This window comes from Eleutherodactylus coqui, chromosome 3, assembly GCF_035609145.1.
Source record: "Eleutherodactylus coqui strain aEleCoq1 chromosome 3, aEleCoq1.hap1, whole genome shotgun sequence".
Taxonomy (NCBI): domain Eukaryota; kingdom Metazoa; phylum Chordata; class Amphibia; order Anura; family Eleutherodactylidae; genus Eleutherodactylus; species Eleutherodactylus coqui.
Genome location: NC_089839.1, coordinates 298,245,792 through 298,387,866, shown reverse-complemented (window position 1 = coordinate 298,387,866; position 142,075 = coordinate 298,245,792). Strand labels below are relative to the sequence as shown.

General features: G+C 47.1%; 4 protein-coding genes across 5 annotated transcripts in view; 2 read left to right on the top strand and 2 right to left on the bottom strand.

The window, feature by feature from the left end:
• The first annotated feature begins 3,015 nt into the window (after nucleotides 1-3,015).
• Nucleotides 3,016-38,988, top strand: ANKRD13C (ankyrin repeat domain 13C). The gene is made up of 13 exons (XM_066597776.1): nucleotides 3,016-3,502; nucleotides 15,649-15,690; nucleotides 20,723-20,827; nucleotides 23,164-23,249; nucleotides 23,352-23,397; nucleotides 25,155-25,221; nucleotides 27,080-27,224; nucleotides 28,131-28,262; nucleotides 30,762-30,923; nucleotides 31,090-31,169; nucleotides 33,832-33,930; nucleotides 36,041-36,141; nucleotides 37,138-38,988. The coding sequence occupies exons 1-13, from the start codon at nucleotides 3,229-3,231 to the stop codon at nucleotides 37,266-37,268; spliced, it is 1,470 nt and encodes a 489-aa protein (XP_066453873.1). The 5' UTR covers nucleotides 3,016-3,228; the 3' UTR covers nucleotides 37,269-38,988.
• Nucleotides 38,989-57,091: 18,103 nt separating this feature from the next.
• Nucleotides 57,092-84,398, bottom strand: SRSF11 (serine and arginine rich splicing factor 11). 2 transcript variants are annotated; one of them, XM_066597774.1, is made up of 12 exons: nucleotides 84,081-84,398; nucleotides 73,950-74,083; nucleotides 66,077-66,186; nucleotides 64,823-64,915; nucleotides 64,225-64,274; nucleotides 64,000-64,127; nucleotides 63,826-63,910; nucleotides 61,423-61,548; nucleotides 61,233-61,322; nucleotides 61,022-61,117; nucleotides 59,481-59,619; nucleotides 57,092-59,372 (listed from the first exon to the last, which is right to left on the bottom strand). In XM_066597774.1, the coding sequence occupies exons 1-12, from the start codon at nucleotides 84,209-84,211 to the stop codon at nucleotides 59,175-59,177; spliced, it is 1,380 nt and encodes a 459-aa protein (XP_066453871.1). In that variant the 5' UTR covers nucleotides 84,212-84,398; the 3' UTR covers nucleotides 57,092-59,174. The 2 variants fall into 2 exon arrangements, with proteins under 2 accessions (XP_066453871.1, XP_066453872.1); XM_066597775.1 differs by lacking the exons at nucleotides 73,950-74,083; nucleotides 84,081-84,398 and adding exons at nucleotides 66,526-66,642; nucleotides 68,853-68,989.
• Nucleotides 84,399-93,042: 8,644 nt separating this feature from the next.
• LRRC40 (leucine rich repeat containing 40) lies at nucleotides 93,043-121,105 on the top strand. The gene is made up of 15 exons (XM_066597772.1): nucleotides 93,043-93,255; nucleotides 95,235-95,416; nucleotides 96,223-96,296; nucleotides 96,578-96,707; nucleotides 97,647-97,770; nucleotides 98,602-98,744; nucleotides 98,872-99,044; nucleotides 106,630-106,720; nucleotides 108,420-108,471; nucleotides 110,470-110,572; nucleotides 110,842-110,949; nucleotides 115,536-115,646; nucleotides 116,416-116,493; nucleotides 116,991-117,176; nucleotides 119,275-121,105. Exons 1-15 carry the CDS (start codon nucleotides 93,105-93,107, stop codon nucleotides 119,378-119,380), a joined length of 1,812 nt encoding a protein of 603 aa, XP_066453869.1. The 5' UTR covers nucleotides 93,043-93,104; the 3' UTR covers nucleotides 119,381-121,105.
• Nucleotides 121,106-140,343: 19,238 nt separating this feature from the next.
• LRRC7 (leucine rich repeat containing 7) overlaps nucleotides 140,344-142,075 on the bottom strand; it is a 345,019-nt gene continuing 343,287 nt past the window's right edge. Inside the window, exon 27 of the mRNA XM_066597771.1 lies at nucleotides 140,344-142,075. This exon is cut by the window's right edge and continues 1,654 nt beyond it. The gene's annotated coding sequence lies outside the window, so the exon portion shown is untranslated.

Here is a 142,075-nt window from a genome sequence, read left to right as displayed (position 1 = left end):
GTAGCAGACCATTCTGATACATGTAGTTCACCATGCAGACCAGCAACCTATTAATAATGCCATAATAGTTCGTCAGGTTGCCCTGCACCTCAAATAGTGAACCACATTTGTAATGCCACCCTGGGCTCCCCCTGGACATTTAAAGCGACACTGCATGTGAATAATAGATCATAAATGCAAGGCATTAGTTGGATTTTGGCCAAGATACATGAGCCCACTAACCACTTCACGGTTCCTTGCTTATAGTGAGTCGCTATACTCCTATAAAATTCATCACAGAAGGGGAAATATAAAAATGGTGCAATTATATGCACTCCTTAGTCAGTAAGTATATGGCCGTTTTCTGTGATTGCTTTTATATTTCCCCTTCTGTGATGGGTCATATACATGAGTGATTTTTTTCCCCCCACAGTGTGGGAAAAAACTGCGGCATGTCCTATCTGTGAGCGTTCCCTCGGCCTCATTGTTTTCAATGGGGCCGGTAAAAGAATTGCACAGTGTGTGAGGCGCACGCGGGTGCAGTGCGATGTTTCACATTAAAAACAATGGTAAACACTGCCGGAGGAAAGGATCGCTACTTGACACAAAAACGATTTGCATTCCGCGAGGACATCGCACGTTACCGAGCGCAATAGCCGGCCAAATCTTATGGCACGATATCACGCTCGCCTGTGTGAAATTAGAGTAAATGGCGTGGATTTGGCCACGTTTGTAACTGCAGATCTGCTGCAGGATTTAACTTTTGTGTATTCAAGGGTTAAATTCCGCGGCATAAATAGACATCCTGCGGATTTAGAATCCACGGCCGATTTAAAAAATGCTGCAAATTTTCGGCACCGCATGAAGATTTTTAAAATCCCCTCCACATGGCTTGTGCCGTTAATGCCGCGGATTCCACAGCGATTCTACTAGCCAAAATTTCCGGCCCGGGTGAAGTTAGCCTTAGGGCGCCTTCACACTGCTGATAGAATGGCACAATTTTCCTGTGATGCGTGAATGAGTGACAAAGCATAATTATGAAAACAATGATTTTCAATGGTTTTATTCCCATTTGTGATGTTCTCACTCACACGATGGGGTGTGGAAAAAAAATCGCAGCATGCTCTTTCTTTTCGGGAATTCGCCACTAGCCCCATTGAAAGCAATGGGAGAACACCGCAAACCTCTGCCACGGCTGTGACAGGAGGAATCTTTTTCAGCCGCGGCAGGGAAATCCCTTCAACCACAGCTGGGGAATCCCTTTCAGACGAGGCTGGAAGGATTCCCCGCAGTGATACAAGGCTGTTTTTACATAAAAAGGCATCGCATGCAGGAGTTTCACATGGATTTGATATCGTCTTCCCCAGCATAAAGGAGCCCCTAGAGACCTTTCACAGGGGATGGAGTTGTCCGTAGGAAGTAGCGCAGATGTGGATTTAGTTGTGTTTCTAACTGCGGAACATCTTGTGGAATTTATTTTGTTCTTTTCCACAGAATTAATTTCACAAGACGTCCGTAATGTCGCAGCAGAAAGTTTTCTACTGCGGAATTCAATCTTGCGGTTTTGCAATAAAGATACGCGGGTTTGAATAGATGTTGACTTAAAGCCCCATAGGGATAACATTGTGACGCAGAAATGTTCGCGCTGACTAATTCTGTGCCTTAGGCTGCCTGTCCGTGGGCGTTGCGATATCCCGTGGTGGACCTCCGCCGCCGGGGAGCAGGAGCCTGCTGACGGATCTCCACGGTGCGCCTATTTGATAGATAGGTTCACTGCGGAGAATCGCGGCAATTCGCAGCATGCTGCGATTTGCTGCCCACGAGCGGAGAATCGCTATGATTCTCCGCTCGTGGACAGGGGGGCTGCGCTTTCCATAGCAACACTATGGAAAGCGCTCACTGCGGCTGGTTTATCACCGCAGGGAACACAATGCAAAAACGCCCTGGACAGGCAGCCTTAGGCTTAATCCACACGGGCGTATTTGTACTGTGGAGCCGGAGCTCTGGATCCCGCAGCAAACACAGCCCATAGGACGTGCATTGAAAAATACATTTCCATGCCCACGAGTGGAAATCAACTGCCATATTCCGCTCGCGGGGTGGAAATCGCTGCATGTCCTATTCTAGTGCGAGCCTTGCACTATCCAGCCGGCACATCCACAGCGCAGAGTGAAGATGCCGGACTGGTAAGGCATGGGTTACCGCAGGGGCACAGGGTGGCATTCCGCTGCAAGAATGTCACAGTCGGAATCCGACTCGGCCGTCTGCATTCGGCCTTTGAGTACGCACACGCCGGATGGAAAATTCTGAAACAGCGGTGTGGAATATTCAACCACAAAATCCGCATTGCTGACACGAATTTTGGCGCGGAATTGAAAATAGCGCTATCCTGGCGGCAATTCTGTATCAAAATGCGCAGTTAGCAGTGCAGATTTTGGTGCGGAATTCAGGGACAACATATAACGCTGACAGAATATTCTGTCCTGTGCGATAGGGCCTTTCGAAATTTTTATTTTATTTATTGGGAGATTTTATGGAAATTGCGCATTTCACATCTTCTGCAGCTCCAGGACACGACGACAATTACAAAACCGTCAAAAAGATGTCTCTGTTGCCCCTAGCAACCAAGGAGAGCTTTCATTTCATAATCTGTTAGGGTAAAAAATGAAAGCTGTTCTGTGATTGGTTGCTATGGGCAGCAAAGAGGCTGTTCATCACAACCAATCACATCATTTCTTTCATTTTGAAACGTGCATTGGACAAATAAAAGCTGGAATGTGGTTGGCTGCCGTTGGCTACAATTTCTTAGAAACATAACAAGGCGGCCGCCGGTCTCTATTGTGACACTAAACGCCCTGCAGAAACAAGGAATGGCGACTGCTCGCAGATTAACTGTCAATGACCGAGAGTGACCAGAGCCTATTACGTCACCAGACTGCGACCGCCCCCTCACGTTCGCGGCTAGTGCGCATGTCTGTAACGTCACTAGAACGCGCCCGCCCCCTCTAGCTTGCTGCTGTGGAGTTCTGCGCAGGCGCGCTCCTTGTCCTGACGTCACGGCTTCTTGTTCCCGCCCGCCGCTGTGTTCTCGGGCTGACAGGCTTCGCGATAGCGGCGCTGTGTAAGATGGCCGCGGGGGGTTCGTGCTGAGGAGGAGGATGCGCGGCGGCCGGAGCTCCCGGGTGTGAGCCGCATGTTCCGGGCGGCCCGTCTTCTTGTCCCTAGTTCGTCCCCGTCCTCGCCGTTCCAATGACCGGGGAGAAGATCCGCTCCCTCCGCCGGGACCACAAGCCGTGTAAGGACGAGGAGCTGCTGGAGCCGGACGAGGAGGCGACGGCCGGGGGGACCTTCACCCGCAAGAACCGCAGCAGCAAGAGCTTCAGCAATCACCGGCTGGTCCGCGCGCCCTCCAACCCGGCGCTGCCCGACGGCCACCCCGTCCACGAGTGCGTCTACAAGGGGGACATCCGGCGGCTCTCGTCCCTCATCCGGACCCACAGCATCGGCCAGAAGGACAGCCATGGTAGGTGGGGGAGGGGAGCCGCAGCTGCTGCAGCACCGGGCGGTGGGGGGGCTGGTCAGGTGACGGGGGGCCCCGAGGTAAGTCAGGAGTGTTGGGGTGCAGCAGCATCAGAGGGGGCCGCAGTGGATGGTTCGGGGGACGGAGCGCAAGAGGGGTACGCGGTGGATGGTTGGGCTGAAGCATCAGAGGGGGCCGCAGTGGATGGTCGGGGGGCTGAAGCATCAGAGGGGGGTGCAGCTGCTGCAGCACTGGGCGGCGGGAGGGCTGGCAGGGACTGGCTGCTGGTCAGGTAACATGGGGGGCCGGGGAGCTGGCAGTAAGGGTCCTAGGGTAAGTCAGGAATGTTGGGGTGCTGCAGCATCAGAGGGGGCCGCAGTGGATGGTTGGGGGGCCGGAGCGGACGTTCAGGCAGGAGGGGGGCGGTGTTGCCCTGTCAGTAACAGGCAGGAGGGGGGCGGTGTTGCCCTGTCAGTAACAGGCAGGAGCGCTGGGTCAGTTGGGTTGGTGTATGGTGAGGGGAGGAGCGTCCAGGGGCAGGGTGCTGCCGGGAAGAGTCTTGGCTGTCAGTAATGTCAGGCAGGAGCATCAGAGGGCGGAGCCAGCGGACAGCGGGGGACGCAGCGGTGTTGTGCTGTCAGGAAGGGGGCGGAGCGAGATTGCCAGCTGCCAGTTGGGAATGTTGCAGGGCCGGAGCGCTGGGTCAGTTGTCATAGTTGAGGGGGCTGGATAGGGCTGTTGGTCAGGGGGCCCGGAGTAGACGATGGGGCAGGACCGACAGGGTAGGTGTTGTCGAGTGCTGCCAGTCAGCAACAGGCTGGATCAGTCAGAAATGTTGGGGGCTGGCGTGACATCAAGTGCTGTCAGGAAGGGTCCCAGCTGTCAGTAATGTTGGTTGTGAGTGTTGGAGCGGGTAGATTGTCAATCAAAATTAGTCTGAGCTGTCGCTGACTAACAGCAGTCACTTACCTGTCAGTCGCAGTATTGTGAAATTGTGGGTCAGAGGGGTTGGGTCGGCGCCCAGCGGCGGGGGTCGGAGGGGTCGGGTCGGCGCCCAGCGGCGGGGGTCGGAGGGGTCGGGTCGGCGCCCAGCGGCGGGGGTCGGAGGGGTCGGGTCGGCGCCCAGCGGCGGGGGTCGGAGGGGTCGGGTCGGCGCCCAGCGGCGGGGGTCGGAGGGGTCGGGTCGGCGCCCAGCGGCGGGGGTCGGAGGGGTCGGGTCGGCGCCCAGCGGCGGGGGTCGGAGGGTCGGGTCGGCGCCCAGCGGCGGGGGTCGGAGGGGTCGGGTCGGCGCCCAGCGGCGGGGGTCGGAGGGGTCGGGTCGGCGCCCAGCGGCGGGGGTCGGAGGGGTCGGGTCGGCGCCCAGCGGCGGGGGTCGGAGGGGTCGGGTCGGCGCCCAGCGGCGGGGGTCGGAGGGGTCGGGTCGGCGCCCAGCGGCGGGGGTAGGAGGGGTCGGGTCGGCGCCCAGCGGCGGGGGTAGGAGGGGTCGGGTCGGCGCCCAGCGGCGGGGGTAGGAGGGGTCGGGTCGGCGCCCAGCGACGGGGGTCGGAGGGGTCGGGTCGGCGCCCAGCGGCGGGGGTCGGAGGGGTCGGGTCGGCGCCCAGCGGCGGGGGTCGGAGGGGTCGGGTCGGCGCCCAGCGGCGGGGGTCGGAGGGGTCGGGTCGGCGCCCCGCGGCAGGGGGTCGGAGGGGTTGGGTCGGGGGTGGTGGTGTTGGGAGGCTCGGTACCCTGTGGCGGGGGCTGGAGATGTTGGGTTGGGTCTGCACCCCATGGCGGGGGTTGGAGGTTTCGGGTGGGTCATGGGCGGTTGGCAGAGGCGTTTAGTGGGTCGGCGCCCCGCGGCGGGGGTCGGAGGGGTTGGGTTGGGTCGGCGCCCCGTGGCGGGGGTTGGAGGGGTTGGGTTGGGTCGGCGCCCCGCGGAGGGGTTGGGTCGGGTCGGCGCCCCGCGGAGGGGTTGGGTCGGGTCGGCGCCCCGCGGCAGGGGGTCGGAGGGGTTGGGTCGGGTCGGCGCCCAGCGGCAGGGGGTCGGAGGGGTTGGGTCGGGGGTGGTGGTGTTGGGAGGCTCGGTACCCTGTGGCGGGGGCTGGAGATGTTGGGTTGGGTCTGCACCCCATGGCGGGGGTTGGAGGTTTCGGGTGGGTCATGGGCGGTCGGCAGAGGCGTTTAGTGGGTTGGCGCCCCGTGGCGGGGGTTGGAGGTATTTGGCTGGCAGGTCGGGGGCCCTGTGGATGTGACTACTAGTTAGGAGGACATTTGGCGTGAGATGTTGCTCTGTGGCTCACTATTAGTCTTGCAGCCCCTGTATACAGACGATGATTGGCAGTGTCTCTGGGTGTCCTGCTGGGTGGCGGCGGCTCCGGGCAGATTTCTTGCTTGCTGTTTGTTTCCTTGCCGCCTCCGGTATTGATGTGTCCTGCTGCCAGCGCTGACTGGTACTGAAGGGTCCTGCAGAGGATGAGGGTTGTAGTAGATGCTCTGCTTAGTACACAGCCCCCACCAGTGGTAACTGGTGCCATAGAGATGAGTAATAATAGGTGATGGGCAGAAGGTGGCGCTGCACTGATTATTGCTCAGTTTTAGGGGCAGAGTACTACGGGATGTTTGTTTTTCAAGCAGTGCCCTCCAATTCTTAGTGGATTGTGGGGTGACCTCCTGCCATCGCTGTGGTCTGGCAGCAAGTGTTCAGTTTTTCTGCAGCTCCCCCGCAGGAGAAATAGAAGCATTACATGCTGCCCATGGCCGGCAGTTATCTAAGGGCCCCTGTATAGTGGCCGGCGTAGGCGCTGTACAACCGCTGATCACTGAGATTGGCGCTTCTTTACCTGAACTCTAAACAAGCTATTCACATTCATCGCTGTCAGAAGTGCGGACCCCCGTTACGTGGGGTGTGGGGGGCGTAGGAGAGGCTTCGCCAGGAACAATGGCTGTACAGAAGATGCGATCGGCCAACGAAGAAGCGTTCGCCGTCGGACTTATTACTGTGTGGATGCGACGATCCATTAACAAGTTTTATAGTGAGCGCTCGTTGGCGCATTTAATGGGGTCATACCAAAATCTGCTTTTATCAAACATCTGTAAGATGTGATCAGTCTGTTTGGGGGTCCCAGTGAGCCCCCCTCCTCCTCTCTACAGGTTCTCTGCAGTGATGCACCATTCACTTACAATGGGGCAGCCAGAGATACCGGAGCGCTCGTGCTCGGCTTCTGTCAGCCGCAGTGAAATGAATGGAGCCGTACCGCCAGTGTGCGACTGCCATTGCATCAACCTCTGCGTCACAGCGGGCTGGCAGCGACGAGGAAACGGGGGCACAGGACTGGTGGTTTCCGAATCAGTGGGGGCCGCAGGGAGAGATTCCCACCAATCAGACTTTTAGCCCCATAAGGGCCCCTTCACTTGAGCATATGTACAATTTAAATTTAATTTACACTTTTTTTGTTCCCCCTCGCAGCGATTCTGCGAGACGCTATAGCCAAAGCAGGTTCCGTTTTTGGGTGATACTGTCCATTTTTTTCCATGGGCGTCCCGCTGACACGTGGGTACAAGTGCGATTCTACCATTAAAACTGCTGGAGGGACCTGTTTGTTCCGCGCTCATGAAACTTCCTGTTGTTCTCTTCTTGAGATCGGGGATAACTTCACCAGAATACCCGTTTGTTTTTGTGCTACAACCCCTTTAAGGTGGTCACATGACCTAAAGGTACCTTTACACGGTATGACTGGTTGGGTGTATTAAGCGCCTGCCAGCCGTGCCAGTGACTTCTATGCTTGACACGGGAGCGATAGTCCTTCAAGGGAATGGATTAGGGGGGGGGGTTCTGGCAGCTCACCTCCATTCTCTGTGAACAGGCAGTTGCTCAACCTCTGATCACCTCCTGTTCCCACGGCCGGCAGTCACTGGGTTAATAGTTCTGTTAGGATCCAAGCCATCCGGAGTTCACTGCTTCCAGCGATTAGTCAGGTGATGATCACCCCTGGATCGGCTTCGGTCGGCTCTTCAATCTCGCTAGTCGGCATTCGCCTCCTTTTTTTCCTTCTGCGGTGTAAAAACGTGGTTCGCTGGATCGTGTCGCAGCGCTTCAAGTTCAGCTGTGCGATCGGCGGCAGATCTGACTATACGGCGGATGCCTCTCGGTCACAGAGGTGACATTGTTGAGCGACAGATTGATGCCGTTGGATGAGAAGTATTTGGCGCGGGTGTGAGCGGAGCCCGCTGTGCCGCATCAGAAAGCATAACAGAAACCTGATGGCAAGAAGCGCTGATAGCCCAGCGGCACTGAAGAAAATTCGAAAGGTCAAAGCAACTGCGCCATAAAGTGACCGGATAACAATGTGACAATCGAGCGGAACGTGCGGTAAAAGGCGGCGAACACGGGCGAGTTTTTACATTTTTTTTTCTTGTCATTTTGTTAATAAAAAAAATTGGACTGGAATCGCACGGAAATGGAGGCATCGGGGTGACGGGGATGGTCGTGCGTCCGCTTAGTGCTTTTTTTAACAAACGTGAAAAAAAAAGCAAAATGGGTGAAAAGATACGTGAAAATAAGGCCTCTTTTTATGGGTCTCTGTCGCCTCTGAGTCGGATGAAAGGGCAGTGCCCTGCCGGGTCAGAAAGGATCCAGTGATGGGGGAAATCCTACCAGGCCTCCCGCGCACAGGCGGTCACTGCGGTTTCAGCAGCGCTGATGTGCCTTTTGTTAGCGTTTCGGTTGCTTTTACGGGAAGCTGAACGCCTGAACTCTGTGAGGAAGGCCTAATACTCACCTAGCAGACGCTGCCCGGGTCCCTCCTTCTGCTCTCCGGCGTCCCGGCAGGCTTCCCTGCAATTGTCATTGCCAACAGAGCATCTCTTGATGCTAATGGGGTTTGGCGACTCCACCCCCAGCAAGAGATTGCTCTGATTGGCTGAGCTGCGCTGCCATTCACATTGGCTGTGATTGGTTCATCGAGCGCTGGCTCTCATTGGCTGAGCCAGCACTTGATGAACCAATCGGCGCAAACTCCTGCTTGACGCTTGTGTGAGCAGCCCCAATGAAATGAATGGGAGCGTTGTACAGCGCAGCGCTAAACTCGGTACAAAAACCCCCGAGTGAGGGAGGCCTTAAGCCACGGCCCTGTGGGGGAGAGGTTGGAATGGGAGTCCGCGCTGTAGACTGCACAACGCAGGTTTTCTGCCTACATGTCGCCACTTGTTGTGGGTTCTGCGCTGGGAAATCGGCCCTCTGATCGTCCAGTGACGTTGGATGAACCCGCAGCAAATAAAGGGGCGAATCTACAGCAGAAACGCACGATTTTACCGCAGTTTGAGGCAGGGATTTGTATGGCGTCGCAGCTGGTGGGGGAGTCCTGCTGAAATCAGCTGATGTTAAAGGGGATGTCAGGTTAGTTTTTTTACATTTAAAGGGCAGGTGCAGATGTGCTAACTGAAATCAAGCAGTACTTGCCCTTATTTGGCCTCGGCGATCCAGTGCTGCAGTACACGGTTCGCCCCATCTCTGTGGAAGTCATGTGACTGCTGCCTGCCAATCAGAGGCCATAGCATCACCGTATGGAGCTCCTGGCATTGTGACATCCAGGATATGAGGGCTGATGCCAGGGGAATGGGTGGTGATGCTGCGGCCTCTGATTGGCAGGTAGCCGTTATGGGACTAGTTGCGGTCTCTGATACTGGAAGGCCGGCTTCACACGGGTGGGCTGGATTCTAACTGGCGATCGCAGCAGCTTGCGGTCAGTCATGCGCAGTAAATTTAGGTTTTGTTTTTTTTGCACTGTTACCGCCCATACGCAATGTTAATTGCATATGCTCTGCAGGTCGCACAGCTTCCATTGACTTCAATGGAGGCATCCATGTGGAATCCGCTTCAAAGTAGAGCATGCTGCGGTTTCTCTTTTTTTTTTTTTTTTTTTTTTGTTTCTCGGTTGGCAGAAGACACAATTTTTGTATCTGAGTGTGAGCAAAAAAGTGATTTAACATTGTTTTCAATGCCCGTGCTTTGCCGCGGATTCCGCAATTGGAGTCCGCCTGTGTGAAGCCAGCCGAAGAGCTGCAGCGCTGGATCGCTGAGGACGGGTAAGTACTTCTTGGTTTGTTTTACCAGATCTACTCCTACCCTTTAAATTTCAAAAGGTAAACAGACATCCCCTTTAAAAGGGTCTCCAAATTCCCTCTGCTAGTGCAGTCCTTGCTGCTTCGCCAGTCACATGTCATCCATCGTTCACATGACTTCAAAAGCTTGTACTCTGTTGCAGATGTTCAGTTCTTCCAGCCACCACTGGGGGAAGATTGCTGCATTCTGTTATAATTGTAAGTATACAGTGAGCTCCCCCTAGTGGTGGCTGCAGGAAGACAGAATTGTATCCTCTCTGTCTAGGCAGGGATTGGATCTTAGTAAATATGAAGTCGTAATATAAAACTAATCTTTTCAGGATGTAAAATCCCGACGCTAAAAGAACGTTCCCTTTAAAATCGCCGCCTTTTCTTGTGCGCCCGACCGTCGCCGGATGCCAGTAATACCGCGTCCCTTTCTATGAATGACATATTTAATACGCGTGTTATTTTTGGCCGCCCGGATTAGTTACGCCAAGCTGTCTTTTTATATCCCCTCACGTCTGTGAAAAAGCTTCTGTTCATTCCAACATTGGCTCTCCGGGCGCCGTGCCGCGCTCCCACTTCCCCTTTGAGTCCACGCTGCTAGTTTTCTCCGCCGGCCGCAGAAGTGAATTCATTATCACAGCAACGTCGTTATTTATTATGTTTGCTAATTAAGCTCTGTGCTTGCTAGGGTTGTGCTACCCTCCAGAGAAGCCCGGCGTTGGCTGTGAATGTCCCGTAGGGAGTCTTCTAGATGAAGACCAAATGGATTGGCTGCCCGCGGTGTTAGATGGGGCGTACGGGAAGTGTGCGCAGCGTGGTGGCGGCCAGCGTCACCTGTCGGGGGGATCGAAGTGGTGTCCGCCCCGAGGAGTCACACAGGCATATACAATGAAAGGCGCTCCGGTTTTAATGCGTTTGATTTATTTGCACGTACTTTTTTTTTGCATCTGTGGCGCCTCCGTCTTTCAAGTGTCGCACGCAAAAAACAAAACCCGCAAGAGGGCCCAGTTGATGTGTCCTGTCCTTTTTTTGGTTTTTCTTTGTATGGACGGAGGCTGCGGGTTTGTTCACCTTCAGCTCCGGCGCGCTTTTCTGCTCTATTTTGCCGCCGATTTGGTTTGGATTTAGCGCTGTCGTTGGTCAAATCTGTGTGCAGATCCATCGCAGAATAGCCGTAGAGGCGAAATCTGCATGAAACGCTTCGCATCAGATCCCGCAGTGCGGACAGACCCTCGGGGTGCGCACAGAGGTTTTATCGCGTCCGTTTTGTGCGTTGGGAGACACAGCGCGCACAAAAATAGAACCACTTATTTACAATGGGTGTATTTACACGTACTCAATGGGAATAGAAAAAGTTGCTTTGCAATTCTGTGCCGACGCGACGTACACGCGACTGAGAGGCGCTTTTTAAAAGAAGGCAGAAAAAAAATTCCCTATTGAAAATGCATCGCGCTGCGCGGGAAGTCGCACGTTTTAGTGTTCTCAGGCCGATATCGCAGTTGCCCATGTGAATCCAGCTTCCTTGTCCAAAGTGGTTTTCAACGGGGGGCGAATCGGTGTGCGAATCGGCGGCATCTTGAAATAAAAATCGGAGCCAGAAATCTGCAAATTTTCATCGGAAACCAAATTGAATTTTTCCGTTGCAGATTGTGATCGCGGGAATGATGATTTGGGGCAGAACCAAACTTGCTGGCGAAAAGGGCGCCGTGGAAAGTGCGTGTAACCCGGACGCGGTGTAAATGCCGCACCTTTTTTTTTTTTTGCTGTAATTGTGGAATTTCTTCGTAAATTTTGACATTTGAAACTTTGCACTGAAATTTCCCAAATTTGCAGAAAATTTTGCAGGGCGTTTAAAAATTTTCGCTGATTTTTCGCAAAGGTTTAGTGTTTTTGCGCCATACATTCCCCCGTCCGTAGGCGACGGGCGTTGCTTCCCTGGCAACAAGAAATAGGACTCCAGCCTGTAACTACAACCGGCCGAAGATGCCTTGTAGGCTGCAGAGCCCTCGTGTCCCTTTAAGGAGCCCCCCACCTCGTAGAGCGAGCGGCGCGCACATCTTGTTACCCGCAACCCCCGCAGACTTCTCTTACTTTTCTGCACCTGAAATATTCATATAAAGTGCTGTTTAAAGTTTCATCAGAGTAAGTTGCGCCTTCGCTGCCCCAGATCTGTCAGCCTCCGTACGCCGCTCGTCCGCGCCGGCTTTCATGCTTCTTTCAATAAGATTTTCTTGTTTCCTTTTTAAGTGGTGACCCATTAATTGGGATCTGCGCTCCGCGGGGCCGACATGTCGGCTTCTATTACCGGCGACTCGCTAACTCTGCATTCCCGTATGTCACCGACCTGCGCGGCTGCGGGGAAGATGCAACTGCTCAGTGTAAACGCGGCCAACGATGAAGGAAAAGGAATTCGCTTTTCGTTTAATTTTTACTCCTGTGTAAATCGTTTGCACATCATTGCCTGCGAACGTTAAGTCCTTCACCGGTACCGTGAATGTAAACGACGGATCGATAAGTGACGCCATTTGTGAACGCTTTATCTGCCTGTCCGAGCGAACCCTGTCATCGTGTAAAGAGCCCTGCTGGACGCCAGCGTTGGCCGGCCGGTGAAAACTACAACCTCCAAGATGGCCTGATGCCCCCAAAACGACCAGAAACCCACGGCTTGGACTGTTCAGCGTGGCGGATGCTTCCAGTCACTGCAGGCAAGCAGATATGTTGAAAACGCTTTTGAATTGGATTCCATTAATGATTAACTTCAGGTTATATTAAAATCCGTGTGGATTTCTGCCGCGGCGTCTTGTTTTTTTTTCACGCTGCGGTCCGTACGTAGATTTAGCCCGCACAATAGCCAAAACGCACCTGTAGGTTTTCAGGTGCGAATTACGCAGTTTGTGGTTTATTCGTGGCGGATTTAAATGGAGATCACGTTGTCACAGATTCTTGAAGTAGATTTGCACGCGGATGTGCCACGGTCGGGCTATATTCACACGGGCGAGCGCGATATCTGGATGAGGGACTCTGCCTAATATCACGCTTGCCAACGTGCGTTTTTCACGCGGATGCGAGGTGTTTTTCATTCAAAATGCCGCGCATCGTTTTTGTGAGATTGCGATCCTCAGGCGTGTTTCACGTGCGTCAGAGATTCGTAAGGGTTTCCCGTTGACTTCAGTGGAAAATATCACAATGTACTCGCATGCACACCGCACGGCATGAGTGCGGACAATGTGTTTAAAGGTCCCGCCGAAAACAATGGGCGTGGCTTTCCCAACATGAATCTGATGTGGGATTTGCCTCCACAAGTTGATTTTAAATTAATGAGTGTATAAAACCCATCTGTGCCGTATAAACCGCGACGCGGATTCCCATTCCAGTGAATAGCACCGGTATCTGTCACGGTTTTGATGTGGATTTCACGTCCCATTCATGATGATCTGCTCTGTGAGCGCACCCGCTAGAGCTGACATGGCGCTGCTTTGTACACATTATGGCGCGCGTTCCCATTAAGAAGACTTTAAGGTGCGTTTAGACGGAACCATAATAGTTCAAAGTGATCAATAATTGGGCGGGCTAAATCGATCGCTTCTCATTCGTTCTTCATTTTCCGCCGTCTCTTTCGCTTGTTGTTACGTTTAAACACTCCATCGGAAAGTTAAATGCTGAAAGGGAAGTTCGCGGTTCTCAACATTCACTCTACCTGCCTATACGGGCCACACGAGCGCGCCGGTGATGACGGAACTCGCCCGTTCACTTGTGCAAAAGATTCCGTTAGGCCGCCTGCAGACGGCCGGGTCGGATCCGGCTGCGAGAATTCTCACAGCGGGACCCGACCCGAGCCCCTGCAGAGACCAGCGCGGCACTCACCTGCTCCCGCGGCTCCGGCTCTTTGTGTGTCGGCAGCCGGCGCATGCGCAGACCGCAGCCGGTGGCCGGGGAGTGACACTTCTGTGTGGGGCTCTCATGCCGCGATTTGTTTTCTGCGCGTGATTTCGCACAGACAAACCGCGGCCGTCTGCCTAGTTTTGCGTTTTGTAACGCAAATCTATGGCAGCTTCTACGGGCGGAAATTCTGCGGGAAATCCCGCCGCGGAATTTCCGCCCATGTGCAGGAGGCCTTAGGTGTGGAGTCTGCACAGAATTGGTGTGCAATCTGTAGTGACAAAACCGCTCGCAGACTTACCCCGAGGGTGGGTTCACATGGGGCAGGATGTGCGGATCAACATCTGAATCTTCATAACCCGGCCCTTGTGGACTACAAGTACTGCGACTGAGTGTGACACGGCTAAAGACAAAGAGTGCATCTGCTGGCATAGCAGGGATGTCGGTGACTGCGGTCACATTGCGACACTCGCGCTGCACATGACACAATTGCAAGATTTCTTGGAAGCGTTGCGTTGGCCACATCTTGTGAGATGATGTATGACCACATTCACGGATGAGACTGGTGAGACTACACTGCAATCTTTGGCCATGCAGTGTGTCGCTCCTGGGCAGTGTAGTCCAAGGATTGGTTTAAGCTGTTGAGATTTAGTAATGTGCAGACGGCTTGTACTATGGACGGTCCTTGTGGTGTCCGTATGGGGATGTGACCTGAAAAGTGGCAAATGAGGCTTAACACTGATAAATGTGAGGTTCTACACACAAGCAGGAAATACACGTCACCATTACACACTAAATGGGGAACCACTGGGGACCCTGACAGGGAGAAGGACTTTGGGGTTTAGTTAACTGTAAACTTAACTGGAGCAACCAGTGTCAGGCAGCTGCTGCCAAGGCAAATCGGATCATGGGGGGCATCAGAAGAGGTCTAGGGGCGCATGACGAGAACATTGTTCTTCCTCTTTACAAGTCACTGGTCAGACCACACATGGAATATTGTGGACAGTTTGGGGCATCGGTACTCAAGAAGGACACATCAGAGCCGGAGCGGGTACAAAGGTGGTCAACTAAAGTAATACATGGAATGGATGGACTACAATACCCAGAGAGGTCATCAAAATGGGGGTGATTTAATTTAGAAAAAAAGGGCGCTCAGATAACTATGTATAAATATATTGGGGTACAATACAGAGATCTCTCCCATCATCTATTATACCCAGGACTGTAACAAGGGGGCGCTCTAATAACTATGTATAGATATATCAGGGGTCAGTACAGAGATCTCTCCCATCATCTGTTTATACCCAGCACTGTAGCAAGGGGGCGCTCTAATAACTATGTATAGATATATCAGGGGTCAGTACAGAGATCTCTCCCATCTATTATACCCAGGACTGTAACAAGGGGGCGCTCTAATAACTATGTATAGATATATCAGTGGTCAGTACAGAGATCTCTCCCTTCAACTATTATACCCAGGACTGTAAATAGGGGGCGCTCTAATAACTATGTGTAATATATCAGTGGTCAGTACAGAGATCTCTCCATCATCATTGGTATGATTTTGTAAATCCTGCACTGAGCAGGGGGTTGGACTAGATGACCCTGGTGGTCCCTTCCAACTCTACCAGTCTATGTTTCCATGATCTATTTATACCCCGGACTGTAACAAGGGGGCGCTCTAATTACTATGTATAACATATCAGGGGACAAGAGAGATCTCTCCCAACATCTATTATACCCAGGACTGTGACGGTAACAAGGGGGCGCTCTCTACATCTAGAGGAAAGAAGGTTTCTGCACCAACATAGAAGGGGTTCTTTACTGTAAGAGCAGTGAGATTATGGAACTCTGACGGCACACGTGGTGATGGGGAACTCACTAAAAGGGTACAAGAGGGCCCTGGACACCTTTCTGGAGCGTTACAATATTACATGTTATATCTCTGATTACTCCAGGGGGGTCGGTGATCCGGGAATTATTTCGGTTGCCAGATTGGAGTTGGGAAGGAATTTATTTTTTCCACCCCCTAAAATGAGGAATATTGTCTTCTACCTCTTCTTTTTTTTCCTCTGGATCAACATTGGGATAATAGGTTCTAGTTTTGGCCTTCACCTAGTATGTGACATCTGCTGCACCCCTGCAGTGACCGCATGGCACTAATCTCTCCCTTCTTCTTGCAGGTAACACCCCGCTGCACCTCGCTGTCATGTTGGGTCATAAAGGTACGTGCAAATGGGACTTACTGCTCTGAATCCTGCGTTACATGTGGCCTCCGTCTCTTCAGCTGTTGCAGTACTACAACACCCAGTGTCTGGCATAGATGCCGGGTGTAGTAGTGGTACTGCTGCGGGTACAAGGCTTGTGTGCTGGGATGATACTAGATTGCTTCGCGGTGGGGTTTCATCTGCGCACAAGTTAACAGGACTTCAGCTGGTTGCTGGGACCTAAAACCCATCTGTATGGCAAGAAGGCGTTTTGTGTTGTGCGGCGCTGCGGTCTACGACTTTTGCGAAACTGCAATCGGCATGTTCAAGGGAAGCAAAGTTGGAAATGGAACTGACAAAAGCAGGAATTGATCCGGTCCACCGGATAGAAGCGATAAGGGCGCCAAACTTTATTGGGTGGGATGAAAGCGAATTGCAGCTTTTTTGTGAACGTTTGCCTGCTTTTTACTGCATATTGTATGCAGAAACCATGCAGGCAAAGCAAGCCGATGACGTCATCGTTCCCTTTTTCCCTCCCGGTAGGGTAGTAAGCAGCGTTTTTAATGCACCCCATTCAATTCAATGGGCGATGCAGGGCGTCACACACTGCAACACTGAAAATAGAACATGCGGTGTGCGCATTATAAACTCTGCGCTTAAACTCTTGTCTGAGAAGCCCCATTGAAACTAATGGAGGCACAATGCGATGTTTTTAGCAAGCATTTGAAATGCCCGCTAAACGCTGTTTAAAAAGCCCACCTGCGAGAGCGGCCTAGAAGGGGTTTTCCATCTCTGTATTATTGTGGACCTATCCTCAGGACAGGTCATCAATAGTTGATTGGCGGAGGTCTGCCACTAGGGATATGTGGCAGTTGGTGTGTAGAGAGCAAGAAGTGGACAGCTCCGTACACATTGCAGTGGCCAGGGTTGGTATTGCAGGCACAGCTCCCATTGAATTTAATGCAATACAAACCAGGGCTCCTACAGTATGGCTGGTACAGTTTGCTTCCTGCTTTGTCCATACTGGCAGCGCTTCTGGGAATTGCCTGATCGGCGTAGATTCCAAGTGGTGGACCCCCGCCAATCAACTATCTTGAGAATAGGTCATTTAATAAGTTAATTAAAATAATAATTAAAAAGTACTTTAAGTCGCTGACAGCCCCATTTAAAATGTTGAACGGGGGATGTATATGTCACAAGATGATGGAAGTATGCCCATGAATTATTCAGGTGTGATTCGCGATATAAGAAGCCTGTCCAAGAGTGCTAGGATTAACATTGCATTAAAAGCAGTAGTCATTGGGAAGTTCATCCAGTATGATAATGAAGAGCAAAACTACAGAATCCCCTCCAGGGAAATGTTTAACTCATGATGCTGAAAACTTTTAAATAAACTGAGACGACCGCTGTGCTAAAGTGCCGGCCGCATCGGAAGCCTCGCGGGTACCAGAATTATAGATACCACTTAGATACCCCAGAATCAGGACTGTACGTGTTCTCGTCGTACGCTCTGCACCATGATGCGCTCTCTGCTGTATGCGAAGCACCATTGATAGAATCTGAGTCCATAAGCTTTTGGCACGGAGTCGCATGCTGACACATTTTGCGCTGCGACGAGCTACGGCTACAAAATCCGGAATGATGAAATCCGTTTATCTCACGAACCCCCAATGATAAATTGCCCAAAGTGCCTTCTTTCCTCAAACTTTCCCCGCACCCCCGTCATTCGTTAGAATGTGATTAAGTTTATTATCTGCAGTTATAAGTAGGATTAAAACAACCCTGGGACTAGAAGGGGGTTTCTATTACCCAGGGCCTTCCTTTATGGCCATAGTCTAGTGGATCTGCCTGTTCCTGGGACCCCTTCACGTTGTATTCAGATTGGCACATCACTTTTTAGGCTACCTGGTGCGCGGAGAGCACTGGCAGTGCCTTGGGAGTCGGAGGCGGCATGTTGCTTTTGGACTGGCCAGCGCTGAGCAATCATGGCAGCATGTAGTGTCTGACTGCTGATGGTAGCCGGTGCTCTGTGTGCACCGTGTAGTCTAAGGCTGGGTTCTCACAGGACGTATTCCCGGCGGAAATCTCGCGGTTTGGCTGCAGCGAAAAACCGCAAGATTTACGCCGGGAAAGCTCTGCTGCAAAACCCACAGCACTTAGCCGCGGGTTTTGAAATGGCCTGGCTGCACGCTTTTCCAATGCGGACAGCGTTCCCATAGAGTAGAGCGCAGCCGCAGCGTAATAAAAAAAATGGACATGCTGTGGTTGGTGAATCCGCGACGGATTCGCCGTGCCGTGTGGACAAGGTTTCTTAGGAATTTCGTTCACATGGCTGGCTAATCCCAGGATTAGCGGCTGCAGGTGAATTTGCTGCGGCGAAATTCCGGACTGAACTTCTGCAGCAAATCCGCTGTGTGTGAACCCAGCCTAAGGGTACTTTCACGCGTAGCGGAAATGGTGCAAAAACTCTGCACCAAAATCTACATCAAAACAGCATTTAAAAAAAAAAAAAAAAAAAAAGCGTTAAAATCCACATCGTTGTGGATTTTGATGCAGTTTTCCATGTGAATCTGCAGCAGATTTCAACCTTTCAATTGAAGAGGTGGATCTGCATCAAAATCCGCATCAATGGTGGGGTGTGGTCTGCTGCGCGTGAACGTCCCCTAAAAAGCCATGCGGCAATCTTGCAACACAGTAGAGAGATCCTAGGAAAAGGCAGATCTGCGGCGCTATGGCCATAAGGGATGTGTAACAACCCCCACCAGCCCCGGCTAGTCCAGCACCGATGATCGGCCTCGTTGGAAGTCGCTCCGATCGCTGGATTTTCCCATGTAATGTGGATTCACACTGAAACTGATCTACGGAAAACTTCTAACATGATTTTATGCTGCACTCCGGGGTCACGGGGAGAATATTCCATACAGGGAAGCGCCAGTTGTGAGAGGGCCGGGGGCTCTAATAAGGAGGCCAGTCAGTGCATGTTGGGGCCTTAGGAGTGGGTGTACAGATTAGGCGGCATCATGGTGTGTGATCAGTCTGACGCCATCCTCTGACCTGGAGGCAGGTATCCTGTTTCTAGACCATCAGTCACTCTGCTAGGAGATGGCGATACATTAATGCACGCAGGACACTTGTTACCTTCATGGATGACGTTAACTCCTAGGATGGTCTCGTGTCCGAGAACACTGTCTCTGGTCATCGTAGAAGCTTCTTACATTAGAGCAAACTTAAAGTGTTTGTTCCATTCCCGGACAGCAGGCTCCCTATAGCTGCAACTGTGTTAAAATAACAAAGAGCAGTACTTACCCGTCCTCTGCCGCACGATGCGGCGCTGTAGCCTTGTCGTCCTTCCGAGGTCATAACCCGTTCTCCCCTTCCCCTGACTTTTTAATATTCATAAACTGCTCTGAGGATGCTTGATCAATATTTTGGATGTAGATAACCCCTTTAAACCAAACCAAGTTGGAGGAGGAGGAGGATATAAACCCAAATTTATTGTGTAAAGCCGTTTAAACCATCACCCGTGCTTCACGTCCTCTTCTTCGCCTGGTGACATCACGTCCGTTGGTCACATGGCCTAAGAGCAGCTCAGTCCCATTCAAGTGAATGGGACGTAGCTGCTATCCCAGGCACAGCTGTTGAAAAATGCACAGAATGCTGCTTGGGACCTTCCTATAGATGGCCTATTATAAGAATAGATCAATAATAGTTGATCAAATGGGGTCTGCTGCTTGGGATCCCCGCCGCTGGACCAGCTGTCAGTGCAGACAGAAGCGGACCGCTTGTCCTTAGGCCTCATGTCCACGGGGAAAAGATGATTTAAAATCCGCGCCCCATAGGGATGCATTGGACACCCGCAGGTAGTTTAAATACCTGCGGATGTCATTTTTCCCCTTGAGGCGCGGATTGCGTGTGCAGGAAAAAATACGTGACCTGCTCCATCTTAGTGCGGGTTTCCCGCAGGCTTCTATTGAAGCCTATGGAAGCTGTCCAGATCCGCGGAACACCCGTACCAGAATTAAAATTTACCGGATGCTGCAGATCTTCCCTTTCGTTGTGGCCGGATCTTCTTTCTTCGGCACGGCGGATGTGCCCGGCGCACATCCACCGGGCTGAAGAAAGAAGATCCGGCCGTGACGGAGGGCAGATCCACAGCATCCGGACAGGTGAGCTTATTCTTATTTTTAGCCACATGTCTGCGGGAAAGGAGGGACCCGCTGTGGGATTCTGCATGGAGAATCCGCGGCGGGCCTGATTTTCCCCGTGGACATGAGGCCTTAGTCCCGCGGCCCAGGTTGGTATTGAATTAAAGGGAGCTGGGTCGGCATTACCAATACAAAACACTGCACTGCAGCTAATTAGCAGGGATTCCAGGCGACGAGACCGGAAAACCCCTTGAAATCGTAAAATTCTGTCTGACCATAATAAATTTATAGAGGACTTGCACACTGCCGACCTTTCATGGCATAATGCTGAAACTGCTGCCCTCGATTTGACAATTGTGGCATTCTTTTATTGCCCGTTGCACCGAGAGGCGTGGAGGCACATAATTATAAGTCGGGCCGTGAGTAAGCCTCAAAATAACTAGAGCGGTGGTTGAGCACGCACGCTGCCACTCCATAAGACTGCTGCATATAGCCATGTGCGACTGCTCGGCTATTTCCTGCAATCCCATTGAAATAGATGGAATGGTATTGCGCATGCTCATCCGCCGCTCTGTTCAGGGGCCTTCAGGATTCCTACTCTTGAGGTCAGACTCGCCAATTCGCTAGCTATTCCCCTGTCCTATGCATGTGGGATAACCTATTTTCATGGCATGACCTCTTCTAATAATTTAGTGTGTGCTGTTAGCTCCCTCTAGTGGTGGTTACAGGCAGAATGAATTTCACTTTGGGAGGTCTGTAGAGAATTCGGAGAGGTTTCAGAAAAGCGACTATAAAGATATTACAATCTGGACGGATTTGAATAATCTATAAATATGATATAAACTCCGTCTCCCACGTCAGTTTACAGAGTTGTCTAAATCCGTGCGTCTTGTTCTGTCTTGCAGAATGCGCTCATCTTCTGCTGGCGCACAACGCTCCCGTGAAGGTGAAGAACGCGCAGGGCTGGAGCCCGCTGGCCGAGGCCATCAGCTATGGAGACAGACAGATGAGTAAGCGGCTTTGCTTATCTTCGATCCTTAGGCATTGTCTCTTCGTCTTCGCTTGATAATAAGGTCGCATGACAAGGGGGCTGCTGGATCTTGGCTGATGTGTAAATGCTGAGTGTGAAATACTGACAGCTTGTGTCAAGCCTCGTCCTGCAGCCCCGGGTGCATCCGGCACATCTCCTCCAGCATGCGGCGGCTGTGAGCGACGTACTGCGGACTTTAACACTGAAGGGGTGCAGAAGAGATTGCAGTTTTGGGAGGAAAATTATATTTGTAGGCAGAATAAATGCGCATCTCCTCCGGTTTATTACACGACGTGCCCTAAGATTATGATAACTGAGGGCGACGTCACACGGGCGTATTTGAACACGCAATGCGCAGACAATAGAAGACTTTGATTTTGCATATAAACCTGCACTTTTTGGTCACACAAAATAAAAAATCCACAAAAGGCAACATGCTGTTTTTTTCTGCACATTTGCGTAGCAATGTCCCCATAGAGGGTCAATATGGGGGCACAAATGCGTGCAAAATACGCTGAGAGATGCGTGAAACACTACGTAATTGTGCAGGAAAAAAACATCTAGAACTAATTAACACATGGCAAAAAAATATCCATGTCCTGCGGGTGCAGAAAGTACAGTAAAACATGCCAATGTGCGTTCAAAGCATTCCTCAAAAAAAAAAAGCTGTGCGCATGATGAGTGAGAAGAACATGAGCGGTGGTCCCCCTTCCATTCGGACCTCCAGCAGTTGGGCAGGTTATGTTGCAGGTTGGCTCAGCGAAGAGCATCTCGCTTTAGAGCCGATGATGGAATTTGATGCCGAACGGTTCTCATTGTGTAAAATCATGACATATCGATATCGTTCGGATATATTACCGCTTATGTGGTAATTGGGTCCCTCACAGATCTGAAGGGGCCACAGCACTGACTTGGCACTGCGTCCCCATGGATTCCCTGCACTAGTGACGCTCCTGACGAGGCACTATTTAGTTTCCTTACAATGCGGATGTCCAGGCGCATTATTGGGATGTGAGAAGCTGGATGGCCGTCTCAATGAATTGTTCCTCAAGCAAGAGCCGCTCCAACTGTTTTATTGTCCGCCATCCAGAGACGGGGGGCGCCATCGTTACACCCCCGTGTTTGTTGGAACAATTTCCAAGTGCTTGGCTGAAGGACCTTTGGCCGCATGCAGCCAATAACTTGTACGATCTCTTGACCTCCACCATCGCCTCCATTTGCAGTGGTGACTGAGTGGAAACCTGGTTGTCGTCCGTGATAAACCCAGGTATAGTTTGGGCACTGATGACAACTGTGTTCATGTCTGGAGACCTCTGGGTGAGCGCCTCAATACTGACCCCACTGCTGGTGTGATGATGTAGGCGGCCATCGCATACAACAGTCGGTCACCCCTTAGTAGTGGTAGGAGGGACAATGACAGCTCAGCGATATGTTCAGGACATCCTGCAGCCACATGTGTTCCTCTCATGGCGGCTTCAAGCAGGATAATGCTCGGCCGCACACACAAGGGGGTCACAGGAATCCCCCACAACATTGTCACACTTCCGTAGCTGCTCAGTCACCAGATTTATCACCAATAGAACATGTACGGGACCATCTGGGACACCAACTTCTACAGCCTACACGTTTGCACGATCTAGAGGTTCAGTTACAGTAAATGTGGAGCGATACACTGCAGGAAACCACATAGAAAATGCCTCTATGCCAGCCCATATCACATCTTGTATCCAAGCAAGAGAGAGTACAACAGGGTACTAGAGCCTCCATGCCCACCCGTATCACATCTTGTATCCAAGCTGGAGGCGGTACAACAGGGTACTAGAGCCTCCATGCCCACCCGTATCACATCTTGTATCCAGGCTAAAGGGGGTACAACAGGGTACTAGAGCCTCCATGCCCCCCCATATATCACATCTTGTATCTAAGCTAGAGGCGGTACAACAGGGTACTAGAGCCTCCATGCCTGTCTGTATCACATCTTGTATCTAAGCTAGAGGCGGTACAACAGGGTACTAGAGCCTCCATGCCTGCCTGTATCACATCTTGTATCTAAGCTAGAGGTGGTACAACAGGGTACTAGAGCCTCCCTATAAGGGGTCAGTTCTCCACAATAAACAATGCTTTTGCTCTGATGTTGCGATAAATAAGTGATTACAATCACAGAGAAAGTTTCATCCGACATCTTCTGGGGGGGGGGTTTGTACAGCGATTCTCGTCTGCTGTGGATGGAGCTGTGCTGTGATTTACACTGCCGCTGCTCTCCTCTATAACATCCTGCTTATCTCTCGGCCTCCATAAATGTCTTTTGTATTTCAGTCACCGCATTATTGAGAAAGCTGAAGCAGCAATCCAGGGAGAGCGTGGAGGAGAAGAGACCTCGCCTGCTGAACGCCCTTAAAGAGGTAATGTGCCCGTTGGGGACTGTTCACCGACAGTATGGGCTGCGTTATTGGTGTGTGATACGTGCCGAGTGTAACTATAACCTGTTCCTTGTGTCTCTACAGCTGGGGGATTTCTACCTGGAACTTCACTGGGATTTTCAAAGTTGGGGTTAGTAGCCACTGGCTTCCTCCGAGCAGCCCCTCCACTGAGACCCTAACTCATTAGCCAGCCCCACCTCTCTCTGGCCCATTGATTAGCAGATGCTGTGCAATACTGCATTCTGCATGTGGTGGCGCTGTGGGTAAACCGAATACCGTATCTAGGAAACCCCCCTCTCGTACCACAGATGTTGGGATCGCTGGACTTCCCAACACCGTGATCACCAGGAAAACTTTTAACACAAGGCTTTGTCCAACGTGGAGTGTACCATTTAAGGCAGGGGTGTTAAAACTAATTTTTAGAAGACCACATCAGCATTTTGGCTGCCTTCAAAGGGCCATTTATAAGGGCTCCTTCATGCGGACAGATGTGCCCTCCATATTGCACGCAGCTTCATTTTTATTTAATACGCCGTGAATATGCAAGTTACATATATTTATGCATGAAGGCAGGAGAAATCTACGGGACCTTCTTGTATGTTTCTGCACACATGAAAAATGCTGTGAATTCGGGCGTAAAAGAAAAAAAACAAACGCAAAGTTCAGAGACTCACATTTTCGCTCTATGAAAACTCTGCATTTCACGGACCTGAAACTTCATCTGCCCGTGTGAATGAGCCCTAAATGTACCTACTCCTTAGGCCTCATGTCCACTAGCTAGATGGAATTGCGGAATCTGCAGCAGAGTCCTGCCGCGGAATCCGCAGCTGATTTTGCCCATAGGAAATCATTAGCCATCCGCGGGTCCATTAAATTGATTTTTGCACCCGCGGGTGGCATTTTAAAAGTTGCGTTTTTCACATGCGGGAGGGAAAACGCGGCATGCTCCATTCTGCTGCGGAATACGCGCGGATCGGCAACATTACTATCACATTGATAGCAATGTGTGCGGATATCTGCATGCAAAAAAAATACCATTTAAAGCAAATCTGCGCGGAATCTGCCGCGGAAATCCGTGGCAGATTCTGTGCGGATTGTAGTTTTCAAGTGAACATGAGGTCTTAACCACTGCTATGGAGCTCTCTGCACTAGAATGGATTTCTTTCCTTCCACCTCTTTAGCCCTGAGCTTCCCTCCTGCCTTGGTAGGGGGTCCGCTGACCCGACACCTATGAGCTGCTGAACAGCGGCGTGGACGTGCATCGGAGCTCAATACCCAAGATGGCACCCGCTCCATGTGCTGGCAACACCTCCTTTGCCAAGCATTAGCCGGTCCTTCTGCATCGGGACATTGTTGTAGGCCACATGAAGTAATGTGGTGGCCAGGATTTGGCCCGGAATCATTGAGTTTGACACATGATATTCAAAGGCAATCGCTCCGCCTGCGTTTTGGAGGCTATAAACCCTTGTGTATCAACCCCCTCAGGCCTCCGGCACACTAGTGTTAATTCACAGGCAGCACACGGACCCCATAGACTATGGGGCTATGCACTCTGCCACTTGTTCATGTGGACAAATGGTCTGCGCGAGAAAACTCATTGCATGTCCCATTCTTTTCCGTATCACAGACTAGAATTGGGACCTACAAATGCATGTAAACGTGTGGGCAGTCCTTGTATCGGACCGCACCTGGACAGGTGACTGTATGGGGTCCAGTGCAAGGTTCTTCTGAACCCCCAAATGTGTCCATTGCCTTTAATGATCAGAATGACTCTCCCCTAGGACAGGGGGTCCGGCTGTATCCGCAGGTCAGGTGGGGAGGGTGTCTATGTATTATTATGTCTCTGACTGATGCGCTGACCCGCTTTGTCTTCTTCTTTCCATCCAGTGCCTTTACTGTCCCGTATCCTGCCTTCTGACGCATGCAAGATCTATAAACAAGGTATTAATATCAGGTGTGTGTCGTCTCCTCCCGGATTCTCTCAGGTATTTTCAGCAGTGTAATTACCGTCTTCTGGTTCTGTCAGAGCTTCGTAACATTTCCTATGGCTACATGTAGTTACGAATTTTCCATGCATCAGCACTCTAGTGCATTGAGCCCATGTGCAAGCTGTGTTGTAGTAGTTTATGGTACAGCTGGGTGGCCGCTAGTATTGCTGGCTTCACTCCTGACCATCAGTACCGACAAGTTATGTGGCGGTGTAGGATGCGAGTAATCTGTTTCTGACACTCGGGAGCCTGGGAAAGCTGGGTGGAAACCTCTATGGTGAAAACTGTTATGATAGCCGTATACAGTATCCTACAAAAAGGAATTGGACACCCGAGCAGACAAATCGCAGAAAGGAGACATATCAACTCAAGAAAATGACAGAATGCGGCCATATATTTATTGCTATAAAATACAAGGGCGGGTGTGGAACCACAACCCTCAGCATGCAGATAGCCGAGGCGCTTTGCATGGGTGCAAAATACTAATGAACGGCCACTTGCAGACCGACCACATATTGGGGGTAGCGGCTGCCTAGTATTGCACTTGCACAGAGATAAGGCAGGCATACAAAGGATGCCAAACCAAACCATGTACATATGGTGCACCATGCAGGCTTACAATCTTATGACTCCACTATCGACTCAGTCCCATGGCTTGCCCTGCACCTCAAAGTGAATCGCACTGGCACTGCCAACCAGGGCTCCACCAGCATTTAAAGCCAGACTGCATGCTGCAAAAATAAGAAGTACGAGTTAGTAGTTAATATTTTGGCTAAAATACAGAAGCTCGCAACCCAACGTCAAGGGTCCTTGTTATCTTGCGGGTCCCTGCACTAACATTACAAACAAATCATGGGAAATAACATCAGTTCAAGAAAATCACAGAATGTGGCCGTGTACTTACTGATATGCTGATACAAAATACAAGGACAGGTATAAGCACCACATCCCTCAGCATGCAGACACCTGAGCAGGAATCAAAAGTAGTGTTAATTACCATATGTTAATACTTAGTTGGGCTCCTTTGACCCGAATGACATCAGATACTCTCCGTTGCATACTTTCTACTAACATCTGATAGACTTAAGCTGGTATTTCCCTCCATTCAACCTGCAAATGTCTGGCAAGTTCTCTCAAAGAAGATGGACGCTGTTCGTATTTCCTGACCTGATTCTCCAGTTTGTCCCAAAGATGTTCAGCTTGTGACGCTGTGCAGCCGGTCCAATCGTAGAACATCCATATGCTCAAAGCAACGCGTAACTGCGTTGGATTTGTGATGCGGCACGTTGTCTTGTTGGAAGTATGGCTGACCACTCCCAGAGTATTGTCACGTTGTCTGCAGCACAGTATTGTCTAGAATGCCAGGCTCACCTCCATGTTCTTGTCACTACAACCAACGAACCGAGACCGTGCCACGTAAAACCTCCCCAGACGATAACTGAGCCTCCACTGTACTTACCTGTTGGCACAACGCACTCAGGTAAAAGGCGTTCCCCATCATGCACCACACCCAGGTATGTCCATCTGATGTGAAGATGGAGAAGCGTGATTCGTCCCTCCATAGAACGTTCTCCCATTACTCTACTGTCCAATGACGACTCTCCTTGCACCGTGAATGGAGGGAAATACCAGCTAAAGTGTATCGGTTGTTAGTGGAATATATGCCACGCAGAGTATCAGATGTCCTAAGCGCCAAAGGAGCCCCACTAAGAATTACCATCTGGAAATAAATGCTACATCTTAAACATCTTTAAGCATCTTGGCAAAAGATTTCTTGGTTCTTGAGGTTTCTGTGGTGTTGAGTGCAGATTTCTCCTCTTCCAGGCTTGACACTACTCTCATAGACTTCACCGATATGAAGTGCCAACGAGGGGACCTCAGCTTCATCTTCAATGGAGACGCTATACCCTCTGAGTCATTCGTAGTGTTAGACAATGAGCAGAAAGTGTACCAGAGAATACATCACGAGGTGAGTGACCGCTCGGATCACAGGGGAGCCATTGTCTAGAGTCCCCTTACCTGTGCACTGTTAAATGATATACAGATGAGTATTCACATCCTATGAAGGGATTGCACATTGCTAGGAGATGCAGTCTCTTTGATCGGTGGGGTCCTGACACCTGGGGACCCCCATGGATCTTAAAGGAGATGTCCCGCGCCGAAACGTTTTTTTTTTTTTTTTTAAACCCCCCCCCCGTTCGGCGCGAGACAACCCCGATGCAGGGGTTAAAAAAACCACCCGCACAGCGCTTACCTGAATCCCGGCGGTCCGACGTCTTCATACTCACCTGCTGAAGATGGCCGCCGGGATCCTCTGTCTCCATGGACCGCAGGGCTTCTGTGCGGTCCATTGCCGATTCCAGCCTCCTGATTGGCTGGAATCGGCACGTGACGGGGCGGAGCTACACGGAGCCCCATTCAGAAAGGAAGAAGACCCGGACTGCGCAAGCGCGGCTAATTTGGCCATCGGAGGGCGAAAATTAGTCGGCACCATGGAGACGAGGACGCCAGCAACGGAGCAGGTAAGTATAAAACTTTTGATAACTTCTGTATGGCTCATAATTAATGCACAATGTACATTACAAAGTGCATTAATATGGCCATACAGAAGTGTATAGACCCACTTGCTGCCGCGGGACAACCCCTTTAAGACTGAAGGGGCTGCTTTGCTGGTTCAGCTCTGTTTCCTGCACAGAATCTTCTCGTGTGACTCATATTGATCATATATGCAGAACCTGCATAGACCAGAAGGCTTGGCCGCAGGCGGCTCAGCTTCTACAGCCTTCATCTGCTGTCCCAGGTTTACATAGTGTCTTCCTCTATCCCTCATTGGTAATGACCGCTCTACATTTCTGCCATTGTCTTTTGTCTGCAGGAATCTGAAATGGAGACGGAGGAAGAAGTGGACATCTTAATGAGCAGCGATATATATTCTGCAACCCTGTCGACAAAATCCATTACGTTCTCGCGCGCCCAAACCGGCTGGCTGTTCAGGGAAGATAAAACGGTATGCAGGCTTCCTTTCTAGGAGACCCTGAATCTCAAGAAGGGTTAATTGATCTCTTATATAAATATTGCTGTGTCATCAACCTCAAGAAGAAAGTCTCTGCAGAATTTTAATGAGAGCCTTGTGATAGATATGACTCGCTGCCAGGATGACAGCCATTTGCTTCTTTAACCCCTTCCCAACGAGTGCACATTGGGTGTCTGGAGTCGGCCTAGGGGCCGAGCCTGCTCCATACATAGTAGGGGTTGGGGATTTTTAACACCTGACACTAGCTACCAGCAGCTACCTCAACTGGACAGGACACAGATCATGGCTTCTAGCCCTTTAAATAACTGCTGCTGTCAGGTCTGACAGCACTGTTTAGAAGCCCTGATTGGTGTTCGTGGTCCCGAATGGCCCCCACATGATGAGATTGCCTGAAGCTATCTGGGTGTCATGGTAGCCAGGAGCTTTCTGAAGGCCCTCAGGGCTGCCATGAATGATCGCCACAGGCAGGTCTTGATAGATTGGTGGTCAGAATACAGTGTAATGCAATACTACAGTATTGCAGCGAGAAGGGGTCTGTAAGGTTTAGATACCCCATTTTGAAGTATGCGTCAGTTAGTAAAGGGGAAGAATCCCTCCATTCAGCCTCTCTTCTGTTAACCAGATGGGAGATCGGCTATAGAGGTCCTGGCACATCCATATATAACATATGGCCCCTCGGTGGTGCTGCAGACTATTTTCTACTGCTGAGGGGGTTACCAACAAACCTCTGTTCAGCCCGTGACTCTGAAGCGCAGGGCGGCGCTTGTTACAATGTGGCAGGTGTCTGTAGGTACACGGGGTACAATATGATATTCGATATAGAATATTGTTCGGGCAGCAAAAGGGTTAAGCCCGCCGCTGACCTTGGATGTCTGCCAGTGAAGTTACAATAAAAGTTCAAATATTATATAATTGGGCTACAAGGCGGTGCAGGCCTATGGATGGATCTTGTATGATAAGTTTTATCCCATGTGATAAGCGGCCTCATATGTGCGTGGCAGCTGCCCATCCCACTCTTCATTGACAAACATGATCTAAGCCAATCCTACAGGCTGGTTATCTCGCCTGTTACTGTGATCTACTGGATGCTGTTGTGCCCCCCAAAAATTACTCCCTTCAAAGCTTGCAGATCTTGTGGCTCAACATTAAGGCAGTTATCATACGGCCGAGAAAATTGCGTAAGATTTGTGTGTTGCGAAACGCACAAATCTTGCACGATTGTGAATCCCATTCTTTTTAAATGAGGTCATACACATGAGCGATGGTTTTGCAGGAAACCAATAATGGCACGGTCCTATCTTTGGCTTGCGCTCGCATCGCATCTCACAATACTTTCAATGAGGCCGTTGGCAGCATGGCTCCACGTGCTAGATGTACGCAATGCGAGGTCTGCCTTTGAAAACAATGGGAGAAAATCTGCCATTGTCCACTGTGACTGTCAGCTACTTCCCCGAAGTGGTGCGAGGCCATTTTAGGATAAAATCGCATGTTGGTAAGCGCAAGATCTCGCTCGCCTGTGTGAAACTGGCCTCACAGAGCTTTTTACCCTTCACAGACAGGATTAACTAAAACCAATATTTCTCATCTGTTATCATTGGGGGACACAGCAAAGACCTTGGGTATAGCTTCTGCCACTAGGAGGCGACACAAAGCATAAAAGTGTTAACGCCTCCCACTAGGTATACCCCGCCTGCAAGCATCGTGCTAGCTCAGCTCGAACTGATGGTCAGCATGCTCCAGGCTTGCTGACACGTGTGGTACCTTCCATCTGAAAGGAGTTCTCTTACTTAGGATTCTCGCAGTCGGATCCGACCCGGCCGTCTGCAGGTGGCCTTACACTTAATTTTTTCCACTCTTGCTGGGGCATCCATTCAAGCCCTAGTTACAGTAAAAAAGCATTCCCCTGTAGTGACAAGTTAGTAACAGAGCTGATCTGGCTCTGCTGTGCCGGTGGTGGGGCACCCTGTGGTCATGTGATCGTCGGTTCGAATAGTGGAAGTAACACTGGTTGATTGCAGGACCTTTTACCCCGCGTGCCGTACTTTTGCCATCGGCCAGGATTAAAGCCCAGGACCAAACACCGTAAATTTACTGTGCTTGGTCCTTAGGTTTAAAAATCCGAAAAAAATGCCACTATAGACCTTCATTTGAGGTGACTGACCTAAAGCTGCTGCTTATAAAAGAGGTTCTGCAACAGCTGACATGGGTAATCTCCCTGCTATTGTATGTGGCCTTGTTATGTACAGTACACGGTTTGGAACCTCAGTGTTGGCTTCCGGTATATAATGGTAGGTCGGCCATTACTGGATCGGTGACCCCTGGTTACAGTTGGTTGGGTTCAGCAGGCGGCGCACGTTTTCCTCCGTTCTGATTGGACTGCAAACAGCTTGGCTCAGGGTACAGTAAACTTGTCTGAACGTCTCCACATCCTCTTTGTCTAACCCAGAGTTGTCTGCTTCCTTCTCTCTCTAGGAACGCGTGGGGAACTTTTTAGCAGACTTTTACTTAGTGAATGGATTAATATTGGAATCTCGCAAAAGGAGAGAACATCTTAGTGAAGAGGACATAATGCGGAATAAAGCCATCATGGAGAGCCTGAGTAAAGGCGGGAACCTGATGGAGCAGAACTTTGAGGTAGGTGACTATACCGCCTCCTCAGCATGTAGATTTGTGGGTATTTGGTTCCATCTTGGAGGCTATAAAATAAGCACTAAGGGGAACTTCATAAATCCATGTTTGCAGGGAGGTAATAGAGCTGAGCCGCCATGTTTGGCACCTCTAATGTATGTTTTCATTGCAGCCTGTAAGGAGACAGTCACTAACACCTCCTCCCCCCAACACCATTACGTGGGAAGAGTACATGTCTGCTGAAAATGGCAAGTAAGTATTGCACAGCTGCGATGGCTTGTAATCTGTGTGTACTTGGGACAAGAAGCACATGCTGCCACCAATATACCATATTTAAAGGGCTCTTCCAGACCTCTCTGCGGTCAGAGATGTAGGTGTAATAGGGATGTGAGTGAAGCAGCCTATTACATTTCCAGCCCCACCGCGCTGACAGCAGGTGAGAGGATAGCTGGTTGGTGGGGATCCAGAGTGGCAGACCGCTGCTGATCCACTATTGATGACCTATATTGAGGATAGCATACTAATAATGTCCGGAATAGTTCTGTTAAACGACTTGCATTTTTTCCTGATGACTGTCACAGTGCGGTATTAATAATGGGATATTTTAATAAATTGGACTTTTACAGACACGGCAATACCATTTTTTTTTTTTTGTTGTTGTTGCAACAATTGTAAAGTGTTTTTTTTTTACTTTTAATATACTTCAAAAACAATCCCACTCCTAAAAAAAGTTGTCTTTTTACTGCAAAACTTGTTATGCAGTTCCATCTCGGGCAGATCTGTGGATGATGAGAGTTGTGGTGATTTAGATGGACAGTCTTGTCACCGGAGGACCTAAAAGTGGTTCCACCCCTCGGCCTATAAGAGGCTCTCAGAGGCTCCTTGTGTACAGTGACCTCGTCTTCTGCTTGTGTAGAGCTTGTCTATGACGCAGAGAAGAGGTTTCACCCCGTTACGAGTCTGAGAGGGGCGCATTATTGGGATGTGAGCAGCTGGATGGGTGTATATATGAATTGTCTCCAGCCAGGCAATTAAAAGGTGTTGGGATCAGTTGATGCGTGAGCCCACACAAGACTACTGGGCTCAGCACGCCCCCTACAGACCACCAGTAGAGAGGATCATCTGATAGTCTGATAAGCAGCACAAGCAGCTCCAAATTCTTCGTTGTGCACCATCCAGAGACCAATGGCGCCATAATTGCAGGCTGCTGTGTCTGTCAGAATAATATCCAGGCGCTTGGCTGAAGGACATTTAGTGTCACGGCCCCCATTACAGCCACCCACAGTCGCTTCCATTTTTAGTTGTGTCATGAACATTCGGCGACAAATCCAGGTGTAGTTTGGGCACTGACGACGGCCATATTCGGGTCTGGAGACCTCGGGGTGGGCGTCTCAATCCTGCCTTTGCTGTGGACCGCCACACTGCCCCCTGCTGCTGTGATGGTCTTGGGGGCCATCACATATGACAGTTGGTCCCCCCTAGTAGCGGTACGAGAGACAATGACAGCTCAGCGATATGTTCAGGACATCCTGCAGCCACGCGTGTTCCTTTCATGGCGACCTTCAAGAGGCAGCAGGATAATGCTTGGCCGCACACACAAGGGGGTCACAGGAAGCCCCCACAACATTGTCACACCTCCGTGGCTGCCCGGTCACCAGATTATCAACAATACAACTTATATGGGACCATCTGGGACGCCAACATCAACAAGCCTACAAGTTTTCACGATTTAGAGACTCTTGTTTCAACAAAAGTGGGATCGATAGGCTGCAGAATAGAACATGTATGGGACCATCTGGGACGCCAACTTCAACAGCCTTTGAGTTTGCACGATCTAGAGGTTTAGTTACAGCAAATATGGAGAGATATACCGCAGGATACCGTACAGAAACTATGCCTCCATGCCTGCCTGTATCACATCTTGTATCCAAGCTAGAGGCGGTACAACAGGGTACTAGAGCCTCCATGTCAGCCCGTATCACATCTTGTATTCAAGCTAGAGGTGGTACAACAGTATTAAGGCCTCCATGCCCACCCGTATAACCTCTTGTATCCGAGCTAGAGGCGGTACAACAGGGTACTAGAACCTCCATGCCTGCCTGTATCACATCTTGTATTCAAGCTAGAGGTGGCACAGCAGGGTACTAGAGCCTCCCTACAGGGGGTCTGTTCTCCACAATAAATGATCCTTTTGCTCTGATATTGAAATCGCTCACAGCAACATTACAGTCACACATATACAAAGTTTTATTAGACTCCGACAACACCTTATAGTTGCTTTTTTTTCTCTGTTTTTTTTTTGACCAAGTGTATTTTCAATTCTAAAAATAAAAACTTTATTGTTATATATTGTCCCCACAGAGAACTTGAATTATACTGTATGGGCGATTAAAAGATCACAAGTTCAATACCCTAGTATTGCGTTATACTGTGTTTCTACTGGTAATCGTGGTAACTATTGTCAGCGGCATTTAAAGGGTTAACAGCTGCAATCAGAGGTTTTAGGTTGCAGGTGTTGGTGTCTGCTGTCAAAGATGGTTGACATCCGTGGTGTATGGAGGGGGCTGCGTTCCTAAGCCTGCTCCATATGACGGCACCTGATGTACTACTTTGCGTACGGCAGAAAGGAGTTGATGATGATTTCTTTTCTTGGGGTGGAGGGTCCTCTCTACGGACACAAATGCATCTTACATGACTAGAATTAGTTGGTCCAGCACTAATCATGGATCCAAAGACCTGAAGGAGCCTCCACTTGCCTCATTCCCTGATTCTGGCTTAGTGGAAAAACTGAGACGGAGCAGCGGTCCGCCGTGTAACGACCGGTCTGGCGTCAGTGGGGTCCGTGTGGGGGGTGCACTGTATTCTTTTGGTTTTTGCATTGCTCCCTAATAATCCCCTTATTTCTTTCCCCCAGGGCTCCACATCTCGGAAGGGAACTTGTCTGCAAAGAGAACAAAAAAACTTTCAAAGCAACAATCGCCGTGAGCCAGGACTTCCCTCTGGGAATTGAATCGTAAGTTTCAGCCCACATTACTGCGCCCAACGGGATGTGACACGACTGTCAGCCACATATTTGGCAGCGCCTGACCGTAGAGTCAAATGGCGCCCTAAGATGGTCCCACAACTGCAACGCAGCTGCAAGTCCCAGATGATGAATTGCACGTGTTTGTTGTACTACGACGGGTGATACAAGCCTATGTGGGGGCCAAAATAAGGGGGTAACTTATCTGCGGTTTACTTTGGCATTGAAGATGCACAACTATTTTGGGCTCTGATCTGCAGGCAAATTAGAATTTGCACCCCCCCATAAGATACACAAAAATTTACTGACGTGTCACAAGTTGCTTATAGTTGGAAGAAACTTCCATGGAGCTTTATGCTGGAGAAGTCCGAAATCTCCCAGGTTTGGATTTTTCATGACTTGCATCACATTGTGAGTAGTAACACAACCGCATTCACACGCATTACTTGCAACGCGGCATTGTGATCTTGGTGTAGCCCGAGACGTATGGCAGCAACCTGTGAGGTTTCTCTTCCTGCACAGCGTTCCTTGCCAGACTTGTGTATTAGTGGCTTATGGATTTGATATACCTTGTGTGTCTGATTGCTGCGACCTCTGCTGGTGCCTAGAATGGAAAAACAAAGGGGGTAGAAGAAAAGTAAAGCCACAGCTTCATTCTGAGTATCTATAGAGGTTCCAGGGAAACTAATCTACGACAGATCTGTTGGAGCGGAGCTGTCTGCTTCCGACAGAGTGGCTTAGTGCGCCCGCCCAGGCATCAGCTGATTGACCTCTGTGACCACTGATGAGCTATTGCTAAACTAGCCTGAGGATTGGCCATCAATAGTCTACAACTGGATATAACCTTTAATAGATGGCGGGGTCAAGATGGAAGAAATGGTGAAAATATTACCACATTCAGATTCCTCACAACATGGCGGTTTTATCTTTTTAAACCTATCCCTATCTGTCAAGGAAAGTAGATGTAATTCACATAGTCGGTACTCGCGGATTGTGGAGGACTCTTTACAGACCATTTACAAAATACTTACTACTTCATGAAACCAAACTCCTCCGTATCCTAAATCAAGAGGCGTAGCTAAAGACTCATGAGCACTGCCGCAAAAGGGTCCTTCCCACCCCAAACTATTACTCTTCTTGGCTGCTAGGGGTCCATCTGGACCTTTTCAGTGCATCGCAGATTCTTGTAAGTGGCCCATTGATGCATCTGTAGCAGCCATGGACATTGCTGGGGCCTTAAAAGATTAGAGGCACAAGCACAGACCACCGGACTAATATCCCAGTGATTGCTAGAGTATTAAAAGCAGGGGCCCAGCGACCGTTCCCCTGGTTTTAGGGCCTAATCACAATTGCAATAAAAAATACCTTGGATTGGGAGACGGGAAGCATTGAGGGGCGCAGGGCCCGGCGCTGTAACTCGTCCTGTTATCCCCCTATATTGCTCATTCCTATTGGTGGAATGTTAGCTCTGAAGAGGACGGCTTTGCATTCTGATGACTCGCCAAAAGATTGTGGCCCTACACATAGTCCTCCAGATATTGGTCTGTGCGTATAAAAATTAAATGCAGTTGATAGAAGGGGGCAACAGGGGATCCTCTCCTATAGTCAGTCCACATGCCTGCTCTATGGGTGGAGTAAAAACCATAGCATGGTTGGGACTGGAGTGGGGGGACATTTCCACTACTTGATCTCTCTTGCCCCGTCGTCTAGTAAGGGGCTGGATTTTAGTTCGGTGCTCTTTGTACATCGTTAGTTGCCAGTATTTATGTGATGGGGTGTCGGGTGGTTGTACTGTATACCCAGTAAGACGGTGTATTTCAGACCGTTTCGCTCTGTAGTAGTTATTATATTCTAGTCTCTCTGTTCCATACTTGTAGTTTATATATCCAGAAGATAAACCTTGCTGGGAGAGTGTTCCCCGTGTCCGCTGCGGCGCTTCAAACATCAGGCTTCCTCATCCTTTTGTAGCTTTGGCCTCCAAATCCACATACTGTAGGCCTTGGTGTAAAAGTGGAGAAGCGTATAAAGATGTGAATGACCGGAGAGGTTGTCTTATGACCAGCGGAGGGTCTTGTGATAACGACTTGTCTTTGTCTTCCAGATTGCTGAATGTCCTTGAGGTAATTGCACCGTTCAAGCACTTTAATAAACTCAGAGAATTTGTACAGATGAAGCTTCCTCCAGGATTTCCTGTAAAACTAGGTATGCGAGCCGTCAAACCGAGGGGGAATATTTTGGCTGAATGTCATCCTTTGCAGCAACCAACAGACTGGTGTGACCCGAGCCTGCGGCCGTAGTCCAGTATATTCAACCCTTTCCACTCCGATGCCTGACCTGTTCCGACATCATGAAATTCCTCTATAGCTCTGATGTTGGAACAGGTCCGCCACTGCAGTGCAGAAGTGAATCTGCGCCCGCTTGTCAGACACATCGGGTGCAGATGCACTCCTGCACTGATCCTGATCGAGGACCCCCAAGGAGAAGGCAGAAAGGGTTTTTAACCCTTTCTGCCTTCTCGTTTACACATTACATAGCGCTCCATTGGCGCTTTGTAATGCAGAGAGAATGTGGAAGCTTCTGCATTTTGCCCAGCGATCATGTGACCGCGGGGAGCCTCCTGACCTCAGCTGTCACTCAGGCCTCCCCGCATCAGGAGTATGAACATGCCCTCCATGTATGAACAGAGGTGCATCAGGAAGAAGAGAGAATGCGGAAGTGTTAATTCCGCCTTCCGCCCGGCGATCATGTGACTGCTGGCACCCTCCTGATCTCGGCTATCAGTCACAGCTGAAATCAGGAGGGTGAAGAGGGAATGCGGAAGTATTACTTCCACGTTCCCCGGTGATCATGTGACCGCCGGCACCCCCTGATCTCTGTCAGAGATCAGGAGGGTGAAGGCTCCAAATAAACTGAGACCACCGCCTCTCCTGGCTACTATTTAGCAACCCAATCTACTATACGGTGTATTTAGAACTATTGTAGCGCACCCTCCTGCGCTATAACATCAAGAAGAAGAGAGAATGCGGAAGTGTTAATTCCGCCTTCCGCCCGGCGATCATGTGACTGCTGGCACCCTCCTGATCTCGGCTATCAGTCACAGCTGAAATCAGGAGGGTGAAGAGGGAATGCGGAGGTAAGCTTTATTTTTGCTGTGCTGTTTGTTTCTCCTTTGACATTCTATGCTGTTTGTGTCCGCAGATATCCCCGTATTCCCAACCATCACCGCCACTGTAACGTTTCAAGAATTCCGCTACGGAGAGTTTGAGGAGTCCATCTTCACGATACCAGACGACTACAAGGAGGATCCAAGTCGCTTTCCTGACTTATAATTCCAGGGGCGTTCTCTGTCCTCGCTTGACCGTACAAGTAGCCACATGGGACACGGCATCGGCCAGGGATCTTTCAAAGGCAAAGCATAACCGGTTCTCTGTGGTTCATCCGCCGCTGCGTGAAGCTTCCGATGCAGCGGATCTCCCGCTCCAGCATCATTAGGATCACTACAGGCTGCGCGGTCTGTGATAAGATGGCGGCTCTACGGGGGGGGCCTCTCCCCGGGTCCCTCTCACCTTCCAACACTTTTTGGTCTTACGTTTTTCAGTTCCTCCATTCCTCGCTGCAGTCACGGGCCGTTCAGCAGTGTTAATGAAAGTCTGATATTTTACGCTTCGAACTTTTAAAAATTATCCGCAATGTAATATTCTGTATAGATTCCGGCCTGCGGGGGGTGTACACAAGAAAGGGATGACCATCCAATAAATTGTCGCAGCTGCGCCCGCCCTCCATCCCTGCCGCAACACGCAGAGTGGAGACAATCGCTCGATACATTGGCGCTGATTATTGTGGTGGATGCCTTTCGTTTTTTTCTCCGCTTCTGTTCATTGATGTTTTTCACGGTTTAATGTCTTTGTTGTACGAGTCTTTTTTTTTTTTTTTTTACGTGTTTCGTTTTTCCCTTTTTGTGCTACATTTGACGTAAACTGGGTACGACGACTAATGTTAACGAGAGTTTACTTCCCCTTTACTTTAAAAAGCACATCAGTCATCCTCTCTCGTCTCAGAAGCGGCTAAAGCGAATTCCTGGAAAGCCTGGCTGACCTCCAATATGGCTGCCCACGCATCCCACAGGCCCAAATGGCAAATCCGTTCCTGATGCCGCCTTGGCTGCTTCATTGAGACACAGATAGGTGAGGGGGGTCAGTTGCTGTACCGGTAATCGCCCTGCTTTCCACGATATTGTTACATATTCCACTAGAGGGCGACTGTATGGTTTGTTTATGGGGGAGCCTCGTGGTTTTTTTTTAGTTACTGTTTTTCCGCTTCTCCTTTATGTTGGAATAACGTCCGTTTTTGGTTTTTTTTGGTTGTTTTTTTATTTTTTTTGCTTTTTTTTTTTTTTTTTTTATAGTCCGCAGCCGCAGAATTGTCTTTTATTCCAGGTAGAGAGCGAGTTACCGTTTATGCAGCAGTCGGTGACGAAGCTTTAAAGGGGCCCTTTAAGGCTCCACATTTAAGGGACGGCATGAGCAGCGCTGTCGTTTTTTTGTACAAGACATCAGATTCCCTTCGCGTTTTTAATACCGCACTATCCGATCCTGCATCCCGGCCCGCTGAGGTTTTGTATATACCAAGATTCTATGGGAAAGGGCGCTTTTAAATATTTGGGTGGGACGTAAAAACGGACTGCATTTTACCAGGCGGACTTGGGGGGGATGGAGAGGGCTGCCCAGTTGTGGCAAGTACTGCAGGCAGCCCCGATGGGAGGTAGGTTTGCCACACAGTGCATCCTGGGTAATGCTGTATGAAGCAGATCTTCAGGCTAACATTCAGGTCTTCCAAATCGCTGCTTTATACTGAAAGGGAACTAAGCGTCGTCTCCCCTCCCCCGCCGTAAGAACACTGCGTTGTAAATGGATTTTTACTGGAAGCTGTTAGACTTCACTCGTTTTACTCAAAGTTTTTTTTTCTTCAGTTTTTGTAACTCGTTAATTAACGACCATTTCTTGCTGGATCCACACATAGTACTGGTTTAATTAAACAAAGAGAAATCAATCTGTTTCTGCGTTGTTCCATCTTTGTCTCCTCATATGTGGCTCCTGTTTTATCCAGGATCGGGAAAAACTGTAGATTGATTTAAAAAAAATATATATGTGTGTGTGTGTATAGCGCCGGCATATACCGCAGCATTCCACAAGTCGGGGGGCCAAGAGCTTGAGACTGAAAATCAAAATTTGCGTCAAAATTTGCTGCTTCAGTGTTTTTAGCTCTTATGGCCCATTTACACGTAACAGTGCGCTAAATCCGTTAAAAAATGTGCAATGATTGTTACTAGAGATGAGCGAACGTACTCGTCCGAGCTTGATACTCGTTCGAGTATTAGCGTGTTCGAGATGCTCGTTACTCGTAACGAGCACCACGTGATGTTCGGGTTACTTTCACTTTCCTCTCTGAGACGTTAGCGCGCTTTTCTGGCCAATTGAAAGACAGGAAAGGCATTACAACTTCCCCCTGCGACGTTCAAGCCCTATACCACCCCCCTGCAGTGAGTGGCTGGGGAGATCAGGTGTCACCCGAGTATATAAATCGGCCCCTCCCGCGGCTCGCCACAGATGCGTTGTGACTTAGCTGAGGGAAAGTGCTATTGTGTTGGAGCTGCTGTAGGGAGAGCGTTAGCAGTTAGTGTAGGCTTCAAGAACCCCAACGGTCCTTCTTAGGGCCACATCTAACCGTGTGCAGTACTGTGGAGGCTGCTGTTAGCAGTGTTGCACTTTTTTTTTTTTTTTGGTATATCGGCCGTGCAGAGCATTGCGCCCTGCAGTAATAGTCCAGGGACAGAAGTGTCTAGGCAGGGCCAGAAGACATATTAGATTGAATATACGCAGTGGTCCTTTTGAAAAAAAGATTTAAAAAAAAATCTATTTGGCCTGCCTGTCACTGTGCTCAGTGTTCTGGGTCTGTGTCTGCTGGGGGTACTATTTCTCAAAATAAATACGCAGGCAGCTAAGTGTTACAGCAGGCTTGCGCCAAATTATTTCCTGGCGTTCCGTAAGCGAACTCAGCCTCCAACCACAGGCCAATAAGCGGCACATTTAATTAGTGTTGTGTTTCTGCATTCCTGGTAATACAGCATGCTGAGGGGTAGGGGTAGGCCTAGAGGACGTGGGCGCGGCCGAGGACGCGGAGGCCCTAGTCAGGGTGTGGGCACAGGCCGAGCTCCTGATCCAGGTGTATCGCAGCCGACTGCTGCGGGATTAGGAGAGAGGCACGTTTCTGGCGTCCCCACATTCATAACACATTTAATGGGTCCACGCGGTAGACCTTTATTAGAAAATGAGCAGTGTGAGCAGGTCCTGTCGTGGATGGCAGAACGTGCTTCGAGCAACCTATCGTCCACCCAGAGTTCTGCGCCGTCCACTGCTGCAACTCAGAATCCTGTGGCTGCTGCTCCTTCCTCCCAGCCTCCTCACTCCATGAAAATGAGACATTCTGAGGAGCGGGCAGACTCCCAGGAACTGTTCTCGGGCCCCTGCTCAGATTGGGCAGCAGTGGTTCCTCTCCCACCAGAGGAGTTTATCGTCACTGATGCCCAACCATTGGAAAGTTCCCGGGGTCCGGGGGATGAGGCTGGGGACTTCCGGCAACTGTCTCAAGACCTTTCAGTGGGTGAGGAGGACGATGACGATCAGACACAGTTGTCTATCAGTGAGGTAGTAGTAAGGGCAGTAAGTCCGAGGGAGGAGCGCACAGAGGATTCTGAGGAAGAGCAGCAGGACGATGAGGTGACTGACCCCACCTGGTTTGCTACGCCTACTGAGGACAGGTCTTCAGAGGGGGAGGCAAGGGCAGCAGCAGGGCAGGTTGCAAGAGGCAGTGCGGTGTCCAGGGGTAGAGGCAGGGCCAGACCGAATAATCCACCAACTGTTTCCCAAAGCGCCCCCTCGCGCCATGCCACCCTGCAGAGGCCGAGGTGCTCAAAGGTCTGGCAGTTTTTCACTGAGAGTGCAGACGACCGACGAACAGTGGTGTGCAACCTTTGTCGCGCCAAGATCAGCCGGGGAGCCACCACCAGCAGCCTCACCACCACCAGCATGCGCAGACATATGATGGCCAAGCACCCCACAAGGTGGGACGAAGGCCGTTCACCGCCTCCGGTTTGCACCGCTGCCTCTCCCCCTGTGCCCCAACCTGCCACTGAGATCCAACCCCGCTCTGAGGACACAGGCACTACCGTCTCCTGGCCTGCACCCACACCCTCACCTCCGCTGTCCTCGGCCCCATCCACCAATGTCTCTCAGCGCAACGTCCAGCCGTCGCTAGCGCAAGTGTTTGAGCGCAAGTACGCCGCCACGCACCCGCACGCTCAAGCGTTAAACGTGCACGTAGCCAAATTTATCAGCCTGGAGATGCTGCCGTATAGGGTTGTGGAAACGGAGTCCTTCAAAAGTATGATGGCGGCGGCGGCCCCGCGATACTCCGTTCCCAGTCGCCACTATTTTTCCCGATGTGCCGTCCCAGCCCTGCACGACCACGTCTCCCGCAACATTGTACGTGCCCTCACCAACGCGGGTACTGCCACGGTCCACTTAACAACGGACACGTGGACAAGCACAGGCGGGCAGGGCCACTATATCTCCCTGACGGCACATTGGGTGAATTTAGTGGAGGCTGGGACAGAGTCAGAGCCTGGGACCGCTCATGTCCTTCCCACCCCCAGAATTGCGGGCCCCAGCTCGGTGGTGGTATCTGCGGCGGTATATGCTTCCTCCACTAAAGCACCCTCCTCCTCCCCCAACGCAACCTCTGTCTCGCAATCAAGATGTGTCAGCAGCAGCACGTCGCCAGCAGTCGGTGTCGCGCATCGTGGCAGCACAGCGGTGGGCAAGCGTCAGCAGGCCGTGCTGAAACTACTCAGCTTAGGAGATAGGAGGCACACGGCCCACGAACTGCTGCAGGGTCTGACAGAGCAGACCGACCGCTGGCTTGCGCCGCTGAGCCTCTTACCGGGCATGGTCGTGTGTGACAACGGCCGTAACCTAGTGGCGGCTCTGCAGCTCGGCAGCCTCACGCACGTGCCATGCCTGGCCCACGTCTTTAATTTGGTGGTTCAGCGCTTTCTGAAAAGCTACCCACGCTTGTCAGACATGCTCGGAAAGGTGTGCCGGCTCTGCGCACATTTCCGCAAGTCCCACACGGACGCTGCCACCCTGCGCACCCTGCAACATCGGTTTAATCTGCCAGTGCACCGACTGCTGTGCGACGTGCCCACACGGTGGAACTCTACGCTCCAAATGTTGGCCAGGCTCTATGAGAAGCGTAGAGCTATAGTGGAATACCAACTCCAACATGGGCGGCGCAGTGGGAGTCAGCCTCCTCAATTATTTTCAGAAGAGTGGGCCTGGTTGGCAGACATCTGCCAGGTCCTTCGAAACTTTGAGGAGTCTACCCAGGTGGTGATCGGCGATGCTGCAATCATTAGCATCACCATTCCTCTTTTATGCCTCTTGAGAAGTTCCCTGCAAACCATAAAGGCAGACGCTTTGCACTCGGAAACAGAGCCGGGAGAAGACAGTATGTCGCTGGATAGTCAGAGCACCCTCCTGTCTATATCTCAGCGCAGTGAGGAGGAGGAGGAGGAGGAGGAGGAGGAGGGGGAAGACACAGCTTGGCCCACTGGTGAGGGTACACATGCTGCTGGCCTGTCATCCTTTCAGTGTGTATGGCCTGAGGAGGAGGAGGATCCTGAAAGTGATCTTCCTAGTGAGGACAGCCATGTGTTGCGTACAGGTACCCTGGCACACATGGCTGACTTCATGTTAGCATGCCTTTCTCGTGACCCTCGCGTTACACGCATTCTGGCCACTACGGATTACTGGGTGTACACACTGCTTGACCCACGGTATAAGGAGAACCTTTCCACTCTCATACCCAAAGAGGAAAGGGGTTCGAGAGTGATGCTATACCACAGGACCCTGGCGGACAAGCTGATGGTAAAATTCCCATACGACAGCGCTAGTGGCAGAAGGCGCAGTTCCGAGGGCCAGGTAGCAGGGGAGGCGCGGAGATCAGGCAGCAGGTACAGCTCAGGCAGGCCAGCACTCTTTAAGGCCCTTGACAGCTTTATGGCTCCCCAGCAAGACTGTGTCACCGCTCCCCAGTCACGGCTAAGTCGGCGGGAGCACTGTAAAAGGATGGTGAGGGAGTACGTAGCCGATCGCACGACCGTCCTCCGTGACGCCTCTGCCCCCTACAACTACTGGGTGTCAAAGCTGGACACGTGGCCTGAACTCGCGCTGTATGCCCTGGAGGTGCTTGCTTGTCCTGCGGCTAGCGTCTTGTCAGAGAGGGTGTTTAGTGCGGCTGGGGGAATCATCACAGATAAGCGTACCCGCCTGTCAACCGACAGTGCCGACAGGCTAACACTCATCAAGATGAACAAAGCCTGGATTTCCCCAGACTTCTCTTCTTCACCAGCGGACAGCAGCGATACCTAAGCAATAGGTAGGCTGCACCCGCGGATGGAAGCATCGTTCTGTATCCCCATCAAAAACGGGGACCTTTTCGCTTCATCAATCTGTGTATAATATTCCTCCTCCTCCTCCTCCTGAAACCTCACATAATCACGCCGAACGGGCAATTTTTCTTAGGCCCACAAGGCTCAGTCATATAATTTTTCTAAACAATTTTCATACGTTTCAATGCTCATTAAAGCGTTGAAACTTTCACCTCCACCAATTTTTATTTTAACTGGGCTGCCTCCAGGCCTAGTTACCAATTAAGCCACATTAACCAAAGCGATTAATGGGTTTCACCTGCCCTCTTGGTTGGCCATGGCCAATTTTTCGGATGTACATTAGTACTGTTGATACAGCAATTTTTGTGGGCCCTCGCCTACAGTGTAATCAAATTAATTTTTAGCCCACCTGCATTACAGCTGACGTTACATCAGCTGTGCTGGGCAATGCAATGTGATATTTTTATGTACCGCCGGTGGGTTCCAGGGAGCCACCCATGCTGTGGGTCCACAGGGAGTTGTAAATGCATCTGTTTCCACTTCTAAAGAACCCCAGTCAGACTGGGGCATGCAGTGTGGGCCGAAGCCCACCTGCATTAAACATGACATTACTACCTCAGCTGTGATGGGCAATGCAATGGGATATTTTTATGTACCGCCGGTGGCTTCCTGGCACCCACCCATGCTGTGGGTCTACACGGAGTTGTAAATGCATCTGTTTCCACTTCTAAAGAACCCCAGTCTGACTGGGGCATGCAGTGTGGGCCGAAGCCCACCTGCATTAAACATGACATTACTACCTCAGCTGTGTTGGGCAATGCAATGGGATATATTTATGTACCGCCGGTGGGTTCCAGGGAGCCACCCATGCTGTGGGTGCACACGGAATTCCCATTGCGGAATTGTACCTGCCTGTGACTATATATAAAAAACCGCGGTCTGACTGGGGCATGCAGACACCTTGACAGAATGAATAGTGTGTGGCACATAGGTTCCCCATTGCTATGCCCACGTGTGCAGCTCCAGATGGAGGTGGCACAGGATTGGATTTCTCATTGCTTCTGTACAGCATTGTGGGCTATCGCCCCGCCCCTTTTAAAGAGGGTCACTGCCTAGCCGTGCCAACCCTCTGCAGTGTGTGCCTGCTTTTCCTGTGGCAGACGCACTTATAAATAGACATGAGGGTGGCGTGGCATGAGGGCAGCTGAAGGCTGGGCAGGGACAGTGTGGTGTGCGCTGTGGACACTGGGTCGTGGGGGGGGGGGGAATTGGCAGCATGTAACCCAGGAGAAGTGGCAGCGGAGTGTCATGCAGGCAGTGATTGTGCTTTGTTGGAGGTAGTGTGGTGCTTAGCTAAGGTATGCATTGCTAATGAGGGCTTTTCAGAAGTAAAAATTGTTGGGAGGGGGGGGGGCCCACTCTTGCCGCTATTGTGGCTTAATAGTGGGACCTGGGAACTTGAGATGCAGCCCAACATGTAGCCCCTCGCCTGCCCTATCCGTTTCTGTGTCGTTCCCATCACTTTCTTGAATTGCCCCGATTTTCACAAATGAAAACCTTAGCGAGCATCGGCGATATACAAAAATGCTCGAGTCACCCATTGACTTCAATGGGGTTCGTTACTCGAAACGAACCTTCGAGCATCGCGAAAAATTCGTCTCGAGTAACGAGCACCCGAGCATTTTGGTGCTCGCTCATCTCTAATTGTTACGTCTAAACGCAAAACCAATTGGGCGCTATTAGTTTTGTCTACTTTTGTCGCTCATTTTTCAACCAGCATAAAAATGATCACTGCGTCTGAACGCTCCCCGCTCCGTGTCTCGCATAGAATGTGAAGCCGTGAACGATTCTCAGCGGTGATCTAAACATTCTAGCATAACGGCTAGCGATGATGTCACCTGCTCGTTCCGTGTAAGTGAGGGATTAGTCAGATGTTTCTATGGTTACCAAGGTCAGGGAAGGTATAGTTTCTCCTTAAGGAGAGCACCTAGAAGGTGTGAGGAGACTCTTATAAGGCCATCTACGTTCCTCTGGGAAATATGCAAATATGGAACAATACTTGCAGGAATGCTGCCTTCCAATAGGTGGCGCTGCAGAGGTATTGTTCCATTTTACCATTTGCAGATCTATGGTTACTAAGGTATAATTATAAGCATTTTAAAAGTTTTTAACCTTTTGACAAATGGATCAAGTTTCAACAAAGACTCCATATTTAAAGTATTGGCCCTTATTGCCAAGACTTCTGCACTTCGCTCCGACAGGCTGGATATCGGTCAAATCCTGACTGATGACGACAACCAATTCTTCCCAGTCAGTGCTTGGAGCTTATCACAATTTTTGTGTTTGTTTTGTCCACCCGCTTTTTAAGGACTACAAGTTCTCTATGGGATTGAGATCTGGGGCGTTTCCTGGCCACAGACCCAAAATGTCAATTTTCCTGGCCACTTGGAGCTCATGCTGGAAAAAGCATTGTTCATCCTCAGATTGCTCTCTGATGGTTGGGAGAAGTTGGTCTTGGAGGTTTAGATGCCATTCTGTATTCATGGCAGCGTTCTTAGTCTGTGAGAAGCCGTCCCACACATGAAGGGTCTCAGGGTGCCTTAAAATAAAAACTGCCTAGTTATGGCCCTTTTTTTTTTTTGCTGTGTGAGATAGGGGGGTGTTCCTTTGTAATAAGTGAGCGTGGCGGAATGTACACCAAGGTTTTGGTGCAATCTTTTTGGTGTAAGCTAAGCCACGAAAAAGGTGTTCTAAGCGGACAGAAGTATCAAGCAGCAGTCACTGTGATAAATCAGGTGCATTTTGAGACTCCAGTCTAGGTCTGCACTGGCTAAGGTCCAATGTCCATGGCCTGCACTGATTCTGAGTACGGAATCCCACACAGTCCGTGCGGCCATGGGACGTTTTCTTACCTCTCCAGATCCAACGCAGGTCTCCTCTGTCGCGGCCGGGTGTTCTTTCTTCAGCATGGCGGATACGTCCGGGCGTGCTGGCCTGTGCATGCGCAGTGCATTTCTTTTTTCAACTCCTGCTTTCCTGTCGGGGGCCAGAGTTCTTTTCTATTAGTAAAAGGAAAATGTTTTTGGTGTCTTGAGGAGCGTTCTGCACCCGAGGCCAAGAAGGACAAATACTTTGCCTAGAATTAGCCTGAACTCTGCCACGACACAGAAGAATAGTGCGGTGATGCAGCTCGCTGCCTGGCAGCAGTGATGTTCCTGCTGCACTCCGCTGTCAGGTTAGTACACCGCAATACTATCATTTCCAGTTTCTTGCTGTAGTGATCTCACGCTGCAGTTTTATGTAAAGGGAGTAGGATCGTTCAGGAACTTCTGATATTGATGACTTATCCTCAGACTAGGTCATCAATATCAGAACAGTTGCTCACTCCCATTCACTTAAATAGGACTGAGCTGTTTTTAGGCCATGTGACTGACGAATGTGACATCACAGGCCTGGGGCTGAGGCCCAGCACCGCTGCCCATGTAGTGATATTACTAGGACCTTAGGGGGCAGACTACTACTCTATTCACCTTATTGGTGGCTACACTTATAGCAGTGGGACCGTGGTGTCCCTGCTGGAGGGCAGTACTTCCTGGAAAATCCTCCAATCACTGCGCCAGCACACTTTTCCTGCGCTCTCATTGGTTTCCCTGCTTCCCAGGGATACAGCTCACCCTCAGGTCCTTTTCCTATTGATCTCACAATTCTTTCTCTCCTCAGCTGAGACCTGTGGTACTTCTCACAGAGCGCTGGGACCATCAGCATAGGAGAGGGTAAGCCGTGCCTGGTGGCTAGCTCCTTCTTACTTGTGCCCCTGCTGCAGCACCCATAGCAGTAAGTGATTTAGATCCTAGCACCAGGGCACCCATTTTGCATTTTCGTGCTTTCATACCAGGTTTTAATGTGGGCATTCTAAACCGCTGTGCTGATTGCCTCCCATTGAGACCGAGATCTGCTTACTGTCACCCCTTCCCTCCCAATTACAGCCCCGTTGGGCAATTTAATAAGGTCCAGGACTGCACAAGACAGAGCGCATCCATGGTCTTAGATATGCTGGGTAGGGCTTATCACCCGTTACCAACCCTTTCTGAGGGAGAAGACTCTTTATTCCCTGGTAGAACCCGGGCTGCAGTCTAGACTATCTCACTCGTGCCAATCTTGAGGCACCAGCTTCATTGTGCTCCTAACCCCCCCCGGGACATACGCTGAGGTTTTCCCCAGGAAGGGCGCTCACGCAGATGGCAAGGTGTCAGAATCTACATCTAATTCACATATGGATAAGGAATAATCATCAAACTACTAACAATCAGTGATGTCACAGTCATGTGATCAGTCACCAAGGCTCTGAGCTCTGCCCCTGATCATATGATGGTGACATCATTACAGGTCCTAAAACAGGTAGTGCCTGACAGCAGCCATGTGCTTACAGAACCTGTGATGTCACAGTCATGTGATCAGGGGCTGAGCTCAGAGCCCTGGTGCTATCACAGGTTCTGTAAACACACAGCTACTGTTAAGCTCTGGTTTAGGACCTGTGACCAACTCCAATCCCTTTCACTATCGTAGATTAGTAAGTGACGCATTGCACCACCAGAAACACTGGCACTACTCTTTACTTAATAGCTGGCAGGAGACCCTACAGATGAAAGATGCCAGAAGCCTCATAGGGAAAGTCTCTTTCAGACGTCCAAGACGTTTCCTCGAAAGTCTTTTTTTTTCCCACAAGGAATTTCAAGACATCCTGACAGGGAATGGAATGTCCCTGTCAACAGTTTCACTAAACCGAAGTTCTCAAACATCATGTACCCCTTTCTGGAGAAATTGCCATCATCTCAGGCGGTAGACCCTCCAGGGTCACGCTTGGCAAAACACACAACTCTGCCTACTGTGGACCCTGGCAGAGAGCTGCAATAAATTCGAATAACTGGCCCAAACATCTTATAAGGTGGTAGATTCGGTCCAATAACTCCTCTGTTTCTACCTGGGCCAAGCAATTGTGTGTGCTACAGTATTCTCTCTGGTTCTTCCCTGGAAGAACGTACAGATAGTAAACATATCTGCTATGCAGGCAAATACCTCTGCAAGGCCTCCCGGGATGTGGCCAGAATAGTGGCTTAGGCAGCTTCCAAAATAGCACAAAGCACCTTGTGGCGAAAAGCCTGGACTGCTAATAGTGTCTAAAAAAGGTCCTTAACTGTACTTCCCTTTGTAGGTTTCTGCCTCTTTGGCACTCTGGGGTGCAAGAGCTCCATACCTACCTCAGAACAGGTCTAGCCGAACGAGGTCTTTTCAGATGAGGTGCCCTTGATTTTGTTACGGTCACCACTCCCATCCATGTACCATGGATACAAAGAAAACTACTTAACCCCTAAGTGACCAGACATTTTTGCTTTTTTCCATTTTCGTCTTTTCCTCTCCCCCTTTTAAAAAACCGTAACTCCTTTATTTATCCATCGATGTCGCTGTATGAGGGCCTGTTTTTTGCGGGACGAGTTATAGTTTTCAATTGTACTATTTCATGTACCATATAATGTACTGAAAAACTTTTGAAAAAATCTAAGTGGAGAGAAATGGAAAAAAAGACATTCCATCATCTGTGAGTGCGTCGACAAAAATGACCTGATAACTTTATTCTCTGGGTCAGTACGATTACTATAATACCAAACGTGCATAGTTTTTTTTTTTTGCTGTACTACTTAAATATTTTTTTAAAGATATTTAAATTTTTTTAAAATTATTTTCTGTCTTCATCTTCTGCGCACAATAACTTTATTTTTCTGTTAATATAGTTGTGCGAGGGCTTATTTTGTGCAGGATGTCATGTAGTTTCCGTTAGTAGCATTCTAGAATACATAGGACTCTTTGATCGCTTTTTTATTAGAGAGGTAGTCTATTAAGCCACCCCATGGGACCCCCGGCTGCTGACACCCGCACGGCTCTCCCGATCTTATTGCGGGGTAGGCCGTTCTGGGGATTTAAATACCGCTGTTAGATTTGACAGCGGCATTCACAGGGTAAACAGCTGTAAGAAACCGCTGATACCCGCTATGTATCGCGGGAGATAGAAGCGTGATATTCCTCCATACACGATAGGGCGGTCACTAAGGTGTTAAGATCACAGCAACAAACCTTCCTTATGAGTGCAACTCTCCTGCCGTCTACCTTCACAGAGTCCCAAGCCCTCCTGTCAGGGAAATTTTCTGCTTACAGCACCAATCAGGCCCACCCCAATGTCCCGCTGCCGGCGGTAAAGAAGAGACACCACACACCGAGGTTTGGTATAGTTCCTCACACGGGGACGTAACTGTGCACTTTATTACAGATTACATGGGGTCTTATACCCTTTGGTCTCATCACTAGGAATGGGTGATGGGCTCATTGGCTCAAATTCACCGCATAACCATATATGTAAAGTCCGGATTTCCGGCTGAGACACTGATAGTCATATACGTAGTTAAACAGTCGTTATCTTGATACGGCGTCTCTGGGAAAACAGCCAAGCACACGGCCTTCATGTTCGGTTCTGTATCATCTCTGAATTTCTGGACACATGTCTCTCAGCCTTGCAAACTTTTGGAATATCTGATGTAAGGCGACATATAAGTTTTTCTCATTTTAACTTTGAATAGAACTTGCATACAGGTATAAAAGCATAAAAAACATTTGGCAATATATACATATACCCTCACACTCCTGCGCATAAAAGGCGGCCCCCACACCAATCACTCGGTGGGAGGACAGCTTTCTCCACGTCCGTGACAGCTGGTTCTCCCACAAGGCTTGTGTTTGGGTGGTCATCTCATAGAGTTGGTCATCCGACCTTAACAGCGTTTCTTCAAGTCCAGAGTTCCAATGTCTCCTTCACAGATCAACAATTTGGATCAAGGGCTATGCCAGCTACTCACCCAGGCTGTAATCGCCCCAGTTCTACTCACTGAGCAGTGGTCTCAAGAAGAAGTCCACCTGCCCATTATAGACCTGAAGAAAATCAATATGTGAAAGTCCCGCATTTGTGCATGGAGTCTCTAAAGTCGGTCATCGCATCCCTGGAACAAGGCGAATTCCTGGCTTCCATCGACATTAAGGATGCGTCCTTGCATGTGCCCATCTGCAGACCTCACCAACTCTCAGTATGTGGCTTTCAATTTTAAATTGGCTATGGCTCCTCGGGTGTTCACAAAAGTCCTGACCGAAATAATGGCCCTTCTACCCTCCAGGATTGTCACTATCCCTAATCCCAATGACATCCTAGTGAAGGAACCTTCCCAGGCAGCTGCTCTGGAGAGTCTCCACATCACACTCACAGTTTCAAGTGGGTCATCAACTTATTGTGTCGAAGACCAGGCCCAGAAATTCCAAGACGCCAAGATGGGAAGAGATACCATGTTCTGCTACCATCGCAGAAACTTCTACTACTCTAGTCTAGACGCAGGTGCACGCCTTACCAATTAGAGAAAAATCCACATATGCGCTGGATCAGAAAATCTGACATCACTGAACGCTTCGTCACTCCCTCAACTGGTGGCTGGAATCGTTCCTGACCCTATAGTGTTGGTGCCGACCACAGGCGCCAGTCTCCTCAGACGTGGAGGAACGCTACACAACTTCACCATGCAGGGGAAGTGGACAGTACTGGAGTCACTTTTGCATCCTCTGACTCCTCTGTCGGTCGGTGCATTTTGCAGAATGCTATATAATTCACTGCATGTCTTATATATTTTTTCTCACTCCCTGGGATTGTTGTAGAAGTCCAAGCAATGTTCCCCAATGACAGCCACCGCCTATTTAAATTTAAATTTTTTTCCTATTTTGTGACTTGTTTGGTATCTCACTCATTGGAGCCTTTTCCCTGCAGTTACGCATGGTTTGTCACTGTGTTACGGTTTAATTCTTAGTTTTATATTACACTACCTGTTGTACTTTTTTCATAGCCTACTGTGCTGCTTGCATACAAACGGATTAGCTTGTTGCCTGCAAGAGGAGTATAGCTGGTAGGAGGAGCTACCATTTTTTTCCCTTCTTTTTACTTAAGCTCCATTCAGACAGCCATATGCTAGTAACAACCAAGATTCTCTTATCAAAAGGCACGGACACATGTGACTTGTCCCCTGAATCCACCTGTCCCCAGCCATGTTTCCTAAGGCCCCCTGCACACAGGCGGGTCAGACCCCATATGGGAGATTCCCGCCGCAGAGTTCGACCCAGTGCTAGCGTCTTCTCCTGTACCAGGACATGCACAGGACAGAGGACGCCGTGCCATTGCTATGACGCGACCATTCTGTAATGATGATTGCACAATGGCCGCGGGATGGACAGCTTCCATTAACTTCAATGGAATCTGGCCGTGTGGAGCCTGCACCAAAATCGCAGCATGCTGCGATTTCTCCCTCGCGAGCGGAAAATCGCAATAGATTTTCCGTTCGCTGGTAGGTAATCACGTTTTGCAATAGTATGCTATGGGGTGGGGCCGGAATCCTGCTCCAGATTTCGCAATGCAAATCCACCCCTGTGCAGAAGGCCTAAGTCAACACCACCTCTTCTCACTACCCAGAGGTCCGGGGTACTTGCATGAGCACAGCTGCGCAGAGAGGTGTAGTACATGATATGCATGAGGTGTTCTTGAGAACCATGGATCCATCTTGGAAACTGAAGAGCGGGCCGTGGAACCTGCAGATCTGAGAACTGCAAGAAAGCGTGTCGGAGGTAATACTTTCCCCTGCAGCCCTGGGCTGATTTGGTGGTGGTTTTAAACACCTTAGCACCCCATACCATATATGTAGGTCCTGGTTGCATGGTATTTGTATGACATTGAGAGAAGAGCCTGCGACATACATGGCCAGTGATGGCTTTCTTTGACCGCTGAACACCAGGCTGCAGCAGCTGTAGTAGGCATTCACAACAATTGTGGCCGTTAACCCTTTGACAGCAATTAGGTACCCCCAACAGCATTTGGGTGTTCTAAACACATGCCCTCTCCCCACAATGAGATTGTGAGGCACCGATTAGTTGTAATTTATTTCTGCCTATGAAGATATGCCTGTCTTAATAGAAGACTTGCCGAAATACAAAATTCTGCAATATTGTAGTATATGGCATGAGTGATTAAACGAACACAAGTTCAAACCCTCTGTGGACTTAAAAAGGGTGATTATACCTACCCTAAAATTGGGTTTTCAGGAGTTTCCACGCCAGCACCACGAGATAACCTCCTCCTGGGTGGACAGCAACACACCGAGAGGTTAAACGCTCCCCCCTTCCTTAGTAGTTTCTAATGAATTGCCGGGGGTAGGAGCTTAACTTAAACACCTTTACCTAACTGGTATTTTAACTCTTCTTTCTCTAATTGAAATTATATTTCGTAAATTTTTCCTAGCACTTTTTTTTTTCTTCTTTTTGGTGGGTGTGGGCAGAATGTACGGGTACTGTTGTGGAGACTCCTGAAAACCCGATTATCGGGTAGGTATAATAACCCTTTTCCCAGTCAGCTCCATGACCGCACCACCTGGGACATACCAACTAAATTTTCTAGGGTGGAATCGCTGCCGATAGAACCTCACATCCAAAGGCCATGTCCTCGTCCAGCTGCACTTTTACCCTATAATGTTTAACGAACGTATGCGGCTTCTTCCACACTGCGGCCTTGCTTATCTGTTCAACGGACGCTGAACTATGCTCGGCCCATGAAGACGCTACTGCCCTTGTGGAGTGGGCTTTAAGAACAGAGGGGACTTTTCCTAGGGCCCTATAGGATTTTGTAATGGCCAATCGAATCCATCTGGCTATGGAGCCCTTTGCTGCTTTATTCCCCTTATTTGGGCCAAAGAACTGGACAAACAAGTTGTCGTCTCATCTCCACTGACTTGTGGGGTTAGTATAACTCATGACCGCTCTCCTGACGTTCAGACAATTTAGGGCTTTTCCCCCCTCATCCTTGGGTTTATCGAAGAACGAGGGGATCACTACATTCTGAGCTTTATGGAAGGGTGACATCACCTTTGGCATAAAGGCTGGGTCTGATTTGAACACTAGCTTTGTGTCGGTGATTTTAAGAAACGGGTGGCGGATAGATAGGGCCTGCAGTTCACTAACCCGTCTCACCAAGGTAATAGCCACTAGGAAGACTGTTTTAATCGTGAGCATTCTTATTGAAAGGGAGTCGATCGGCTCAAAGGGGTCTGATGACCCAATTTAGGTTCCAGTCAGGAAATATATTTGTGGTTCTGGGTCGTAGCCTATCTGCCACTGTCAGGAATCTGCTAATCCACCTAATCTGACAATTTGGTGTCAAATAGAGCACTAAGGGCCGCAACTTGGACTCTTAAGGTGCTTGGGGAGAGGCCCATATCCAGGCCCTCCTGCAAAAATTCTAGGATTGAGGGGATGTCCAGGAAAGAACCCCAGGATTCTCTTTCCTGCCCCCATGAGATAAACTTCCTCCAGACCTTTTGGTAGATAATGTTAGTTGTACGCTTTCTACTAGACATTAAGGTCTGGATTACTTTTTCGGGGAAACCTCTTCCCCCTCAGTGTGGATTCTTCAAGATCCATGCTGCTAGGTGGAGCTTGTCTATGTTTGGGTAGCTCAGAGGTCGCTGCGTCAGTAGATGCGCCTGGGCAGGGAAGAGGACTAGGTCCTGGATGCTTAATGTTCTTAGGAGTCCAAACCAGCTCCTCCTTGGCCAAAAGGGGGCCACTAGAATCAGAGTGCATCTCTGCAATCTGAAGTATTGCAATACTCTTGGGATTAACGGTATTGGAGAAAGGGTGAAAAGAGCTTTCTGCCCCAATTCTGATTCAGAGCGTCTACTGCTGTTGGCTGGTCCCCTGGTCTGAGGGAGAAGACCTTCACCTTGGCGTTCTCTTGTGTTGCGAACAGATCTTTTTGTGGGGATCCCCACCTGCCTGTCAGAAACCTGAAAGTCTCCTGAGATAGAGACTACTCTTTTTGGTCTATACGCCTTCTGCTGAGGAAGTCCGCCCTCTGGTTCAGCGATCCTTTTAGATGTGTTGCCGAAACTGACATGACTTGGCCCTCTGCCCAGCGGAAGATCTTTTGTGAGATGCCTGGTAGGGCTGGTGACCTTGTTCCCCCTTGGTGCTGAATGTGGGCAACAATATTGTCCGACAGAATCCTTATGTGTTGCTTGATTACCGAATCCCCTAGCCGTTGGAGGGCCTTCAAAACCACCTGGAGTTCTCTGTAGTTCGATGATTGGTTTCTTATTTCCTGTGGCCAGGGACCTTGTAGAAGTTGATCTATGTGCGCCCCCAAGCACTTGCGTCTGTCGTGATGTATGTAGTTCAGTTCCGAATCCAGTGGACTCCCCTTCGCAGGTTCACTGAAGGCGCCCACCAGCGCAGATATATATTTACTTAATTTTCGATGCACAGCCTTGTTCCCAGGGAGGACTGTCTTCTGTTCCAGGCTGAAAGAAATGCGTTCTGCAGGGGTCTGGTATGCGCTTGGGCCCATGCTACCCCCGGGATGCAGGATGTCAGGCTCCCTAGGAGGGACATGGCCTCCCGGACTGTACATGACCATCTCCGTAGAAACTTTTTGACCAGTTGAAGGATTTTCTGTACTTTTGGCTCATTGAGAAAGGAGCATTGGGTCTCCAAGTTGAGCGTTATGCCCAGGAATACCTTTTCTTTGCTGGGATCTAGGATGGATTTCTCCCAGTTTACTATTCACCCCATGAATTGGAGCAAGTCGAGGACCATCGCCAGGTGTTCCGCTGAGAGCTCTCTGGATTCTGCTACGATCAGAATGTCGTCTAGATAAGGTACTATCGAGATTGTTTTTTGCCTTAGGTAGGCTGCTACCTCCATGATTTTTGTAAAAATTCAGGATGCTAAGGAAATCCCGAAGGGAAGGCATCTGAACTGAAGGGGACTTGTTCTTCTGCCCATGTCTAGCGCGAATCTCAGATACTTCAGAGAGTCCCTGTGGATCGGAACGTGAAAGTGCGCATCCCTTAGGTCTATAGATGCCATATATGCTCCCTTTGGTATCAGCTTCACTGTTGAGGAAATTGACTCCATCCTGAACCTCCGATACCTGATGAAGGTGTTCAGGGGCTTTAAATTGATGATCAAGCGTGACTTCCCGCACTGTTTCCTTATCAGGAAGAGTCTGGAGTAGTGACCCTGGGTTTCTTCATTCGGAGGTACCGAAGATGCTACCTTTAAATGTAGTAAGTCCCGAACGCTCTGTTGGAGTAGGCACAGTTGCTGTGCTGAGCCCCCTGTGGTTACAAGTTTCCTTTTGGGAAGGGACACCAGTTCTATTTGGTATCCCTGCTTTAGGACCTTTGGGATCCATGAGCCCTCGCACATTGAGGCCCATTGATCCGTAAAGTTCCCCAGCCTCTCCCCCACTGGGATGGTGTCAGGGTTTTTGCTTGGCTGGGTCCCCCTGATGGGGGTTAAAGAAGTTCTTCCCCTTACCTCCCTTAGGGTAACTCCATCGTCCGTCTTGCCCTTGCCCCTATATGACTCGGACTGTTGTGTTGGGGCCCGAAAAAAGGTCTTCCTTCTCGGGCCCCTCTTGCTGTTGGCTGCCTTCTCGAGAATCTTGTCGAGGTTTGGGCTGAAAAGGAATTGACCGTAGAATGGGAGTGAGCACAACTTATTTTTTGAGGCTAGATCGCCCGACCAGGATTTTAGCCAAAATGACTGGGAAAAAATAAAATAAACACAAACACGCCAATATTGCGTTTTGGTCAGTCTCCCAAAAATATGTAAGAAGTGATCAAAGTCATGCATTCCAGTAGAATTTACAGGATGTTTGGTAAAAAAAATAAAAAAAAAATATGAGCCCTCGCACAGCCATTGACAGAAGAATTTCTCCCATGGTGCACCGCGGGTCTTCTCCCATGATGCACCGCGGATGTCTTGCGTTCCACTGCCTATTACAGCCACCTAATTGGCTGATCGGCACCACGTGACGGAGGCGGAGCTACGATGACGCAGAGAAGACCAGCTCTCCGGAGCGAGCACGGAGCAGAACACCGGACAGCGCAAGCGCGTCTAAAGAAGCCAGAAGCTGCAGAAATTAGTCGGAGCCATGGACGCCAGCAACGGAGTGGGTAAGTGAATAACTTCTGTATGGCTCATATTTAATGCACGATGTATATTACAAAGTGCATTAATATGGCCATACAGAAGTGTATAACTCCACTTGATTTCACGGGACAACCCCTTTAGTTATAGACATTAAAAAATACAGTACATTCTATGGTACACTAGGTAGCATTAAAAAATAGAACTTGTCCTGAAAAAAAAACCAAAAAAAAACCAAACCAAGGCCTCAGATAGTTACGTTGATGGAAAACCAGTGTTATGATTTTTTGAAATGTCTAGGGAAAAAAATTGAAATCCAAACAAAATAAAATAAACTGATCCTGAGTGTTTTATCCACAAACACACCAACAATCTAGTATCCACAAAGGCAGCCATCTTTACCTGATTAGTTGTGCCAACCCCCCAAAATAAGCACCAGGTACTCAGAAGTCATTAATCCTGCTCTCGCCAATGAACATAAACACGACCACTCGGTGGAGACAAGCAAACCTGTTCATGGAGAAGTCAGAAATCCTTTTCAGAATACAACCGATCAAGGTTAATAAAAACAAGAGCTAAAACTTCTGTTTATAGATTTTATTATCAAAGTTCTTCGTAAAACAAAATTTCAGGGACTGTACATCGAGATGGCACAGATTGAACCTACGCTTGTTGGATAATGAACAAAAAAGCCTTGAAAGGTTGGGGGGAAAAAAATCAGAACTAAAATGCACCAACTACTCAGCATATAATAGAATGGACTCACTACGGCACCAAGGGGTGAAGACAAAAATGAGAGTTGGAAGTCTAGAGGGAAAGAAATAAAGTCTGAAAGCATACAAACATCCAATTAAAATGCACAACATCTCTCAACACATTTACAAAAGCAAAAACAGTTACTTGTGAACAATCAGACACAAGTAGAAAGAAAACTCAGATGCTGGGAGTTGTGGATTCACAACAGCTAGAAACCGCCGCTCTACAGAAGAATCTGCAGGTCACAAAGTAAAAAACAGCTCGATGGATCCTCAAAGGGGTTTTCCCACCATACTTTAACCTGCAGTTCTGCCAGTGTGCCTTTTTCAGACCTAAATCGGCCCAATCACGTTGCAGGGGCTGATGGGCTAACAGAGGAGAATGGACTTCCTCTGCCAAACTCCTTAGCTGTCACAGTTGTTATGACTGTGGAAAAGAAGGGGTTAAAGTGATTGGAGGCAGACGTTATGATCTCCGATGTCCAAGGCTGTTGGTAAAAGCCTGGCCATTGGGAGTGCAGTTAGCATATTTTGCCATAGTCTTCTGAAGAGCCTCAACAGCAAGCAGTCAAAGGAAGTACCCTGTACAGTCACTGTACAAACACTGAAGGGTAGTCATTAGTAGTGAAGGGTATTAGAACTGTATAGGGCATAACAAGATAACTTTCTGATCGGTGGGGGTCTGACCACTGGGACTGCATCTGATTAGAAGGTCCCTGCATGAATGGCGCACAGATTGCACATGTGCACTGCTGCTCAGCGCATTTCAATGGGAGCAAGGGAAAAAGTTGAGTGCTTGTATTCAGCAATTCCAACACCTGCACAGTGGTGCGCATGTGCGACCTCTTCCCCATTCATGCAGGGACCTTCAGGACCCCAGTTCTCACGATCGGTGGAGGATCAGATCCCCACTAATCATTGTTATTTCCTATCTTGCGAATAACTTTACAACTTGGCACATCCCCCTTTAAGACAGCCAGACTGCTAAGAATGGGGGGGGCAATAGCCACACATTCGCAGTCACTGGGTCAGTAAAGAGGACAAACTTTCAACGGATGCTTGAAAATCAACAATAAATTAAATTCCGGCTGCCTGGGATAAGCATATATCTTAAGAGAAACAATATAAGAGCAGACTAGATGGACCGGGTGGTCTTTTTCCGCAGCCAATTTTCAATGGATACAGCTCAGCAAACTCTACAAGCTTTTTATGTAGTGGTCAGCGACCAGCCACTTCTCTGCAGGGACTGGGTACCTCTATTCTAAAGTTTAATGTGGGTCCCGGGAGTCAGAACCCCATCCAATGATTTCATAGCATCTGCAAGCAACATAACGATTAAGTCTATGGTGGGAAACTCCTTTAACCCAATTAGGTCTTTTTAAAAAAAAAAAAAAAAAAAAGTTAAGTTACACCTTTACTGAAGCATAGAGAAAACCCACAGAATGGAGCTGTACGACGGTTAGCGATCTACCTACGTTAGGAGGAAGCGTTTTGAAAACGTTTGACTTTCTCGCCGAGAGCGCAGAATACCATTAGTTGTGGACAGCCATGTTCTGGATACGGTGAGCTATTTTCAGTCTAGCACATAAGGAAACTGGGCATCTAAATATCAAAATGATACAACACATGCGAAGTGTAAGACGCATGCAATGTGTTTGCTAGGTTGTGTCACGTTAAAGAATTGGGGGACGTTTTTTGTTAAATTATTTCTACAGTTTCTCTTTAAAACCACACATGACAGGTTATTCACGTCAATGTTTCAGACAAACTCCTCGGTACAAACCTAATGACTTCTGTAGTTTTACATTCACCGATAGCGCTGTGCTGCAGACGACCAAATTAGAACAGTTTTAAATAGAAAATGAAAGAAAAAAAAAACATAGGAAAGAGCATTGGGGGAGGGGAAGCACTCAATCACTCATATCCATATCTTCCTCATGATGATCGTCTCCATTCACTTTGGAGTCCTTTACTGTTTCACAACTCGCTCTCTCGGTTAGGGTCTCGTTCTCCAGCGGTGGGCTGGCTTCTGTCACCATGTACTCTTCTCTCTTGTCCTTTTCACTGTCGTAACCCTGCTCCTCTTCGTCGTAGTCTCGCGTCACCTGCTTTACATGGAAAGAACAGACAGGTAAAGCTTCTGGCCAGAGACAAGTGAGCAACAATATAATCTTCTATGGAGGGGAGGGGGATGAGGTTTCCATCAGTAAACTTACTTTCACGTCTTTTTCGCTTTCGGATCTTCGCTCTCGTTCCTTCTCCTTGTCTTTGCTTTTCTTCTTTTTACTGGAGGATCTCTCCCTTTCATCCCTGTTCTTTTCTTTATCTTTATCCTTCTTCTTTTCTTTTTTATGTCTGGAATGCAAAATTATCAGTTAGTTCACGAGACAAGTACAAAATATTACTTTGGTTTTTGACTAGCGTTTTATATGAAAGATACAACTCCTCCCTCCACCCCCCCCCCCCCAAAAAAAAAAAGCCCACTTGGCAGAAGACCTACAGATTTCAGTCCACATGGACTCACAAACGCTATAAGATTAGGTGTATAACATAGGGTTTTTAAATACCAAATATTGTCCCACTACATCGCTTCAAAGACAACAGCTAACATGTTCGTCCACTTCATTAGGGTCTTAATCGGACGAGCGTGTCCAATCTTGATTGGTAAAATAAGCCTACTGATTTTAATCCAAGCATATAGCTATGCTGCATCTATATACCTTAGGCCTCCCTCACAGGCGCTTTTTGTACAGCATTTAGCACTGCTTTTTCAGCGCAGAACGCTATACAAGTCTCCCATTCATTTCAATGGTGCTGCTCACACAAGCAGCCAAAAAGCTGGCATAACGCATGCCAGCGCTGCTGAAACCGGGCTGAATATGCAGTAAACGCAGCGTTGAAAAGACGCCTGTGTGAGGAAGGCCCTGACAGATTTTTTTCCTCCTCTTATAGGCAAGATAAAAAAAAACAAAAAAAAACACACTGTACAGGAGGAGGCACACATGAGGTCATTACGTGTTCGCCGGGCTTTTGTTTTTTGCATTGATTTGAATGGGTGCCTCTCGTGCAAGAAATCTGGCCCTGTTTGCAAAGACAAAGAAAAACAAACAAAAGCCTGAAACAAGGCATCAGGGCACACTCCTCCCCTCCTGCAGGGTCTCTCTATCCACATTGGAACCCTACTACTCGGAATCCAGAAGATGCTGACTGACGTCATGCTACATTCATTGTGCACATGACCGCAAAGTCAATCACAGCTTCAGCGGATATGTGCAGTTTATGGCAAAATTTGGCAGTGTAGTCTGATCGGCACGTGAGCGCAGCCAGCATTTTCTAGGTTTCAAGCAGCAGGGTCCGTGGCTCCAGCACTTGATGGGGAGCCACTAACATAGGCAAATATGCCTCATTTCACCCCTTTCCGTTGCCGTACCCCAGAAAACCCCTTTAAAGGGTGCTTTCTCATGTAGCCAATTTGCTGCGGATTTTCCACAGCTGACAAAATCAACAGCAAATTTCGCACAATTTGGTCTGGATTTTGTCATGGATTTCACCCTTTCAATTAAAGGAGAAAAATCTGTTGTGGATCCATACCAAACTGCGCAGTAAATGGCGTGGATTTTTTCAGCTACGAAAAATCCATAGCAAATTGGCTACATGAGAAAGCCCCCTTAAGCAACTGTATTAACCCGTTTTCGACCAGAGACATAGGAAAGGTACAATGAAATCCTGCTGTTTACTCAAAAGTAAATATAAATACCGTCTAGGTGATGGAGTGCGAGATGCTTTCCTCTTAGGCGATCTCATTTTTTTAGGGGATCGAGATGCAGTACGACTCTTCCTGCGTCTCCTCTCCCTGCAAAGGAAGGAGAAAAAAAAAATGTAAAAAAAAAAACTTGAACGATCAGCTTCACAGAGATGGAAAGGGATAAGACTGGCTCAGTAATTAGTGAATCCGTGCAGCATCCTACCTGCTTGCACTCCGGGATCGTCTGCTTGTGCTGTAACTCTTAGGTGGTGTTTTAGATCGTTTTTTCTCTTTTTCTTCACGCTTTTTCTCTCTACAAGTAATACATTCAGAGTGAGATTCTACATTGGTTGAGGTCCTATACTGGCTATAACTAGAATGGTTATAGGTTTGGACAAGTGAAAGACAATTACCTGGATTTAGATCGAGAACGGCGGCTTCTGTCCCTCGAGTGAGTGCGCCTTCTTCTGGGACTCTTAGATCGTCTCCTGCTTCTGGACTTTGAATGAGATCTTCTTCTTGACCTACTTCTTGAACGTCTATAAAAATGAGAGGAGATACAAGAAACCAATATGAAACGCAAGCAGTTCACAAATGTTATCTGGGTTAGTTAGGTTTTTACTTGCATGTGCAGGGTCTCTAAGATCTTGCTCACACCCAACCATCAAGGTTAAAGGAGATTTTTATCAAGTTTATGCCTCTAATAGTACTTATCAGTTTCTGTCGTGAATGAACTGCTCTATTATATCTAGCAGGGGCTGTTGCAAGTTCTCCTGGTGAAGGGTCAGGAAGCGGGGAGACTTCACTGGTCCACACAGATGCGGGCCAACGTTGAACCGTGTTAGCTACTTAATTACGGCTTGAATAATGGTGGTAACGTAGCACAGCTCACAGGAACAGGTCAGTGCCCACTCCTACTATGCTTATCACTATCCTTAGAAGTTAGCTAGACACTAAAGGCCCATTTACACGGAAGATGATTGCTCAAAATTCGTTCAACAGATAACTTGAAAGGCAGTTTTGAGCGATCATTTTGCATAAACTACTAAGTAGTTACTCAGCTTATTAGCGTGCAAATGAAGCCTTTCGCGGAATACACATAAGATTGTGCGGTCTAAGACCACATGATAATTTTCAAGCTGGCTTGAAGTCAGCGATAAAGGAATAGTGCGCGATGGGGAACGTGTTTAGCGATAACTCAAAAGATGTGTCTAAATGGGCCTCAACTTACTACATCCTACAACGCATACGGAAGACTCCATTCTAAAATAATAAAAAAAAACAAAAAACAAAATTTTTCAGATTTCATGAGGATGTCTGGTATATTTTATTACTATACTAGCTGATATACCCGGCTTCGCCAGAGTTAATTTGGTACTGGTGTTTACGTGTTCATGCTGAAAATTTTATGAAGTCGTGCTTACTTTAGAGGAACCGAGGAATAAAATATGTAAACACATAGCGGAATCTCCTCAGGCTGCATGTACCGATGTCCCTCTGCAGAATGTGTCACCCCTCCCACCCTCCTCACTTAGGACCTAAAGAATGCTCATTCCAAATTTCACGCTTGTACGACAACGGGAAGTAACACTGCATAGGGCTGCCAATACTTTTGCACTTAGCAGTGAATAATCAAGCTGTGACCCCTTTACTTTTCCTATTTAGGACCTAAAAAGGATGCTTTTGCCACTTTTCATGTTTGTACGACACTGGGAAGTTAGAGAATTAGTGGCAACTCAGTCAGTGAGGGCTTTCACTATATATATATAAAAAAAAATTTTTTTCAGTATACAGAGAAGTAGAGATGCTGCAAAAGTGCTGGGTGATTTTCATGCGAAATATCTAACAGATTGCGATATGGTCAAATATTGCACATGAAAGTAATACATTACTTTCAATGTGTTAATTCACATGTGATTTTTCATCGGTCCGAAATTGATAGATCGCTGCAGGTCCTGCCTTTGGGAGATTCTATATCAGAATCGCTTGTTTCTTCCCATAGCAGCAAGGAAAAAATAAATAAAAAGGGTATGCATCGCACTCACATGGCGAGTGCGGGTTTTTTCCCCCAAAAAACATGTGATTTTCTAGTGCATGAAAACTGCATGTTGCAGCGATGCGTTTTTCTTGCAAATCGCATAACAAATCGCAGGTTTACCAGTGCGAAATCAGTCAGAGTATCTCAGACTAATATCACAATCGCCCGTGTGAATGAACACTCAGGCTGTTCCTATGAAAAATCTGTATACCACCTCTAAAGAAGAGGTGTAGTGACTGCACAGGAGGGCCAACTGCTTAGCCTGCCAAGCTCCAAAAACAGAAGTTGGATCAGACAGGAATATTACTGAAGGCAGAAGAGCGATCATATATATGGGGCAAAGATACAATAAAATGCATTTCATATATCACATATCCCAATGAAAAAGGGACTATTTAAATTTTGAGAAAAGCGAATTTCTTTATAACACACACACACACACACACACACACACACACTAAAGCTGATACAAGCGATTACAATATCGGAGCAAAGGGATCATTTAGTGAACTCAGTCTGGATTTTAAAAAAATAAAATATCTTAATCTCTGCTTCATTTCATTATATACTGAATGATACCTGAGTGCTTAGAGCAGATAGAGGTCTGTAATTTAGGAGGCTCAGGCCTTTTATGCATGTGTCCCTCTTGGTGCTTTGTTTTAAAGTAATTAAGTAAGAAGCATAAGACATCGAAGACCTAATGGATGTTAAATTAAATATAAGCTACAAGATGCAGAACAAATATCCCTATGGGAAGCACTTTAAAGGTATTTCTAACCTGTGCCTGGACGACGACGGTGTTCTCCTTCTCCTGGAACGGGAACGTGACCTTGAATGTTTTTTTGATTTTTCATCCTTCTTATCTAAGATAAGAACGAAAAACAGATGTCAAAATATCACATCAGTTACTTTTACACAACAATGGGGGAGGGGAGAATGGCAAGCTACTTACCAGGCTCAATGGCAGCAGAAATAAGGGACTGGGCTTCCCGAACCCTCTTCATAGCCTCTTCAATATCTTTGTTAGAAGTGTCAGATTTCAGATTTGGTGACACGAGGCCGGCCGTCACATGATTCAGTCTAGAAAACAAGTCACAACTTAGTCAAGGAGCGCTGGAATCTACATACAGTCTATCCGAAGGAAAAAGTGCGTTACAAAGAGATGTAGATTACTTACTTTGGATCAACGGTGCTCATAAGTTTTAATAACTGGTCTGCTGCAAGTGACTAGAGATAAAGGGAAAAAAAACAAGCAGTTAAGTATAAATTAGCCCCCGGCTAGTCATTTTCCTAAACTTTACTATTATTCAACGCTCCACCTCACTAGAGAACATGGCCACACACTAACAATTTGAGGCTGAAGCGAGCGTCTAGTTGTACCTGTTCTGTTTGAATAGTTATCAAGGATGATAATTCTATTCATGACGGCAAAACAGACGGATCGCTGCATAGGATAAACAAATCCAGTCTTGTGGATGTAACGAAGGTGGCCCGCGCCTTTTGGTGCCAATCGGACATCCGCTACAGCAGATTTCTTAAACAGGGATAATTACACCCCAGTAACACAATATCAATTTTTAAACAAACTTTTCCCTTCAGTTGGCATCTGACCCCTTTTTAAGTATAAAGATGTCAGGCAGCCATCTGAAGACCAAATAGGTCCCGATTAGGGTCAGTTCTAGCATGCAAACAAATGGAGATAAACATATTGAGGTATCTACGTATTATCTCCAAGACAGAAAACAATGTTTTACAGCAAGTCAATTATTTGGTACCTGGGAGTTCAGGTTGGCTCCAGGAAGTGTAAGGGCTGCAAGTGTAGGATCCAGTGTCGGAGCCCCCAGAGCAGCAAGCGGTACAGCACCAATCTAATGGCAACAGGTAAATATTTAGTCTAACAAGTTATTAGTCAATAGTGCAGTAACATTTTAACAGCATTTCAAAAGAAACTTGACATGTCATGGCAACATATCACGCTTTGATCAGTGTGGGGGTCCAGGTGCTGAGAGCTCCTGCCGATTGCTCAAATAGAGAGAGAGAGAACAACAACTCTGCGAGTGCATCAACTACTGATGATCCATCCAGAGGATAAGGGCTCAGTTGAAAATGCCTGGAATATCCCATTTAAGGGAACTTCCCCCACTAATGACATTTATTCTTTCATTACAGAAGACTGTTTAAATGTCTGATCACTGGGGATCCAACGGCTAGGCCATCACACCCAAATGCCATGTGTGTATAGAGCAGCAGTGTGCTAGTCTCAAGATCCTTGGGGGTCTCAGCAGACAGACACCAGCAATTTGACATTAATCCTCTATAACATGGATAGGAAATACCTGTCATTACCCCTTTAATGGTAGGATAAACTCTTTGAAAAATGATATAACAAGAATATTGAGAGAAAGCTTGCTATAGATATTGCTGCCTAAACCACCATGATAAACAATGAGTTTATCCCTTCATACCCAGCGTTCAAGTAGTGGGATACAGCTGAAACAATAGTATCAGCTGTATCCCGCTGTGAATTTCTGATAACGCTCATCAATGTCTTTCAGCATGCACTCCGAGCAGGGCCGCTTGTCTTCTGCATCAAGCTGTTTCCCGCTCAAAGTGCCTGGCTGTTATACAGCCAAGCGCTCCGAGCGGAGGATGCAGAAGACAAGCAGGGTTGCCCCACTTGTCTTCTGCATGCAGCTGTTCTCTGCTCGGAGCGTCCGGCTGTTATACAGCAGGGTATGAAGAACACAGCTGGACAGCTCTGTTCTTTATACCCAGTCTGTTCAAAGAGCGGGAAACAGCTGAAACAATAGTATCAACTGTATTCCGCTGTGAATTCCTGATAAGGCTTATCGTTGTCTTTCAGCATGCTGAAAGACAACGATGAGCGACGGCGTAACGAAAACTGCACAATGTCATTGCAATTAGACATAACGATTATCACTCAAAAGACAGCTTTTGAGTGATAATCATTGTGTCTAAATGGGCCTTAAATCATGTATGTTCATAGTGTTGGCAAAGCATGAACTCACCTGACCCAGTGGATTTGGAGTAGGTAGAAGTCCTCCGCCAGGAAGCAGACCTGTGACTGCATTAGCTGGGGCCACAAGTGATAGGGCTTTAGCCTCATCAGGAATTATTCCTGTAGAAAAACCACATCTGTATTAGAGACGCTCCTCAGAAAAGACCGGTTAAAAAAAAACAAAAAACACACAAAGTACAAAACAAATAAAATGCAGAAAATAAAACGAACACCCAGATAAACTGTCACTGATCCATCACTGGAACTTGCTGAAAGTACTTTATCTGACTGTCATATTCTAAGCTCTAGAAACAGTTTACCATTAAAATGCAGAGAAATCATTTGACTTGCAGAATTTTTTTTTCTACAAATGGTTAAAAGATTCTAGATTAAGAAAAAGAAACTGCACAATACACACTACTTTTTGTTTTTGCGTTAACACTGCCAAGATTTCATCACCTGTACTCGATTTTTAATTCATGAACCAAACGTAAGCAAGCACAGTCGGCTCTCCGGGGATGTGCTCTCAACTTTCAAAAGCTGTTTAATGAACAACGACTCGTGTCGGCTGCTTCACTATAAAGCACACAGAAAAATCAAGATACACAAGACAAAAAAAAGGTTGATTTAGGAGTTAATCATATGGAACAGTTCACTAGAGCTCTCTTAGCATACCTACCATAAAGTGGTGTATAGATAAGAGTTTGTGGTGAGGTGTTGAAGAAGTGTGTGTTAGGATAAGGCCGATTCTCAGCTCTGAATGTCAAGTAGCACTTTTTCCTTACCTGAGCAGCAGCACTAACAGCAAAGACTGGAGAAGTATGGTCTATGAAATGCCATAATGTACCAGAGCCCATTAAAATTTATAGAAGTCTTCACAAAAGAAAGGCAGCCATTTCTGGGGACTGAAGCTATAGCATCATTTTTCCAGGCACTAATGCATGTAAAGACGTGGGTTTAAAGGGGCATTTCCATCAAATAATAGCGATAGGCCATCACTTTATAATGACATGTGGGACCCCCACCAAGCCGGAGAATGAAGGAGCCGCAGCATCCACCCCCATTCTCTTTTAACGGGGCCTTGTGCCGTACCCTGCAGTCAGGTGGCCAAGAGCCATTGTGCAGGAAACAAAAAAAAAAAAAAACAAACAAACCAAAAAGAAACAAACAAACCAAAAAAAAACCTTGGGAAGGGACGCAGAACTACACCAATGTTGTGACCCTTTTATTCTCAGGATCGAAAGGGGTCCCAGAAATCAGGCTCCCGCTGTCATTAAATGATGTCATATCCAAGTTATATATCACTTTACAGGATGGGAATATCCCCCTTTAACTATATTCGAACAGCAAAAGTGTTCTGCCTTTTCATGAAAATGGGATGAAAACAACGGAGCGCATCTCAAGCTCCAACTTACTAATGAGCTCTGCTGTGTAGCAATGCAGCACGCTCCGTTCAACACCCAGTTTTACCAGTCGCTGCCTCTATCCTTCTGCCCCCTGCAGCAGAAACACTGCCGCTACGGCTTTGTACACACAGGGAATTAATTTGGATATTAATTCTGGTGCCTTCCCGCTTTGATAAATTACTAATAATCATCATGTTAAAACTCCAGCTTTCTGAAAAATTTCACATGGACCGCCGAAGTCCACCAGAGCTACTGCTCGTTAGCAATTCTCCCTCCTGGCTCTGATGTGGGCCTATTCAATCTCATGGACAAGGCTTGTGATTACAGCAAAGCCACATCAATAGTGCAGTAAAGGCCAAGTATATAAACAGAGCATGTTGGGGTGGTTGGATACCAAACTGCAGCTCAGCACCAAATGGCAGGGGACAGACTGCTAAAAAAAAGAAAAAATGCCATAAGGGCGAAGGCCCAAGAAGGTAGTCCATGTGAACCCTGCTCATTCATTATACATGTGTGTGTAGGCTGCTCTGTAAAGACTGGATACATCACATACAGAGCCTTCTAAAAGGCAGAACTCGTACAAAGTAGCCTGCATGCACATTATCAGCATTAAATGTGCATGAAATGTAACGTAATGCAAGTTAGAACTGGAGAAAACACTCAGTCCTTTCAACCACATTTCCAAAGGATAACTCATTTAAAGTGGAACTGCACTTTAAATTAAAACAAACAAAAAAAAAAAAAACACTTGACATTTCAGAGCAACATAACAAAAGTTGTGATCAGGAAGGGGGGGGGGGGGGGTCTGGGTGCCGAGACCCCTACTGATAGCTGAAGTGAAGAGGCTGCAGTGCTCACCCAAGTGCTGTGCCCTTCAGCTGCTGTTATTGCTTCTCGGCTCCTCTCAGCAGCTGAAGACGATGCATAGATGCCTATAGAAGTCTACGTGTCCATTTTCAACTGCCAAAAGGAGCCGACAAGCAACAGCATTTGGGTGAGCGCTGCGACCCCTTCAGTTCAGTGATCAGCAAGGGGTCTCAGCACACAAACTCCCACGGATCAAAACTTTTGTCACGTTGCTCTGACAGGTCAGAAGATTTTTTTTTTTTTTTAAAAGTGTAGTTACATTTTAAAGTTGCAGCAAGGAATAGTATTTCAGATATCAGAATGGTTGCCTTCCCGTTGTGGAGAGAAGATGGCTTTTTTTTTCTAAACCAGGACGTCAGTGAAAGCTACACTACTCTCAGGAAAAAGGATTTGTCTGTCCAATGCCCCCACCCAAAAAAAATCAGATCGTGAGCAAAGCAATGAAAGAAAATGGAAAGTAAAAAACAAAAATAAATAAAAAGAAACAAAATGTAACTATAGATTTGCAAATACCAGTAATTTGTCTTGGCTTAACAAAGTGCATGTCAGCATAAAACATACAACATGTACAGGGCACTTAAGAGAAACTGGACAAGCTGGAGAAGAAAACGGTTGAGTGGTATTTTCAGCAGGGCCTGGTAAATAGTTCAGGCTGAACCAGGGAAAAGAACTGTAAAACACAACAACAAAAAAGAAAAACCACTGTTAAATAAAGATCATGGTTCCTTCCACCTAAGCTGTGAGCTGTAGATTTTAAGCAAATAAGATATTACACTGCGTGTGGCAGAGAGCTGATTTCGGAGGAAGGGTGAGGGAGTCTGAGAACTTGGTGGTCTGTAGGTGTCTCACCAAACATTGCGTATGTCTATGGTATAACTCACGGGGCAGTCATGCATATGTCGGGGGTAAACCAACTTGGTCATAAGTAATAGAAAAAAAAATAAAGAAAAATATAGGAGGTTCTTATCGAGACAGCATCTAACATAATTCATGCACTGGATTATCCAGCTAGGACTCAGAACAATTTTTTTTAAAGCGCAATTGAAATAAAAAAAGTAAATACAAACTAAAAAAAATAAAAAGCAATGAGGACCCTCACCAGGTATTTTCATGCGTCATGGTTTATATTTTTACACTGCCGCTTTGTTAGAACCATGAAATACTGCGTGGATATGTTGAAATGAAAAGAAACAAAAAAGAAACAGACAAAAGAAACAAACATTAACCAGTACACCTCCAAAGACCGGCCCAAAGTCTACGTTATAGTAAAGGACAAAAGTTACTGACACATCTACCGATTCCCACCCCCTCCAAGCAACACACCAAATGACAGCAAACATAGTCCAGCTGTATAGTTAGACTTTAGTGATCGGCGGGCTACAACCTGCGGCATCACTACAGCTCCCAGCATGCACCATCAGCCACAGACTTAGGACAAGCTGAGAGCTGAAGCTTTGCAGCTACTGGAGAGTCACAGGTTGGAGACCACCGAATTACACCTAACCTTAAAAAGGGGTTATCCAGAGAGGCAGACATACTTTAATCCACTCTGAGTGTTAGTGGTACCGACACCAGGTCACGTGGTATGGACTTCTTGTCGGTTACATCAGCTCAGGGGTATGGCCGACTGGCCTGTTTTAATAATTGATCCATTCCACTTCTGTCCCTGCATTGGAATTATGGAATAAGCCAGCCAGCCCTATGAGACATTACCAACCACAAAAAGGTCCATACCAAGAGATCAGTACTGGAACCGTGCCAGATTTACAGGCGCCAGCACTAATGGACCTGGACTGTATCAAAGTAAGTATGTCTCTCCAGCTAAACCTTTAAATTAAAAGATGGTGAACTGTAACCCATTAGTTTGCAAATACTTTTTGGTCTAAATACAGAGGAGCAATTCCATCTGCCCAGCTGGCCATTCACCTGTCACTGGGAAGACAAGAGGTGATCTGCTTCATTCTATATGGGCCAGCTGATGGAGTCACTCATCTCTGGCTCCGAACAGTCCAATACGGATGGAATCACTCATGGTGCAGGTTTATACACAAGACATGTCCACAGCAAATCCGCATGTAGTTAGAAGCAGATCTGCAGCGGGTCTCACCCACAGCACAGGATGAAATCTGCAGCAATCACGCATGTAATACAAACACAATTTTGAAGTGGATTTACAGACAAATCCACAGTGTAAGATTCTGGCCCTTATACATCCTAGTAGTTAGAGTATATGCAGAGCTGGCTGCAGCACTGATTCTCTTTACACCTCAGGTCTCGTCACCACTACAGGCAAAAAAGATTTATTTCGCTTGCTTGAACAATCTGGGGTTGACTGTATTTTATTGCACCTGATTTTAGAGGAACGTAGGCAGCTTAGAATAAACTGAGTGATTATACAAAACTTTAAGAGCCGCTCCCCCACTGTCAGACTGTTACCAGATATCACCAGCCATTTGGGGGATATTTCTAACCCTCTGTACTGCGTAACATAGAGGTAGGGTGAATGTGGGCACTGGTAAGGACGACATTTATGGCCCTGCTATTATTAACATGTTAACACAAGGGCAGATATCAGAGCTTTCCACATCTGCTTTTTCCTTAAAGGGGCATTCTGGGACAATTTTACCTTTTGCTATGCATGATTGACACGTTATCAATACATGATTGGTAGGACCCACCACTCGGATCCCCAATGCAGTCAGTGCAGGAAGCACGGACCATAGTGAAGCTGCCCTGGTTGGTACTGCAACGAAGCTCCCATTGAATTCAATGGAAGCTGTGACTGCAATATCAATCCGGGCTGCTGCACTACACTCAGTACTTTCTGCTTCCTCCGGCACCAGGAATCAGCTGATCAGCGAGGATCCGAGCAGTGGGTCGCCACCTATCTTCTATTGATGACCTGTTGGTGATGAATAGCAAAAGTTAAAAATATCCAGGAATACCCCTTTAAAACATAACACATGAATCTGCATTACCCTCCATAAGTACTATAAGGCAATGATATATACGGCTTTAATAATAGGGTCTTTGTATGGGGTTTACTAATGGTGAACTGAAATCCATTGTTAAACCTTGTTTACAACTAATGTGAGGCAAAATCACGGAGCCTTGTGTTACACATTTAGGGTTCTTACAAACAAACTAAGCTAATTTTATTTTACAGTAACCACAAAATACATTTATCTGCAGATGTTAAGTGGCATTTGTGGTTGGAAATGCATCTGTTACATGCATACATTAACTATGCCAACCTATACAGTATTCTTACATAAGCGCAGCTGTGGGGTGTATGATCATTGCAAAGCAGCAACAAAAGCATCATATGAACCTATCCAATAGTGCCTGATCCATTGACTGGGTACACAGATTACTCAGACGGCCCGTAGCTGTCACATGTCAGTTCTGCTGGAAGCAGCAGCCTATTGTGTTTTCCCCGCACCTACTTTGTCTGCTGCACATCAAGACTTATTGTTCAAACAGATTACACAATTTGATGCAAGTATTGCAGAGAAGCTGAAGGTTCTGGCTATCAGGGCAAGGCCACTCGGAGTGCTTACAAGCAGCACCAGCTTGCTGTTTGCCGCAGTTTTCAAACTGCATGCTAAAGGGACCCTCCGCTCCCGGAGACAAAATCTGTCTGGAAAGATCCGTCTGCTCCTGGGGCTCCTCTGCAGCGTCTTAAAATGCTGCATTGCTCCCGTGACCGATGCAGACTGTGTATTAGTGGTCCGGGACTGAATCGGCCAGTGATGCTCGGCGTGTAATGTTTTAGACTACAGATGCACCACCAGCGTTCAGTGTGTCTGGGTAGTCTAAAAACCGCCACAGGGATCGTAGGTCACCATAGAGTGCCCCAAGAACAAACAGGCAGACCCATGTCCGAATGGGGAGAAAGGAGGACACCAAGCAATAACCCCTCCCCAATCCTTGGACAAAGTTTGTCCTGGGACAAAAAGGGTCCCTTTAACTGCTAGTGGTTTTGCAGGTAAAAAGTTTTACCCATATAACTGCTTGGGTATTATCAAGTGTAGTTCTTGGCTGTGTCTGGGGCACTCTGTGCAGCCTGACCCTAAAGCCTTTCCCAAAATAAAAGCAGTAACCTCTTAGTAGTCATCAGGTCAGCACTCTGCATGCTACATTGAATGACTACATCTGCCAGCTTAAGGAGTGTTCCCAGAGCTAACTTATCACCTATCCACAAGATAAGTGAAAAAAGTGTCATCAGTAGGGGTTTCACCGCAGGGAACCCCACGGCACCCTAAAACAGTGGTCCAGTGTATCCTTCCTCACTGCAACCCTTGCAGGGAAAAGGTGTTTGAATGAAACTGCATCTGAGCATGTGCACTGCTGCTCCATTCATTTCAATGCCAAAGACAGTCAAACACTTTCAGCTATCTCCAGCAGTCCCACTAAAACGAAAGAAGCAGTAGTCCATCCCAATAGCCTATTTTGTGGCTAAGTGATAAGTCAATTCTAGAAATACCCTTTTAAAAAGGGGCCTCAAGCAACAGCTCAGTCACATTTTAGGATTTAAACATTTTCGAATATAAATAAGGACAGAAATACAGAGCCGTGAATGAGTAGAACGCACTGAGCGCACTCACATTGCAGACCCCAGGAGGAAATCTTGGGCATCTCAACCGCAAGTGCATAGTCCATGGAGAAGGGGAGCATGCGCAGAACTCCATGTACATACGCCTCATCCATGGACGCACTTTATGTAAGCAAACCCATGATTGGCCGATCTAGTGCAGAGCTCATAAAACCAAACAACATGATAAGTGTCAACATAACAGTAATACCTATTCAGGCTATTATATTGCCCCCATGAGATCAATACCGCTGCAAAGAAACTGCATGTCAGTTAAGAACAATTCCCTCAATAATGGAAATACAAAGAAAACATCTAAACTAACATGCCCAATGAAAAACAAAAAAAAAAGAAAAAACAAACAGATAAAGCCATACATGTACGTGTAAAGAAAGAGCACGTCAGTAACGAGTAGTTACACCATGAAAAACACTTGGGGACGCGAGTGCTTGCTGGCGTCTAGTTAATGTCTACAATCCCCTGAAGCAGAAGAGGACCCAGTTTTTCTGCCATCAGGAAGGGCTTTGCAAATGCCTTCTCCACTACAAAAATCACACACACAAATAACAGAGAAGAGAGTTTATTATTTTGCAAATCATGTGAGGTATAGAAGGATGCAAAACTTGAGAGGGAGAGAGGAGAATTAAATGCCCTACACCCATTCTGCACCTTGAAAAGTTACAGACTTACAAATACACCACAACTGATCCGTGGTACACCTGACTCATCATTGCAGACCGCATATTAAACGAGGACTTCTATGGGACTGCAATGCAGTTCCAGATAGTATATATATAGCAAGAACATTTAAATACAGAATTTCACTAATGGGAGTTACAATTTAAGACTACATCTATAAGAGACTGACATACAGTACTTAATGCTCATAGTATACCAGGGATCACCAGTAAAAACACAGAGGTTGAAGCATGCAGACTGTGCTCATTCAAAACCTAGAAAAGATGCCCTCTACCTCTTCTTGTGGAACAACGTGAATAAGGAAGTGGTGTACTAACCTTCTGCGTACGGCACCACGATCAACGCTCGGTCCACGAACACTGTGTTGGTCAAGTGCTGAGCAACCACGGCAGAGTCTGGATCATGGAACTTTACAAAACAGACACGAGATGTTACAGGCAAAGGAGAATCACTAAAAAAAGGAAAAGGAGAAACCAAGGTGAATGCATGATTATAGGAGCAGGACGTGGGAAGAACTTTGTATGCAACATACAAGGCATCGCTCCCACTTACAGGGTGATATGTGACACATTACTCACCTCCCAGCACAGATTTGCATCTTACAAACTACTTAAAAAAAAACAAAAAAACAGGAAGAGTTTTGATGGAGATTGCATTTCCTGCCTCTGGATGGACAGGATACATAGATAGAAAGCAATGTCTGTGTCACATCCATAAGGACAGGTCGAGCATACAAGGCCTCCGTGTATGTAGTGGTACTTAAATAATCAGGGTGATTGACATCCCGTATATGCTCGCTTTCACTGCATCTATGGGACCCATTTGTCTTAAAGAGATCCTCTGGCCCTTGACAAACACCAATGGCTGCACCGCTTCTCTGACTACTTTATACGCTGGTAGTCCGAGATACTCTATGCTACTCTTACCGGCCAGTGTTGCTTAAATGAGTAGCACATACAAATCAAAGCACCTTGTAGTGTCTTAGGCGAACGTAGCATACTAAGGCCTCATGTCCACGGGCGGATTTGGTTTGTGGAATCCACAGGTGACCCGCAAATCAAGCTGCGCATAGGGATACATGGGCGTCTGCAAATGCATTAACCCTTTGCAATCCAGTTTTGGATTCAGGGTTTTCTCTTTCTACCATTATACAACGGTACCATCTTCTGGCTAGAGGCAGTACTGCAGTATGGGACATGCTGGAGAGGCCCCCCGACAACAGAGCGGCCAGTAATATACAGTAAGAATACCCTGCCTGATGTATTCTGACATCGGAGCTGTACAGCCTTCAATAAGAATGTCTTTAGACGTCAGACAGTGGATTGGAAAGGGTTAAAGCACGCAGATTAGTTTTGCGGGCCTTTTGGTCAGAAAAACAAATCGCAGCACGCTACATTTTGCTGCGGATTCCATTGAGGTCAATGGCAGCGGCCCGTCTGTATATCAATTGCGAGAAAGCAGGAGTTAACATTTTTTTTAAAGTACTGCGCATGTGAACAGCGCTTGCGCACACATCTGCACTGAAAAAGAAAAAAGAGCCGGAGGGGACGCAGGAGACCTGCACACGTCAATATGTGTCCTCGGCTGCGGGCATCCACATGTAGAATGCGCCCCACCTGTGAACATGAGGCTGAATGCACAGGGTGCATCAAGCAGTCAGAGAAGTGGTGCAGCCATCTGGTTTTGTCAGGACCGGAGGATTGCTGCAAGGCCTAATATCCACGGCACGCAGTGCACCCGCCACGGATCGGAGCTTCAGATCTGCAGCGGGTGCACTGCGGACCGTGTTAAAAATTATTTTTTAATAATTGCGGGTGGTCGCGGATTCTGTGTTTTTTCCACACTGGTGTACGCGGATTTGTATTGCAGATTCCGTGCAGAAATTAAATTTTAAAAAATGGCAAAAGAAATCAAACTCCTTCCAAGCCTTTTCTCCACCTCCCTAATTACTTCTAACCTTCAAATGCATCGCCGAGGATCCGAGACTCCCGTAGACTTCAATGGAGCAAGATCCAACCAGAATCCGCAGTGAAAATGGAGCATGCTGCGGTTTTAAATCCGCGCAGATAGTAAATAAATACCATAAAATCAAATCCGTGGACTTAAAATCAATCGCGGAAGCGCCATTCATTTATATGGGCAGGAAATCCGCAAGCTCAAATCCGCCCGTGGACATTGGGCCTAAAACTGTAATCACATGCGGTTTTTGAAGCAGTTCTGTGAACCAGAAATGGGCAGAAATGAAAGTTAAGCACTTAAAGAGCTGTCGTTACCGCTGGATTCACTTCTGGTTTTTGATTTAATAAAAAACCTGCGTGTTTCAAGCAGAAGTGTTTCCTATACATGTCAGCCACTATCTGGTCCCTGAACTTGTCTAACCGGACCCTAAAATCTGTAATATGGGAATGCTCACACGTGACAGATTTGTGACAGTGGGGAAAAATCTGCAGCAAATCCGCAAACGTAACTACCCTGCTCAGCCTGTGCGCCATTCTAAAATGCCCAAGTAGCTCTACAATACCGGACAAGTGACTGGCATAAACAAGGCTGTATACTGTTAGAGATGAAACAAATAATGGGCGATATATGCTGGGATATCATCTTATAGCTATCAAATCCATCATATTACGCTCCACAGTGCATGGTGGGATTTACATCACTGAAATGTATTTAATCCTATATAAGCCATGTCACATCTAGGCATCATCAGACAGCCGTAGGATCTCGGCATTTCACACGGCTCTGCTTCACTTTACAGGATTCTTTTATTACAATCTATACTAAGAAAAAAAAGAACGCACACAATACACAAACCACGAGGTGCATGTAAAGAAAGACCGGCAGCTCGAGACCCGAATAAAGCTTCTTAAGTACAATAGACAGTATAAAGCAACATTTGAGGTTTGGCAGTAATGAACAGCAGGTACTAGCATTGCTGAACAAATGCCCTGACTGGCGCAGCCGCCCTCTGTACTATAAGGCCGTGTACCGCCGCTCATACTGACAGCTTCCATTGTGACCAAAATACATACAGCAAGTGTAGGTGCAACCTATAGGAACACTCCAGAATACTGGGCCTCACCTCCCTGGTCTGCCCGCCTCATGTGCCTTGTGACCATGAAAGCTGAACTCGGCTGTTATGGGCAGTGCCATTTGCACAAGCTTTCATCCAGACCTCAAATTGGGTTTTCAAAATCTTCATATACCAATATTGTAAAGTCAATCGAAACTACCAGAATAAGAGCTGGTCCGGGACAAAATACAGTAGTACTGGCCAGGGTAGCACAAACGGTCGGGTAGATCTGCCCTTGCTTGAGGCATGTAAACAATGCAGTGCAGCAAAAATCACGTTAACTGTATACTGTGGGTCAGTGTGATCACAGGGATACAAAATGTATACCTTTTTTGTTGTACTACTTTTAAAAACGTAGAAATATATAAATACACACAAAAATGGCTGTCATCTTCTGGCCACCGTAACACTTGTTTTTTATCGATAGAGCTGTGAAGGCTCGTTCATTTGTAAGGCGACCTGCAGTTTCTATTGGAACTATTTTGGGGCACATAACACTTTTTTATATATTTTTTTTTCTTGCAGGAGGTATGACCTAAAAAGTGATATTCTGGCGTTGTGTATTCTTTCTGACAGCGTGTCCAAGGCGTTGCCTGCAGCGTATGGAAGCTGATCCATAAAAATGCCCCTCACATCTGATGTAGATCTACATCGCATGTCGCCAAAGGGTTAAAGTGGATCTGTTCCCATAATATTTTGCACTTTTTAAAACGACCCTCGGGTTTTGGGACAAAATTCTGTTCCAAGACAAGGAAGCGGAGTATATTACCTGCAGCTCTTCTCTGTTAGTGTCGGGCTCTTTTTGGCCTCGGCAATGTTTTAACTACCTAATGCACACTGTGCACTGCTGATTGGCCAGCGCTGATCACATGAGAAGCTCTGGCCAGGAAAATTAAAATAGTCTAAAGATTGCATTAGCCAATCTGGATGGAAAAAAAAAAAAAAGGATGCAGAACCAGCAGAGGAGAGGGACGTCGGAGAAGAGCAACTGCAGGAAATGTACCCCTCGCCCCCTCTGGCATCAGGGCATTAGCCCAAACAGCACAATACACAATCCCATCCATAGCAGCATACACAGAATACGGCAGCCTCCGTTCTGATGAGCGCATCCTCTAGCACGTATCTGCCTACATACAGCGATGAATCAATGCTGAGGGGTTGGAGCTCCCAGGCACACTGCAGTATTAGTCAAAAACCAACAATACTGTTTTTGCACTGTTCGAGCCATTAAGTCAGAGCCGGTCCTCTTGTACCCTGCGGAATCCATATAGTTACAGGAGGTTATAGACAGTGAACAGAGACGTGATCAGAAGGAATATTCCTACAGTCAACACTAAGAAGGACGATCCCTGACAGAACCTTAATATTAGGTTTGGATAACAGTCAATAAGCAAAATAAGGCAGAACAGAAATAAGTATCAATACACCAAACCCATAAAATGTACAACAGGGGCCGCAGAGGCTCATGCATACAGCGTTATAGGACTGGGAAACCCAAAAATACAACATCCAGAACGGGCGACTTCATCTCTCCTTCTGTATCAGTTTTAGTAAATATGCTTTCTACCCATCATAGATTGGATCTACACATCAACCTACAAACTAAGGCCTTGTGTCCACGGGGAAAATGGATTTAAAAACCATTTTCTGCGGTTTTCCCACACGGACGGCTTCCATTGAAGCCAATGGAAGCGGTCCAATCCACAACAGCGCCGATGACACAGTGGCTGTCCCGCAGATCCGCAGGACTTTTAAAAAAATAAATAAAAAGCGGCACGGAACCCCCGTGTTCTGAGCATATCCACCGTGCAGACAAAAGAAGATCCGGCTGCAATGGAAGAGACCTGCGCCACATCCGGACAGGTGAGTAAAATGTCATTCTTGACCTCATCTCTGCGGGCACAGCTGGAATCTTTCCTGAGCTACATTTAACAGCATTTAGGAGATATGCTTTACAGCAGCCTCATGGGCCATTCACATGGACTGTTCTAGACATGCTCTTTGACCTTCCGGGGTCATTGTGTCGGGAGGGGAATAGTCACAGCTTATACCTGTTGTGAATGGTGGGTCCTCTGTTCTCTACATCTAGGTGTTACCTCAGTGTAATCCGGCCTGTGATGTGAATGAGATGACGGCTGCAAAGCTTTCTCTATGGACTCGGAAATAACAGACTAGTATTAGGCTCTGTGGTCAGGTTAAAAAAAAGATTTTACGATTTCATTCTAATTATAGATTTGATCAAAATATAGAAAAAATTTTTTTTTTAAATTATGTTGAGCACAAAGATCTGGTTTATATAAATAGGTCATTTTCTGATGACATTCCCTTTAACTCCTTCAGACCACCAACAGTCTGACATTTCGTTTTCTGTAGAGAACGCTCATCTTCACAGGTCAGATTACATTGAAAGATAACACCTATAAATATAAAAAAAACAAACAGGATCTAACATTCATAATAGGTGATCGTCACAGCTCACCTCCTCCCCCTCCCTGTACAGGTAACAAAACATGCTCACTACCCCCATAGAAATCAATGGGTCCCCTCCCGTTTATTGTCTCTATGGACTAGAAACAGAAAATCTGAGGATCAGCCTCATATTCTGTGGTCGATGCGTTAGCAAAAAAGTGTGTGCATACACGAAAGGTCCTTATACACGCAAAGATAATCTTTCAAAAGGCCGAAAGATTAAAGGATTTAGCCATGTAATTGCATGGCCATTAACACTTTAATCATCTTCATTTGCATGTAGAAGGATCTTTTCCCTCCAAAACACACACCCAGCTGAGTAAATATCTTGCATTGCTCTCCTAGCAGCAGAGTCTACAGTGTACTGGTAGGTATGCAAAGCAAAACCCCAGGAGTGCGCCGTGTATCCTGCAGTCTTGTGAAAGATGAGCCAAATGCATTCACATGGAATAGGTTTGCTCAGCCTTTCAGCAAACGAATGATTGATTTTATGCGGAGAAAAAATCCATCACTCAAACGGAAAGGCACGATGCCCGTGTTTACATGTAACGATTGTTCATTTTCAGCCATTTGGGCGACTTTGAGTAATAATTGTTGCGTGTAAAAGGGCCTTAAGGTTATTCATGCAATGCGGATTTTTTGTGGAAATCACTACAGAAAAAAAACAAAAAAAAAAAACAACCCGGCAACAGAAGTGACTTACAACAGATGACGAAACCCACACCACGTCCACGATCTGCACAGATTTGGCCCCTACACGTGGACGGTGGTTTTGCTGTAAATTGCTGCACAATCTGTACTGAAAACCTGCAGCATGTGAGCGCACCCTAACGATCTGCCAACATTTACATCGCTCCATGTGGGAAACCCCACATCGAATGTCACAACTAAAACTGAGAATGGAAAAAAAAAAAAAAACTGGCGCAGATACGGTGCGATTGTCATAGCTGTGAGAGCAATTAACACTTGGCTGATAATCCCCCACTGACCCCGCGGAGGACAATGACTCCTCCGGGCTTACATAACAGAAGAGGAAGCACTGTGCAATGCAACCTGCTGGAAGGGGCCATTTACACGGACGCATCGCCCAAACAAACCAATCTGAGTGATAATCGTGCGGTGGAAATGCACAAAAACCGCTAAGGCCTCATGTCCACGGGCAAAATAAGAATTAAAATCTGCAGCGGATCACCCGCATGCGGATCCGCATGCCATAGGGATGCATTGACCACCCGCGGGTAGATAAATACCCACAGATGGTGAATAAAAAAGAATGGAGCATGAAAAATTCCAGACCATGCTCCATTTTCAGACCAAAATCAGAACATACTCACCTGCTCCGGATCTTGCCTTGTTCGCAGCTTCATCGTCTCTCCGTCGCGGCCGGATCTTTAATCTTCGGGCCGGCGCATGCGCGTGGCACGCAACCGACGAGCCGTGCACATCCGCCGGGCCGAAGAAAGAAGATCCGGCCGCGACGGAGAGAAGATGAAGCCGCGACGAAGGGAAGATCTGGAGCGTGCGAGAGGTGAGTTCTTATTTTCAGTGCTCATGTCCGCGGGGCAGGCGGGACCCGCTGCAGATTCTCCGTGGAGAATCCGTAGCAGGCCTGATTTCCCCGTGGACATGAGGCCTAAGTGTTCACAGGTTTCTAAGCTGACTTTCCAGTCAGCTTAAAAACCCATCGCTGGATCGCAGTTCAGTGGAAATGCTCTCCGCTTCACCTACAAGGTGCATCGCTGAGCGAGAAGCTTGCGATACAGCGGTGAAGTCTGTGCGTGTAAACGCTCTACAGGAGCACTAATAACCATAGATGTGATGTCAGTGCTGGTGTAGTCGTTTACCTGTGTAAGAGGGCCATTAATCTCCAATATACTTGTTTCTTTGCTATTTATCAAGATCTCTGCTTGCTGCCAATGAATGGGAACAATATCGCCTAGATCCAGAGATATAAATACTGCATGTTTTAGTCATCCCACAAGTATAAAACGGATCAAACCCTCCCGCCTGACGCGCCCATAGACTAGAATTGGTAAGAGGGAGAAGTTTATTTGCATACATATTTGTGGGATAGAGGGCAGCGCTGCGCTCTTCTGCCGCAGACAATATCCTCACTGGACTTATTCTTACATCACATCCAAAAGAAAACGAAGGACCTCCCTCCCAGCAGCGCTGGGTTTTTACTTTTGTCCACAGCTCCACGCGGACGGTAGTGGAGTTTAGCATACCTCATCATGGAAAAATCGCACCGCCATCAAAAGGATGCCTGCGGGGCTCCACTGAAAACAATGGGAGCGTTATACCGTCAGAATGCCGCACTAATTGCCACAATTCTCCGCAATCAGATTAGGCTGACCTGCGAACAGTCTGCGGCTCCTGCTCCAGGGCGGTGGAGCTCCGCCGCGGGGTACCAAAACGCCCGTGGACAGGGGGCCTTACGTTTGTTACAGGGAATGCCTGTGCTTCTGAATCGTTTCGGACCCCATGTTTTTAATACTCTCCCACTTCCCCCCGGCACAATATTCTGACATTTCAGGTCGCTGCACAAGTCTATGATGGCGTGTGAGCGATGGAATCTTGGAAGAATCACACTTTCGCGCTGAGCGCGATCTTCAGAGTGGGATGGGGAGAGCAGGCGAGTATTAAACAAACTACTCCCCCCCCCCCCCCCCCCCGTCTGAGGCGCCGGCGTCCCTTTAAGCCAAGCGAGTTACGTCGCATTACAGAAGGATTAGGCTTTTCTCACGTAACACCAGGCTGACGGCCGGCATGTGAGACGCGCAGACGAACGTGTAACCCGCGTGCATTTAGAAGCGTGTGAGTTCGTAGATCGCACGCTCGATGGGTTTGTCTATTTTTTTTAGATAAAAACCTTCTGTTTTCGCTGTGAACATTTTTTTTTTTGCCCTTCAGGCCATTTGATGACATCACACGTTGGAGGGCTCAGTCACACGGGTGTAAATACGCTGCGCGTCGTTTACGGGCAAAAAACGGAGTGTATATACGCAATTTATTTAAATGGGGTTTTTCTCACATTTGCATATTTTTCATGCAATTTTCAGTCGCGTGAAGAAATACGCGGTGTGCGCTATGGTGTCGCGCATTACACACCGACATAGGCCACGGAAGCGAATGGGACAGCGCAAATGAGCATTAAACATGTCTGCACACCGGGGACTTGCGCTTTACACGAAGGGGCTTTCTGGACATTTTTTTTTTACGAGTTTGATGAGCGCCGCCGGACCCCCTCCAGCCCGCTAAACAAACACAACCCTATGCATGAATTACGTTCAGCCCACTGTAGCCTGCGGGTCTGTTAACCCTTTCAGGACCATACTTGATTCTAGTGAATTCAGAGGCAGTTTAACCCCTTACGGACGCTGTTTTTTTTTGTTAGATTAATTTTTCCTCTCCACTTTCACAAAATCATCACTTATTTACCCGTTTTTTTTGTAGTTTTCCACGTTACCGTATAATGTAGTGAAAGGCTTAAAAAGTGGGGGAAAAAGGAGGTGAAATGGGAAAAAATACCGGAATTCAAACATCTTTGGTCTCATGTTTTCATTTTACAAACTGCAGCAAAAATACCGCGATGACCGTGTCCTGTGGATCGGCGCGATTACGGCGATAAATGAATATACGAGTTATTTCTTTCCCCGCTGCAAATTATCTGAGAAAAAAATATATATAAAACACTTTTTCGACCGCCAGAATTTTTGATTCACTTTCTATTCAATTTTTTTTCTTGGGGTTACAAAAAAAAAACAGAACAACAAGTGCGATTCTGTGAATTCCCCCCGACATTCGTCGCAGCAGACATGTTGCGTCACTGCCATCGATCAGACTTACAGACTCGGGGATCCCAAACAGGTTTTTCACTTATCGCTTTTTTTTTTATTATAAAAAAAAAACTTTTTTCCTGATTTTTAATTTCGTTTTTATCCCCCACGCGGCGCTCGGACTTGCGATCCTCCGATCTCTCCTGCAGCGTTACACTAGACCCCCTGACAGACGCTCGGAGGATGCACAATCCGCTGCGCAGCACCTCGCCATCACAGCCCGCGATGTAAAGACGCAGTAGAAAGGTTAAGGCTGGGTTCACACAGGGCGGATTACCGCCGGAAATCTCGCGGTTTGGCCGCAGTAAAAAACGCAAGATTCCCGCCGGGAGAACCGCCGCGGTTTTGAAGCGGCCCGGCCGCTTGCTTTTCCGTTGCGGCCGGCGCTCCCACAGAGGAGAGCGTGGCCGCGACAAAAAAAGGAAAGGTAAATAGACCTGCTGCATCTTCTGACTTACCGCAGCGGATCGGCCGTCCCGTGTGGACGCGGTTTCTGAGAAGTCTCGTCCACATGGCTGGCTTATTCCGAGATTAGCGGCAAATCCGCCCTGTGTGAGCCCAGCCTAACTGGCGGAATCGGCATTCAGGCGGAGGCGAGAAGCGGCTGCATTATACGGAGCGGGACGAATACAAACCCCGAGCGCGCCGGATGTAACTTTACGTCCCGGGTCATTAAGGAGTTAAAACTAGGTGACAAATACGTCCCGCGCTCTAGGGGGGAAACCGCATATCTTTTACGGATGTCCATATGGCAGCGCAGACGAGTGCCGAGATCACACAATACCCGCCACAACCGCCCCGCGGGCCAGACACCGCCACACACACACACATATATATATATATATATTCTTACTGTAAGTATATACATATTGATGAACCCCCCCCCCCCGTTGCCATAGTAACACGTCAGGCGATCTCTACAGCCGCCTGTACCACAGAGGGACTACAAGTCCCAGCAGCCCCCGCGCGGGATTCACCTCACGGAGGCCTCCGCTGCCGCCGGCCGTGAGGTAATCCGCCATCTTGTCCCCCCGCGCGCGCCATGTTCCCCGCTCGCGGCCACTTACTCTGGCGGGAAGAGCCTCAGCTCGTCGATCTTCCCCAGGAACCCGAAGAGGGTTTTCATCTGCTCGCTGCTGGCGCTGGGGGAGACGTTCGTCACCTGGATCACGTCGGTGCTGCTGCTGCCGGAACTCATTTCCGAGCCTCCTGCTTTAACACATTAAATACGGAAACAAAAAAAACAGAGTGACAGAGAGGATTAGTAATGAGGACGAGCCTGTCCGGCGCCGGGAGCAGCCGCCTCACTTTACGGACAGCCGCGCAGCCGCCGCCGCCATCACACTACTACAACGAGCTGACTGGGCCGCAGTATCCCACAATGCACCTGGCGCCTGCGCACAGCGAGCCGACACAGGGCACGCCCCGGCTTTTTCCAGGACACGCCCACAACCCCTCCCCGGCACGCCCCTTTCATGAGCAGCGCGCTTTTTCTGACAATTCACTGAGGAAATATTGCGACGTCGCCGCAAATTCCCTCAGCCTGCTGACGCAGTTGTAACAAATACCGCAATAAATAATCCCTGACCGTGTTCACACTGCAAATACCGCAATACATACACTGACCGTGTTCACACTGCAAATCCGCGGCGCAAAATGTGCATCAGAATCTGCCGCAGATTCCCGATCCCCCCATCCTGTAAGGCCGGTTCACACGGACGTATTTGCGCGCGCGATACACAAAAAATAGAATCCATTGATTTCAATGCGTCCGTTTACGTATTTTGATGCACGCATTTCAGTCATTCCAAAACTACGGTGCGCAAATGCGAGTGCAATACGCCAAGAGATGCGGGAAACCCGGCCGATAATAGCTCACTTGTTAACATACGTTTTACCCGCAGACGCAAATATGTCTCGCATCACTTCTCTAAAATTGCGATCCTCCGGCGGTTGTTTCACGCATGTTGGAGGATCGGCAAGTGTTTTCTCGCATGCGATGTTTGACCCTCCCATCGAACGCGAAGAAATAAGACGTGAAGCGATTATTTTTTTACCTCACATCGTTGTGAGGTAAAAAATAAAGAAATCGCTCATGTGAATACGGCCTTTCTCACACAGGCGACAGCGGTACGGCCGCAAGAAAGCGGCGGCAAAATTGCAGCTTTGTTTCTGCAAATTTCTCGCGTTATCGTGGCGTTTTCTCACGGCGATCTCACCTAAGGTGAAGGCCCCTGAGGGAAAGCACGGGCTTCACATAACAGGCGGTTTCTCGCGCAATTTTGTCACCCATGTGAAAGCGGCCTAACTCCAAAAGAATGGGGTTCATATCCGCGCAAGTTTTGTACGCCTCGCAACGCACAAAATGTGCGCAAGATTCACGGCTGTCTGCATGTAACCTTGGGCTCTATAAAGATGGATGATTTTGACGCATGAGTTCTGCGCACGTCTGACACGGACAGAACTGCCAGAAGAAGCGAGCTGAGAGCGCGGGAATAAACACGGCGTTTCTTCTGTCGGATGGATGGTTTGTAACATCTCCGCATGTTCGATTTTTACGCAATTCTTGTTCAAGATTCACCCATTATTTTCTATAAAAGCGCTTAAAAAACAGATGGCACTTGCCGCTGCGGGATACAGAACACATTAAAAAAACGGATGCCCAAATACATAAAAATTCCATCAAAATCACATTTAGGGTTTTTACTCACTTTCGTTTTTTTTTAAACGCTGTGATATCGCTAATTTGCGCTTTTGCGACTTTGGTGCGATGCGATTTTAACATTAGAAAGTCCCATTGACATTTGGAGTAAAAAAAAAACGTAGCGAAATCGCATTGTTAAAACAACGCTAGCGGGTGAAAGCCCTTAAAATGGTTAATGTTCTCACTGACCGGAATCGCCCCTGGTGGGTCCGCACCAGAACTGACCGGCGGCAGACTTAAATCCCGCCCCGCACGTAAATTCCCCCAAGTCTTTAGGCCTCCTGCACACGAACGGGTTTTTGCTGTGGAATCCGGCGCGGCGTCCGCGGATCTGCAGCACACACGTCCAGAGTGCGCTATGGGAAACCAATTCTTCCTGCACACTTGCGGAAACCAATTGCAGTTTCTGCTCACGGAGGAAAAGTCGCAGTATGCTCCAAGTCGATGGAAGCCGTCCGACCTGCGAGTGATCCGCAGTTACCATCCAGGCTGTGGATTCCACTTCATCGCCCGTGATGGCGCGGGCAAAAAAAAGGGGGGAAAAATCAGTACTGCACATGTCTGAAAATACAGGTACGCGCGGACGCCACCGCGGGCTCCTGCATGTGGAATCCGGCTGTGCAGTGCGCAGGCGGCCGACGTGCGGATTTTCCCCGCTGTGTGAGGATGAGATTTTGAAAATGTCATCCACTTTGCTGCTCTTGTAAAGCCGGCAGATTTGTGGCGCCAACAGTCCATACGGAAAATCCGTAGCAAATTCATCCCGTGTGAACACAGCCTAAAGCCGCGCTCACATGGGGCAGATTTGCCATACAGATTTTTCACACTGAAAATTGGCGCCATTTACAGTAACAACAAGGTGGAACCTCAAAATCGAGTACAAACACTGGAAAAAATCTGCCCGAAATCAGTGCGAAAACGGATGATTTTACGCAGCGGATTTGCTGTACGGGGGGGTGGGGGGCGCCACTTCTTCAAAAGAGGGGGTGAAATCAGCACCAAAATCCACAAAAAATGTTGATTATCCACTGCGGATTTGCTGCTGAGAATGCTCTGCAGCCAACCCACCCAGCGCGCACGGAGCCTGAGGCCTACGGGCCGTTTACACGCTAAAAATGCGCTGGGATGGATTTGAGCGCTAATCGTGCAGTGTGAATGCAAAGAAGTAGCTGGGTTGTCATTTGCTTGTCGTTGACGAGCTTCTTGTTCCGTGTAAACGCTTCCCATAGGAGAAGCCCGCATTCCAGTGATAAGTCTTTCAGTGTAAACGCTTGCCCGAGCGCTAACGACCTCAGCGGTGACGCCAGCACTCTTGCCGTCCCATGTAGAAGGGCCATTATTGGGATAGCGGTATTTTATGTCCATCTATGTCCCAGACCGCACACAAGGCCTACGAGGCTGTTCACACGGGCAGGTCTTCACATGGGCTGTCACAGGTCATGCTATGTCCACTGTCCATGCGGCACACGGTCTACCACCTGACCACTGCACCCAATCAGAGGCCGCTGTGCCCAGGTGCCTTTTTCCTGGCATGTCGGCCCAGATACTGTGAGGAGATATGCCAGAAGATCGCCATCTGACCGCTGCAGCCTCTGATTGGCTGAGGATGGGAGAACCGCTGCCTTTGTTATTTTAGGCAACTGTCCTTAAAAAATCATACATTATAGTGGGCGGACTTCCCCTTTAACCCCTTGAGGACCACATATTTTTTTTATTTTAGTTTTTTCGTCCCTTGCTTGTTTTTTCACTGGTACCATTTAACGCTCAACATAAAGTACGGGAAAAAACATAATATTTTTTAAGTGGGGAAAGAAAAAAATGCAATTGCGCCAATTTTGGTGGATCTAGTTTTGACAACGTTCGTACTGCAGTAAAAATGACATATGACCTTTCTTCTATTAGTCAGTGCGATTACGGTGCGACCAAATTTATACAGTTTTTTTAATGTTTTTCTATTTTTAATAAGTAGAAAAAAAATCTTAAACAAAAATGGCTTCCCATCGGCAAATTCTTTTCACTTTTTCGTCGCAGCTGTGTGGGGGCTTAAACAGACAACCGTAACTTTGTCCCATTTAGCAGGCGCGGTTTTCACGCCCACAAAACAGGATGAAAAGCCATTGATATCAGAGGTTTGGTTTTCACTATGTTATTACTGCGCACGAGAAAGATGCGGCTGGATCTTCCTGCTTTTTTTTTTTTACCCGTGCGTAATAATCTGAGCTGTCAAAACCAAAAAGAATTTTACCTGGTTAATATGCTCCGTCGCGGCAGGCGTATTCGCACATGCGCCCCCATCTGTTAAAGGCTGGCTGTACACGGCCGGGTTTGCATTGCGGAATCCGAAGCCCGCTAATACCTTCCACAGCATGCTATGCAAAAGCGTTTTTTTTCCTGCACGCCAGCGGAAACCAATTGCGATTTTCCGCTTGTGGAGGAAAAATCGCAGCATGCTCTATTTCAGTGCGGATTCCACACGGACAACTACCATTTATATCAATGAAAGCCGTCCGATCCGCGTCCGTTCTGCAATGACATTACGGAAAGGTCGCGGGTACCTACGTCATCACCTAGCGACGACGCAGGAAAAGCAGGGATTAAAAAACAGTACTGCGCATGTCTGACGGCTCGCACCATCCGCAGTACAGAAAAGAAGAAGGCCAGGTACACGCAGATGCCAGCTGGGCACAGCGTCGGGCTCCCGGTAGTGTGCAGCCGGCCGAAGCCCTGAGCTGCAGCTTTTATTATTACCATTTTGGGATACATACATCTTTTTTGTATTCAATTTTTTTGAATCACAGTTCTGGCATTCTGCACTTTTTTTCTCCCCGCTTTCACTGTGCGCCATAAATATTGTGGTATTTTAATAGTTCGGACTTTCCTGTACATGGCCATACCGAATAAGCAGGTTTTTAAAATATTTAGTTTTTTTATGGTAAAGGTTTATTTTTTAACTCTTACTAATGACTAGGGAAGAGCGAGTATACTCGCTAAAGCACTACTCGCTCGAGAAATGTGCCTTAGCCGAGTATCTCCCCGCTCGTCCCTGAAGATTCGGGAGCCGCTGCAGCTGACAGGTGAGTCGCGGCGGAGAGCGGGCGGGAGAGAGAGATCTCCCCTCCGTTCCTGCCCGCTCTCCCCCGCAGCTCCCTGCCCCGCGCCGGCCCCCGAATCTTCAGGGACGAGCAGGGAGATACTCGTCTAAGGCACATTACTCGAGCGAGTAGTGCCTTAGCGAGTATACTCGCTCATCCCTACTAATGACCTTTAAAGCCGGTCACACACGAACAGCTTTGAATTTGCGGATTCCGCAATCGCTGTCCGCAGGTATGATAATAAGACATGGGCATTGGACGGCATTGACTTTTGCCATTTCGCTCGCACTTGCGGGAAGGATTGCGGATTCCATGAAAGAAAAAATATAGCATACTCTATGTTACTGAGGATTCCGCGTATATTGATGCGTTCAATCTACAGTGCATACGCAATTAACATTGCGTAAGGACGCGGATTCGTATGCAAGTTGCTAGGAGACCAATAAAGAAGGCAGGAATGTGTTGGCGGACAATGGAGGATGGAGTCTGGGGAGCAACACAACATCCAGACTGTCTGCAACCTCCGCTTGTTCTTCTGGGCTCTTCCTCCACAAGAAGAAGTGGTTTATACTACTTCCAAAATAAGTAGTATAAACCAGCCAAACCTGGAGAGCAGTATCCTGTTCTGAAGGCTCTCAGAGCAGCGCTCAGCACAAGAGCACAGGAGAATGGCGCCTGAGTGATAGAAAAGGTTGTATCCAGGGGGTTGGGCAAGGAATGTCATTTCCTGCTTGCGTTCGTTCTTCCATGCAGACGATATGCCGTCATCCACAGAAAACCGAACACATGCGCGAGCATACGCAATTTGCTTCCGCGATCTAACGCAGGTCTCCCACTGTGGATATCCACTCGCAGAATTTAACCTGTTCGTGTGAGCCCAGCCTAAGGCTCAATGTCCATGGGCGGACTTGAATCGCAGAATCTGGAAATCAAGCCGCCCGTAGGGAAACATGGGCGTCCGCAAATGAAATGAAACATGTGGATTTGATTTACAAACCTTTTGCTTTGGAAAACAAATCTCAACACGCTTCGTGAAGTCAATGGAAGCTGTCCGATCCGCGACCCAACCGCGATTAAATTGCGGACGGGCTGTGGATTCCGCAGGAAAGCAGGAGTTAAAAAAAACTCCACTGCGCATGTGCGGTCGCGCTCCCGCCTGTGCTTCCGCACGCATCCGCAGACCAGGAAATAGAAGACCCGGACAGGTAAACGCAGTGTCCTCGGTAGGGATCGATTCCACTGCGGGCTCCCGCTTGCGGAATATGATCCGCCCGTGGACATTGGGCCTGTTATAAAAACTTTATGAAATCTTATTTCACACTTTTATTTAGTCCCCACAGGGGACCTCAAGTTGCGATCATAGAGGCTCCCTTCTGTCAAATGCTGAGAAATGATGGTCGGAAACCAAACGGACCGCATTATAGTCGCCGGGGTCTGTTGGCTCCATCATACGGCAGTCCGTCCGGCCAGTGGATTCTGTTTTCTTGCTCCGATCACAATGCCAACCCTTGAGCGCCGATGTGGCTGCGCCCGCACACCGTTGTGGTAGTCCATCGTATGACAGGAAGAATAGCGCAGCATGAAGTACTAATAAAGCCTCCGAGAGGCGCTGTCAGTGTCTTGTAGTTACTTCTATGGAAAATCTGCAGTAAACCCGCCATGTGTGAGGCTACCCTACATTTCATCCATCTTGCCACTACTGTCACACGCTGCGTATATTCTGCCCGCAAACCCATGGTAAAAAATACGCAGCGAATAAGTGAAATGTAAGCCGAATCTTAGGGCTCATTCACAAGGTCCATGAAGAGGGGCTGTGTCCACCGCGAGTGTATGTGCGTCTTTGCTGCGTACGCGGGGTGTGTTTTTTTACGTCCGTGTTCCTTTGGTAGGTCATCCCTTTGTCAGGCATACAATTTACGCCAGGTCGGTATTAGGCAGACGCTTCTGACAAGGCGCACAGCGCGGCGCTAAATACATGAAGAGGCGAATGCTGGGGGAATAATACTAATCCCGGAGTCAGAAATGTCGGACTTGGTAAGTTACCCCAGGGTGCGCCAAAATAAAAGCAGTGAACATGGGTGCCAATGCCGTCCGCTGTGGGGAAACCTCATGGCTGATTTTGGTCTGTGAATTCGAACACAAATAAGACACGGCGCCATTTTTTGCTTTTTTTACACAACATCCGCGTAAAAAATGCGTCTCTGAATAAACCGATTTTAGGTCTCATTCACACGTCGTATTGTGTGTATCAGTCCGTGAATGTGCAGCATATTCACAGACCGAGACGCCGATTCCTTATGTGGTTTTCTCCCCTTAGGCCGGGCGCACGCGGCGGATCGGATTCCACAAGTGGGAGGCCTGCAGCGGATTCGGCTGTGAGCCCGGCCGGCGACCCTGTGTCTGGCAATTAGTTATATGGTGCATGACCGTGGACGCTCGCAGGCGGTCATGTGCAGAACTGTGGTTTTTTCGTTTATTTGTATTTCCTGCGCCGTCACTTAGCAATGACGCGGGTATCCGTGAGCCAAACGCCATGGTAATTGCGCATGGGCCGCAGTCGGACAGCCTCCATTGACAGGCGGTCCACGCGGATTATGTTGGAAAATTTTCTCTTCCGCTCGCGGAATATGCAATTTGTATCTGCGAGTGTGAACGAAAAAGCAAAAACGCATGCCTTTCAATGGGCGCCGATGGCGATTGTGGAATCCACAAAACAAACCCGCCCGTGTGAGTCCGGCCGTATAACGGGACACAACCGCTGATTTCAATGGGTTTCAGTGGTTTCGTTTTCACCAGCTCTTCTCTCATCCGTTAATTGTACGGCCGAGAAAAAACAGCGCCCCCCGATGTTCCCTGCATGTAGTGAATGCATCTTGCAGGGAAATTCGGACAGCCGCTATCTTCCCGCGGTCTTTTTTTTTCAAACTCCCACAATCTGGCGCGGAGTTTAAAAAGCCGGCAAGGGAGAAGAAATTCCCCTCGTTCAGGCGCAACTGCGCTCCGTGCTGGCGGGTATAGTGGCATCTACGGCTGAAACTGCGTGGAATCCCTGCATCCCTGCAGGGAATCCCTTCACCCATCTGAAGGGATTCCCCACGGGGTGAAGGAATCCCCTGACACGGCTGTCACAGCCGCGGCAGGAGATTGCACTGTTCTCCCATTGTTTTCAATGTGGCCGGCGCTGCTGCCGGGCGATATCATAAAAAGTAAGGACATGCTGCGATTTTTTTTCACGCAGCATCGCAGGAGTTAACACATCACAAATGAGAGTGAAACCATTGAAAATCATGAGTTTCATAATCATGCGTCTTTACTCACTCTCGCACCGCAAGAAAATTGCGCAATTTTCTCGCCAGTGTGAAGGCACCTTGAGGGTGGTTTCAAATGGCCGATAAAATCGTGCGAGTAAAAACGCGGAATTATGAAACCAGCGATCCTCAATGGTTTCCTTCACATTTGCGATGTTTTCACTCATGCCACGATGTGAGAAAAAAAATCACGGCGCGACCGATCTTTCGGCGATTTGCGATTTTTTTTTGTATCGCCCATGTTTCCCTAAAGTAGTAAAAAAAAAAAGCTAAATCTGTCTAAACTTGGTATGGCAGTGGATGCGGTCATACAAATCGCGGCGCGTCCTATCTTTGGGCGTGCCTTTGCATCGCCCATTGTTTTCAATGGGACTGGCGGCAGCATCGCGCCACATGCTAGGGGCACGCGAATGCGATGCAATGCAGGGTCTCCTATTGAAGGACCGCTGCTTCCCCAAAGTGATGTAAAACCGTCTTTAACACAATCCGCGGCCGTCCGCAATGTCAATGGAAGCAGAACGAGTGCCTTATTGGAAGGAAGATGGAGCATGCTACGATTTTTCCGCCGAGAGTGGAAACCGCAATTGGGCTCCGCTCGTGTTCATGAAGAATCGCTTTCGCATTGCATGCTATGGGCGGTATTTACTGCGGAATCCGCCTGTGTGCAGTAAGTCACTAAGGGGTTAACAGACATGGCGCCGCCGTCACTTTCTGCCTTCAGACAATTGAAGACAGTGAACAGAAACCAAGAGCGCCGTGCCATAGCGGTAGGGAACTACAAGTCCCAGCATGCCCCGGCAGTGCAGACAGTCAGGTGCACGCTGGGAGTTGTAGTTTCTTGGCGGCTCTCTACCGTCGCAAGACGATCCGCCTCATTTACCTCACGCGGCCGCCATATTGGGGGCGCTGCTCTCGGGCGCCATCTAGCGCCGACTGCGGCCCCAGTGAGGGCGGGCTCCGTGTTTGAATCTGCTAGAGCCTCCTGTCATGTCTCGGTTCAGGCGGGGAGGAATGACCGGGGACCCCCGCGCCGGCTTCCGCCATGAGGGGGACAAGGAGCCGGCGGTACCTCAGGGACTCATCAAGGCGGCCAGGAAGAGCGGCCAGCTGAACCTGGCGGGGAGAGGCCTGAGCGAGGGTGAGGGAGGACGGGGGGCGCCGGGCTGGGGGGCTCCTGCCTGCTACCCCTCAGGGGGGCATCCTCTGGGCTCCTGCCTGCTCCCCCTCAGGGGCGCATCGTCCGGGCACCTAGACGCCATATTGGTCGCCATGTAATGTACGCTTACGTAAGACGCTGCCCCCTTTCATCCAATAACGTACAACTTTACCACAAATTTGCGCAATTTTCAAGTGTTCGTTAACGTCTGTCTGGTTTTTGGGGGTATTCGGGGAGATTTTCGTATAAATCGCACAACTCTAGTAAAGGTCTTTCATAATGGCGCGGTTCTTGCCGTGTGGTGAGAAAAAAAACACAAATTGTAACGTTATTCACAAGTGACGCTTATTAAACGTGGTAGGTTGCTGTAAAACTACGAGTTTTTTTTGTCTCGCAATTGTCGGACCGACAAGAACCGCAGTGTGAGCGGATCCTGCGCCGTACGGATTTGCAGTAAAAGCGTATGTCGGCGCGGTTTACAGCCGCAAACCAGGACTTGGTCATTGTTGGGATATCCGGAAATGTTTGCCGCCTCTTTACATTGTGGCCACGGCCGGCTTCAGACAAGCGTATCGCGTTACGGGTGACATTGCAGCCGTACATCCGCGGTGTTCCGTCATTTGACGTGTTTTCGCCTATTCGCGGTCGTCGGTTTATCGTCTCCTGCTGATTAGGGGGCCAATAGAAAATAATACCAATGAATGCAAAAACGGCGCAAGCCGCGTTTTTATAATGTAACCATGGAAAAATATGACCGTGTGAATAAATTCGTATGTTTGCATTAGCGCAATAAAACGCCAAATACGGAGTAAAAACACTTGTCTGAGGGCGGCTTCAGGCCGGCGCTCGCTGGTACGGAGTGTATTGGCGCGTGAATCAGTGATTTATTTTTTTCTTCTTTGACTACTTAAATTGCGCCATTGTGTGCGCCTGTGGTGGGAAAAAAAGGGAGGATGCGTCGCGCCGTCTTTCCTCCTAGTAAAATGACCGCGCTAGAAAGACGCGGCAAGTCCTATCTTTTTATTTAATAATAATAATACGTGTTAAAATACAGCGTGCTGCGTCCGTCTTCACGCCCGCATTATACGCCATGTCTATCCGCAGGTGTGAACGCTGTACTGTCATTGACTCCGTTCACCGCGTATTATGCAATAGCGCCGCCATCTTGAGGTACTAAAATCTCCGTGTCGCGCAGCTGAGAATGAGTGCAGCTCTGGACTCCGGCGTGTCGTCATGTTCCGCGATGCGGCGCTTCGGTCATCTCGGCAGTTTCTACAAGTATGGCCGCCTGCACACGGGCGGGTCGGATCCGGCAGCGAGAATTCTCGCCGCGGGACCCGACCCGAGAGCCTGCAGAGACGAGCGCGTACTCACCCGCGCCTGGCGGCCCCGGCTCTTTCATGTGCCGGCTGAGTGCGAGCCCCGCACAAAAATAGGACATGCCGCGGTTTGTTTGCCGCGCGAGATTTTGCGCGGCCAAACCGCGGCCGTCTGCATAGGAGTGCGTATTGTAATGCACTCCTATGCAAACTTTCAGTGGCGGAAATCCCGCGGGAAATACCGCCGCGGGATTTCCGCCCGTGTGCAGGCGGCCTATATGTTTAGAAAAAAATGCAAAATGTGAACATTTGAGAAAACTAGTGTGAAGAAGTGCAAAAAATTGAGCAAAATGGCGCAACATAGGGCTTCAAAATCAAAGTGCCTGGGAGGATCGAGCGGCCGTGGTGCGATGCTGCTGCCGTCCCCATGTAAAACCATGGGCGGTGTGATGCGTCGCAGGAAAAAATTGCTCATGTGTATGACTCCATGCAAAAGAATGGGGTTCATATTTTGGCGTTTCGCAACGCCCAAATTTCGCCCGATTTTGTCGGTCTTCTGAGACCCGCCTTCAGTTGGCTGAGCGCCGTGAGGCGGGTCCCTTGTTTTGCGTTGAGTCTTTCTGCTTTTGTCATCCATTCTAGTTCCTGCAAGTGTTTGGAGAATAAATTTGGACACCCCGGAGGAGGCGCACAGCAATGTCCAGTTCAGCACGTCCGACCGCTGGTGGGAGCAGACGGATCTGGTGAAGCTGTTCCTGTCCTCCAATAAGCTGCAGTCTCTGCCGGATGACATCAAGCTCCTTCCTGCCCTCGTGGTGCTCGATGTACGTCCGCTGCTGCCATAAGTGTCATCTCATTCATGCAGGCAGAGGCAATTGTAGTCTGTGAAGAACGCACTTTTTAGTGCACATTTATGTGTTTGTGGCGCAAATTTGGTTTATTTACTGCATTTTTTTATGCAAACAAGAAAAGACGCCCCCCCCCCCCCCCCAAAAAAAAAAAAAAATGCAAGAAGCCCCAAGCCAGTTTTGTCAGAACCCCCAGAAAGCTGCAGAGAATACACACGCTAATATGTATCCCCTCTAGTCTTTATTGGGCGCCCATAGACTTTATTGGGCAATTTTGTGCCGTGAATTTGAGGTACGTTCACACATAGCAGATTAGCTGCAGATTTTCCACGAGGGTAACTACCAGGCATGTTTTTTTTTTTACTGTTTTCCCCACCCATCTGCTGGATGTTTGAAAACCTGGAAAAAGCCTTAGGCTGCCTGTCCACGGGCGTTGCGAAATCCTGGATTTGAAGTGGCTTGTCAGCCTGTATTCCTCTGCGGGAATCTCTCCTCAAAAAAGGAGAGAGCCCACAGCAGAAATGGCAATACAATTGACATGTCATGGATTTGAATTCTGCATCGCATGTCTGAAGCGCGTGGGTCAGATTTTTGCAACTTTCATCTACTTTGCTGCTTAGGCTCGAGCTTTAGAATGCATGTGGAATTTCCTTGTTGAACGTCCACACGGAAATTCCGTGGCAATTCTGCCCCGTGTGAACCCAGCCGAACTCCCCGTAACTACCCTTTTAAGACATCTGTACACAGTAACAACTATGTGTAACACTCTGCTCTATTCGCAGGTTCATGACAACCTCCTGTCGGAGCTTCCTGGTGCCATTGGAGAGCTGGTTAACCTGCAGAAGCTGAATATCAGGTATATGTAGTAACAGATGTCCGTTGCATATTCTCATCGGTGACAAGCGATCGCGTTCAGCGGACAGACACCACCAACTCCTATGCAGTATAATGGGATCTGCCTGGATCGTGGCAGGTTAAAATATAACTTTTATTAAGTCACTTAAAAGATTTTCATTGCTCTGTTCACTGTAGCAGGTGATATATACTCTATAATCAACATGAACATTTTTTTACAAACGTGTATGGGAAAAAATATATATATATTTTTAATCTTGCTCGTGTTTTATTTTTTTCTAGCCACAATAAACTGAAGACTTTACCACAAGAGCTGGCACAGCTACAGAATCTTAAGAGCCTTCTCATCCAGCACAACCAGTTGGAGGAAGTACCGGATGTGCTGGGGCAGCTAGGTGACTTGGAGGAGCTGGTATGTTCTCTTCATTGCGAACAAAGGAAATGCATGTTAAGAGTAATATTACATTACATAAGTGTTTGCAATTCTAGGGGAGTGTAGGCAACAGAGACGAAGAGAAGCCGAGATTGAGTGAAATACTATCAGTCTGTTGCATATAGGTTATGAGTAGACTTGAACTACGGTATCTAAATCTTATCGCACTTGTCAGGTACACCACAATGCACATGGATCAGGGTTTGTTTTTTTTTTTTTTCTAATAGTAGTGAGAAGAGTTGATGCTTCCATCCAGTTGGGCTATGGTAGCGGTGTGATCGCTCACTCAGTGTTATGCCATCACTTTGCAAGATGTGAAAACCCCTAAGGACCCCTATCCTTTATGTGAATGAAGTGGGTAGTGCACATGTCCAACCTTTGCTCCATTCACATGGGGCATTCTGGGTCCACCGATCTCGGGATCACTGGGTTTCCCAATAGTTCAACCCCCAGCGATCAGATGTTTATCCCCTATCCTGTAGATAGGGAATAAATGCTTTAGCTAAACCCTTTAAATGTATATTCCAGTAAATAGGTAAATTTAAGGAGGGGGGTACTATTCCTCCCATTTGTTTCATACACTTCATACAACTTGTGTCCACATTGTGCAGATCCCCCTGCTCCCTGACAGCAGTCTATGTAAATCTTCAAAAATCATCTCTTCTGCCTCCTAGGATTTCAAATTCCCAGTTAGCTTTTTATACAATAAAAGTGGTTTTAATCAGGGAATCATAACAGGCGATTAATGACATCAAAAAAGCAGAGGCAACTTTAGGAAGGTTTACACAGACTGCTGCCAAGGGGCAGGATGATCTGCTAGAAGGTAAATGAAGGGGTTGAGTATTGTGTGATGATAGTAATTCATTTGATACTTTACTTGACTTCTGTGGTAATGGGTAAAATGTTCTCTGATTACAGGACCTTTCCAATAACAGTCTGACGAACATTTCTAGTTGCATTGGCGGTCTTGTCCACCTTGGTCGTCTCAACCTGTCCAAAAACAAGCTGAAAGTCCTTCCTGCTGAAATCAGTTGCCTAAAAAGTAAGATTTAAAGCGTTGTTGTCCGGGTTCTTTTTTTTTTTTTTTTTTGTTGTTCACTGTGCTAAAACACCATAAAATGGCCTATTGTCATCTCTCCTGGATACCTGCATGTCCCAAAACTGCACCTCCACATCTCCCCTATGATGCTGCTTACAGGCTGCAGCAGCCTGTTTATGGGGGCGTCTTTGGTTTTTCGTTTCTACGGTGTACACACGGGCAAAAATGACAACTTTTGGAAAATAATGCTTTACTTCGATCGGACTTTTATGGACACAATCTGCTATGGCAGCCCTGGGGGTTTTCAGAAGGCCCCCGGCTGCCATAGCAACTGAATAGCACCCTGCAATCTCATCACTTGGGGCTTACGGGACCCCCTGAACATTGCAGATGGCATTTAAATGGCGCTAACATTTGTGTTCAGCAGAGCACTGATTGCAGCTGTTGCCTGTGGGTGCCGGCTGTAAGAAACAGCCGGCACCCGCATTGTATGGAGTGGGATCGACACCCCACCCCCCCTTCCTCCTCCATATTACCCCCGAACATATAGGATGTAACTACATCCTTTGTCATTAAGGGGTTAAAGATAGAATTCTTGTCTGCCTGTAGCCACCACAAGGTGGAGCACAATACATAATTTTTTCTAACGGAGACCAATGGTATAAACGCTCTGCAGTAAGCCATAGTGGTGGCTGTATGTTGTAGAACTCTATAATATAACATTATATGTAACACTCTGCATTGGATTTTGAGCTTTGCTCAAGCTTTGCCATTAATATCCACTTTGCTAGTCCCCTACTGTTATTTACTGTTATATTTATATGATTCCCGAAGGCCTCAGACAGCTGGATTGCGCATCCAATATGCTGGAAGATGTACCGACTTCATTAGCTGGAATGGATTGTCTGGAGCAGCTGTACCTAGGACAGAACAAGCTGACATATCTGCCCGAGTTTCCCAACTGCAAGCATTTGAAGGTGATCTTTGCGTGTTATACGTTTTTTTTGGGGTTTTTTTATAAGTTGCTGTTTAGTTTTTGGCATGTGATGTTTTATTTAATTCCTATTGATCATTTTCAAATTCCACTCAACATTTACCCTTCAGGAGCTGCATGTTGGCAATAACCAGATACATACACTGAACCCCCAGCACCTGTCACACTTGAGTTCTCTCAGCATTCTGGAGTTGCGAGATAATAAACTGAAAAGCTTACCAGAGGAAATAGCTTTACTTAAAGGACTGGAGCGTCTGGATTTGTCCAATAATGACCTGGGCGGGTAAGAGGTTCTGAAACTTTACCAAAACTTTAAACATAAATGGGTTTGGTTCATAAAGAAATGGATAAAAACTGGTAACAGAAAACATATGCGTGACTCCTAATTCGAGATGATTGGCCGTTGCAGGAGGATACTTTTGAATGCAAGAAGAAATTAGGAATTATCTGTTCAATGTACATTCAATCACTGCATTAGGAACAACTGGCATGTGACCTCTTGTGATCAGTAAGGACTCCTGTCCACGGACGAATTTTCACTGCGTTCCCCGCGGCAATAATCCGTCCGTGGGGAACGCAGTAAACACTTTCCATAGCGTTGCTATGAAAAGCGTAGCCCCCCCTGTCCGTGGGCGGAGAATCATAGCGATTCTCCGCTCATGGCCGATAAATCGCAGCATGCTGCGAATTGCTGTGATTCTCCGCGATGAGCCTATCTGTCAGGCTCACCGCGGAGATCCATCAGCTGGCTCCTGCTTTCCGGTGGCGGCTCCTGCGGGATATCGCAACGCCCATGGACAGGCAACCTAACGCGGCACCACGTGATGACCGCGGCACAATATGCTGTCAGATAATGTTCTGACCTCTCCAGTGCACAGCAGAAGGCAATATTTGGCAGTCATGGGTAAATGTGGTGACTTAAGTGACTTTGACCATGGGCAGATTTTTGGTGCCCCGTGGGTGAAACAGTCACACTTCTTGGCTATTCCTGAACCGCAGTATGAGGAGTATACCCAGAGTGGTTGAGCCATAAACAGACATCTGACAGAAGATCACATAGTGGAAGGCTACGTATGGTTGATCGTAGAGGCGAGTGTCTGGTGAAACGTCTGTTATTTCAGCAACAACGTAGCACAATGGACCAACTGACCCAGTAGTACAATAGCGAAGAAGTTAGACAAATTTTTCATCTGTTGCATTGGGGAACACAGCTGAAGACCATGGGTATTGCAACTGCCCTTATGAGGAGGACACTGCAGGCACCAAGCTAACACCTGTTTTAGCTTGGAGTCTGTAGGAGGCAGTCCTCTTCCTTTTACCAGTCTTGAGTCATTTTCTGTTTTGGATTCTTGGGAATACGGGGCTGGCAATTAACTATCCCTGTTACTCCACTGAGGAGAGCGAACAGACTAAACTTTAACTAGTCTTGCCAGTGGAAATGAGGAAATGAGGCATGGTCAACATTAGTGTGACCCTGACCTGACGGCCATAGTGAGGCAGTCTTTTTGGCACCATATCTGACTCCAGAGCTGAAGTACAGGGTACAGCTAGAGCCATGCATTTTGCTTGCGCTAGATGCAGCACTAGGTTTCCATGCAGACAGGTTGAGCCATTTTGCCCCAACTGCCTTTCGTCAAGACATGCGGCTGGTGAACCACCTACAGGCACACCACCCATACAACTCCCGGTTGCTACTGAACTGGATTGAGCACGCACCCTCTCTCGGGCGATACTGAACCTCACTAAGGCGTTCACAGCCATTATGGACAGACTGGACTGCACTATCCATCAACCACCTACAAGTGTGTCTGACAATGAAGACTTCGCCATGCACAACCCTTTTTTGTGGTAGGTCCCAGAAGCAGGCTAGGCCTCCACATTCGAGGCAATCTTGCAGCTAGCCTGCATCGACACCCTCACCCCCCCCAAGTCATTGCAGGGACTAGTTCGGAACCTTTCTCCAGAGATGTGAGTTGCTCCAATCTTGCTCTTATTCTGATCAAGATAAGGAACAGGCCTCTAAGCTCTCATCCCTGGCCTGACTGTGGCGGTGAAAGATCAGACACCTACTTCATCTGAGAAACCTTTTCCTTTAGACACCCGAAGGTCTTCCCTCGCCATTAGGAGTTTGAGGACACTTTAGCCAGGGAATAGAACCTCCCCACCCCCAAGATCGTTTCTTCAGCTCCAGTGTCTCCTTCAAAGGCCAACATTTTGGCTCAGGTAATACAGATACGATCCTCTCAGGGTGTCATAGCCCCTGTTCTTCTCTTGGAACGCTTCACGGGATCCTATTCCAATCTTTTTGTGGCACGCAAGAAGTGCAGTGCTTTTGGACCCATCTTAATGTGAAGAAGGTAAATCAATATGTCAAAGTTCAACACTTCCGCATGGAGTCATTAAGCAGTCCAACATTGCATCCGTGGACCCATGGGAGTTTAGGTCATCCATCAACATTAACCCCTTACCCGCTCTAGGACGTACAGTTACGTCCTGCGGGGTCGGGGTATGTATGAAGAGAGATCGCGCATCTATCTCTCTTCATGCATTGCGAGTGCAGGCTGTTTATTACACCCGACACCCGTCGGCAACAGCTGCAATTGGTCGCATGGCCTATTGGCGCTGTTGACCCTTTAAATGCCGCTGTCAATTTTGACTGGCATTTAAATCCCCCTGACCAATGTTAGGGGGGCCCGTAGGCCACCCCGCGATAAGATGGCAGGGAGCCGTGCGGGTGTCATGGCAGCTGGGTGCCTTCTGAAAGGTCCCAGAGCTATCTTGGCATTATGCCTATCAAGCCATCCCCTTGGGGTGGCTTGATAGACTGCCTGCCCGATCACAGTATGATGTAATGCTATGGCATTCCATCATACTGCGGGAGCGATCAAAGCATCGCAAGTTGTTGTGCCCTGTGGGGACTAAAGTAAAAATAAGAACAATAAAGTTTTACCAATTGTTAAAAAAAACAACTTTTGCCATATTTACAAAGAAGCTAAATAATAATATAAAAATGCATATTTCATATCGCCGCGTCCGTAAAAGTCTGATCTATCAAGGTAATGCATTCTTTACCCCACACTGTGAACATCATCCGAACAAAAATGCCAGAAATACACTTTTGGTCACCCTGTCTTCAAGAAAAAATGCAATAAAAAGCGATCAAAAAGTCGTATGTATTTCAAAATGTACCAACGGAAACTGCATGACGTCCTGCACAAAAAGAACCGTCACCCAACTAGGTCGACGGAAAAATAAAGTTATTGCGCGCAGAAGATGGCGGCAGAAAATAATTTTAAAAAATTTTATGTCTTTGAAAATAAAACAAGTACTACAGCAAAAAACCCTGTATATTTGGTATCGTAATAATCTTACTGACCCATAGAATAAAGTTATGTCATTTTTGTTGCAGTTTGTGCGCCGTAGAAACAGGATGCATCGAAAGATGGCGGAATGTCCTTTATTTGTTTTACGCCACTTAGAATTTTTTTAACGTGTTTCAGTACATTATATGGTACATTAGATAGTATCAATGAAAAATACAACTCGTCCCGCAGAAAACAAGTCCTCATACAGCGACGTCGATGGATAAATAAAGGAGTTAGGATTTTTTTTTAAAAGGGATGAGGAAAAAATAGGCATTCTTAAAGGGGTTGTCCCGCGCCGAAACGGGTTTTTTTTTTCAACCCCCCCCCCCCCCGGTCGGCGCGAGACAACCCCGATGCAGGGAGGTAAAGAAAGCTTACCGGAGCGCTTACCTTAATCCCCGCGCTCCGGTGACTTCAATACTTACCGCTGAAGATGGCCGCCGGGATCCTCTGTCTCCGTGGACCGCAGCTCTTCTGTGCGGTCCATTGCCGATTCCAGCCTCCTGATTGGCTGGAATCGGCACGTGACGGGGCGGAGCTACACGAAGCCTGCATTCTGCACGAGCGGCTCCATGGAAGACTGCAGAAGACCCGGACTGCGCAAGCGCGGCTAATTTGGCCATCGGAGGGCGAAAATTAGTCGGCACCATGGAGACGAGGACGCCAGCAACGGAGCAGGTAAGTATAAAACTTTTTATAACTTCTGTATGGCTCATAATTAATGCACATTGTATATTACAAAGTGCATTATTATGGCCATACAGAAGTGTATAGACCCACTTGCTGCCGCGGGACAACCCCTTTAAGCCTTTTTTCCACCTATCTTCAGGTCCCCATCTGTCGAGCACATCATAGTTTTCTTTGCTTTGCCATTCCATTGAATTAGCAATTCACAGTCCTCTCTTTTCAGATTGACTATGGCCCTAAGAGTCTTCACAAAGGTACTGGCATCAGTGATGAATCTCCTCCACTCCAAAGGGATAGCAGTCACCCCCCCTACCTAAACATTTTAGTGAAGCCCTCGACTCAGCTGGACAATCTGAAGAGCCTTCAAATCGCTCTGGACACTCTGTCCTGATTCTGGGGGATCGTCAACCACCCGAAGTCCTGCCTTTCACCATCACAACATCTGGACTTTCTGGGGGTCTCATTCGACACGTATGGCGATGTCCTACTTCCGTCGCAAAATCTGCGTCCTCTTCGGGGGGTGCATTTCCTGCAATCTGAGAGTGCTGGGCGATGATAGTTTCATCCTTCAAACACATTCTGTCTGGCTAGTTTCACTCCCTGCCCTCTCCAATGGGCGATTCTCTCCAGGTGGGACAAATCCGCGGACTCTCTTGACCAAGAAATCTGACTATGCTCTCTTCTGTGATGACTTATCTCCCTTGGTTCAGTGGGTGGCTGCATATGGGTCTGCAGTGAACAATTTAGCTCCTCCAGTTTATTAGTCTGGCTTGCTGTATTTTGTTGGAGTCTGCGGCGATTGTGCCTGCCCTATGGCAATTGTGCTGTCCTTATGGCGATTGTGCCTGCCTCACACCTTATCAGGTACTGCATTTTTGGCTCTTTTCCAGTGAAATACTCATCTCCCTTCAGATCCATCTTTGGGAGCTCCATTTTGACTACACTGGCAGGTATTCGTCACATATGCCAGACTACTCGGCTGTGGGAGTACATTGAAGAAATTCACAACACAGGGAACATGGACCGTTCAGGAGTCTCCTTCTGATAAATGTGTTAGAACTTCAGGCCATTCTCCTGTCGCTTCAACAATTTGCACACCCAACTAGCGGGTCTCCCAGTTCGGATACAGATGGACAGCGTGATGGCCGTCACATAAATATATCAAGGCGGAAAGTTCGGTAATGGCAGAAGCAGCAAAGATTGAATAGCCGACTTTCTGAGCAGAGAAACAGTTGATACAGGAGAATTGGAACTCCATCCTGAAGTGTTCTAACACTGTTGGAAATGGGGCCAGTCAGACGTCGATCTTATGGCGACCAGAATTGACCATAAGCTTTTAACCTTCGTGTGCAGGTCTCGGGAGCCCCGCTCGAGCAGTGGATGTCCTTGTAATTCCCTGAACTGACTTCCAGTTCCCGTACGTCTTGTCTCCCTTTCCACTCATCCCAGAAATTCTCAAGGAGATCAAGATGAAAGGCCTTCCGGTGATTCTTATCCCTCCAGACTGCCCCCAATGCTTGGGGTAAGCAGATCTCTTCGACACTCCATGACACCTTCCATTTCGAGAAGATCTCTTACAGGAACCCTTCTTCCACCCGAGTTTATTCACGCTTTGTTTAATGGAGCGGAGGTTGAAGCTTTGGCCCTGTGGCTTTGCAGGACCCATCATCCAGACTTCCTCTTTCTGGGTTTATCGTTGTGTCTGGACAACTTTCTTCCTCTGGTACGAATGACGCAACTTCCATCCTATTTTTTTTGCTATCTCGTCTTTATGTTCTTTCTTCGGGTGGGGCTGGACATGGGCTTGGGCCTTAGTTCTCTGGAGGGTTAGGTATTTGCATTGTCCATTTTTTTCCAACGCCCCCTAGCTTCTATGTTGGCCCTCCGTGCCTTTCTACAGGGGGTCACGCACGCCATCCCTCGTGGGACCTCACTGTGGTACTGGACGCTCTGCAGTCTCATTGCTTCAAGCCATTGTGCAGCGTCCCAGCTCCTCTTTTGTCCTGAAAGGTAACCTTTTTGGTAGCGATCCCTTTTATCCTCAGGGTTTCTGAGCTCGCAGACTTGTTAGTGAACAAATATTTGGCTATCTTACACCAGGACAAGGTGGTCCTGCGTCCCGTGTCGTCGTCCTTCTTACCTAAGGTGGTGTTGGCTTTCAACATCAATGAGAACATTGCCTTACCTTTTGTTCTGCCCATCTGCCACTCACCCAAGGGAATATGCTCTCCACAAATTGGACTTGGGGGCGAGCCTTGCGGATATACCTCTCCTGGGTTTTTTTTAATTTTTTTTTTTGGCGCTCTGAATCACTGAGACGTGGCCTTGTGGCTTCCAAGACCGTCCTATCTCGGTCAGGTCAGCAGTGGCAGGGAGCCTCCCTTGTGTACCCATAGGTGTCTATCAGCAAACAGACTGTATGCTGAGACTCTGGCAAACACAGGCTGATCTGATTCCATTGTACACGCTTTTTTTTCTTCTTTCTGCACTTTTAACCCTTTAAGGACATGGCCTATTTTGGGCTTAAGGACGCAACGATTATAAGCGCTTGTTTATTGCGTGGCGAACTGTAATTATTGGTGCCATTTTTGGGTACATAGACTATATTGTAAAACTTATAATTTTTTTTATGATAACGGAGAGAAAACGCATCAATTCTGCCATAGATTTGAGTTATTCATGCAGCATAAATGACACAATACATTTTTCTCCGCAGGTCGGTACGCTTACCATACCAGAATTCTTATATATATTTTTTTAGGTTTTTCCTTTTCTGCAATAAAACCCCTTTTTTGGGGGGGGGGGAATCTTTATTTTTTCTTCTAAATCGCTGCATTAAAAGCCCTATAACTTTTTTATTTTTCCATGGACAGAGCTCTGTGAGGGCTTATTTGTTGCGAGACGAGCTGTAGTTTTTGTTGGTACCATTTTGGGGTACATACGGCTTTTTTGATCACTTTTATTTACGCTTTTTGCCATGTAGGATAAAAAGCATGTGCGACTTCTTGTACGCGTCATTACGGACACAACGATACCAAATATGTGGGATTTAAATTTGTTGTTTATGCTAGTATGAGAAAAAGCACAAAAAGTGTGGTTTTTTTTTTTTTTTTTTTTTTTTTTTTTTTGTTTGTTTTTTTTACACCATTTGTGTCTCTCTGGGAGACTTGCACCACCGATGATCGCTATAAGGCATTGCAGGACGTCTCTCTTGCAATGCCTTATCGCTTATTACAGCGATCATAGGCTGTGGTAATACAGGACGCCTGTAGGTGGTGTCTTGTTACCATGGCAACCAGCCGGGCTCTCTGCGATTATATCGATAACTACATAGATCGCAGCAGAGAAGAGATTAACAGCGGGGGCGCATCTCTGTTGCACCGCCGCTGTTGAAGCGGGTGGCCGGCTATTAGTGACAGCCGGCTCCCGCTGCCGGATAGCGCGAGATCTCTTATGATCTCACGCTATCCCTAGGACGTAAGTTTACGCCCTGGAGCGGGAAGGGGTTAAACATGTAAATGAAACCCCATGTTTTTCATAGTGTTCTTTGCTAACATGTTCAATGGTGGTGTGTGTGTTTTTTTTCTGTTTAATAATATTTAAAACATGCATTTTTCTTTCCCGATCGTTTTCATGGGCTTCAGAGAAGCTTACGAAGGGAGATGTCAGGAAAAACTGCAATAACAATTCTATGTTTTGAAAAAAAATCCCGCAAACACCAAAACCTAAAATGATTTGTCGGCCGTGCATTTATATTTCGCCAATATGCTGCATGTTAAATCCGTTTCAGATGTGACCTCCGCTCTTTCCTTACAGCCTACCTAATTCTCTTCCAAATCTTCCAAATTTGAAGTCCCTTCAGCTGGAAGGCAATCCTTTGAGAAGCATCAGGAGGGATGTTCTCAGTGTAAGTAAAACTGGAGATTGTTTCTAGGTTTTGGATGCTTCCTCACTGGAGTTTTGTCCGTCTTCTATAGAAGGATTGTAATACTGGTTAGATATTATGGTTGGGTGATCTGTAATGTAGGTTGAGGCACGCTGCCATTATCTAATGTGGGTGATAGCAATGGATTGGATTTAGTTGGATTTTCCATCCAGTTTAAAAGACTGACGAGATGAAAACTGTGAGACGGAGACCAAAGAGGCCTTAGGCTGGATTCACACGAATGTATATCTGCTCGGTTTTCACGCCGAGCTGATATACGGTGTCCTCATCTGCAGGGGGAGGAGGATGGAAGAGCCAGGAGCAGAAACTGAGCTCAGAGCACTGCTCCCGGCTCTTCCAGCCTCCCCCCCTTGCAGAGAGAGACGACGTATATCGGCTGGGCGTGAAAACCCAGCCGATATACGTTCGTCTGAATCCAGCCTTAGTCTCACATATTCTGCACTGTAGTAACATCCAGGCTCCATCCTGGTTTCTGTCCTCTTGTGACAGGACACAAATGGCACTGATTTCACGAAACATAATGTGTGTAAGATTGCCCACCGAATGTCGGATATCACTGTTAATTTAGAACCCAAAATTATTTTTGAAACCTGCCTTTATTGATGTGGTTATGTTCTAGCTTCAGAGAAAATAGTGATTTTTTTTTTTTTTTTTTTAATTTTATTTTAATTTTCTTTTCTTTTTTTCTTATACTGTATGTAAATTAGGCCGCAACTTCACAGGTATTTGCTCCGGCACTGAACTCTTGCGCATGTGCAGCTCCAGTCCTGGTCTTTCCACCGTTCTTCCTGCCCTCCAGATATACTAGTTGTATATGTGGCTCACAGGCAGAACGTTATGGAAGCCGAGGCCTGCAGGACTGAGGTTGCTGTGCGGTAAAGTAGCTGTCAATCAAGCAAAAGGGGTAGCCAGGGGCAAGGGTTATGGAGGACGACTTGAGCACCTACTACCATCATGATCACCGAATTGGTACTTTTAGCCTCATTTTCATATTGGAGTTATTGATTTTGTTTTCTTTTCCTGTTGAACCTCACTCCATATCATTAAAGGCATGTTTCAGAATGTTTTCTCGCCCCTATTTGCATTGCAGTTGGCTTTAACAGACTCCCTTCCATACCATTATTTCAGACCCCAGACACCATGAAATTCTCTCTGGCAGCCCTGATACTGAGCTTAGTTCGCTGGCTTGGTGTGGAGGTCACTGCAGTGCAGAGGATGAGCTGAAGCTATAGATCTCCAAGACCAATGGAAAAAATAGCAAAGCTAAAATATAGCTGAAATGAACAGGTTTAGATGGTCTGATCTACGTTCCTTCGCACGATGTATGTCACTGAATGGCGCTGCCACATTGCAAACAAGTATAAAACTTATCTGGAACCCTGCTGTAGAAGGCTGCCTATTCCTATCGGCCGTATCTTGTAGCCCCAAAGTGCAGCAGAATGTTATTTAACCTGTGAAAAAAATCTAATGTACACAGAAGAAAATCTATATCTTCTATAGCTAATTATATTACCAACGCCTGTACAGATTGCCATAATGTGAAGCAGAGCTGTAAATCCTGTTTATTTCTAATGCAGTATGTAGAACTGAAATGTTTGGTTTTTATTTATATCATTTTTCTTATAACTGATTATTTATTTTGTATTATTTCCAAATTTAGAAAGGCACCCAGGAGCTGCTGAATTATTTAAGAGGCAGAATTCAAGTTCCAGGTAATTACATTTTCTAGTGGGAAGGTAAGATATTTGTTCCTGTTACTGAGTTTCATGACCTTACAATAATCCAGTCAATGTGCATGGCCGGACACAATAATAAGGAAGTGTCGTCAGGAATTGTATAAAGGCGTCTTAGACATTCACTATTTTTTGTGTGTATTTCAAGTGGATTTTGCTGAAGACTTTGCATCATATGTTTTTCAAACCTTCATTTTAATTCCTAGTACTACTCATTGCGGCAGATTTGCTACTGATAATTGAGTTTTCTGACGTGATTTGCACACAAAAAAAGCTAACCTTTTTTTTGACACATTTAGGCTGGATTCACACAAACGTATATCGGCTCGGTTTTCACGCCGAGCCGATATACGTCGTCTTTCTGCGGGAGGGGGGGAGCCTGGAAGAGCCAGGAGCAGTGCTCTGAGCTCCCGCCCCCTCTCTGCCTCCTCTCTGCCCCTCTGCACTATTTGCAATGAGGAGAGGCGGTGTGGATGTGGGGCTAATTCTTGGAACTTAGCCCTGCCTCCTTTCATTGCAAATAGTGCAGAGGGGCGGAGAGGAGGCAGAGAGGGGGCGCTCAACATGTGGCAGTAATTATGTGATATTATGTAATAATAATCTGGTCTTTTGCAAATACAGTGTTACTCATTTTATTTTTTTCAAATTTTTTGATGAGACAATTGAGAAAAAGGGGGGAGTGCTTAAACGTATACTACTTTTTTATTTTTTGTAATATTTAATACTTCCTTTTTTGCTCATTTAAAATTTTTTTTTTTCTAATCCACATAGGGGTTTTGAACTTGCAATCATTGGATTACTTATGCAGTATAATGTAATACTACAGTATTGCATTATACTATGTTATGACAAGCAATCATTCATGACAGCCTTGGGACCTTTATAAGGCTGCCATGAGAACTGAACGACCTTCCCCAATCACACTGCGTCGGGCCGTTTGAAGCCACTGAATGTCGATAGCTGAGCCTCGTGTGGTGCAGAGTGTAAGCTCTCGCCTACGACCTGGAGGTTGCAAGTTCGATTCCCGCATGATCAGGTAGCCGGCTCAAGGTTGACTCAGCCTTCCATCCTTCCGAGGTCGGTAAAATGAGAACCCAGCTTGGTGGGGGGTAATAAGTAATAATTACCTGAAAGCGCTGCGGAATAAGTTGGCGCTATACAAATACCATGATTTGATTTTTTGATTTGATTGTGGCATTTTAATGCGATTTGTTAGAAGTGACAGCGGCTTTTAAGTGTTTAACAGCTGCAATTAGCGTGAACACGGGTTGTGTCCGTTGCTGGTGGATGTCAGCTGTCAAAGATGGCTGACACCTGCAGTATATGTAGTGATCTCTGCTGCCGAGCCCAGTCTATACACAGACCCCCAGTGTGCTCCGTACACATACGGCACATGTCTAGAAAGGGTTAAAGACAGTTTAGTCTAAATTTGCACTAACTATTAGACAGTGTTAATTTGCACCATTGTATTGGCTAATTTTAGTAACTGTGAATGATATGTTGGCTAAACTTCTTATCCCCTCACATCTTCCTGCACCTCTCCCTGGGGGCCATACATGTTTTATTTTTTAATTAACGTTTTCTACACTGGACTAAACGCGAGTTTTTTTTCTGAATTCCACTGTGCTGCTGATCAGCTTCTGTGACACTCCACTGATTTGGTGGAGCCACTTTTGTGTATCTCCTTTGAACATGACAGTAACACCCACTGGTTTATGGGGGTTTTACTATAACTTAGCTTGCTTATAGAATGTTACTTTAGACTAAAGCTACACTGCCGCTTTTGACTGCGCGACCAAAGTTCGTTGTGTAGCCCAGCTATAGCAAGTGTTCTGTACCTGCAGGTCACACAAAATCCACCGAGATTGTGGCTGTGATGTGGCCGAAGTTACCATGTCGGCCTAAAACACTCTTATATGACTACAAAAAAAGAAATAATGAATATTTCTACTAATAACTGACTTGTTTGTGTTGCAGATCCAAAGCCTGGGGAAGGAGAGGCAGTAACAGCCATGACAATGCCAAGTGATGCTCCTGTCAATACTCACGCCATTGCCACATTGAAGACCTTAGAATACAGGTACTCCGTTGTCTCCGTCATTCCCGTAGTCTTTAAATGGAGTGGCAATGCGCATGCCTGACTATTGTTCTATTCAAACTGCTCACTGCAGTCAGTGAGGAAGAACTGGTGTCTCCAGACTTCTGCTCTAGTGATCTATGGGGCTCCAGTGATCAGACATTTATCACCTATCTTGTGGAGAGGTGACAAATGGGTTGGTAAACCCCTATTTAAGTATACCAATCAGAACCACCTACATGCAAAATAAATTCTTGTTGTTTTCCTTTTAGTGATAAGCAAGCTTCGGTCATTTCTGATGCCGTCTTCAGTGCAATTGGGAGTTCGCACGTCACAAGTGTCAATTTCAGCAAAAATCAGCTGATTGAGGTTCCTTCAAGGTAAAATATAATGTGTGCTGTGTTTCTCACCACGTCCTATACAGGACCTTCTTAGGCGGTATTGGTGGCCACAGAGTTATCGTCAAACTCTCTTTTTGCTGTTATACAACGGTGCCATCTGCTGGATAAAGCCAGTGTGTGTACGCGCCAGAGGCTCCGACAGCGGAGTGGCTGGCAATAGATGGTAAGAATACCCTGTCAGATGTCTTCTGACATTGGAGCTGTACAAGCTTCAATCAGAATGTAAGAAGTCGTCAGACAGTGGATTGGAAAGGGTTAAAGCTTTTTAACTCCACCCCATGTTTGACTGGAGAGAACTTTTTTTTTTTTTTTTTTTAATCAATTTAGGAAAACCTCCTAGATTTTAAGTTTTCTAGTAAATCTTTGCAGTGAAGATGTGTCTAGCATTCAATTCGTGTTTATAAGTTAGGAGCACCAAGTTGCAAAAAAGGAAACAATGCTTCCACCACGGTATTTGGTTACCATCATTCACTAATCTTCATTTTCAAGGTGTGTGTGTGTGTGTGTGTGTGTGTGTGTGTGTGTGTGTGTGTGTGTGTGTGTGTGTGTGTGTGTGTGTGTGTGTGTGTGTGTGTGTGTGTAGATACATTATTATTTTTGTATCTGTTTTTACACCTGGTTACATTCTATACATTTAAGGGCTCGTTCACAATTCCGATTCAATGCATTTCTATGTGGAGGAAAACTGAAATGTTTTCTTTCCGTTTTGCTGCTCCAATGACAAAGCAGCTAGACTGAAAGCAAAAATGCGAGAAATGGCCCTAATGGAGCCTCATCTCAATAGTGGTGAAATGATGCAAACCCAGCTGAACCCATTCTAGTCAGTGGGTTCCTGCAAGTGCCGTTGATAATCCATCATGAGTGATTCAGCACTTTTTTTCTTTCTCTTTTTCTTTTATTTTCCTATATGGAAACATGAAAATAGGAATAATAGTGCAGCTGTGAATCCAGACTTATTGAAAATAAGCAGCGGAGGAAGTAAATGCACAAACAATGAAAATCCAGTATCAGGAAAAAAGAAAACAGACAGGAGCCAATGTGAAAGGGAGCAGAGTGAATAAAGGGGATGGAGAGAATAGCAGTAAAATACTGGCTAGATTTACTTTTAAATTGCACCAGAAAACTCTTATGTGGTTTACACGACATTTAGGCTGGGTGCACACGGGGCTGATTTCCAGCAGTGTGACCGCAATGGGCATTCTGCTGCAGATCAGCCAGGGAAAGCCTGCTTGCATTTGGTGCAGGTTTCATCGCAAATTCCTATGTGGCATTCACCCCCTCGTTGAGATGGGGGTGAATTTTGCAGCGTAGACGGCGATACAATTAACATGCAGGATTGAATTCCCACCGCAAGTCAATTTCTGCACGGGTTTTGTGCGGGTTATTTCCGCAGCTTGTGGACTGCATTTCTGTGCGGAGGCTCCGCATGGAAATTCTGCGGTAATTCTGCCCCATGTGGACCCCACATTACAATGTGTTTTATACGCTTTTGAAAACCTTTTTTATTTTTTTTTTATTTTTTTCGTATAGCAAAAAGCATGGTTTTGTGGAAAGGGGCGTGGCTTAACGGTGACATTGTATTGCAAAAGTTGTACCACATTTGAACCAAACTTTTGTTGAAAAATCTTGGGCTAACTCAGCCAACTACTAAGTGAAATAAAGTTAGACTTGAGGTTTTTTTAAAAATGCCTAGATTAATCATCCAGCAGGGTCACTGTGATAAATCTGATACATTTCAAGACTAATTTTCCACTGCCTAATTAGACAGCATTAGTAAATCTGCCCCATTGATTGTTTTTTAACTGTGGTTTTGTTTTTTGCTACAAATATTTTGAAAATGTAAAAACTATAAACTTTCTTGTCCGTTCCACAAAAAAAACCTGCAAAAAACATAATTGCTCTTTAATGTTAAATCTTCATATCCTCTATAATATTTTACCTGTTACTACCTCGTCAAGCAGCTTGGGCTCATATGATAACCAGCAAAAGTGCAGTTTACTTTTTTTACCTAAACTGACGTGTTTGTGCTGGAAACCCCACGGACACAGCATTTGAACAACCTTGTGCTGTCCAGTGTGTGAGACACTACACATTTGCATGTCCTACTCTTGTACTATAATCAGGCCAGAAAAGGAAATGCAGCGATTTGTCAAACTCTGACTGTAGGTGTGCGTGAAAAATTGCAAGTCTGAATGAACCACTCAAGTGTTTAGCCATATTCTGTCTGACAGAACCTGGACGGTAAAAGAACCCAGTGTCCCTACGGTGCTGATCACTAGGGTAGTTTCCCTTTCTCCTGTCTTGCTCGCCACTGCCTGTTGTCAAGTGTATTAATGGAGATCACACAACAGCAGAACAGGAATTGAAGGAGGGAGGTGATTCATTTTGCTCATTAAGGCCTATGAGAGCAGAGGGACGAGGAAGAGAATAAGACACTCACATACAGACGTCCAAATGGAGCTAATAATGAGTTATTTGCAGCTGTTTATTTACATCTCCACTGCTTAGTCCTGCTATAAACTGCCCTACGTGATAATGTTATCCATATGTGTTACAGACAGCTGAATCTGCAGTTCTCTGTGCACAGTGTCTAGTAGGCATCATAGCAGCCAGGCTACATCACCAGTTCTTAGAGAACTGAGAATTAGATGTGTACCCTGCATGGCCGGAAATAGTGTTGTTCTTCATGTACACACAACGCAGCTTGTTCTGAAAAGTTACCTACTCTTTAAATGGATGAATTCCAGGAATTCTTAGAGGCTTTTATATGCAGCTTCTTCTAGATGAATGGTGTTCATAAACGCTCGGCAGTATTGCGGGAAATTGATAAAATATGGAGAATGGAATCCTAACGATATTCCACAATCTTTACGAGCGCCGGGGGAAGCAGCGTGTAATTTCACAGCACTTTCAGAGTCAAGAGCCTGTCTTGTCAAGAGTCCTTGACATGAATTTTAAAACCTTCCCACTTAGTGTAAAGAGATTCCTGTGTTTTCTCCCGGGTGCCTTTATCCTGCGGAAAAGGTTTATAGACTGTAGTTGTAAGTGGTTTATGTCTTCACCGGCGTATTGAAGATTTCTACATTTACAAAATTCTATGGTTTTTATTTTAAACATTGCATGTAAATATTTTAGAGTTGTTTTTCTTCCAGACTGTGCCTTACATTGAAACGAATGGAAACCCTAAGAGGAGAAGTTTACATTTTGTATTAATAGGGTGCATGTAGGCAATCCAAACGGGCATGACTGTTAGAGGTGCGTGCTCAAAGTTAAAGAGGCATAAAGTACTGTTGCTAGGATATACTATCCTTCTATGTTTAGTGCGGTCTGATCTCTGGGACCCCCATCAGTCCTGAGAATGAATAGGTCCCATTGCTGATGTAGTGCTGCAGCACCTTCTAAGTTTGTTCTGCACAGCTGCGCTCCTGCCCTGCTGCAGTTTAATGCACATTGGGGGCCTGGGGAAAAACAGTGGTGGGAACCCAGTGCTACAGTTTAATCTCAGGATCAGTGGAGATCCGAGAGGTCAGACCCCCAACGATATTAGAGTGATGGCATATTCTAGAAATATGACATCCCTTTATAAGATCGGGATATGCCTTTAACTACAGTTGCAGCTTCCAGCCTATTATAGGGTGAAGAGGATTTCTAAAGCAAACTGCTACAGTAACAAAAAAAAGATTTATGATCATAGTTGACAATGCTTTAAAGCAGGGTTCCCCAACTCCAGCCCTCAGGGCCCGCCAACAGGTCATGTTTTCAGGATCTCCTCAGTGTTGCACAGGTGATGTCATTATTGTCAGCGCCTCAGACATTGCCACAGGTGTTCTTACTATAGGATATCCTGAAAACATGACCTGTTGGTGGTCCCTGAGGACTGGGGTTGGGGACCCCTGCTTTAAAGTAACCCCCTGGTTTTGGGACAAAATTTTGTCCTGGGACCAAAGAAGGAGAGGAGTTTACCTCCTGCAGTTGTTGTTTGCCCTCTCTGATTCACCAGTTTCAGGTCCCGTGTTCAGCCGTCCAAGATGGCCGACACCATCTTCAGACTACCTAATCCCCACAGTGCATTATTCGTAACCTCCCCTTGCACTGTAACTGCTGTCTGATTAGCTAGAGATGCTCATGTGATCAGCACTGGCCAATCAGCAAGCAGTGCGCAATAGACATTAGCTAGTTAGAAAATTGTTGCAGAAATCCTAGACCGCCAAAAACAGCGCCCAGAACCGATAGATCAGAAAGGCGGTAGAGAAGAACTGCTGCAGGTAAGATACCTCCCTCCTCCTGTACTGCGACAGAATTGTGTCCCAAAACTAGAGGGTCACTTTAAATGGGAAAATCTAGTTTAAAATGATCTTTTTGTTCATAAATGCATGTGAAAAAGATCTCATCGATCTCTGAACAATAGAGATTCCCAGAATGAAAGCTCTCTATTACAAAGCATAAGGCCCTGCTAATTCCCACAGCAGGTCTTGGTGAAGGGAATCCAGACCGCAACACCACCGCTATTCAGAACTGAAGAGAAAGTGTTAACAGCACGCATCTAATGTTGGTTTTGCTTTTAGAATTGTAGAACTGAAGGATTCGGTGTGCGACGTGAACCTTGGCTTCAATAAAATTCCAACAATTTCACTAAATCTGTGCCTGCTGACGAAACTAACACACCTAGACATGAGGTAAGTACGGTGCTAGGCCTACAGTATATTCCATAGGTCCCCACCTTGTACAACCAGAACTATTGCAGCCTTTCTTGTCCACAGGGTGTACATGGGGCTGAGCTGTAATACCAGACAGCCTATGGCTGCATTCTTGGGGAGAATCTCATAAAACCCTTTTAAACTGCAAGTCCCTCTTTGTAGCCTGGCCAGAAATGCATGTGAGACACTTCCAATAGCTTAGCTGAACTCCCATACAGTGCAAGGCGTGCAAAGATGACTTTTTCTACAGGCTGGACCATAGAAAAGTAGCCCGGCACCACACTCTTATGAAAGCCCCGTCTAAAGAAGATCTATCTTTGTTGCACACAGCAACCAATCACAGCGCAGCTTTCATTTTACCTCAGCAGCATAAGAAATGAAAGCTGTGCTGTGATTGGGACACTTTTCCATGGCCCATCCTCTAGAATGAAAATCCCCAGCGTAGACTCCTCAAGCATTTCGTAAGAAAGGAATTCTTCTAGATATCAGCTCTGGAGTCTGCAGAATTGTGATTGCAGCTCTGGGTTACAAGTTTGCAGTGAATAAACTTAGAATAGTTGGCACGGCTAAATTTGGTCTTTCAATTCTATGGATAGTGAGACAAAAGTCGATATCTTGAGTCTTGACATTCATGCAACCATGTTGTCTCGAGACAGTGATGCAAGCCAGCATGTGATCTCATACGACAGCTGCATCCTAGTCAGCCTGGATATATGTATTTCTAAATGTGCATCTTGTTTTAATACAGGAACAACTTATTGGTGTCTCTTCCCGATGAACTGGAGGCGCTGACTCGACTGCAGTCCATTATCCTGTCATTTAACAGGTTTAGTAAAGGTTTTCTCCATTTTGCCAGTGCCGTGTATTCTACTGATAAGTGGATCATTTACCGTGCTTTGTGTTAAGATTTGGAGAAGTGGATGGTTTTTCACCTGCAAAGCATGGGACCTGACAAATACTAGGATATCGTATGTTCTGGACTATCAGAGTAATAAGTAAATAGAAGTACATGTCAAGCGGTCAGCTAAGCTTAATTAAAAACTTCTGACTTGTTACTTTGACCCGGCAGAAGTTTTAATTGGTGGGATTTAGGAGCTGAGAATCCCCAGTGTTCTCCAAAATGAACAGGCAGAAGCGCTCATATGAGCACTGTGCCCGTTTAAGTGACGTACATGCTTGTCCATAGGCCTGGGGAAGCGCTGCTTCCTAGGACCAACATGTCTTGTGTTCCTAAAGAAACTTTAAATGAAAATTTAAATATCTTTACTTGTAAAAGAAAATTGCTAAATTATTATTTTAGTTATTGTTTTTGCATCTTTCTAGGTTTAAAACCTTCCCTGATGTTCTTTACCGGATCCCCACATTGGAGACCATACTCATAAGCACCAATCAGATTGGATCCATCGATCCTCTTCAGCTACTAAAGCTTAGCAAACTTTCCACTTTGGACCTCCAGAATAATGACCTCCTGCAAATTCCTCCAGCCCTGGGAAACTGTGAAAGTCTTAGGTAGGTGAGGGGTAGAGCATAATGTTCTTGCAGACGTCTAAGGGTATGGCCACGTGTGGCAGAAATCTTCTCCTGCAAATACACAATGAATCTGCTGCAAAATCCACATGTTACATAAGGATTCACCTTGGATTTCATCCCTCCTATATTGTAAGTGATGACATCCACTGTGAAGATTCATGAGAAATCTGCGTTTGTTTAATCTTACCCACTGCAAATTTTAAAGGGGTTTTCCATGCAAATACTGTGTTGTTTGGCTGAGGTCCTAGCTGATCGGGCACCCACTCTCAGCACCACAATGCACAGGAGTCGAAGCGAATATCTCTGACCCATGTGTATTGGCTGGCACTTATCATTGAAATCATTGACAGCTGTGCCTGCAATTACAAGCACTAACCACGACACAAGAGTTAGAGCCTTTCACTCCAGCCACTCTGTATTGTGCACTGACAGTGGGCAGCTGATCGTCCAATCAACTATTGATAGCCTGTCCTGAAGGTACATCATCAATTTTATTTGTGAGGAAAACCCCTGTAATTCCACACTGAATTCACCCTTGAAAATAGGCCAGGTCTTGTTTACTGCATTCTCTGCTTTAACCCTTTAGTGACATGGCCTATTTGGGCCATAAGGGCGCAACAGTTTTTATCTCCCCTCTTCAAAAGCCATAAGTTTTTTTATTTTTGTGCCAAAATAGGGGCTTGCTTTTATTTTTTTTAGAGTTAATCATGCAGCGTAGCTGACTTCATAATTTTCTGCGGGTTGCCACGATTACGACAATATCAAAAGTATATAATTTTTTTAGGTCTTTCAATATTTGCGCAGTAAAAAACATTTGTTTTTTGTTTTTTTTTTTGGGGGGGGGGCAACGCCCTCCTTCTATGAACCATTTACATGCCACGAGCGACATTGATCACGGCATGTAAGTGGTTACCAGCGGGGATCAGTGTTCTCCACTGCTGCAGCTGGAGGCCGGCTGTCGGTCACTGCTGGCTCCTGCAGTAGATGGTGCTGGCTCCTGCAGTAGATGGTGCTGGCTCAGCTTCAGAGCCTGTGCTATGCATATGACGTAAGTTTACATCCATTGTGGTAACCCCCTTCCAGCCGGGACATAAGCTTACATCCTGGGGCCAGAAGACGTTAATATGTATTATTAATTGTTTCTTTAAGCAACTCCCTCTAATTGTTGGTAGTCCACTATTGGAACCCACAACAATTGGCTATCATAGCTAAGGGAACTACCTGGCAGTTGTACACCTTTGCAAGCAGTTTTCCAAAGTCACAGCTACTTTTTTCAGTAGCTCTTTTTCCTGGGTAATTGTGGGCAGTCACAGTTGGAGACCCCACAACGAATTACCTCCGTGCACACTAAAGGCCCATTTACACGGGACGAATGTTGGGCAAACTAAGCCCGACACTCGTCCCCGCACATATTCGCTCCAGTGCTGTTACACAGCAGCGAGTATCGCTGGCTTTCTCACAGAGCAGCCAGCAGCGGAAAGCGGGGCGGCTGGAGGAAATTTCGCTCCTCGCTCTCCCCCCGCCCCTCTTCATTCACTTAACACAGCGGCCATTCAGTACTAAACGGCTGCTATTTACACTGAACGATCATTATTCAGGGTTTTATGCAGCTTAAAAATGAGTGAAATCTCCTCAGCCATGGGTCCACACTGGGGCTGATCTGCAGCGGAAAGCCTGCATCCAACACCACACCATTTGGTAATGATTTTGAAGTGGGTTTTATAGCCTATTCCTGTGCAGAATTCATGACCTCATTGAGAAGGGGGCTAAAATCTAATGCTGTGGAATTTAATTTTGCCCTGCATGTCAATTTCTGCACGGGTCTTGTGCGGATTATTTTCACAGCATGTGGATGAGATTTTCAAAATCTCATCCACTTTGCTGCTACTGTAAATGTCACGGAACTATTGTGTGGAGGGTTCACATGGTAAATCCGCCCCGTGAGTACCCCCCCCCCCTCCCAATAGACCATATGAAAAGGGATTGTCCAAAACCACAAGTCCCTTTTTAATGCATATGTATAAAATGCAGGATTTTCTGTACTATGTTTCTACTAATGTTTTCTTATCTTCCACAGATCTCTGAACCTGGAAGGAAATCCTTTCAGAAATCCCCGAGCTGCTATTTTAGCCAAAGGGACGGCAGCTGTCCTGGAATATCTGCGAAGTCGCATCCCTGCCTGATCAGTGCCTGGCAAAAATAAGGGCTCTAAGGACTTTGATGTCAATGTAACCACGTACATTGCTGGAAGTACCTGCTTGGATTTTCAGATCTTACTGCCATATATTCATATTAAGTATATCCAATTCGCTCTTTATCATGCACTACTGCCTCATAAACCAAAACACTGTGGATGAAATTTCCTAAGCCTTGCGCATGGGGGATGCACTGAATACATGAAGAGGCGCATCCTGGCAGCTCCGTGCGCCGCCTTGGAAATGTATGCCAGGTCTGACTGGGTGTATATTGCAGGTATAATTTATGATAGAAACTGGCATAAATTATACCCCCTTCTGACAAACCTCACCAACTTTGTAAAAAAGTGTCAGGACTGGCGCACAAAGCTAAAAAGTCACAAATGTTTGTGCAAATGCCAACATCGAGCTTAACGTTGAGAGTAACTGCACTTTTAAGAACTTTTTGACATTTCAGAATGACATGTCAAAAGTTTTGAACAGTGGGGATCCGGGTGCCAAGACCCCCTTCTGATCACTGGAATGAAGGGCATGCAGCAGTTACCCAAGCTTTGTGCCCCTTTGGCTGTTTACGCTGCCTGTCAGCTCCTCTCAGTAGCTGAAGACGGACACACAGATGCCTGCTGAAGTCTGTTCATCTGACTCCATATTTCCCTTATCAGTAAGGTGACATAGAAGGCAAGATATAACCCACCCACTAGGGGGCAGAGAACACAATATGGGGTTCTGGTTGTGAGTTGAAAAGATGTCAAGTTGTAACCGAAGATCCACAAGATAATAAACCAAAGCATTTGCACCAATAGTCAACACTTACACGGGGGTTAAACTGTAAAATATTGATTTTCTACTTTTTCAGACGTATTTTTTTCCAAACTTTTAATCCTTCCTGAAATCACAGGTTTCTCTTAACAACTAAAGTGGAATTCTCAGCCTTTGTAGTGGAGTTCTCCTTTAAGACATAGCACAAAAGTCAGTTTAGAAATAAGAACATTGAGATCTTATGTAATAAATCCATTGTGTCACTTAAGATGTAAATGTTATGATAAGAGTCCTTTTGTGTTTTGGCCCAAAATTCTGTACTAACATATTTTGAAGGCAGTCAGAGCTGTTTTCCTGTACAGAGCCCCCCTGTATATATACATAACATGAAAACATTCTGCCTGCTGCCACTAGGGGGAGCTTACTGCATACAGATTTATTCAGTTTCCATTGAATTCAATGATAAATCATGTGCAGTAAGTTCCCCCTAGTGGTGGCTGAAGGTATTAAGAATTGTAGAATTTAAAGGAAATCTGTCACCCACTTGTAGCTAAGCTTATGGACTGAAAGTAGGTGATCTGCCAATTCTGGGATTGTAAATGTTCTATTTGCCTCCCCCATCCTTTCTCCAGTGTCGGTGCTGAAAGCTGCCGCACATTGGGCATGCTTAATAGTCCACCCATTATAATTCTATAATGGGTGGACTACTTAACGGCACTGCTGAATGCACTGCATTGGCAGCTTCCAGCACTCACACCAGCAGAATGGCGGGGGAGGTAACTATAAAACGTACATCTCCGACTCCATAAGTCACTATCAGCCCATAAGCTTAAACTCGTAGGGCTATAGGGAGGTGAGAGGGTCTCTGTAACTCTACAGCTATGTGTCAGAAAAATGGAGAATTGGTTACTATAAAAACATATTATGAAACATATTATGACCTCACGGGGGGGGGGGGGGGGGGGGCGGCGTTGTTGGGTTTTTATAAATATGTCGGTAAAAGGACAATTGTGTGTTGAAAGCAATCCTCACAAAGCAGCTCCGCATTTCTCTAGCCGCCTGGCACATAATCGTCTACTGCTGTACAGAGAATTGACCAGTTGTATTCTCATGAATGTTGGTTTTGCTCCTCGGGGTTGAACAGTTTTTTGTTGGAATGCAACTTTTTTTTAAAAGTTTCCACAGACTGGAGGGAATGGACCTCCTGCTGCGCCTCCCAGCCTCGGATGTGACTGACACTAAATTATTTGTTATCAATAAAATGTATTACCCAGTAGAAGACTCTGCCATTTTCTTCCGGGATACTAGAGTAATAACACAAATCTATGTGCTTCACTGCTCTACGCAGGATCCACAAGTCCAGAGCAATCCTCTCTTACAGCTACCAGCAGAAATCGCTCCGCCGATGTCTCCATGCTTGTTTTAAATCATGCCCTGGAAGAAGCTTGTCGGTGGAGCCCAGGGTCAGGCGATGCTCGTGGCGGGAGGAGGTGCATGCTGTTAAACTTGTATTCCCTGTGAGTATAATTGCCAGATTCATATTACACTTTTCTATAAGGTCCTGCTGCAGGTGTTTGTTCTTCTCATTTAGGCTACCTACACACGGGCGAGCGCGATATTACACGTGAATGTGCGATTTACCTGCGGCAAAAACGCATCGCAACTGTGGAATTCTGATTCTCTCATGAGCGTTTCATGCGCGATAGAGAATCTGAGATGTTTCCCATTGATTTCAATGGGAAACCCCACATCACACACGGCATGTGAAAGCCATACCATGCATTAAAGCTCTCATTAAAATCGATGGCCGATGCGTTCTGAGGAACACAGAGAGAGGACATGCCACGACTTGTTTCCTGCACTATGGTGCAGAAAAACCTCGCTAGTCTTTATGACTCCATTCAAAAAAATGGGGTTCGTACTTACGCGCTTCGCAATGCACAAATCTTGCACGAGTTTCACGGTTATGTGAAGGCGACCTTAGTGGGGTACAATTTGAGGATAACTAAGGAACAAGATCACCCACCCCTCGTCATTGGAAACAAGTGTGGGAATATCGGTGCAGCATTTTTGATGCGTTCCTGCTGGTAGCTGTGAGAGAAGATTCCTTTTGGATTTACGGTCTCCTCAAATCCTGCTTAGAGCGGTGAGGCACCAAGATTAGTTATCAGAAGAATCGACTCATGCCCCTTTTATACGGGACGATTCTCATGTAAACTAGCGCACAGGTGAGTGACGTCACCGCTAGTTGTTCAGGCAGGCAGGTCGCTCACCGCGTCACATTCTATGTATGCACGGAGCGGGGAGCGTTTAGCCGGAGCGAGAAGTGAGCGAACCAGCGAGGATTTTTATGCCAGCTGAAGCGGGGTGACAATAACGCACGATGCCTTTCCATTTAGACATAACTGCGCATTTTGAGTGACAATTGTTACGTGTAAATGAGCCATCAGTCTTAAATCAACAGCGCCGTAAACAATGGCAGTTATTTACAGTTTTATAGATAAATAGCACATTTTTGGGATGCGTTTACATGCAGTAGATTTCATGTCGATGTTGACATGGATCCGCAGCAGGCATTCTTTCATCTGAAGGTGTGAAGTCTGCTGGAGATCTTCCCCTGTCCGTCTACTGATGACCAATCCAGAGGATAGGACATCTGTCACAATACTCCCGGAATACCCGTTAAACCCATTCAGGGGAATGTGTTCTTGGACAAAACTCGCACAGGACAATCGCCGGTGTGAATGGAGCCTAGAGATGTTCTCCTTCGTTGTGTTTCTGTCTGATAAGTTTGTTCTTTCTCTCTGCGAAACAGGCAATATCAGACTATTGGGCTTAGTGGCCAGTGTAAAAAAAAAAAAAAAAAAAAAATATCCTAAAATCTTGCATTTTTTTAATCTAGATGAGTGTCCTCACGACTTCCCAACAGACGGGGTTCTTAGGATTTCCATAATATTGCACAGGTGACGTAATTATTGTTGGTGCCGCAGACACTTCTACAGTTCTTTGTATAGGATATCCTGAAAACATGACCTGTTTGGGCGGGAATGAGGTCTGGGGATTTGGGAAGCGCTGATCTAGATCGTGACATCGAAAATAAAGGAATAAACAACATAAAATGTCTAATATAAAGATGTGATTTCTACAAGAAGTCGTTTTCTGATGGCATGTTCCCTTTATAGGGGTGTTCCTGCAATAGGAACGGATAGCATGTTGCATTCGTCAGCTGCTGATCAGCGGGGTCGGACTTCAGTGTTCACAATTCTAGGAGTCAAAATAGATTTTTTTGTTAATGACACATTTTTGGCTCGGTGCATGTACAATTCTAAATGAAGTGATGTTACCAATAGTCTTGCTTGTATGCAGCTTCTATGAAGACTAATGTGTTGCTATAATTGCAGACTACAACCAATCTCTGTACACTGTCTGAAGCAATAGGAGTGGCGACCCACAGAATAAAGTAGAGCATAACTACGGCTCAGAATACACAGCGGGGATTGTACCACAATTACAAGTTATCCACAGGATGGGGGACGACTCGCTGATTGGTGGGAGTCTCGCCGGTTAAAACCCTCGCAGATCTTCAGAACAGGACGGCCGTGTCCCGCTCTGCCAGTCACCGCGCGGGGGGGGGATTCTTGCCCTACAGTGATGCTGACCATATGTGGTCAGCGCTCCATTTATTTCAATAGGGCTGATGAAAATACCCAAGCAATTGCCTTTCAGGAATTCTGCTGTCCCACTGAACGGAGCACTAGTACACTTGCACAACCAATGCTTCATTTAGTCGTCTCAGCCCTGTGATGGGACCGCCATTCTTGAGATTTACAAATGATAAAATACTGCAGTTTCCTTATTGGCCACTAGATGTCACCACAGTAGTTATTCAGGTCTTGTTTTACAGCCTGCTGTGCAGAGATGCACGATCTTGTTCAGATGCTGACAGTGATTTTGTCGGCTTTAAGCAAGGTCAAAATAAATAGGGACAATAAAAAATAAAAACCACAGAGCCACCGCCTCGTACAATAAACTGACCTTTTATTTTTGTACAATAGACTTTTTTTTTTTAATATACGTTATTTAAAACACTCGAATACTGAAAAAGAGTTAGAACTTCAAAGCCTTAAAAATGGTCCGGCTGTACACGGCACAGCATTGATCTAGTCCCTGTATTTATATATACACAAAGCATCTCCAAAAGGATTTGCCCCCCTGCCCCAATCTACAAAGTCACCAGGTCAGTCCTTGCTAGTGTACATGTTCAGCTGGAAGTATACAGTCTGCCATGTGCAAAACAACCGAACAAGAAGTTTAAGCCCCCCCTCCGCAGTACAGTCAAAGCGCCGGCGTTCAAGTTCAGTAAATTGTTCCATACGTCAAAAACGTGTAATACATTCACAAGTTATTGGGGTGCGGCGGGACGAGCGGCGGCGTCGCCTCCGCTTTATGTACATCCATTAAATTACATTGGTCTTTATGATAATATAGCATTTCTTAAATCACATACAAAATGACACATTTTCATATTTAACCTGAAAACCACAACTTTTTGTAAAAAGGCAAAAAACATTTTTTTTTTACCTGCATTAATTTTAAACTTTCTGTAAACAATTTAGTTTTGTACACATTAATCACTATGTTGGTCTTTGTGTATAAAGGCTTCTCTAACTTGCGATTTGCAGTTGATACCGAGTAGAAAAGTTGATTTTTTTTATTCTTTAAGATTTTTTTTGTAAAAAGAAAAAAAAAAAAAGCATTTATTGTAACTTGTGGTTTTAAGATGTTCTTAAATCAAGAGAATTAAAGGGGTCGTCCAGTTGTAAACTATTGATGGCCTATCCTTTAGGAGTACTTTAAGATAGGTCATCAATAGTATATGGGTGAGGGTCTGCCATTTAGGACCCCTCACCAGGCCGGTGTGTTCGTGTACTGAGCTTATTTCTGCAGGAAGCGGACAGCTCTGTTCTTACTGTAGTGGCCAGGCTTGGTATTACAGGCCATTCGTTTCAATGGAAACTTGGCCTGTAAATACCAAGCAAAAATCGTCTCTTTACACGAATGCACCAAACCAGCAAACAGCTGATCAGCAGGGGTTCCAAATGACAGACTACTATGGTTGGCCTACTCTGAGCTTAGGCAAGCAATAGTTTACACCGGGACAACCCCTTTAAACCATTCCAGTAGATTTGCTGACAATGACCTTTGAGCGCTCCTATTGTGACAGTGGAGGTGAGGAGATCTGTACGTCAAGGGCAGCGGCCGGAAAGCTAAAGGTCTCTTGTACTGAAAGATGTGCAATGGTAAGCAATATAGGAGATGTGAAAGCTACGTGGTTGACTGCAGTCTATCCTGCTATCACCCGCAGTCGTGTGTTAAGGTACTTTTACACGGACGCCTATCGGCCGAATAATCATTCAAAAGAGCGAATGCAAAGATAGTCGTTCCTTGTACACGCGGCCATCAACAGAGTGATGAGCCATAACTCGCTCGCTAGTCCTTCTGTTTCAGCCCACCTTAAAAATAAAAAAACTGCTGATTTATCAAGTTATCTGGCGGAAAGTCATAGTTCGTATTTCAGCGACTTGCACACGCATTTGCATGGAGATCCCCTCCGTGAACAAAAAGTGATTAAAAAAACTAATGAACCATAAGCGCTCCGTGTAAAGGCAAACTAACGTCCGTTCGCACGTTTCAGGGACTTTTCTGACCGACTATCTGGATGCTGCTTGCTTAGTGTAAAGGCACCCTTCCACTCTTCACCTGCCCCTTATATTGCCTGAAGAAGAGGCGGCCTAGGGAAAGGATGTAAAGGCACTCACACACATTCGCATTTAGTTTCCGATCTCAGAGTGGCGGCGGGGTCGGTTGACTTTTGTAATGCGTATGGGAACGACTCAGTCTTTGCCAAACAGATGATATCATTGGGGGGAATTGTGTTTTGGGAATATTGAATTTCAATGCTTGATCTTTGGTTCCCTGGGAGATAAGCCGCCCCAGAACTGTCTGGCTGCAGCTTAAATCTCTGAACACACAAACATACAGTCCAGCCAGCGTTCATGTGTATATGAGAGTCAGTGGAAACGGCTGCTGTTCTTCCAAACGTTGTTGAAGGTGTGACGGGGGCCTTAAAGGGGTTGTTCAGGGTTATAAAAACATGGCTGCTTATTTCCAGACACAGCGCCATCCTTATCCATTGGGTTGTGTGTGGCATTGCAGCTCAGCCTTATTGAAGTGAATGGGAGTTGAGATGCAATACCAGACACAATCCAAGGGTGGTGCTGTTTGGAAGAAAGCAGCTATGTTTTTCTAACCCAGGCAAATACTATTAATGACCTATCCTCGGGATAAGTCAGCAATAGCTGATGGGCTGGGGTCCACTGCTCAGAACCCTGGCTGATCAGCCATCCGGGTGCCCGCTGTCAGCTCCACAACACAGTGTATGGAGCAGAAGCAGACTGCTCCGTCTCTCGTTGAGTGGCCAGTGCTGGTAATTGCAGGTGTAGCCTTTGTCTATTTTAATGAGAGCTGCGCCTGCAATTACCTGCATCAGCCACTACACGGTCGGCGCTATCTGCTTTGGCACCGCACCATGTGTGTTGTGGCAATCAGCTGATCGGCCACAGTCCTGAGTGGTGGACCCCAGCCAATTTAACTATTGATGATCTATACTAAGAATAGGTCATCACTAGTATTTGCTCAGATAACCTCTTTAAAGGGTTTGTCCAGTTGTTAACTATCAATGGCCTATTATCAGGATAGGTCATCAATACTACACTGGCGGGGTCTGTCTTCTGGGACCACAGACGATCAACTGTTTACTCTTGCTGTTGTGTTTGTGCACTAAGCAGATTTCTGCAGGACGGAGACAGCTCCATTCTCGCTGCAGTGGCCAGGCTTGGTATTGTAGGCCAAGTTCCCATTAAAATGGCAACTTTGCCTGTAATACAAAGCTTGGCCACAGCAGTGGGAATGGAGCTGTCTCCTTCCTGCAAAAATCAGTCACGGTTATACTATCAATAGTTTACAACTGGACAACCCCTTTATCACATGACTGCATGCTTAGACTATAGGGGTTTGTTTTGTAGTCTCTATGCATAAAGTCAGGTAGAAATATAGAGGTGCTGAATACACAACCGTAGATTTTTAATCAAAATGATTGTACCAAGTTGCTTTATTTCTCTACTTTAGAGGCGCCGGACCATCGGGCACAAATCCTTTTAATCCATAAATCTTACATCACTTTCCTCTAATTTACCACCATGGCGATGGCTGTGTGTTTGTAAATTGGCACAGGACTGCTTGGGCATCTGTATCTGTTTTATTAGCCTCCTGAGTCCTAGAGAATAATTGAGTCTGTGTTGCCATGAGCGTATCTGCTCATCCGTACCATCTCCAGCAGCTTCATCCACCTTTCGTTCTAATTAATGATGCTGGGATTCACAGTGCATGCTCGTTACCTCATGTGCCCCGGTATGGTGGTACAGTGGGCAGCGGCATAAAGTGGATCTGCATTTGTTACATTCTGGCCTTGTTAAGCCGCGGAAGGGAGCGCTCATAAGTCGTCTCCTCTGTAGGCGTCTTGAGGTGAATTATGTTCATCTTCAGCTGCCTTATTCAGACCTTCTGTTCTCCTTGCCTCTCAATCTGGGCTGCGGTCCATGCGCAAAGTAAGTACTAGTCTAAGAGAAGTCACAATATGCATAAAGAGAGGTCAGTGTAATTTGGGATTCATCAAAGCGTTCTGACCTTGAAAGGGAAATGTATGCTGGGAGCGTAATATGATGTTTTCTGTGTGGGTTACTTCCAGTTTTTCCTGTTTATATTTAGATAAACTGTCTAAAAAGTTGAGTCACTTTGTAATTATATTACTAATCCTGAGTTACATCCTGTATTATACTCCAGAGCTGCACTCACTATTCTGCTGGTGGAGTCACTGTGCACATACATTACTTATCCTGTACTGCTCCTGAGTTCCATCCTGTATTATACTCCAGAGCTGCACTCACTATTCTGCTGGTGAAGTTACTGTGTACATACATTACTTATCCTGTACTGATCCTGAGTTACATCCTGTATTATACTCCAGAGCTGCACTCACTATTCTGCTGGTGGAGTCACTGTGTACATACATTACTTATCCTGTACTGATCCTGAGTTACATCCTGTATTATACTCCAGAGCTGCACTCACTATTCTGCTGGTGGAGTCACTGTGTACATACAGTACTTATCCTGTACTGATCCTGAGTTACATCCTGTATTATACTCCAGAGCTGCACTCACTATTCTGCTGGTGGAGTCACTGTGTACATACATTACTTATCCTCTACTGATCCTGAGTTACATCCTGTATTATACTCCAGAGCTGCACTCACTATTCTGCTGCTTGAGTCACTGTGTACATACATTACTTATCCTCTACTGATCCTGAGTTACATCTTGTATTATACTCCAGAGCTGCACTCACTATTCTGCTGGTGGAGTCACTGTATATATACATTACTTATCCTGTACTGATCCTGAGTTACATCCTGTATTATATTTCAGAGCTGCACTCACTATTCTGCTCTTGGAGTCACTGCGTACATATATTACTTATCCTGTACTGATCCTGAGTTACATCCTGTATTATACTCCAGAGCTGCACTCACTATTCTGCTGGTGGAGTCACTGTGTACATATGTAGGTACCCAGCACATCATCCTGGTCCCCTCCATAAATGTCATACATGTTTGTCCTATGTGGATGCACTGTACGAGCCTGTCTTGTCATTTCCAGTGTGTGTGTGTTGCACAGCTGCAACGCTAGAAGGGTTAAGTGTTCAATAAGATCTCATGTGGTATGAGAGAAGGTATAAGTAGGAGTGACTGAGAGCGGGTAGGGAGTCCATGTCTTTATGAGTGTTGCTGTTCAGGAGCTCCAGGTACACGGGGACACCTTTTGGCCTCCTGTACTGAAGCATGGAAGCGGAGAAGAGATTTCCCGTGCTGTTTATGTTCTGGATGTGAATGGAGTGAGCCCCAAGTGTAAGAGAGAGCATTCGTAAGTAACTACTTCTCAAGGCCAGTGGAGAGGTACTAATAAATCCTTAAGTTTTCCTATGCGGCCGGCCAGAGCCAGGATCACTGTGTAGAAGTACACCCTTTACTTGTCACACCCACGCGTCCCCAAGGCTGGGTGGAGGTACTTCAAGCTAACTTCTGTCAGAGTGTCTGTGGAGTGACCCTACTCCTTTCCTCCTCCGGAGTGTTCCCTACCAGGAGCTGTTCCTGGCAGATAATGTGGACTGCAGGACCGATGTAATCCTGAGTTTCCTCCATGACCTCAAAACTTTTGTCTTGCCTGCACCTAAACTGAACTGCCTTGTATAATCGGTTCAAGTTTTCAAGTAAAGTTAAACCGGGCTCTAATCGTTCCTTGAGACCCGTGGCACTCAAGAACTGTTTGTGGCTGCATTTAGTTCTCCGCTGAGGGTCATACCGGTGTGTGAAGGAACGGTGGCGTCACCCGTGACAACTACAACTCCTGTTATCCTGTTTAGTGGGCATCTCCCTATCCTACGGGTGTCCCGGTGGCCTGCAGTGATACTCTGGCCTTGGCTGCGTATGTTCCCTCAGGGAAAGAGTTGGGTAAGTGCCACTGTGACAAACCATCACTTTACTCTCCCAGCTCCCCCCATATGTCGGGGATCATCGTATGGGACGCTGCACATACATTACTTATCCTGCACTGATCCTGACTTACATCACACTGCATTCTCAATTCCACTAGCTCATATTGGAAACGGTCAGCAAGCTTGCTGACAGACAGTCCGAACAGTTTAGCTGCTTTAGTTAGTTTTTTTTTTCTCTTTCCTGAATCAGATGACTATACAGGTCCTGGTTGGTATATAATGTATACTTCCCAGAATGCATAGCGCCAAAGAAAACTGCAGACACTGAATAAGCAGGAAATGTTGAATGTTGGTAGCAATCTACACTTTTACAAATGCAACTCTGAACTGTAACACTAAGTTAGTGATACAAGATAACTAATGCAATGTACATACTATACAAAGACAGGTGACTTTTTTGATTTAGTTCTATACTTTATGGTGTCTCTTCCCTCCCAGGGGGTCCGAGGATCTGACTGAAAGGGGTTTTCACCTGACAGATCATGGGGATCAGTCACTAGGTCTATTACACAGGACAATGATTTAGCGCCGAACAGTCGTTTCAGCGTTTATCGCTTCTGTGCTCTCGTTTAGTGAATGGAGGCGAAGTTTGCTAAAGATCTCTGCTGACAGTAAACAGGGAGTCGTTCATTGATGAACGACTGCCCATTTATATGGACTGATCACCGTTTGATTTTTATGCCTGCCTAACCTGAACGACTAACTGTAAGTAACCAATTATCGTTCGGCGCTTAATTGCTGGCAGCGTTTACACTCAACGGTTATCATTTTCTGTAAAAGGGCCTAAACCCATTTGGCTGCCTCTTATTTCCTTACTCGACTGAAATAGCATTTGTCATTGTTGACTCGGGAAGGTACAAGACATGTCACCCACCAGACGCCTCCTACCAGCACTCCCAAGACATGTTGCCCACCAGATGCCTCCCACCAGCACTCCCAAGACATGTCACCTACCAGACGCCTCCTACCAGCCCTCCCAAGACATGTCACACACCAGACGCCTCCCACCAGCACTCCCAAGACATGTCACCTACCAGACGCCTCCTACCAGCCCTCCCAAGACATGTTGCCCACCAGACGCCTCCTACCAGCCCTCCCAAGACATGTCGCCCACCAGACGCCTCCTACCAGCCCTCCCAAGACACGTCACCCACCAGACGCCTCCCACCAGCACTCCCAAGACATGTCACCTACCAGACGCCTCCCACCAGCACTCCCAAGACATGCCTCCCACCAGATGCCTACCACCAGCACCCCCAAGACATGTCACCCACCAGATGCCTACCACCAACACCCCCAAGACATGTCACCCACCAGACGCCTCCCACCAGCACTCCCAAGACATGTCACCCACCAGACGCCTCCCACCAGCACTCCCAAGACATGTCACCCACCAGACGCCTCCCACCAGCACTCCCAAGACATGTCACCTACCAGACGCCTCCTACCAGCCCTCCCAAGACATGTCACACACCAGACGCCTCCCACCAGCACTCCCAAGACATGTCACCCACCAGACGCCTCCCACCAGCACTCCCAAGACATGTCACCTACCAGACGCCTCCTACCAGCCCTCCCAAGACATGTTGCCCACCAGACGCCTCCTACCAGCCCTCCCAAGACATGTCGCCCACCAGACGCCTCCTACCAGCCCTCCCAAGACACGTCACCCACCAGACGCCTCCCACCAGCACTCCCAAGACATGTCACCTACCAGACGCCTCCCACCAGGACTCCCAAGACATGCCTCCCACCAGATGCCTACCACCAGCACCCCCAAGACATGTCACCCACCAGATGCCTACCACCAACACCCCCAAGACATGTCACCCACCAGACGCCTCCCACCAGCACTCCCAAGACATGTCACCCACCAGACGCCTCCCACTAGCACTCCCAAGACATGTCACCCACCAGACGCCTCCCACCAGCACTCCCAAGACATGTCACCTACCAGACGCCTCCTACCAGCCCTCCCAAGACATGTCACACACCAGACGCCTCCCACCAGCACTCCCAAGACATGTCACCCACCAGACGCCTCCCACCAGCACTCCCAAGACATGTCACCTACCAGACGCCTCCTACCAGCCCTCCCAAGACATGTCACCCACCAGACGCCTCCCACCAACACCCCCAAGACATGTCACCCACCAGACGCCTCCCACCAGCACTCCCAAGACATGTCACCCACCAGACGCCTCCCACCAGCACTCCCAAGACATGTCACCCATCAGACGCCACCCACCAGCACTCTCAAGACATGCCACCCACCAGCACTCCCAAGACATGTCACCCACCAGACGCCTCCCACCAGCACTCCCAAGACATGTCACCCACCAGACGCCTCCCACCAGCACTCCCAAGACGTGTCATGTGACAAGCTTTCTGTGGATCAGTTTCAGTGTGAATCCACATTAGATGGGAAAATCCAGCGATCTGAGCGACTTCCAGTGCTAGACTAGCCGGGGCCACATTGCCAGCCTTGTGGAGTTTTCTGGTGCAGCAATGTGGAAAGTATACAGAGAATGGTGTAATAAAAAAAAACCTCCAGGAAAAGGGATCCTGTTGATGGAAACAGCTGGTGGCTGAAAGGGGTCAGAGGAGGACGTCCGGAATCGTTCTGATGAACAGGTCTGCACAGTCAAGGAAATTGCAGCTGAATACTACGTTGGAGCTCCAACTGATATGTCCAAATTCACAACTCCCCATTCCTTAACACGGGTGAGTTATAACGGCAGACAACCAGTTCGTGTAGTTGGAATAGAGCACTAAAATTGTATCACTGAGCAGTGGAAAAACATCCCCATGTCAGATGAATCTAGATTTCTATTGCCCCGTGCTAATAGGAAGGGAAAGGGGGTCAGAATTTTGCACAAGCATCATGAATCACTGACCCCTTCCTGTCAGCCGGTCAGAACATGTCAGCACCTCCATCTAATCTGCAGCAACTACAAGAAGCTTCCTGTCCGCAGGGGCCGATATTCCTGCAGAATGATTTAATCACCAAATGGAATCTACATCACGATGAATTACTGCAGTTATGAAGGCCAAAGGAGTCCAACACCCTACTAGATGGGGGGGGGGTCTCTAATAAATGGCCATTCAATGTAAATTTGACTTTTCAAGCCAGGTAGGATGTAGAGATCACTGTATTTGGTCATTCAAAACTACTAAGATCATCATGACTAAAGTGAGGAGACATGCCGGCAGAATCAGTGCAGCTGCTTAACAACGGTTTTCTGCCTTGAATTTCTTCTGGTAAGTCATGGATCTCTCATCTGACAACTAATGATAATATTGTAGGAGATGGCTATTTAAAGAGAAACTGCACTTTCATTATGGGCGATTCTAAGCATTCTGTACATATTTTGTACAAAACCCCTATTTAGCTCTGCAGCGAGATGAAGACAGCGCCGATGAATCAGTTTTCAGCTAGCTAACTACATAGCTAGAGTGCGTTCCAGCTGTGCCTGCACTGTTCTCTCTACTGCAGGCACAGGGCTTCCATATAACTGCTTATTTATGGAGTCAGTTTTATACAGTATTTTCCTGATTTTCAAACATACTTTGTCTGTGCTCCAATGATCTTTCTTCCCAGAGCTGCTTCTATTCTTCCGCTGTCTCTGTTACTTTGTTCCCCCATGCTGTGTAAGGAGAAGCTGTTCTATGCTGCAGACTGCTTCTCCCCTCACAGTATGCTGGCTCCCCGCTGGACCCGATGCACAGTCAGGGTCTCAGTGAATTAGGTTGTAACATACAGTATTGTACACCTGATACATTGAGACACTGACGGAGCATTGGGTCTATTGAGGAACGAGTGAGCTGTAAGGGGAGAAGCTGTGTGCAGAACAGAATGGCTTCTCCTAAAACAGTTCAGGAGGACAGAACAGTGGAGAAATAAAAAGAATAAGCAGTGACGGGCTAGAGATAATGGGGGCACAGACAAATTATGTCTGAAAATCAATAAAATACTGTATAAAGCAGGCTCTGTACATAAACTATTCTACGACACAACTGTGTCTGCACTAGAGAGGACAGTGCAAGCACAGCCGGAGCTCCCTGTTTTGCTATGCAGTTAGCTAGCTGAAGACAGATTTCTCAGCATCGTCTTCACTTAGCTGTACAGCTGAAGAGGTTTTTTTTTTACAGAACTGGCTGATAAAACCTATTGCAAAAAATGCTTAGAATCGCCTATTTTGTAAATTAATAAAAAGAATTAAGTGCAGCTATTCTTCAACCAATGATGGGCAACGGAGCTGTAGGCTGCATCTTGGCCTCCTGGCACCCAGCTTGGATATCCTGTGTAATTATGTCTCTTTAAGAAGGCAGTTTGGCCAGCAGGTGGCAGCAGAGCGCAGTGATACTACTGCATGCTCATATTGTGGGAGGGAGGTGAGCATCCTGGTTTGGGGAGGTAAGGGGCCATGTGTATGGCTTGTATATAGGGGTCATTAGGCTGCACTGGATGTGAGGCAGACTGTTAGGTGGGACATGTATGGTGCTGTCTTGTGATTGACAGATATCACTGTATGAGGTGCCTTATTTGTATTCTGTGTCTGTCACTATTGGAGGGGAGGCAAGAGACTACGACTCATCCTCCCCTGCACAACGCAGCCTTGTGATTTGGCCGTTTTCATATCTCTAAGCCACAAAGGAGCTGACAAGACATTTAGAAGGAGTCAAGGGCCACGCCTGAAGCCCCGTCCTGAGACCAGTTGACTATCACTGACGTAAGCAATTCTCTAATACATCCTGCAAGATCCCTGGAAGGCGGAGCCACACAATGATTTAGGGCAACGACTCAATTGCTGCACTGATAGCAAAAGGTCTAATGGGGGGGGGGATCCTTGGACGGCGCAGTGATCCAGATTCAATGACAACTCAGTGGTTTCAATAACAATTTGTAAGAGATGGAGAAGAAGCTTTGCAGCAAAAGGAAGGGGGGGAATATCTAACGACAAAGTTGTCTTCCTCGTCTTCTGAATTTGTTACCACGGTAACCGCTGCAGAGACGGATAGTGGAACGCGCAAAGCAGAGAATGCAATTTCAATGTTAATCTTGGTTGTTTAAGAAACAATACCTTCCATTATAAGAGATGACCGATCAGGGATGGCCGCTAGATGAAAGTCATCGCTCCTCGCTGGAAAACGTATCGTGTCATTTATAATATTCTCGGCTCTGGAGAAAATATTTCAAACAAAATAAGTGACAACATCAGGAAAAATGTTTCCTACTTTAACTTTGATGAAGTCCGCTGTTTTGGAAGAATAATCGTGAACCTATACGGGCTGTCAATACAGCCAAGATAAGCTCTGACTCTCAGCAGCTGTCTCTTAAAGTGTTCAGCACATTAACCTGTATTGTCCCCCAGAGCTGCACTCGCTATTCTGCTGGTGGAGTCACTGTGTACATACATTACTTATCCTGTACTGATGCTGAGTTACATCCTATATTATACTCCAGAGCTGCACTCACTAGTCTGCTGGTGGAGTCACTGTGCACATACATTACTTATCCTGTACTGATCCTGAGTTACATCCTGTATTATACTCCAGAGCTGCACTCACTATTCTGCTGGTGGAGTCACTGTGCACATACATTACTTATCCTGTACTGATCCTGAGTTACAGCTTGCATTATACTCCAGAGCTGCACTCACTATTCTGCTGGTGACGTCACTGCGTACATACATTATTTATCCTGTACTGATCCTGAGTTACATGCTATATTATACTCCAGAGCTGCACTCACTATTCTGCTGGTGGAGTTACTGCGTACATACATTACTTATCCTGTACTGATCCTGAGTTACATGCTATATTATACTCCAGAGCTGCACTCACTATTCTGCTGGTGGAGTCGCCTTGTTCATACATTACTTACCCCATACTGATTCTGACTTACAGCCTTTGTTATACTGCAGAGCTGAATTCAGAATTTTGTTGGTTTAATTGGAAACGGTCATCAAGCTTGTTTTCAGACACAACTTTAACTGCTTAGCTGAGATTCCATAATGCATGTAGGGTGTTTTTTTCAGTTGACTGTACAGCTTCTGGTGTGAAGACGACATTTTCCAGAAGGCATCTAAGTGATTGTGCTGACACTGAACAAGTCGGCAATTTCAACTCTGTGCCAAGCAGATTTGTGAATGCAACTCTGGGGTATAATACAGGATAAGTAATGTATGTACACAGTGACTCCACCAGCAGAATAGTGAGTGCAGCTCTGCAGTATAATACAGGATGTAACTCAGGATCAGTACAGGATAAGTAATGTATATACACAGTGACTCCACCAGCAGAATAGCGAGTGCAGCTCTGCAGTATAATACAGGATGTAACTCAGGATCAGTACAGGATAAGTAATGTATGTACACAGTGACTTCACCAGCAGAATATTGAGTGCAGCTCTGCAGTATAATACAGGATGTAACTCAGGATCAGTACAGGATAAGTAATGTATGTACACAGTGACTCCACCAGCAGAATAGTGAGTGCAGCTCTGCAGTATAATACAGGATGTAACTCAGGATCAGTACAGGATAAGTAATGTATGTACACAGTGACTCCACCAGCAGAATAGTGAGTCTAGCTCTGCAGTATAATACAGGATGTAACTCAGGATCAGTACAGGATAAGTAATGTATGTCCACAGTGACTTCACCAGCAGAATATTGAGTGCAGCTCTGCAGTATAATACAGGATGTAACTCAGGATCAGTACAGGATAAGTAATGTATGTACACAGTGACTCCACCAGCAGAATAGTGAGTGCAGCTCTGCAGTATAATACAGGATGTAACTCAGGATCAGTACAGGATAAGTAATGTTTGTACACAGTGACTCCACCAGCAGAATAGTGAGTCCAGCTCTGCAGTATAATACAGGATGTAACTCAGGATCAGTACAGGATAAGTAATGTATGTACACAGTGACTTTACCAGCAGAATATTGAGTGCAGCTCTGCAGTATAATACAGGATGTAACTCGGGATCAGTACAGGATAAGTAATGTATGTACACAGTGACTCCACCAGCAGAATAGTGAGTGCAGCTCTGCAGTATAATACGGGATGTAACTCAGGATCAGTACAGGATAAGTAATGTATATACACAGTGACTTCACCAGCAGAATAATGAGTGCAGCTCTGCAGTATAATACAGGATGTAACTCAGGATCAGCACAGGATAAGTAATGTATGTACGCAGTGACCCAACCAGCAGAATAGTGAGTGCAGCTCTGCAGTATAATACAGGATGTAACTCAGGATCAGTACAGGATAAGTAATGTATGTACGCAGTGACCCAACCAGCAGAATACTGAGTGCAGCTCTGCAGTATAATACAGGATGTAATTCAGGATCAGTACAGGATAAGTAATGTATGTACACAGTGACTCCACCAGCAGAATAGTGAGTGCAGCTCTGGAGTATAATACAGGATAAGTAATGTATCTGCACATTGACGCCACCAGCAGAATAGTGAGTGCAGCTCTTGAGTATAATACAGAATGTAACTCGGGATCACTACAGGATAAGTAATGTATGTACACAGTGACTCCATCAGCAGAATAAAGAGTGCAGCTCTGAAGTATAACACAGGATGTAACTCAAGATCAGTACAAGATAAGTAACGTATGTACTCAGTGACTCCACCAGCAGAATAGTGAGTGCAGCTCTGGAGTATAATACAGGATGTAACCAGGATCAGTACAGGATAAGTAATGTACGTACACAGTGACTTCACCAGCAGAATAGCGAGTGCAGCTCTTGAGTATAATACTGGATGTAACCAGGATCAGTACAGGATAAGTAATGTATGTACATAGTGACTCCACCAGCAGAATAGTGAGTGCAGCTATGGAGTATAATACGGAATGTAACTTGGGATAGATGATAAGTAATGTAAAGTATTTACAAAGTTCACTCAACTTTTTCTGGAGGGACCCTTTTTGATAGACGGGGGGTTGGGTCACCAGACCTTACCCTGAAGGCAGATGTCAGGGGGAAGGAGGATCAAGCATGTTGGATTTCAACATGACGGAACCTTTGTTCTCAAGGGGAGATAAGCCAAAGTTGGAGGAGTCTGACCTCTGTTCCCCTCTTCCTGTGTAAAATAAGTACACACACAGCCAAGTATGTATGTGTGCAAGCGAGCCGGGAGGGATAGCTATGGGCTGAACAACCATTCTACCAACTAGCCTAAAGATGCCAATACAAAATTACAGGGTAATCATAATTAAACTAAAGGGGTTTAGAGGGCTCTAGTGAAAAAGACTATGGTGCATAACCCAATAAAAGATGGTGTGTATACTCAGTGGGGTTTAGATTTCTGAAAGAAAGCAAAATAATACCAGATGTGGCCACCAGGGGAAAATGTGGTGCTGTATGTGAAAGGCATGACGACTGCAGCGCTAGGACGCTCACATTGCCTCAATGTGCCTTGCTGGTATAACTATATTATCACCGGACATGTGCAAGGAGCGCACACTGAATCCTATCTATAGCTACATCCAACATGGCAAATCACTGAGCGATCGTACAGTAAACCTAATCCTGTCCCAGACTACAGCAGATGCTTCTTGGCCATGAATTGTGACCTACTCTAATGAAAGAAAACACATGTGGTACCATGTTAGCCAGTAGAGCAAAATGTGATGGTTCTCAGCAAGAGTAACAAAATACCGTATTTATCGGACTATAAGAGGCGTCTGACTATATGAGGCGTCTGACTATATGAGGCGTCTGACTGTAAGACACATGCAGGTTTAGACAACAGAAAATAGAATAAAAGTATTTCATACTCATTAAAACTTCTCTTTTTTGGGCTAAAGAAGTGGAGGGTTTAGTTTCAAGTGGACTTTGATAGCCGCAGTGACCCCAATAGTAATTGTTCCTCCTTTCAGTGGCCCTATAGTCATCATGCCCCTTCTCAGAGGCCCCCAGCAGTAATAGTGCGCCTAGTAGTAACATTGGCCCCCAGCTGTCCCAGTGGTAATAGTGGCCTCAGTACTTTCTGTGGGGCAGGAACCTCACCAGTAAGGACTCTACCTCCCCTTCCATAGCTCTGGTCTGATCATTAGAGACTCTGACCAAAAGGTGTGGCAAAGTTCACAGTTTCTGACCATTAGTGACAGCTGGACCAGATCTACAGCCGGAGGTAAAGTACTTCCTGGTGGTCCTAATGATCAGTTACGCACTGCAAGTGATCATTATGGAAGCGGTCTGAGTGGTCTGGCGCTGCCTGAACCTCCTGACATTGGACCATAAGGGCGAAGTCACACGAACATATATCGGCTCGGTTTTTACGCCGAGCCGATATACGTTGTCCTCGTGTGGGGGGGGGGATGGAAGAGTCAGGAGAAGGAACTGAGCTCCCGTCCCCCTCTCCGCCCCACTGCACTATTTGCAATAGGAAGAGGCGGGGCGGGACTAAGTTTCGAGAATTAGCCCCACCCCCGTCCCACCTCTCCCCATTGCAAATAGTGCAGAGGGGCGGAGAGGAGGCAGAGAGGGGGGCGGGAGCTCAGTTCCTGCTCCTGGCTCTTCCATCCCCCCCCCCCCCCCCCCCGCAGAGGAGAACAACATATATCGGCTCGGCGTGAAAACCGAGCCGATATACGTTCGTGTGACTTCACCCTAAGACGCATACACTTTTAAGCAAGCCTTGTTTTGCTAAAAAAAGTGCATCTTTAAGTCAGAAAAATACGGTAATCTTGTAGATAGGATTCCTTTTTAATGGCTGATAAAAAGTCATGTTACAGCAAGCTTTTGAAACTCCTTCGGATATATATAAGCCTGATGAAGAAATCCAAGTAGTTTTGAAAGCTTGCTATAACATGACATCTTTTTGCTAAAAAGGTATCATATCTACAAGAACAAGAACATTATACTCCTATATCTTACACTTCAAGAGCGCCACATATTCACCTGGTGGCAATATTTGGTACTAATTATTTTCAACAAATATAAACCCCTCCCCTCTAATTTCATTTTGATCACCCTGTATATCGTCTGAACCCACTGATCCTCCACTGTGATTGGGGGCCTCCTGACTCTGCCCTGACAGCGGATGGCAAGAGAGAAGGATCAGGCAGCTGGAATTCAATGCTCAACCCTTTTGTTACCAGGCAGATAAGCCGCTGCCAGAGGTGTCCGGCAGCAGCTTTTTTCCCTTTCCACATTAAGAACGCATGCACGACTCAGCTGAGCATATGGGGTGTATCGGGCGAAATAGCAGCAGCATGTAGAGGCAGTCTGTTGCGCAGCAGATAGAGCGTCTTGTGAATGTCTCAGTAGATGTAGCCGCATGTATTCAAGCAGTAGTCAGCCAGGCAGTAGGACATGCGGTTACTAAGAAAATCCTCATGGACTCTTCAGAGGTGTTTGAATATTAACTAAACATTGTGTATGCAGTTATTGAAGTTGAATTAGGCTTGAAATAGACACCATGTAGTTAACACTTTAATCCTCTGTTAAGAAAAAAAAAAGAACCAAAAATCGACAAAAAGAAAAAAAAAAAAAAAAAAACCAAGCAGCCTACAAGTGTCTGGCTGTTACATCAGTACTAAAGATCTGAATCAATTTTATTCAAAATCTTCCACAGAAGCGCTTCAAAGCATGGAAAAATATCCTAGTAATAAACAAAGCCAAAAGGGTAAAACAGATCACATGCCGTCGAAAAGCTAACAGTCCTCGGTGCTCCATCTTGCCACAACATAAAAAATATACAAAGATTTTATAAACAGTTAACTGAATTTCACCCCCAAAAAAACAAAATAACTTTTGAGTCTTTAACATTCATTGAAGTTCATAGGAAGGTGGGGAGAGTAGAGGAAGCAGAGTCCGTACACTGGTGGGATAGTGGTCAGAAAATTTTTGAATTCTTGGGACTGAAGCAGAGGGTGGCGGCTCCGGTGCCAGACGGTCAACTGAAGAGATGACTGATTAATTGCTTCTTCAGGCCTTCGTTTCAGGCACCGGTACCAATGACTGATGCATTTGTGGAACTTGATATGGATCTTAAAACATTCGGCAAAGTTTTTGCTTAGCAAAAAAAAAAAGTCTTTAAAGGGTATGTGCTCCATTTAATATCTTCTGTGCCCTTTTTCTTCTGCTGATCCTCACCAATACCGTCTTCTGCGGTTTCGCAGTGCACCTACCCTTTAAAGGGCATTCTGATTTGAAATCAAAAATTTACTAGCAGATAGAAGTTTCTGGGTTGTCCCCTTCAAGTTGCTAAAAGTTTGTTTCTAGCTGCTTTTTGGTAAGGTTTGTGACAACCGATATAGCCGCCACAAAGGTTGGTACTAGGGGTGGATTAAAGGGGTTTTCAGGACTAAATTACTGATGACCTATCCTCAGGAAAGGTAATCAATCGTTGATATGTGAGGGTCCATTGCTCAGGATCCCTGTCGATCAGCTGATTGAAGAGGCTGCGGTGCTCGGTTGATTGCTGTGGCCTCTTCTCAGGCCTGTGATGTCTTGTTCTTCGGTTACCTGGCCTGAGAGCAGCTCAGTTACTTTCAAGTGAATGGGATTGAGCTACAATAGCAGACACAGCCGCTATACAATGTGCAGTGCTGTGCCTGGTATGAACTAGAGTGGGCTTTCAATTCAATCAGCTATCTGGTGGCGATTCTGAGGGGCAGATCTCTGCTAGTCGACTATTAACAACCTATTCTGAGGGTAGGTCATCAGTAGCTTATTCCTGGAAAACCCCTTTAAGAGTGAGCTGGGCATTGAAGGTCATGGGCCACTTACCAACCACTATAGCCATTACATATTTGGTGGCCTTTTTATATAGTAAAGGGGTTATACAGATAGCGCCTGCCGGGATGCACCAATGTAAATGTGGAAGCACTGCTCCAACCCCTGTGTAGTGGTAGGTGCTTGTAATTGCAGGCGCAGCTGTCATTGAAATGAATGAGAGCTGTGCCTGCAATTACGAGCGGCGGCCACTATACAGGTGTCAGAGCAGTGCTTCTGCTCCGAATCTGGTGCATCCCAGTGGGCGTTGCCTGGATAACCCCTTTAACCTCATATTCTGACGGTGGGAATCATATTAAGACCAATGAAAAGAGATCAGCCCCATTGTTTTTAAATTTTTTTTTGCATTTTATAGCGGTTGCCTATCAAAGAGAATTCCTGTAAAATTAGAGCAGCCACTGTCATCAGCTGATTGCCAAGAGTTGGGAAGAGGCTGCCTTTGGCTGCTTATTTTCCCTGCAGCAGCCACTACAGGTGGAATGT

What these genes read in the sequence shown, in the direction of transcription:
- SRSF11 (XM_066597774.1), bottom strand. Translation starts at nt 84,211, where the DNA reads ATGAGTTCCGGCAGCAGCAGCACCGACGTGATCCAGGTGACGAACGTC. An exon ending in CTGAGGCTCTTCCCGCCAGA is followed by an intron (nt 74,084 to 84,080) that starts GTAAGTGGCCGC and finishes TCCTTTTTTTAG; the next exon opens with TGATTCTCCTTTGCCTGTAA. An exon ending in AAAGCGAAAAAGACGTGAAA is followed by an intron (nt 59,373 to 59,480) that starts GTAAGTTTACTG and finishes TTCCATGTAAAG; the next exon opens with CAGGTGACGCGAGACTACGA.
- LRRC40 (XM_066597772.1), top strand. Translation starts at nt 93,105, where the DNA reads ATGTCTCGGTTCAGGCGGGGAGGAATGACCGGGGACCCCCGCGCCGGC. An exon ending in GGGGAGAGGCCTGAGCGAGG is followed by an intron (nt 93,256 to 95,234) that starts GTGAGGGAGGAC and finishes CATCCATTCTAG; the next exon opens with TTCCTGCAAGTGTTTGGAGA. An exon ending in TGAAATCAGTTGCCTAAAAA is followed by an intron (nt 97,771 to 98,601) that starts GTAAGATTTAAA and finishes TGATTCCCGAAG; the next exon opens with GCCTCAGACAGCTGGATTGC.
- ANKRD13C (XM_066597776.1), top strand. Translation starts at nt 3,229, where the DNA reads ATGACCGGGGAGAAGATCCGCTCCCTCCGCCGGGACCACAAGCCGTGT. An exon ending in CTATGGAGACAGACAGATGA is followed by an intron (nt 20,828 to 23,163) that starts GTAAGCGGCTTT and finishes TTTGTATTTCAG; the next exon opens with TCACCGCATTATTGAGAAAG. An exon ending in AAACAAGGTATTAATATCAG is followed by an intron (nt 25,222 to 27,079) that starts GTGTGTGTCGTC and finishes CTCCTCTTCCAG; the next exon opens with GCTTGACACTACTCTCATAG.